This window comes from Gorilla gorilla, chromosome 3 (genome assembly GCF_029281585.2).
Source record: "Gorilla gorilla gorilla isolate KB3781 chromosome 3, NHGRI_mGorGor1-v2.1_pri, whole genome shotgun sequence".
In the NCBI taxonomy this organism is placed as follows: domain Eukaryota; kingdom Metazoa; phylum Chordata; class Mammalia; order Primates; family Hominidae; genus Gorilla; species Gorilla gorilla.
In genome coordinates, this window is record NC_073227.2 from 103,098,297 (window position 1) to 103,204,337 (window position 106,041).

Below are 106,041 nucleotides of genomic sequence, written 5' to 3' on the forward strand. Positions count from 1 at the left end.
TTGGCCAGTCTGGTCTCGAACTCCCGACCTCTGCCTGCTTCAGCCTCTCAAAGTGCTGGGATTACAAGCATGAGCCACCATGCCTGGCACAGCTATAGGTAATTTAAACAAAATAGGTGAAAAAATTTCTAGCTATAAAATGGACACAATTTAGTCTTAAAACTCAGAGTATTGAAACGTTTACAAATAGAAAAAAGCTCAATGCATTCTACAGAACAAAAATGTCCGGTCTTTTCCTATATAGTTAAAGCCAGTGATCCCATTTTTATTAATATCTGCTAAAACCCATGTAGCAGTTTGTAGATGTAGTTATTTACTCAGGAATCCTAAGACACAAAAAATAAACTAAATTTTAAGCAGCTGTTTCAAAAAAGACTATACACACATAAAATAGGATTACACACTTTAATCTGATTGACACTGAGGAAGTAGGGAGGACATGAAAGAAATTTAGTTTTAGCTCTGCTTTATGCATAACCAGATGCTCCTTTTCTAAAAAGTATATTGAGGTTTTAAAAAACACATTTATCAGAATACTTCAGGAAACCATACTATGTGTAATCCAGGAAATAAACTATTTGCAGAATAGGAAAATCATCACTGGCAACAAAAGATTAAAACAAAAATAAAGCACCAGGGTTCTGAGCAGTTCTAAGGTGAGTATATCGGCAGAAATAGTGTAAATGCTCTTGACTGGTTGCTATGCAAACATGCTAATGAGGACTAGTCCATGTCTTATAATTTTTTTTTTTAACATGTTTCTTTGGAAAAATGGCAATATTGAGTGGAAGAGAAGCTGTCCTTTTAGACACCCAGCTTATTGGCCTGGGTGAGAACAACTTTGAGAACTGGCATGAAAGCAGAGGTCTCACTGAAGTTGCTGGTGCTAACTATGTGGGTATGCATGGTCAATCCTTCTGAGTAGTTTCGAGTTTCAATGCTCCTTGCAATGTTGTGTAAACCACTGGTGATTGTTGGTGAAAGCTGAAACAAAAGTGAACCAAGAGAAAGAATTAAATTAAGGGATAACTTCCCATGAGATCCTCCTTGAACATTAAACCCAGATATTTAAGTGGAATTTGAAACAAACATTATAAAAATATATAAACCATTTAGCATTTCTAGAAAGTTTCTTGAACCAAGCAACAGTTATCAAGTACAACCGCAACAAAATGATTTACATAAATAAGTTATTTATGAATTATACATGTATAAGCCAGGTATTTTCTTACAGAAAAGCAGCCCGATTTCCTCTCCAAACTGAAATGCTAATTTCTCTCTCCACTTAAGAGAGCCTCAGACCTTTAAAAAATTCTCCTATGCACAAAAAGGAGATTAAAGATTCTTAATCATAATATCTCAAAGGAAGGGCCCAAATTTACTAATTCTTACCTGCTTTTTATAATCCTGTCATCTCTTAAAACTAAAAAACCTGTAGTTTTTTACTATGTCATTACTTGGCATAGGTGTCCATACTTTACAGAAGACTTTATTTGGATTTTTTTTTTTTGAGATGGAGTCTCACTCTGTCACCCAGGCTGGAGTACAGTGGTGCGATCTCGACTTACTGCAACCTCCGCCTCCTGGGTTCAAGCGTTTCTCCTGCCTCAGCCTCCTGAGTAGCTAGGACTACAGCCGTGTGCCACCATGCCCAGCTAATTTTTGTATTTTTAGTAGAGACGGGGTTTTGCCATGTTGGCCAGGCTGGTGTCAAACTCCTGACCTCAGGTGATCTGCCCACCTCAGCCTCCCAAAGTGCTGGGATTACAGGCGTGAGCCACCATGCCTGGCCTATTTTGATCTCATTTTTTAAAAAAGTTTTAATATATACTCATCTAGATGTATACGCTAATTGTATCTTTTGTTTTGTTTTTTTTTTTTTTTTGGAAATGCGGTCTTGCTATGTTGCCCAGGCTGGTCTCAAACTCCTGGGCTCCAGTGATCCTCCCGCATCAGCCTCCTGAGTAGCTGGGATTACAGGCAAATCCCACTGTGCCCACCGAGAAGACTTTATTTTGGATCAGTCCAAGGACCACACTACTTCCACTGTTATATCAACTTTCTTTAGTTAGGTTCTCATGAGAGAAATGGTTATTTTCATCTGATGGAACTGAGTGTGGGGAATGGGTTAGAGGAATGCTGAAATGGAAAAAATAAAAAGAAAGTCCCACTTCTTTTTTTCCTCTCCTTTCCTAGTGCTTTCATTAATAAAACAAGACAATTTTAGAAAAGAATGGTGAGGTGGGGACAAGAGAACAAACGTAGTGAACTGACTTCTTACTCCTGGCTATCTTCATAGTTACAGCACATTACCCTATTCATCTTGTGGCTACATTTGGCTTTGCTTTTGTATAATGGCTATCCTAAAAGAAAAGGATCAAGAGTCTTAGACTATGATAAAGATTATAGATCTAGTCCCTGGAAAACAGAGTATCTGCATACTCTTTGATTTCTTGTAACTGGGCCATATAAAAGGAACAGCAGAAGGTCAGCTACCTTATGGCCAACACAGGCCAGTTTGTATTTATACTCTTGTTATGAGAGGGTTAAAATGTCTCTCTCAACACACACACACACACACACACACACACACACACACACACACACACACACACACACACACACACACCCAAATCCCCTTAACCCCAGTGAGTGGAATTTATGATTCAACACAGCCATGCCCATTCTCTAAATGTCATGACAATTTTGCCCCCATGCATACTAAATGGGAGTGCTGATAAGACAACTGTTTTACTAGCAACTAGGAATAAATGATTATCATAAATCCTTTTCCTCCAAAACTTACTGTCTGTTCCCTAAGTTTATCATACAGAAACTCCAAACGTTTGCTGGCATCATCTAGCTTCCTCTTGGTTTGCTGCAGGAAAGAAAAAATAGATGTTATATTTGAACATTAACTTTTAACCTAAGAACTTGCCCTATCTCATTGCACTAAACCTTATACTTAAAATGTTGAATGGCTTCATTTTATAAAGAAATGGAGGCAACTACAACTAAGAAACTTGAACAGATTATGGCCGGGCGTGGTGGCTCACGCCTGTAATCCCAGCACTTTGGGAGACCAAGGCAGGCAAATCATGAGGTCAGGAGTTTGAGACCAGCCTGGCCAACATGGTGAAACCCTGTCTCTACTAAAAATACAAAAAATTTGCTGGGCGTAGTGGCAGGCGCCTGTAATCCCAGCTACTCGGAAGGCTGAGGCAGGAGAATTGCTTGAACCCAGGAGGTGGAGGTTGCAGTGAGCCGAGATCACGCCACTGCACTCCAGGCCCAGGCGACAGTGCAAGACTCCGTCTCAAAAAAAAAAAAAAAAAAAAGAAACTTGAACAGATTATTAGAACAGAGATCAATCATCTATCAAGGGTGGAGGGTGGAGGGGACTGGGATGAGGAGAGGATGAGACTTACTTCCAGTGCACGAAAGAGTACTGATTGGATTTCATATGAACTGCAAACTCACTTGATAAGGTATATATGCATGTTTGCTTGCACTATATTCACAAGCATCAGGAGGCAGCAATGGGTCAGTGTATCACAAAAAAGAAGGTCTAAGTACAGTTATTGTCGATTATGGGTGGTAGAAGGCAAACATATAGGTGAACTGTGGAATCTTGTTTTAACCTTTCGAAAATACTACTTAAACACTTAGTTACATTTGTTTAATCCTGCCTTTTTCTAAGCCTTTAAAGCACCAAGAAATAAAAAACTATCTTTTGGCAGCTTAAGATTACTGAGGGAAGTAGTAAAATAAATTAGTAAATTAAAAAGCTTTTTTTCTCTCTACCATAGTACTGTAAAGTATAATCAAAGAAACTATTCTAAAACTAAAACTAACAGTTTTAAAATTACATGATTAACTTAATGTTCTACATTATACCACAGCCTTATGTTAGTTCAATATTTATTGACTGCTTACTATGTGCTGTACCAGGGACAAAGTCTTGTATGTCATGTAGCTCATATCCCACTGGGTGAGAAAAGATACTAAATGAACAATATATTGCATGTCAGATGGTGATAACTGCTATGAAGAAAAGTTAATAGAGGAAGGGGGCTAAACATGTTGGGAGTTGGGGGTAATAAAGAAAGGCCTGATGGCTAATGGGACATGTGAGCAGAGGCCTTGAAATTGGGAGGAAACAAACAATGCAGATATGTGGAAGAAGAGTTCCAGGCAGAAGGAGCAGCAAGTATAAAGTCCTGACGCTGAAATGCTCTTGGTGTGTTCAAGGAAGGAATGCCAGTGTGCTTGGAGAAGAGAGAGAAGAGACAGGCCATCAAGGATGCTACATACCAAGTTGTGTGGCAAAATTACTTTGTGCTGTTTAAACATAAAGTGAAAATAAGATACATCCATGCTATAAAAACTATTCCAACTACTGATTAAAATGAACTTTTGCGGAAAGGAAACCTTACAATCCTTGCTCAAAGTTAACCTGGCCAGGTGCGGTGGCTCATGCCTGTAATCCCAGCACTTTGAGAGGCCGAGGCGGGTGGATCACCTGATGTTGGGAGTTCGAGACCAGCCTGACCAACATGGAGAAACCCCGTCTCTTCTAAAAATACAAAATTAGCCGGGCGTGGTGGCACATGCCTGTAATTCCAGCTACTAGGGAGGCTGAGGCAGGAGGATCTCTTGAACCTGGGAGGCGGAGGTTGCAGTGAGCCGAGATTGCACCATTGCACTCCAGCCTGGGCAACAAGAGTGAAACTCCGTCTCAAAAAAAAAACAAAAAACAAAGTTAACCTTATCTAGTTACAAACAGGAGCCCTACCCCAAGGGGGCAAGGGCAGCCGGACAGGCAGGATATTAGAACTTCTTCCCCAACTAATTACAGAAATTATAGGAACACTTTGTCTTTTATGGTTCTCTACTACCCAGAGCTCCTCGGTATCCAAGAGGAATACAGTATGATGACCGAGAGAAGGGTAAATTAACAAAAAATGTATTGAGTTGGGCCATGTATTACGTGTCTTCCCAACCTCTCTATATTGACTCACGCCTGAAGAATTGGTGTTTTGTCATTCTTATTCAGATGCTTCCATTTTTGAATGACTATGGCCTGTCTATTTAGAAGTGTGCATAAGGGCTAGCATGTATCTGGTTATCAGCTTCGTCTGCTCTCTTGTTTCCACCTTGGTCTTCCCATCACTCCCAGAATGTCAGGCACTAAGGTTTATGTTAACTGCTTTCCTGATACTTTCAGTACAGAGAATGGCTTTCCACAAAGCCACTGACCAGCAGAAGGCTGCACATATTAATACTCAATGTCTGATGAACAATAAGATCCAGAAGTTGTTTTTTCATGCAGACAAGTAGCCGATGATTAAAAATATTCAATGTGTGCTAGCAGAAAATGAAATTTCACTTAAGACTGGCGTTGTGGAATGTTTGTTGTTGCAATACAGGGGTATCTTAAGTAAACTAAGTAAAATCAGTTGCTTTAAATGTAAATATGCCTCCGACATCTAAAACATTTAACTATCTTTAACATCTCTGCAAAGCTTTAGAAGATGATCTATCTACTTTTAACAATTTCAATATAAGCTCAGAAACAAATCCCAAATCTGAGTTTCTTGCATAGCACCATTATGCTCCATTTATGTGCCAAATACAGTTTTGTTGATGAGAGGCAGTATAGCTTGGTGGTTGAGAGCATGAATTCTGGAGCCAGACAGTCTGGGTTTGAATGCTGGCTCTGACCTTAAGTGTTACTTAACTGCTCTCTGCCTTACTTTTCTTGTCTGTAAAATAAAAATGACAAATCTATCTGCCATAGGTTATTGTGAAGACTAAGTACATTTATATATAAAAAGCAATTAAATATATTTCTATATGTAATGCAAACTATGTAAGTGCTAGCTTTATTACTTTTGTACAAACTTTTTAGAAATATACCTTGTAGGACTTCAAACAATAATTATAGAAGAACTCCATAAAGAATTATTTTATTTTATTTTATTTTATTTATTTTGAGACGGGTCTCTGTCACCCAGGCTGGAGTGCAATGGCGCGATCTCGGCTCATTGCAACCTCTGCCTTCTGGGTTCAAGCAATTCTCCTGCCTTAGCCTCTCGAGTAGCTGGGACTACAGGTGTATTCCACCACACGCAGCTAATTTTTTGTATTTGTAGTAGAGACGGGGTTTTGCTATGTTGGCCAGGATGGTCTTAAACTCCTGGCTTCAAATGATCCACCCACCTCGGCCTCCCAAAGTGCTGGGATTACATGCATAAGCCACCACATCTGGCCAAGGACTCTTCTAATTAAGCAAAATATGATTAAAAAAAAAATACATACAGGGTCTGTTGCTGAAGAAAGGCAGCGCTGAATAAGATCCTCAAATGTGGTCTTTAGAATGAGGTGCTCATCTGGAATAGGTTTCTTGGTAATTTTTTTTGTTGGTAAAGACTGCACATGCTGGAAGAAACACACCAAAAACTGATCAGAAATGACCAGAAGCTACCTTATATACACAATCTTGAATCTATGTGATAAACAGAAACCGACAACCTTGTACATAGACCTATTCAAAATCAAATTAAAATTTAATGTGTGAAATCACTTACGATAAGTAAAAATAAAAACCAGATATCTAGTACAAAGTGTAGGCGCTCTTCCTACAGTTTGGATTTTCATATGCAGGACTGGATACAAAGTAGTTGATTAATTTAGGTAACATATGTTGGTCAATATTGTTTATAACTGATGGGAAATAAGTATGTGCCAGCAGAGAATAAAAACGAGGCACTGGAAAACACACTCGGCTGGTTAGAATGGCTGCTTGCTCTGCCTGCTGGCTCATTTACGTGTATGCTGGCATTCTTCTATTCTTTGTTTTACTCTTAGAGGTTGTTAACTGGGCTGTGATCAAAACTGCAAGATTAAGCCAAAGATTAAGAGAGAAGACATCCCGATGCTGCTGAGTATACAGATGAAAGAACAAAGAAGAAATGTTTAAGTTAAGTTTTATTAGTTCATTCTTTCACTCATTCAAAAAATATTAGGCAACTATTTACCAGGAACTGGCTACATACTACTGGTGAGCCAATACAGAAATGATCTCAGTTCTCAGGGAGTTTACAGGCTAATGGAAGAGGCACAGTTTAAAAACATCACCAATGTATGTAAAATAGCAACTGCAGTACGTTAACACTTAGTGGAAACAAAAGATGCTATAACTGAGATTTGACTGAAGGGAAGGGAAGGCTCTCTTCAGGAAATTTTACTGGAAGGACAAAATGGAGTTGAACAGTTAAGTGAGGAAAAAAGAGCATTCCAGATGAAAGGAATAACATGTACAAAGGAAGGATCATGGTAAAAGGGAGCTAAAAGGCCAGTATAGCTGGAGCAGAGAGAACAAGGAGTATGAACTGAGTCCTCCCAGACAATGTTGACTATTTTGGTCCTTATCCTGAGAACAATGGGAAGCTGTAATGTTTTAGGCAAAGAGGAAAAAAGGCCAAATTAGAGATGGATCAAAGTAGATATCAGCAGACCAATTAGGAGGTTCCTGCACTGATGAAGATTAGAGATGAAGGTAGCTTGGACTACAGTAGAAATGTGGAGAAGAAAGGATTCAAAAAATATTTTGGAGCAATATCGACGAGACTTGGGGAGATTTAAAAGAGAGGTTAAAGGGAAAAGTGCATAAAGATGATCCCCAGGTTTTTGCCTGGATTCCACAGAAAAGATTATGGTGCCACTCACTGATAACAGGAAACAAGAAAGATGACTAAGTTTGGGAGGAAGAGTATGAATTAGGTTTTGGACATGCTGAGGTTGAAGTGCCTCCAAGACATCCAAGTAGGCAGGCAGCTGGGTATACAGCCTGGCTGAACACTATGTATCTTTCTCTTTTGATGGTAACTAAGGTTCAGGTCTAGGTGAGTACAGCATGAGAACCCAAGTCTAAACAAAGATAAGTGGCTGAGTAGCTTCCCAAAATAACACAGGCTTGTAATCTTTTTTTATTTTTATTTTTAAATACAACTCTATAATTAATTTTTATTTTTTCAGAAAGAACCATTTCTTCTCATCTTTGTCAAAATGTTTTTATAATGCAACTCTTAATGTTTAAAAATTCCTTAGGCATATTATCTCTTTTTGTTGTTGTTGTTGAGATGGAGTCTCGCTCTGTCGTCCAGGCTGGAGTGCAGTGGCGCGATCTCAGCTCACTGCAACCTCTGCCTGCTGAGTTCAAGCAATTCTCCTGCCTCAGCCTCCCGAGTAGGTGGGACTACAGGCGCACGCCACCACGCCCAGCTAATTTTTGTATTTTTAGTAGAGACAGGGTTTCACCATGCTGGCCAGGCTGGTCTCGAACTCCTGACCTCAGGTGATCCGCCCGCCTCGGCTTCCCAAAGCGTTGGGATAAGAGGTGTGAGCCACTGCGCCCGGCTTCAGGCATATTATCTCTTAACAGTAAAGTATAATCTTGTGACAAGAGATACAATCTTTACAAATTTGACTTCAATGAATCAAAGACAGAAACAGACAGTAGAACTAGTTTTTTTACTTGGGCAGGAGCTTGTTTCATCTTCTTATATTGAACTTTGATCTAAGCTCTTTATTTCTCATGAATAGATCAAAATACTTAACTCTGTATGTCTAAGTGTGTTATGTAGACATGTGTTAGATTTTTCAATATGCAGGACTTTGCCAACTGGCTGTTTGTGTGTGAAAAGCAAGTAAAAAATGTTTATCTCTATCTGAAGATAAGGCTGTATTATTAGCTTTTATACATACACATAAAAATATATAACTCACTATATTTTTCTTTTCTATTTTAAGCAGAAAAATCTTTGGAAACAGCTTTTGCTTAGCAACCTCATGCAGAGATGATTTATCTGATTTTAAATTATAGCTACTGACTAAGCCAAGTTATAGTAAACAAACACTCTCAAATGTATAACCTTCTTCTAGAGAAGTTTGTATGTGGCCATGTAATTGAAAAATATTATACATACATGATCAATCTTAAAAAAAAGTTACTATTTTTTGTTTAGGTTGTCTAGATGTTTAATAATAATCATGCAATCATAAAAGTTAGCACATTAAAGAAAATATACTGAAACACAGCCATCTTCCCATTCCACTTCTACAAATTTACTGTTACCTGGAAGGTATTTCCAATAGGAGCCCCTGGGGCACCTTCAATATTGGGCTTTGAAAAAGATGGTGGCATGCCTGTTTGACCAAGAGGTTGCTGTATGCCATGGAAGGGCTGGCCACCTGGAAGATGTGGCTGTGGGAATGAAGACTGGCTTGACAGTGGTACTGGAGCTGAAGGCTGTTGCTGCAGCATTTGTGACTGGGGGTCACCCAAAGGGTTCATGATTGGTGATGTGATGGGAACAGGAGGCATGAAGTTTTCAGGCATCTGTTAAAAGATGGAAATAAAAGACACCAGGAGTAAGAATAAAAACGACAGCAACATTTCTTCAGCTTAAAATAAGGGAGTTAGGTTATACCATGGCTAAACAGATTTTTTAATAGTAGTAGAATACTTTTTTCAAATGAAATTTTATGCAGAATAAAGTAAACAAACATAAAAACAGAGCTGATTTGGCTAAGAGGGATAGGGAGCTCAAACCTGGACTTCTTTGTCTCCCTTTACCCTCCCATACTTATCCCCAATAAAGCGGAGCTAAAACCATGGCTTTTTTTTTTTTTTTTTTTGAGATAGAGTCCTGTTCTGTCGCCCAGGCTGAAGTGCAATAGCGCAATCTCAGCTCACTGCAACCTCCGCCTCCCAGGTTCAAGCAATTCTCGTGCCTCAGCCTCCCAAGTAGCTGGGATTACAGGTGCGTGCCACCACACCCAGCTAATTTTTGTATTTTTAGTAGAGATGGGGTTTGACCATACTGGCCAGGCTGGTCTAGAACTCCTGACCTTGTGATCCACCCGCCTCAGTCTCCCAAAGTGCTGGGATTACAAGCACCATAGCATTTTTGAAAGAGGGTATCAGGTCTGGAGAACTGTATGTAGAAATACTGGAATCAGAGGTGCCAAGTATGCATGTGCGTGTATGTGCACATGTGTTTAATATGATCAGAATGTAATACCTAAGTAGACATTATTTGGCAATTCTATCACACTAAAAGTACTAAATTCAGTTTCTGATTATTACTAACCTAAATATTGGGTTTCTTTCCTCATTTAATGCCTCCTAATTTTATATTATGGCCTCTCATTAGTATAGTTGGAGAAAGAGGTCACTAGGAATTTTTTTAAAAGTAAAAATGGCTTGGGCAAAAAGCAGCATGTTAATTTGTGCTCTAACAGCTCTTAACAGTTACTGAGATCTGTACAGTGCTCAGCCACAAGGCTATTTCATTCATACTATACGTGATAGAAAAAGTCCAAAATTTAATTGCCAAATTCATGATTACTAGTAGAACCCAAAGACCAAAGTAACTCAAAAAAAAAAAAAAAAAAAAAAAAAAAAAAAAAAAAGAAAGCAACCCTGAAGCCTGAAATTTCCTACTTTTTGAAAGAGGCCTGTTGGGAATTTATATCTTGCCTTCTAAAGGGGCTTTAATTTATATCACCATCATCAGAACAAGGTTTTGATGATACTGTTTTCTACTTCCTTTCCTTCCTTCCATGGATTAGAAGGTGCATGTTGAAATACACTTTAAATACATCACTCAGTAAGCTTCGCCTTTAAAAGGATCAGTGAAGTATAGTGTGTTCCAAGTGGCTACGTGGTTAACATAACATCTGTAGGCCATTGGATGGACATCTTTTTCTAGTACCTTCTTCTTTTTGGGTACTCTGTTCAAAGCTGGAGGGTCATTCCAACCATTCTGAGGACCTATAACAGATAATAGAGAATGTTTTCCTTTAGAATCCTGAAAGGAAAAAAAATAAAACTGAATCGATCACCTAATACTTCAAAATTCTGCCTTAACCCTGAAATAACTGTCACAAAGGTTTTACCAGCTGAGTGTGGGGATCACTATGTAGCCCTGGATTCTCACACTCACATCTCTTAATAGGAACAAGGCCTTCACTTGGTAGGTAAGATATCTTGACACTGTTTCCATTTAAAGTAAAATAGTGTGCTAAATTTAGGGTGGTGAAGTTTTTATTTATACTGGTGTATGACTTTCAAAGATCAGTTTACTATTCTCTCCTAATAATGAAAATACAAAGTCTGCTAAAAAAACAAAAACAAACCAAAAAAAAAAAAAAAACACCAGGCTTCTGATATATTCCACATATAAAAAAAAAAGAGAATAAAATTAGCAATCTCCTATTTGCCAAGAGGGCAATTCAACATGAGCAAATCATCTATTCTAAACATGGTAGAAATATTCTTAAGAAAAAAGCAGACTCCAACTATGTAACACTAGTAATTTTTATCATCTTTGCCTCGGGAATTATAAGCAAAGTAAAAAAGGGTATTCAAATATCTGTGCTAAGATGTTTAATGCCGTAAAAAAAAATTTGCAGGCTGATAGCAAATATAAAATTAAAATATTACCAACTGTAGTAAATTTCCTCTAAAAAAAAAACACATGCACACTAACAAATCAAAAAGCCCTGTTATTTCAAAGTGAAAAATGAACAACAGTAGCAGAACTTATTAAGTATTTTAATGCCAGTATCTTTAAAGAAGAAAGGAATACAACACGCTGGAAATAAGAATAATTTCTAAATCACAATTAATTCTTTCACATTTCACTAAGTGTGAGTTTTGATATTCTCTATAAGGAAGCAGATACTTGCTAAAGAAACTTTTGTGTATGTATATATGTAAAGACAAAAAAATTATTCCCTTTCCAATAAACGTTCTTTCAATATTTTAACTTGTACTTGTTTAACTGATATACATATTAAGTCACAAGAAAACTGTCAAACCAAAGTCACAGAAACTTTAAAAAATACAGATCTTCAACTAACCACCAGCGCTTACTTGTCTTGATTTTAAAACAGAATTCAGGCGAGGCGCAGTGGCTCATGCCTGTAATTCCAGCAGTTTGGGCTGAGGCGGGTGGATCACTTGAGGTCAGGAGTTCGAGACCAGCCTGGCCAACATGGGGAAACCCCATCTCTACTAAAAATACAAAAATTAGCTGCGTGTGGTGGTGCATACCTGTAGTCTCAGCTACCCAGGAGCTGAGGCAGGAGAATTGCTTGAACCTGGGAGGTGGAGGTTACAGTGAACCAAGATTGTGTCACTGTACTTCAGCCTGGGCGACAGAGCGAGACTCTGTCTCAAAAAAGTAAAAAATAAAAATAAAAAAATAAAAACATAATTCATTCTTAAAAGTTTACTAGGAGACAGAAAATCAGATATGGCTCAAAACAGTCAAGAGTTAACCACAAAATATTAACTCATATGCTGCTTTCTGATTAATAAATTCTTAAACTTCTGGTTCTACATAGATTAATCATTCAAATCTCTGCAATCACTTTCTAGTCTTACCCGTAGCTCAAGACAGTCTTGGCATAGTTGTTTTCTTTATGTCTATATAAAACAGACAGCCTTTATAACCAAGCTACTTGTGTAATCACGTAAATTCAATCAGCTGTAAAATTTGATTCAATTAGGAAGCCAAATTAAAAAAATGATCCTGATCAGATTTGGGATATCATCATCTTTGAAGTTCACATGCATTATTGTTAATGTCCATTCATTAATTGTATTCAATTATTCAAAGATTTCCAAAGATATATTTTACAACCAATTCACCTTCCAACATAGGTGCCTGGTCTTGGACAGACTGGTTTTCTGTAGACAAAATGTAAAAATTACTTAACAGTGTTTACTGAAGACATTCTACACTTTACTCATTTTATAATTGTTTCTTCTCCCTTCATTAATCCCCAGAAAGTGTAAATTAATTTAATAAGAGAACAAAACTCACTTTTTAACCAAGTCATGTGAAATGTCTTCTAATTAAGAAAGTAACTAGTTTTTTGACAGAGGGAATTTATTTAAGTTGTTAGATCCAATTAACTCTTAAACATCACTTTTTTCTTACTGTTCTATCTTTTTTAAGAGAAAATTTTATCCCTTCATATTTAAAATAACAATGTTTCCCTAATTGTTTGCATGGATTGTTTTTCTACTATTTATACTATTCATTACTATAATGAAGCTCAGAAATATCACTGAGGGGATAGCACTTCCTAGCATATTCACCTAATGTGTCTATTTTGGTATTGTTCAAAGCTGTGAATCCAAATCAGCTATGGATCTTGTTAAACCGCAGATTCTTACTCATTAGGTATAGTGATAGAACCTTAGATACTGTCTTTGCAGCCATCTCCCAGATGATACGAATGCTGCTGGTCCAACACCCTCTTGAAGTAGCAGGGAACTGGAGAAATGGGGTGATTTCTACATGTCCTACAGACTTCAACCTGCATTTGATAAGGATAAACGTGCCTATCCTAGCACAGTGGTATCATTTTTCACTGCTGGATTTAGGAGGCCCCAGTGGTCTGTACCCTGCAGAAACTGTAATTTCTGGGGTCATGCTGTGCATATAAATGAGAATAGGCCCAGCAAATAATGTAACCACCTCATATGGTCTTTTCTGTAAGAATATACAGATTTATGAGTGAACTCCCATTCACAATTGCTACTAAGAGAATAAAATACCTAGGAATACAACTTACAAGGGATGTGAAGAACCTCTTCAAGGAGAAACTACAAACCACTGCTCAAGAAATTAAGAGAGGACACAAATGGAAAAACATTCCATGCTCATGGATAGGAAGAATCAGTATCGTGAAAATGGCCTTACTGCCCAAAGTAATTTATAGATTCAATGCTATCCCCATCAAGCTACCACTGACTTTCTTATAGAATTGGAAAAAACTACTTCAAACTTCATATGGAACCAAAAAAGAGCCCACATAGCCAAGACAATCCTGGGCAAGAAGAACAAAGCTGGAGGCATCATGCTACTTGATTTCAAACATTACTACAAGGCTACAGTAACCAAAACAGCAAGGTACTGGTACCAAAACAGATATATAGACCAATGGAACAGAACGGAGGCCTCAGAAATACCACCACACATCTACCAGCATCTGATATTTGACAAACCTGACACACACAAGCAATGGGGAAAAGATTCCCTATTTAATAAATGGTGTTGGGGAAAACTGGCTAGCCATATGCAGAAAACTGAAACTGGACCCCTTCCTTACATCCTATATAAAAATCAACTCAAGGTGGATCAAAGACTTAAATGTAAGACCTAGGACCATAAAAATCCTAGAAGAAAACCTGGGCAATACCACTCAGGACATAGACATGGGCAAAGACTTCATGTCTAAAACAGCAAAAGCAACGGCAACAAAAGCCAAAATCGACAAATGGGATCTAATTAAAGAGCTTCTGCACAACAAAGGAAACTATCATCAGAGTGAAAAGGCAATCTACAGAATGGGAGAAAATTTTTGCAATCTATCCATCTGACAAAGGACTAATATCCAGAATCTACAAAGAAGTTAAACATATTTACAAGAAAAAAGCAAACAACCCCATCAAAAAATGGGCAAAGGATATGAACAGACACTTCTCAAAAGAAGACATTTACGCAGCCAGCAGACATATGAAAAAATGCTCATCATCACTGGTCACTGGAGAAATGCAAATCAAAACCACAGTGAGATACTATCTCACGCCAGTTACAATGGCGATCATTAAAAAGTCAGGAAACAACAGATGCTGGAGAGGGTGTGGAAAAATAGGAACGCTTTTACACTGTTGGTGGGAGTGTAAATTAGTTCAACCATTGTGGAAGACAGTGTGGCGATTCCTCAAGGATCTAGAACTAGGAATACCATTTGACCCACCAATCCCATTACTGGGTATATATCCAAAAGATTATAAATCATTCTACGATAAAGACACATGCACACGTGTGTTTACTTTGGCACTATTCACAATAGCAAAGACTTGGAACCAACCCAAATGTCCATCAATGATAGACTGGATTAAGAAAATGTGGCACATTGGGCCGGGCGCGGTGGCTCACGCTTGTAATCCCAGCACTTTGGGAGGCCGAGGCGGGCGGATCACGAGGTCAGGAGATCGAGACCATCCTGGCTAACACGGTGAAACCCCGTCTCTACTAAAAATACAAAAAAATTAGCCGGGCGTGATGGCGGGCGCCTGTAGTCCCAGCTACTCGGGAGGCTGAGGCAGGAGAATGGCGTGAACCCGGGAGGCGGAGCTTGCAGTGAGCCGAGATTGCGCCACTGCACTCCCGCCTGGGCCACAGAGCGAGACTTCGCCTCAAAAAAAAAAAAAAAAAAAGAAAAAGAAAATGTGGATACACCATGGAATACTATGCAGCCATAAAAAAGGATGAGTTCATGTACTTTGCAGGGACATGGATGAAGCTGGAAACCGTCATTCTCAGCAAACTATCACAAGATCAGAAAACCAAACACCACATGTTCTCATTCATAAATGGGAATTGAAGAATGAGAACACATGGACACAGGGAGGGGAACATCACACACTGGGGCCTGTGGTGGGCTAGGGGAGGGATAACATTAGGATAAATACCTAATGTAGGTGACGGGTTGATGGGTGCAGCAAACCACCATGGCACATGTATACCCATGTAACAAAACTGCATGTAACCCAAAAGTTAAATTATTAAAAAAAAAAAAGAATATACAGATTTGCAGACTGAGCACAAGTCTCCCAGAAATCACTACTTCTTATAGGAAACCAAAGTTTATAGCAGTGGACAAGAGAAAAACAGGCTGACAACATAGCAATCCCAATTGTCAAATACTTAGGGTCAGGACAGGCGTAGCCTCAGATCAAGGGTATGCAATGTCAGTATGTCAGACATATAACTCATGTGGATTCAGCTATCATTAATTGATGAGGGAGGGAGGAAAGGAGAAATTAAAATTGTTATTTCATTCTGCAATTAAATAGGCAGTAAAAGAATAGAAAAAATACAGTGAGTTCAATTTAGTTTGAACTCTACTCAAGAAGCACATGTCCCAGGGAAACTGTGAGGCGGGAGAGGTAATCCCACAGTTTGAAATCTCATTGTGTAGAGTGCAATTCTAATGTTTACTGACAGATGTTTTTCATACAAGATATAAATGAAAGCCAACTTTTTCATCTGGGGTTTACCTGTAAAAAGGATCAAGGATAACTGACTGTAAGTGATTTTCTATTTTTATCTTACATGATGACTTTACAACCTAGCTCTCCATGTGAGATATGACTTCATAACACTATAGTTTATAAATGCCTGGTGAGTCACTGTGTGTGCATTCCAATAGAGGACTGACCTGATTCCCAACTACTAATGCACTCTCTAGCACCAGGCTTCAGCTTCTGGCTGAGAGAGGTAATATAATACAAACCTGAAAGTATTGGAAATACAGTGGGCTTGACCCTTTAGTCAGGTCAAAACAACATGCCCTCTTCCCCTTCCTCATGAGAAGAAAGTGCAGAAGATGAGGACTGCTTTTAAGCTGTGGGTGTTAAAGTCTGGGAGGGTATCCAGACTTCACCAACTATTAGCAGCACAAAAAAGTCTATGGAACTATTTTCTTATGTCCCCTTGGTAAAATGACACCAAATCATAATAAAATCAAATTCTAAATTAGGGGTAAAACTGAATAGAATCAGAACCAACAAGCCTCTCAGGAGGAAGGTCAGTTGGCTAGCCTGAATAAGTTAAAGGAGGATGGGGAAGGTCTGCTGAATAGAAGGCAATATTTCATAATTAAGTACCCCTCTCCCAAAACATATGCCTAACTCCTCCTAACCTCAAACCATGCAATATATTAAGCCATGTGTTTTAGCAAAAACCCCAACAGTCCTTTTATTAATTTAATGTACAGTTTTGTCTCAATTATAATTCTAACCCCTTTCAATCCTTTTTGCTTTTATAGATTTAGATTTAGTGACTTTTTAAAAAAAAACTTCTCCTACTCAAGGATTTTATTTATTTATTTATTTTTGAGAGGGAGTCTCGCTCTGTCACCCAGGCTGGAGTGCAATGGCACAATCTCGGCTCACTGCAACCTCTGCCTCCTGGGTTCAAGCAATTCTCCTGCCTTAGCCTCCTGAGTAGCTGGGATTACAGGTGCTCGCCACCATGCCTGGCTAAGTTTTGTATATTTAGTAGAGATGGGGGTTTCATCATGTTTGCCAGGCTGGTCTCGAACTCCTAACTTCAAGCGATGCACCCACTTTGACCTCCCAAAGTGCTGGGATTACATGTATGAGCCACAACCCCTGGCCTAAACATGACTTTTTACAAACAGTTCAACTGATCTCTACTTTATAGAGACATCCTTTAATAGCGACAGGACATAAAACAAGCTACATGAAGAACATGAATATCTACAGAAGACAGTACCATGGAGATTCATTACGGATGTGAAAAATGATACTCTTGGTCAACGCTTAAAAAAATATCAACACAGTACATTTTAACCTTGAACAGAAATGTCTCAGAAAACTGAAGAGGAAATAATCCTCCCCTATCCTTTTTTAACTCTTTCAAAAAACTATAAAATGGGGATGAATCTTTTACTCTTTTTAAAACATGACATGACTTTAAGGGCATGGAAAAATGGTTCATGGTGTGATATTAAGAAAAAAGGTCAGGCGTGGTGGCTTACGCCTGTAATCCCAGTATTTGGGAGGCTGAGGTGGATGGATCACCTGAGGTCTGGAGTTCGAGACTAGCCTGACCAACATGGTGAAACCCCGTCTCTACTAAAACGCAAAAATTAGCTGGACGTGGTGGCACACACCTGTAGTTCCAGCTACTTGGGATGCTGAGGCATGAGAATTGCTTGAACCTAGGAGACAGAGGTTATTGCAGTGAGTCGAGATTGAGCCACTGCACTCCAGCCTGAGTGACGGAGTGGAACAAAAAAAAAGGAAAAAGTAAGATGTAAAATTATGTGTATGTGTGTGTTTGTGTTATGATCCTAATTCTTTAAAAATGCATGCACACAATGAATTACTACTTCAAACCCATTAGGATGGCTATTGAAAAACAGAAAACACAAGTATTGGCATGGATATGGAGAAATTGAAACACTCGTGCATTCCTGGCGGGAACGTAAAATGGTGCAGCTGCTGTGAAAAACAGTGTGGTGGTTCCTCAAAAAACTAAATGTGGAATTACTGTTTGATCCAGCAATTCCACCTCTAGGTATATACACTAAAAAATTGGCCGGGCGCGGTGGCTCATGCCTGTAATCCCAGCACTTTGGGAAGCCAAGGTGGGTGGATCACGAGGTCAGGAGTTCGAGACCAGCCTGGCCAATACGGTGAAACCCCATCTCTACTAAAAATACAAAAATTAGCTGAGCGTGGTGGCACATGCCTGTAGTCCCAGCTACTTGGGAGGCTGAGGCAGGAGAATTGCTTGAACCCAGGAGGCGGAGGTTGCAGTGAGCCGAGATCGCGCCACTGCACTCCAGCCTGGGCAACAGAGTGAGACTCCATCTCAAAAAAAAAAAAAAAAAAAGAATTAACAGCAAGGACTCAAAGAGATATTTGCACATCCCTGTTCACAGCAGCATTATTCACAATAGACAAAGTGTCTATCGGCAGATGAATAACAAATAACAAATGTGGTATATACATACAGTGGAGTATTACTCAGCCTTAAAAAAAATTCTGATACATGCTACAACATAGATGAACCTGGAAGACATTATGCCAGTCAAAAAAGCCAAACACAAAAGGACAAATGTTGCATGATTCTACTTATATAAGGTACCTAGAATAGTCAAATACATAGAGACAGAAAGTAGAACAGTAGTTACCAGAAGCTGTGGGGAACAGAAGCTATTATTTAATGGGTACAGTGTTTCAGTATGAGATGATGAAAAAATTCTGCCGGGATGGCTAATGGGTACAAAAATATAGTTAGATAGAACTGAATAAGATCTAGTTGACATCACAACAGGGTGACTACAGTCAACAATAATTATTGTACATTTAAAAGTAACTAAAAGTACTCCTTTAGTTACTTTTAGTATATGGACTGTTTACAACACAAAGAATGACAAACGCTTGAGGTGATGGATACTTCAATACCATTTACCCTGATGTGATCATTATGCATTGTATACCTGTATCAAAATATCTCATGTACCTCAAAAACATATACACCCACTATGTACCCCAAAAATTTTTTAAAAGTTCTGCTGGTTGCAAAACAATATAAATGTACTTAATGCCACAGAGCTGTACCTTCAAACATGGTTAAAATAAATTTTATCATATATATATAATATATATTTCACCACAATAAAAACTTTAATGCAAGTTTTTATGTATGTATGTATGTATGTGTATGTGTGTATGAAGGGAATAAATAAACCTAAATTAATAGTAGTTATATTTGGGCAGTAGAATTATAGGTAATTTTTATTTTATTTTTTATATGACTTTGAGTCTTTTAAAAACTTCCTACAGTGAAAAATTAATAAAAAGCAAGGAAGTTTTTTTTTTGTTGTTTTGAGACAGGGTCTCACTGCCGCCTAGGTGCGATCACAGCTCACAACCTCTGTCTCCCGGGTTCAAGCAATTCTCCCATCTCAGCCTCCCAAGTAGCTGGGAATATAGGCACGTGCTTCCACACCTGGCTAATTTTTTGTATTTTTTATAGAGATGGGCTCTTGCCATGTTGCCTAGGCTGGTCTCGAACTCCAGGGCTCACGCACTCTGCTGTGCCCGCCCCAAGAAACATTCATTTAAAAAATAAATATAGCATGTCACTGAATACTATGGAGTCCTATCCACCTTAGCGTAGAGATTTATCTTCCAGAGAATCTTTGGGGGAAGGAAGAGGGAACTGCTGGTCTCACATGCATGGGTGGAGTTGCACAGCATCCTTACCCAATCCCACTTCTCACTGGAAACCTTCTTAGGTACTCTTATAGGAGCACAATGGTAGAATCTATGCATTGGCTAAGATACTTTTCAGTGGACTCAGGGAAAATGTTAGTGCCAAAAGCATAGAGACTTGTGGCTAGAACATTAATTTGAAATACAGAATAGAGCATCTTTGTCAACCATACATCTTTCCTTTCCCTATAAGCCTAGCATGTCACAGGTTTAAAATGAGTATCACAAAATTAAAAATGAAAATTTAGAAAGACTTGAATCCTTGAAGTCATTTTCTAATGATACAAGATAGAATTATCCAAAGAAAAGTAAGGAAGGATATCATGCTTTCCTTTACTTGAATAGTTAAAACCAGGTGCTACAATTTGCCTAAGGAATGTTCATGAAAATTTTTTTAAATTTCAGAACACTGTTTCATGAGAATATACAGTATTATTCCCCTTCAAGACTCTTCTTTGTGAAGTACAAGATTATATACATAAATTAAATTAGTCTTCGTATTTGAAAGTGCTCTCCCTCCTAGAAACAGAAACAAAAGTGACAGGCAGTTATCCTAGATAGTAAAACAGGGAAAACTCCCTGCTATCCTGTGCTGCCATTACAGAAACGGCAATGCACTATCCCAACTCAGGCTGTTACCATCTCCTACCTAGAACTAGGAAAGAGCCTGTTTTCTTACCTCTGATTCTGCTGTGCTGCAAACAATTTATCTTGCAAGACCACATCCAGATTAATCTCCCTCGAGTACCACTTTGACTGCACCACTCAGCAGTTCAAAATCCTTCATGAGAAACTTCTTATTGTATTATATGAAGTAAAACTCCTTGCCCTGGCACTTAAGGCTCTCCAAAATTTGGCCTAAATACAAATTATATGTTCAATTTGTAACAGAGCTATTTGCTCTTCACTAGAAATGTATGGTCTTTTCTGCCTCCATTATCTCTGTCTGGGATAATTCTGATTGTAGACCAAACAGGTATCCATTGAGAATTTACCAAATGAATGTTTTACAGATTGCAACATTAGTTTCTCTGAGCCCTGAGCATATAATTTTGTTGTTCACTAATAGAAGGCTTGAAAGTCTCTCGTATCTGTCAGAAATTAACTATATTGAACAGCTGGACTTTCTAAATCCTAAACAAAATTGTTATCTAAGACATATCGGAACGACAAAATTTTTGTTTATAATTATTATTTTTTGAGATGGAGTTTTGCTCTTTCGCCCAGGCTGGGGTGCAGTGGCACGATCTCAGCTCACTGCAACCTCTGCTCTGGAGTTCAAGCGATTCTCCTGCCTCAGCCTCCTGAGTAGCTGGGATTGTAGGCGCCCGCCACCACGTCAGGCTAATTTTTGTATTTTTTTTTTTCTTTTTTGAGATAGAGTTACGCTCTTGTTGCCCAGGCTGGAGTGCAGTGGTGCGATCTCGGCTCACTTCAATCTCCGCCTCCTGGGTTCAAGCGGTTCTCCTGCCTCAGCTTCCCGAGTAGCTGGGATTACAGGCATGCACCACCACGCCTGGCTGATTTTTGTGTTTTTCGTAGAGACGGGGTTTCGCCATGTTGGCCAGGCTGGTCTTGAACTCCTGACCTCAGGTGATTCGCCCGCCTTGGCCTCCCAAAGTGCTGGGATTACAGGCATGAGCCACCGTGCCCAGCCTAATTTTTGTATTTTTAGTAGAGACAGGGTTTCACCACATCGGCCAGGCTGGTCTCAACTCCTGACCTCAGGTGATCCACCTGCCTCGGCCTCCCAAAGTGGCAGGATTACAAGTGTGAGCTACCGTGCCCAGCCTCATTTATAATTATTTAAATAACCTAAGCAAAACTTTTAGGAAATCCAAAAAGAAAATAAGATAAAGTTGTCAGTAGATTAAAATACAGCAGACTACTATAAGATACAGTTGTCAGTAGATTAAAATATAGCACACTACTAACGTGCAAGAGGTAACAAAGCAGACAGGCATACTGCATGCTGAACACTGAAAAGTGTTGTCTGGCTTCCTCTTCCTATTAGTCACTCTGTTTCTCAGCCAGGTTAAAACATTCTGTTACTTTGTATATAAACAAAGACTAATCTCAAGGCCACAGGCACTTCTGCTTAAGGAGAAAAAGAATATCTATGCAAACATTTAATTTAGATTATAAAGTAACAAATGCCTCAAACAGTGTTGCTGGATGATTTTTGAAATTGCAATGATGATAGTTTTCTATCATTTACACCAGGACTAAACTACCTGGTATAGAAGAATGAACATGGGCTTTGAAGATAGGGACCTGGTTTATATCTCAACTTGGAGACTATCACTGTGCAATCCTGAAACATAACTCCTAAGAAATTCAGTTTTCTCATGTGTAATTTTTAAAGAAATAATTATTACTACTTCTCAAGGTTGTAAGACTTAAATAAGAAAACATATAACAAGTGCTAGAACATGTTCAATATGAGCTCAATAAATGTTAATTCCCTTCCCTACTTCCCTGCACCACTTTTTAAGTGGGGATTTACTCCAACCCACGCCACCTCTTTCACTCAAGAATTCTGATTCTTACCCAACTACTGAGAAAGGATACTATCTTCAGTCACCCAAGTTTTAAAAGGTAATTTTTGGAACTCTGCAAATGAATTAGCATTCCTTTCTAAAATATCAAACTATTGATGTATCTGTAGTGTATTACTGGAATCTTATTTGTGTAGTTAAGGATGATGCATACAGTGTGTATGTGTGTAAGTTTTGGTACTCTGGACTTTAATATTATACAGTCATGTGTCACTTAATGGGTATGCGTTCTGAGAAATACATCATTAAATGATTTCATCGTCGTGTGAACATCACAGAGTGCACTTACACAAACCCAGATGGTATAGCCCACCACACACCTAGGCTGTATAATATAGCCTATTACTCCTAGGGTACAAACCTGTACATCATGTTACTGTACTGAACACAATACTGTAGGCAACTGTAACACCATGGTATTTGTGTTCTAAACATAGAAAAGGTACAGTAAAAATATGGTACAAAAGATTTAAAACATGGTATACCTGTATAGGGCACTCACCACAAATGAACCTTAGAGGACTGGAAGATGCTCTGGGTGAGTTGTGAGTGAAGGTAAAGGCCTAGGACATTACTATACACTACTGTTGATTTTATAAACACTACATTTAGGCTACACTAACTTTATTTAAAATTATTTTATTAACGTTAGCTTGCTGTAACTTTTTTACTTTATAAACTTTTAAATATTTTAATTTTGACTCTTTTGTAATAACACTTAGCTTAAAACATAAATATTGTATAGCTGTACAAAAATATACTTTTTCTATTTTTAAAATTTATTTATGGCCAGATGCAGTCGCTCACGCCTGTAATCCCAGCACTTTGGGAGGCTGAGGCAGGAGGGTCGCTTGAGGTCAGGAGTTTGAAACCAGCCTGGCCAACATGGTGAAAGCCATCTCTACCAAAGATACAAAAATTAGCTGGGCTTGGTGGTGCACACCTGTAATCCCAACTACTTGGGAGGCTGGGACAGGAGAATCGCTTGAACCCGGGAGACGGAGGTTGCAGTGAGCTGAGATCATGCCACTGCACTCCAGCCTGGGTGACAGAATGAGACTCCATCTCAAAAAAGAAAAAAAAAAAAAAAGAAAAAAAAAAAATATATATATATACACACACTAAAAATACAAAAATTAGCTGGGCTTGGCGGCTCGTGCCTGTAGTCCCAGCTACTCAGGAGGCTGAGGCAGGAGAATCACTTGAACCCAGGAGGTGGAGGTTGCAGTGAGCCGAGATCACGCCACTCCACTCCAGCCTAGGCAACAGAATGAGACTGGGTCTTAAAAAAAACAAAAAAACCCCAAAAACAACAACAACAAAAACTCAATCAAGGCCAGGCTCAGTGGCTCACACCTGTAATCCCAGCACTTTGGGAGGCCGAAGCGGGTGGATCACTTGAGGTCAGGAGTTCAAGACCAGCCTGGCCAATATGATGAAACTCTGTCTCTATTAAAAATACAAAAATTATCCAGGTGTGGTGGTGCATGTCTGTTATCCCAGCTACTCGGGAGGCTGAGGCAGGAGAATCGCTTGAACCCAGAAGGCAGAGGTTGCAGTAAGCCGAGAGTGCACCACTGTACTACAGCCTGGGTGACGGAGAGAGACTCCATCACAAAAAAAAAAACCCAAACAAACAAAAGACACAAAAAACAAACCCACACCTCAGTCAACACTTCACATTACCCAGTTTACAAACAGTTAGAAATAATACCCCTCCATCCACCCATCTGTTCATAAACAAATAAAGGAGGGGGCCAAACCAAATCCCTTTCAAGCGCAGACCTGTTCTTTGGGACGCAGGCAGCTCACTGGCAGCAGGCAGTGTACCTGTTGTTCCAGGAGGCAGTGCATAAGCTGAAGATGATGGTGGAGCTCCTGGTCCGCCATGCTGGAAGGATGCTCCAGAGGAAGGGGGAGGAGGGAAAGAAGTAGCAGGGCTGGAGGTAGGTGAAGAGGCCTGGTGCTGTGCTGCGTACAGCTGAGACTGCCCAGTATAGGAAGAAGCAGAAGATATGTAAGGGGTGTTAGGGTAAGTGTTTGAAGTAGGAGGAGCAACAGGCTGCTGAGGTCGATACATTGCTAACCCCCCTGTTCCGAAGGGATACGGCTGGGCTGGTTGATAAGCTACACCAAGGAGAAGAAACAGAAATTTCAATTAGTTACAAGTTTATTCAGATAGCAGCAGAAAACTAAAAAGTTATCTCAGTCTATAGAAATGATTTTAATCAAAATAAGTTACAATCCCAAATTAAAAATTTACACCGTTATATTTTTGAGGCTCAAATGCCCCAAATACACTTGAATTCAATAGATTCAGTATTTGAAAAATGCCATCCCCAAACTGCTGCTGGTTATGAAAATATTTGAATCATCAGACCCAAGAACTGCAAGACTGACCCTTTTCTGAGACTTTTCCTGATCCTGTGAAGAGACAACAGTGACCACCAGATGGAACCAGGGAGGAATTATACATTCAAAGCACCCCACTTCACAGAAAAAGTTACATGGAGTTTGGTGGCAGCTCCAGACCTCCCTCCCAATAAGAACTGTAGGGTGAACACTATTGTTATGTATCAAATATCTTCTCCAACATCCAGTTAAATAACCAGCTACTGAAATTCTGAGTTTGAGCACAGTTCCAGATTAACGGCTAACTCTATGATCCCTAACAAAATTTTACATACAGTATGAAGATGGTTAGTAAACAATCAGGCAAGGCAGCCAACTCATGTTTTAATGCAAAGACCTAAACCCAGATTAGGGAGTTGTGGGTTTTTTTTTTTTTTTTTTCTTTGAGACAGGGTCTTGCTGTGTCACCCAAACTGGAGTGCAATGGTGTGATCGTAGCTCACTGTATTCTCAAACTCCTGTGCTCAAGCGATTCTCCTGCCTCAGCCTCCTGAGTAGCTGGGACTACAGGCTATAGGTGCCACCACACCCACCTAATTTTTACATTTTTCTTTTGTAGAGATGGCGTCTTCCTTTGTTCCCCAGGCTGGGGTCAAACTCTTCACCTCAAGCAATCCTCCTAACTTCAGCCTCCCAAAGTGCTGGGATTGCAGACATGAACCACCATGCGTGGCTTAGGGAGATCTAAATATAAATACCATCACATTCACATTCTTTGTGACCAAGAGTAGGTATGAACCTCGATAGAGTGAATCTAGTAAAAGTGGATCTGTTTCCTATCTACTCTGAAGACAGCTTTCACATTAAACATTTGAGTGAAAGGTTGTATCAAATTCATATTTATGTTGAACAATAACATTCATTTTAGTACAGAACACATTCATTAAATTTTCCCCTTTGAGATTTTTATTTTATTTTTTTGCACTTAAATTTTCAAATAGTGGCAATATTTCACTTTCCAGGTATAATTATTTTCTTTTAAAAATGCCACTAATAGATACATGTCATTACACATTTGTTAAAATCCACAGAATGTACAACACTGAGAGTGTAAACTGTGGACTTTGGGTGATAATGAGACATTGATGTAGGTTCATCGATTGTAACAAATACACCACTGTGGCGTAGGATGTCAATAGTGGGCACTCTGTACTTTCTGCTCAATTTTGTTGTGAACCTAAGACTGCTCTAAAATACAAAGTCTACTAAATAAATAAATAAAATGGAAAAACAGTAACAACAAATGCCCCTTGAAACCATTTTTCCAAAAATAATTTGTGTCATCTTGCCTGAAGAAAAAGAATATGTAAAAAATAATTTCTAAAACTCTGTTTCTTTGTATCAAAATCATGGGACACTTGATTATCTTTAACAAGTCTTAGTAATGGCTGAGGAACAGGAATCAACTACTCTGAACAGTGTGACAAAGGAGCTACTTCCTAGCATAGTGATTCAGGCCACTTCCTAAAAAAACATGTCTCTTTGTAGCAGGGACTCAGGAATCCTATGCAGAATGGTTCTTACTTATTGATTTGACAATGACTTTGGGGCTTCAAAGTAAAGTTACTAAATTAGATCATAAATACTGCTCTGAAAGGACTTTGGGGTCACACTACTTACGCTGTGGCTGTGGATAAGGTGGTACCTGGGTGTGCATATGACCTGGAGATGTGGGAAGCTGACCAGCAGCATTTGGATTAACATTTCCATGCATTATGAAACCCGGAGGTGGAGGATTTTCTCCCTAAGAAACAAGAACATGGTAAGAAGGCGGATACAAGCAGAACCAGGAACTTCACCAGATGGAATTATAATCTCTGAAATGGAATTCTATGTTTATTTAAAAAAAAACTTTATTGCATAAGAAACATTGCATTTTGCATATTCTATCTTCCTCAGAACAGCACATTTTCTGAGCAGCACATTTTGAATGATTAAAGATCAGACAGATCCAAAGTAATAATTGCAATGAATGGCAAAAGATGCTAACAGCCTTTAAAAATATTTATGAAATGTCACCAGGATTTTCCATCTCTACTAATTTCCATCCACTACTCCACTCTGTAAATATAAGTATAAATGCCATAAAGGGATCTTTTGTTTCTCTTCAATTTCTGCAATGCTAAAAAAGGAAAAAGAAAGAAAAAAGAAAAAAAGTCTTCAGTAAAATCAGATTTAAACCATTGTCAAAACCTTGGTTGGTGTTTTTGTAGTTCAAGTCAATTTACAACTGCAAAAGAAGGAGGGGAAGGATAAGGAAATAAATTAATTGTGCTAAAAACTGCTTCTTGCATCCTAAAAGCATTAAAATGCAATGAGCAGACGGATGGGGAGTGGGGGTGAAAGAGCTTGAGGAAGGTAAGCAGAGAACATATAACTGTATATTTAGGTGAGCAGAATTCTGCTCAAAGAGGAATAATGAAGGATATACCTGTGTGTCAGAGGGAGAGGCTGCAGGTGGATGGCTGGGAAGGGCAGTAGGAGTTTTGTTACTCCAGGTAGTGACAGTAGGGGCAATTCTAACCTGAATTGAACAAAGAAATACCAATCACAGAAAATAAAAAATGAAAACGTTAAAAGAAGAAAAAAACCCCAAAAGGTATTAATAGCCAGATGCAAAGCCAAAGGTAAGATTGGCAAGATAACATACATTAGTCAGGCAACTGCTTTCAAGGTAGCTGGAATTCCCAAAAAAAACAAAACAAAACAACAACAAAAAAAACCACACAATCACAATGAAACAGGGAGAGGAAGGCAGGAGAAAAATCAATATGAAAACCTAAATCAAAGCACAAGAACAATGCCATTCAAGTGTCAATTACAAGTGGGTAAAGTGAGGCTTTGTAAGTAGAGAAGGAAAAAAGACATTCCAGGAAAAAAAAAAAGTAATTGAGTAAAAAAGTGATTTTTTTTTGGAAGCATTAATAGTATTCAAGCTACTACTAATCTACAAACACAGTGGTATAAGCTCTCTTTTCTGGATTTCATTACAGCCACAAAAGTCATATCAGTCCAATATGAAGCTTAAAACTCATACAATCAGAGTATTAAAGCTGAATATTAAAGATCTTCCAGTCTAATCCCCACCCTTTATTGCTGACAAAACCAAGGCCCAGAGAAGTGAAGGGACCGTACAACTCAATGGTGATTCCAAGTCACCTGATTTCCAGGCCAGTGTTTTCTATACTACACCATGTTGCTTGCCCTAGAGGCCATTGTTTTTTTGTTTGTTTGTTTGTTTGTTTTTCCGAGACGGAGTCTCACTCGGTCGCTAGGCTGAAGTGCAGTGGTGCGATTTCAGCTCACTGCAAACTCCGCCTCCCAGGTTCACGCCATTCTCCTGCCTCAGCCTCCTGAGTAGCTGGGACTACAGGCGCCTGCCACCACGCCCAGCTAATTTTTAGTATTTTTAGTAGAGACGGGGTTTCACTGTGTTAGCCAGGCTGGTCTCGATCTCCTGACCTCGTGATCCGCCCGCCTCAGCCTCCCAAAGTGCTGGGATTACAGGCGTGAGCCACCACGCCCGGCCTGTTTGTTTGTTTTTTTAAGCCATCAAAATCCTTTTTGTCAAGTAAATCTTTGCAGAAACTCCAAAACATAAAAATAATAATAATAATAATACAATTGACTCTTGAATAACATGGGTTTCAACCGCATGGGTCCACTTAGATGTGAATTTTTTTCAATAGAAGTTACACTGAGTGTGCCTGACTCTCCTGCCTCCCCTTCCACCTCCTCCACCTTTTCTCCCTCTGCCATCCCTGAGACATCAAGACCAACCCTTCCTCTTCAGCATATTCAATGTGATGACAAGAAGGAAGACTACTTCCACTTAATGATGAATATTAATGATGAATAGTAAATATATTTTCTCTTCTTTATGATTTCCTTAATAACATTTTCTTTTTTCTAGCTTACTTCATTGTTTTTTTGTTTGTTTGTTTCGAGACAGAGTTTTTTGCTCTTGTTGTTCAGGCTGGAGTGCAATGGTGCGATCTCAGCTCACTGCAACCTCCGCCTCCCGGGTTCAAGCGATTCTCCTGCCTCAGCTTCCTGAGTAGCTGGGATTACAGGCATGCGCCACCATGCCAGCTAATTTTTTTGTATTTTTAGTAGAGACAGGGTTTCATCATGTTGGCCAGGCTGGTCTCGAACTCCTGACCTCAGGGGATTCACCTGCCTCGGCCTCCTAAAGTACAGGGATTACAGGCGTGAGCCACCGCACCTGGCCTGCTTATTTCATTGTTAAGAATACGGTATATAATAAATACAACATATAAATTGTGTGTTAATGGACTGTTCATGTTATCAGCAAGGCTTCCAGTCAACAGCAGGCTAATTTTAGGGGTTAAGTTCTGGGGAGTGAAGTAATAGATTTTCAACTGTATGCAGGGTCGGTACCCCTAACCCACATGGTTCAAGGGTCAACTGTAAAGGCAAAGCTGCGCTGGTCAAAGTGGAAGTGCAAGTCCTCCTCACCCACTTGCCTCTGCCTGTTAACACTGCGTTAAAACCACAAGCCACTGTCCTCATTCATTCAGTACATCTTAAGCTTTAATCAAGAAAATCACTGCCTTATTTATGATTCACTTTGTCTTTTCCTACAAGTATAAGATTGGTAAATCAAAGTATAACAAATCTTTCAATGTTTTTTTCTTTTTCAAGAAAGAAAAAGCTAAGGACATAAAGAGCAAATATTCTCTTTTCCTAATGTAGAGCTTGCCTTGCTTCAGTACCATGACAGGTAGCTTGGTTTAACAAGACGCTTGGGAGTTCTAATCCCAACTTGGCCGGTAACCAGCCACGCAACGCTGAGAAATTCAAGCTCTGTGTCTTCAATTCTGGTGGGTTGCTTGACATCTCTGCTTCTCAGTTTTCCCAGCCATCATCTGTTCTGCCCTACCTATGTCACAGACTAAGTCTAGTGCAATCTCCATGAAGGGGGGAATTTAGTCTGTTTTGTTCAAAACTATACCCCCACAGCAGCCAGAGCAATGCCAGGCACTCATGGCAGGGTCTTAAAAAAATATTTGTCAAATGAATGAAAAAGGTCAAAATAGAGAGTATTCTAGAGCGTTAACAGTTATATTCAAATGTAATCTATCCTGATTTAGTAGTACCAAACAAAAACATAACAGACAAAAGGGCATTAATTTTTTTTGTTTTTCAAGATTTTATATTTACTTTTGCTATAACAAAATGTAAAAAGACTCCATCAATCCTGTCAGCAATTTGTTCTATTTTAAAATAGGCAGAGTACCTGTTAACTTTGCTATCAATCAAGACCATTTATTACCTATGGAAAAAATATTCTTCATTTAAGTACAGGAAGGTTATCTGCTGGTCTGGAAATATGGAAGTTTCCATGTGAAACAGTAAAAGATAGTAAGAAGCCACATTTTATGACACCAAACATTTGGTAATTTAAATAAAATTATTAGTTCTTTTCACATTCCACATAATCTAAAATTTTACAAACCTTTGGTCATTTTTCTCTAATATCTAAATTGTCCAAAAAAAAAAAAAAAGTCTGTATTCTGGATACACTTCATATTGTGCAAATACAGAATACACTAAGCCTAAACCTATACTAATGATTAAGAATACTCAAAAAATACTATCTTCTAAAAATATTTTATAAAACAACCAAATCACCAAGATTGTTCCTGCTACTTTACAGCTTGTTAGATGAATCAAATAGAAATTTCAATAGTAGATGTACATGTTTAAGTGAACTTTGAGTGACAGAGAAATAGAACAAATCTCCCTAGAGAGCTTAAAACCAATTCATATTTAAAATATAATCTGTTTGACTAAATGAGAGAGATGATTTCAAAAAGTAGATCACAAATACAACTTCAAGAATCTAGAAAATAGATCTATTATAACAATATATTGTCTAGTTTTACCATATCCGAGAAGGTCTCCTGCTGAACAAATGAAAACCACCAATTTGAAGAGAAATACAAAAGTGTTCCTACTTCATCTGGACCATATCACTCACATGGGGATAATATTGTTGAGTTTGAACTCTTGGCATCTGGTGGTGGCCAGCAACTGGTCCAGGCCTGCCCTTGGGGAGCTGCTGTTTCTCGTACGGAATTTTAGGTGATTCATGTCCTGCTACAGGCTCTCCTTGTGCTCTACAAAGTCTGTCACGAAGCTGCATGATATTTGGCTAAAAAGGAATGGAAAAACAGCAGACTGTTGAGAGTTCACCCAGGTATATGACAGCATGTTAATTTTCTTAATCAGATTATTCATCAAGATATCCCTTTTTGTTCATAATGCTGGGTATTATACAATAGACCCTGACACACAGATTTGACATTGTGCTTTCTACTACTCAAGACTGGCACCAAAGGTCCATGACATACAGTGCAACTTGTAATTTAACTGAGGCAGAGATCTGAATTATACCTACCTCATGGTTACTATGCAAGACCAATATCACTTATTACTACTCTTTTGATGTTTTCTTGTGGTTACCTAATGCTCATAAATTACAAAACTACTTTAAAAACTATAAGTCCAGGCGCAGAGGTTCACGCCTGCAATCCCAGCACTTTGGGAGGCCGAGGCAGGCAGATCATGAGGTCAGGAGATCAAGACCATCCTGGCTAACACGGTGAAACCCCATCTCTACTCAAAATACAAAAAATTAGCTGGGTGTGGTGGCGGGCACCTGTAGTCCCAGTTACTCGGGAGGCTGAGGCAGAAGAATGGCGTGAACCAGGGAGGCGGCGCTTGCAGTGAGCTGAGAACACACCACTGCACTCCAGCCTGGGCGACAGAGCGAGACTCCATCTCAAAAAAAAAAAAAAAAAAACTATAACTAAAAGAGGCCACCAAAGAGAATCAACTACTAAAGGTGGTTATTGAAGAAAATGGTGATTTAAGAAGGAGATGAAAATGTTAAAAGAGATTTTTGAAATAAAGATTAAGATGTGAAATTCAGATCTGTAGCTCATACAGATCTACATGCATAGAGACTTACAAAAGTATGAGGTGACCCTACATATGCTCTAAGTATTAACAAATAACAAAAAGGCAATGTGTTAAAATGTTCCAGCAAGATTTTAGTATCTTTAAAAATTATACATTCCTATATATTTGTTAAAGGTTTAAAGGGATCATTTAAATGTTTTAGGCATATTTTATTTGCCTTTTTGGGGGGGAGAATTGTATATTACAATGCTATCACAAAGTCTCAGGACGTATTCCCCCCACCAAAAAAGGCAGGGTCTACTGAGATAAATAGGAAACAATATCAAAATTATGCTTTTTGGCCTAAAGAATGTTCTTTAAAGTCCAAAAAAAAAAAGCATGAAGAATAATGTATAGAAAATGGATGTGCTTATAAATGGTACTGAAAATGAATTAATCTTAAGCTAGATGAGCTACGGGTCTTAAAGCAAATTAGTCTTAAGATAAAGGTTCTTATAATATATCTCAATATAACTATTTACTTACAACTTTTTACTTATTAGGTAAAAAGTCTTAACAAAACTAGTATGCCAAAGTCACCATAAAGGAAAAGATTATGTATCAGCTATTCTATCTAACATTCCCATCAACAATTCAGAAACAAATCAGATGGATCTTACGGCTAAGTGTATACAAAACCAACTAGAGAGTCCTACCTCCATAGTCCTGGAGAATATTATGTACTTTTACTCAATGAAATTTATCAATAATTCTCTAAAACAGACAAAATACTAGAAACAGTTGACTAAAAAAATACATAAAATACAGAATAAAGTGATTAATAAAAAAGTACAGAGACAAGACTGTATCTGCAAGGCTCAAAATCAAGCTCCATCAGACACAAAATGCAGATATATTCTTGTGAAAAGTTTCCTCAAACCTCACCCGTACTTTTACCCATGCTCCATAACTGGGTTTGGGTTTCCCTTTGTTGTGTTCCACAGCACCAATACCCTTATCACAGTACTTATATCACACTTCTGGAATCCCATGTTTACTTGTCCATAGCCAAACTGAGTTTGGAGGCTTCCTAGAGGAAGGATCTTGGCAATCTTATTCACCATTCTATACCCACTTGTTGAATTGAATTGAAACAAGTATAGTTTTGCCCAAGTTTTATTGTGCAATAAGTAAGGACAATCTAATTAGTTCCCTCTGCTCTGAATACATAAAAATATACTTGCCCACAGACAGTATCAAACTAAAATGGCATACAGAATGAACTTCAATACTATCTGGGATGGAACATATGGGATTTAAAAAATGTTAACAACTCCATTTGTTTGATTAAACATTAACATTTATAGCTTTTTGACATAAAATATTCCTACAAAGAACTTTGTATGAAGAATCAGCATTTGGCTTTAGAAATAAAAAGTTGGTCTTTTCCCTATTCATTTTCCTAAAATACTATGTCAGTACAAAGGAATCTATCGCACTGCAAGATTATCCTATCTCTCTAACACAGCTTAGATACACCTAAAATGATCCCTGAAGAATTGTCAATAACATTTACCTGCAGTCAGGTTACAGAAATTCAACTGCTCCAAAACATTCTACCTACTAATATGTTTACATCTAATGCTAAGTGTTATCTACTGGACTCACCTTACTCAAACATTACAAAAATGGTCAATTCTAATTACCTGGTTGGTGTTGTCAGGAAGAAAAGCCAAGGCTGCAGCAATACTGCCCTGAGCTGCCAACAAATTGGCATACTGACTCATCTTCGCAGCCAAGAGAACTCCTACAGTACTAGTGTCCATGGCTTGAGTGAGTTGCACAGCTTTTCGCAGGATGACAACTTTCTCAATCAGATCCTAAATGAAAAAAATGAGTAATAAACAGAAATATCAAGACCATGTATGAGAGGAAGCAGGAAAAGATCAAGAGTTACTAAGATTTCTAAAACCCACTAAAAATATAGTATCTGTTATCATCCCTCCTAGAAAAGTACAGCCACTATTTAGGTAAGTGAAAAAGTAGTAAGGAGGAAGAAGGCCTCTTACTTATGGATAGGGTAGGATAGGAAGGTTACCACCTTTTCCTAAATATCCTTAAGCTACCAGATACTTGTCTAGTGAGCTAAAATAGGCAAATACTCAAAGTGAAAATGATAGGCAGATGTCTAAAGGTAGAAACTGTGTTCTAGCCTGTATGGGAGGAACTATGAGTGAAAATATCTGATATGGTTTGGTTGTGTCCCCACCCAAATCTCATCTTGAATTCTAGCTCCCATAATCCCCATGTGTCATGGGAGAAACCCAGTGGGAGGTAATTGAATCATGGGTCAGGTTTTTCCAGTGCTGTTCTCTTGACAGTGATCTGATGGTTTTATAAAGGGCAGTTCCCCTGCACATGCTCTCTTGCCTGCCACCATGTAAGACGTGCCTTTGCTCCTCCTTCACCTTGAGCCGTGACTGTGAGGCCTCCCCAGTCATGTGGAACTGTGAGTTCATTAAACCTCTTTTTCTTTATAAACTACCCAGTCTTGGGTATTTCTTCATTGCAGTATGAAAATGGACTAATACAACATCACGCCATCTATCCTATAAAAATAGTACTACTATGAGGTGACCCATAGACGGAGGCATGTGATTTCCAAAGGAGTTTACTATTTTAACTCAAAGCTCTCATGTGCCATTCAATACCAAATCTTTCCACAATGGGGAGCTATGCTTCTGGTAGAAAGCAGAAGGATAGCCTACCTTTCTGCCTTTCCTAAGTGCATAAATCCAAAAGGGTAAAACAAGTGTTTTTCTCTCAGAAGCTCTTAAAAGGAAAACCTTGATTTCCTACCCATTTTTTTTTGTTTCAATAGAGTGATCTTTAAAGCACTGACTCTATTGAGAAAATCTCTTTCCAGAAAGAGAAATATTATATGGTAAAATTATCATAAGCCTCTTTGATGTAAATGCTTAGAAAAAAATATCTAATATATAGTTAGTGCCTGAGAATAGTCCCCACATTTTCTACTTCCTCTCTTGCTTGTGTATTGGTGTCACATGGCAGTGGTCCCCAACCTATTTGGCACCAGGGACTGGTTTCGTGGAAGACAATTTTTCCACAGGCCAGCAGGGGGGATGGTTTCAGGATAAAACTGTTCCACCTGGCCTGTTCCATAAGGTATTAGATTCTGATAAGGAGGATACAACCTAGATCCGTTGCATGCACAGCCCACATAAGGGTTCGTGCTCCCATGAGAATCTAATGCCACCACTGATGTGAAAGGAAGCAGAGCTCAGGCAATAATGCTCGCTCACCCACTGCTCACCTCTTGCTGTGAGTCCAGGTTCCTAAGAGGCCACAGAAGGGTACTGGTTTATGGCCTGGGGGTTGGGGACCTCTGCTACATGGGATTCCATTTACCTCTCACTTTCATTTTCCTTTAACCATAAAGATTCTCTATTGGCATTGGGGATGCCTCCTATTCCTTTACCCAAATTGCTTCTTTCTTTGCTCATGGCAGGCAGAGCCACTGGAAGCAGACAGAGGAGCACACAGAAAAAGAGGTAAACCCTAGAGCTGTTTTCAATCCTCCTGCCACCTATTTCCCCCAATAAACTCACAAATCACAACCATGATTTTACAACAGCTGCAACCCCATTTTCCTATCCTATCATCTCAAACTTTGCTTCTTCAAAGATAGCAATAAATGCATATAATTATCCAGCAAAAGAAGTTCTTGAATGTATAGAAAAAATGAACTTATAGATTGTAACTTGATGATAAGTAGGGTGAAAGACAACACTAAAAATTAAGTGCCTTTTGTTTCAAAGATACTACCTGAAGTGACAAAGGGTGGCTTCCATCTTGAGCTTTAGTCCAACATGCAACTAATTTCTCTACATTCCCTGCACAAATATAGCAGAGACATGCTTGAGTCTGCAGGAGGCTATCTCCTTCATTTTCAAGCCTGGTTCCCAAAAGATCTGTAAGTAAGAGGAAAGTAAAATAAGATTATACCAAAGGCAATCTGTATATGAGGCTGTGAGCAGCTAAATAATATTTTCAGAGGCATGGATTAAGCTTCATAACCAATGAATAGCATAGAGAAACAAAATCACACTAAATGCTCAGTAAATATGCATTTGTTAAATGAATGGGAATGAAAAATTGTATATAATAAATGATTTTACAAAACTATTATCTAACTGTACAACTAATTTTTATTAATTAAATTAGAAAAACAATAAATGGGAACAACATTTGAACAAAAAAACCCTAAAGGCACATTTGGAATAGATTTATCAATGTTAGCTAAGTCTAGTATAAATTACTTATAAAAATGCAGTTATGGCTGGGCGTGGTGGCTCACGTCTGTAATCCCAGCAGTTTGGGAGGCTGAGACAGGCAGATCAGCAGAGGTCAGGAGTTCAAGACCAGCCTGGCCAACATGGTGAAACCCTGTCTCTACGAAAAATGCAAAACTAGCCAGGCATGGTGGTGCATGCCTATAATCCCAGCTACTTGGGAGGTTGAGGCAGGAGAATCACTTGAACGCAGGGGGCGGAGGTTGCAGTGAGCCAAGATCGTGCCATCGCACTCCAGCCTGGGCAATAAGAGCAAAACTCCGTCTCCAAAAAAAAAAAAAAAAGCAGTTAGTATTTTGTAATTTTTATATTCTTATAATTATTTCAAGGCAGCAAATGGCTATTTGTTTTTATACTAGTAGCCTTAAGCTTTTCTTGCAAATATTTATTCCTCAGCCACCAGTTTAGTCATGGCCTATAACGGTAATTTCTATTCTAATGTTATCATTATTAATTTTATCATAGCTAACATTTATTAAGTGAGAGTTACTTATGGTCTATTTCACAGATGAATAAACTGAGGCTCAGAAAGTAGTTTTTCCTAGATCATACAGCTACTAAGTAGCAGAGGCAAGATTCCAACTCTTGTCTGTCTGAAACCAAAATCACTAGTAGATTAAAAAAAAAAAAGAGTAGGTATGAAGATGTATTTAATAAATCTGAGAAAGGCACTGAAATGAGAATTTCTTTTTCTTTTTTGTGATTTGCAGATTTTAAAAAGTTTCTAATAAAATTTGTCATTTAAGTTTATTTACAATATACCCTGCTACATATGTAAATGCAGTTAAATATAAAGCACATCTCTTACCACAAAGGGCTGAAAATTCATCTGGCTTTGCATAAGTCAATACTGCAGCTAAAGCCTCTCTCCAATTTTTAAGATCACAAGACTCAACAATCTCTTTCCAGTTCTTCATCACCACTGCAGTGATGAGCTTGAGAAAAGAAAACAAAGGAAGAATTAAAAGTCTTTAACATAGCAATAAAAATTAATTCTGGCTAATTAATTGTGTCAAGTATTTCATGCCAAATGCAGCAGCAAAATGAAGTATATTTTTGAATCAAATGACGTAATAATGGTATTATTGTTCCTCAAGAAACAACAGCAACAACAAAAACAACTGACAACATATTTCATAAAGTGCTGAGAAGGAAAAATATAAGGTGCTATCAGAAACTTTAATAGAAAGGTGTGACCTGGTCAGATGGATCAGGAAAAACTGCCCAAGCATGTAGACTTTTGACATGTGATCTGAAGGACAAGCAGGAATTAACTTCATCAAGAAGGAAAAAGCCTTCCAGGCCAAGGGAACGACAGATGCAAAGTTCCAGTGAGAAAGGAACATGCAATGAGTGAGGGAGGAACTACAAGGCAGCCACTGTGGCTAAAAGATAACCGAGGAGAGACTGAGATGAGATGAGGCTAATGGGACTCAATACTGGTACAACTTTTATGAAAACTAATTTCAATAAAAATTACTTTTTTTATGATGTAGAAATAACATCAAGTAACCACAAAAAAGAATGAGATCATGTCCTTTGCAGGGACATGGATGGAGCTGGAAGCCATTATCCTTAGCAAAATAACACAGGAACAGAAAACCAAATACCGCATGTTCTCACTTACAAATAGGAGCTAAATGATGAGAACATGTGAACACATGGAGGGGAACAACACACACTGGGGCCTATTGGAGGGTGGGAGCAGAGAGAGAATCAGAAAAAATAATTAATGGGTCCTAGGCTTAATACCTGAGTGATGAAATAATCTGTACAACAAACCCCTATGACACGAGTTTACTCTTAAGTTTGTTAGATATAACAAACCTGCACATGTACCTCTGAACTTAAAAGTTAAATTCCTCTTCTATGACTACAGTTCAATTTAAATAATCAGAAATTTGTACAAGTCTTTAGGCACAACAAAGGTGTTTATCACTATATAAGCAAGCGTGTTTATTTCTATTTGGAAAATACTGGAAACTACCTAAACATAACAAAATAAGGGAAACATTACATCTTCTTACCATGAAATATTATAGAGCAATTAAAATTTTGGTTTTTTTTTGAGACAGAGTCTTGCACTGTTGCCCGGGCTGGAGTGCAATGGCGTGATCTCGGCTCACCACATCCTCTGCCTCCAAGGTTCAAGCGATTCTCCTGCTTCAGCCTCCCTAGTAGCTGGGATTACAGGTGCCTGCCACCACACCCGGTTAATTTTTTGTATTTGTAGTAGAGATGGGGTTTCACCATGTTGCCAGGCTGGTCTTGAACTCCTGACCTCGTGACCCACCCACCTCGGCCTCCCAACATGCCGGGATCACAGGCATGAGCCACTGCGCCCAGCCGCAATTAAAAAATTTAATAAGGCCAGGCACGGTGGCTTATGCCTGTAATCCTGGCACTTTGGGAGACCGAGGTGGGCAGATGACCTGAGGTCAGGAGTTCGAGACCAGCCTGACCAACATGGTGAAACCCCATCTCTACTAAAATACAAAAATTATCTAGGCATGGTGGCGGACCCCTGTAATCCCAGCTACTTGGGAGGCTGAGGTAGGAGAATCGCTTGAACCCGGGAGGTGGAGGTTGCAGTGAGTCAAGATCACGCCACCGGACTCTAGCCGGGGTGACAGAGCAAGACCCTGTCTTTAAAATTATTAATATATACAAAAACAACAAAACTAGAATAATCATGCCAAAATGCCAACAACTATTTCCAGGTCAAGGAATTATGAATGAGCTTTTAAAATTCTTTACTGGTTTCTGCATTTCAGTTATCTATAATAACAGTGTATTGTTTTTATAATTAGAAAGATAAATACGTTATTGCTTATTTTTAAAACAACATACCCTGGTAATTTTGCTTTGGGATTTTGCGAAGTATTTTTTCTGGGTTCGAGCCAAGAGTTCTTGTCCACCTGCTATGGCCAATATAATGGCATCGGCCATGCGGTTATCATGTAAACAAAGGTCAACAGCACTCTCAAAATTGCCCGTCAGCAAAGCCTGAGTAATTAAACCATCAATGTCTGCAACAAGAAAATAATACATCCAAGTTAAATAGAGTTTTTGTTACCAAAACCAACAACAAAGTACTACATCTATCAATTTTTATATATATACATGAATGGAGACCACAACACTAATTTCTGATTACTAGTGGATTAATTTCTAACACAAGCTATTGGTATTTATGGAAGAGGTCTACAGAAATATGCTGAGATAAATACAAAATAATACATTTTCCAGACTGCTTTAACTGGATTATCAAAGATCACCTAGATGTCTGAACACACCAGCCTTCCCAAGGCACTGATTACATATACTGTACTAAAGGAAAAGTGAGTTCTTTCTCACACTCTACCACCTGTGATAAAACTTTTTTTTTTGAGACAGCGTTTCACTATGTTGTCCAGGATAGCCTCAAACTCCTGGGCCCAAGTGATCCTCCTGCCTCAACTTCCCAAGTAGCTGGGACTATAAGCATGCACCACAGCACCTGACTTGAAGCATTTTAACTTAAATGCAGGAACTATTTGTTTTCCAATGGTTAAAAAAAATTAGAAATCAAAACCAACAAGTACTTACCCCCACTGATGGAAATATTAAATGTTCCTCCAGATGAGGGTAGAAATTCAGATTCTTCTTTTTCCTCTTTAATGTGCTAAAGAGATGAAAAAAGCAACAATTTAGCTGTGGAATGATTTACTGACAAAAAAAATTTACACATGATTCTTCATCTACAGAGTAGATGACATACCAAGTTATTCCAGAAAAGTTCTCAGATCCAAATTTACAACTAAGATCTATGACTTCCCTAAATATTACCTCCCATTATATAATCATAAATAAAATCCAAGGTCATGAAGAATACTGGTTAAACAGGCTGGGCACAGTGGCTCACCTCTGTAATCTCAGCACTTTAGGAGGCCAAGGCAGGCAGATCACTCGAGGTCAGAAGCTCGGGACCAGCCATGCCCAACATGGTGAAACCCCATATCTACTAAAAATACAAAACTAGCCGGGCATGGTGGTACGTGCCTGTAATCCCAGCACTTTGGGAGGCTGAGGCGGGCGGATCACAAGGTCAGGAGATCAAGACCATTATGGCCAACATGGTGAAACCCCGTCTCTACTAAAATACAAAAAATTGGCTGGGTGCCGTGACTCATGCCTGTAATCACAGCACTTTGGGAGGCCGAGGCGGGCAGATCACAAGGTCAGGAAATCGAGACCATCCTGGCCAACATGGTGAAACCCCGTCTCTACTAAAAATACAAAAATTAGCTGGCGGCGGTGGTGTGCACCTGTAGCCCCAGCTACTCGGGAGGCCGAGGCAGGAGAATCACTTGAACCCGGGAGGCAGAGGTTGCAGTGAGTTGAGATTGTGCCACTGCACTCCAGCCTGGCGACAGAGCGAGACTCTGTCTCAAAAAAAAAAAAAAGAACACTATTAAACAAACTAACATGTACATATTCATTACTGGTATCTCAGTAATGAAGCTGAAGAATCTTTGTTTTCTTAGGTAACTATGAGTGGCTCAAAATACGGAAAATATATTATTTATTTATTTAATTTTATTTTTTGAGACAGAGTCTCGCTCTGTCACCCAGGCTGGAGTGCAGTGGCGCACTCTCGGCTCACTGCAAACTCTGCCTCCTGAGTTCACGCCATTTTCCTGCCTCAGCCTCCCGAGTAGCTGGGACTACAGGTGCCCGCCACCACGCCTGGCTAATTTTTGTATTTTTAGTAGAGACGGGGTTTCACCGTGTTAGCCAGGATGGTCTCGATCTCCTGACCTCATGATCCGCCCTCCTCGGCCTCCCAAAGTGCTGGGATTACAGGCGTGAGCCACCACGCCAGGCTGGAAAATATATTTTTAAATTATACTATTTTTAAATTTTAAAACAAACCTACTTTTACACATCTAAGAATTCCTGTCCACTGGATTTGATTATAAAGTGTTTTTGTTTTAACTGAATCATAAAAAAAAAAAATGAAAAAAAAATCACTTGGTACCCATAACATAAAAGTAATATAAGTACATTATTTATTAATACACTTAAATTCAAGTATACATTTCGTGTTCACTCACATTAGTCATACCTGGAACAGTGGGTTAGTCTGGTAAAAATATATACAGTTCTGTTATAAATTTCTGAGACTATCTGCAAGACTGATTAAAAATAAACTCAATGCTTTCTTTAGAAGAAACATAATGGGGGCATTTTGCTGGCAAATAATTTTAAATGCTTTCTCTCCCATGCATAAAAATTCAAAATAAGACAAAAATATATCAGAGATTAGAGATAAATTTTTAAAGAAAAACATAGCTTTCTTACATGAGATGAAATATCTATCTTCTGTGCTATGTTATCTACACATCTGAATGTAAATATCTAGTATTCAAGTTCAGTGGCATTTTAGAACTGGGTAATTTTAATGCAGAGTACAGCACTGCACCATCTGCAAATACGCTTAATTATTAATGTTGACTATTACAGGAGAATATCTATAACCCTAATTCCCTTTCCCCAACTAAAGAGAAGCATTTGGAATTTAAAAACTCAAAGAAATCAACAATTTAAGTTATTCACATTAAGGACTAAATCAGAGACACTGATCTAATTACATTCATTAACAAACTTGCATAAAAATACTTTTTTTTTTTTTTTGAGACAGGGTCTCGCTCTGTCGCCCAGGCTGGAGTGCAGTGGCGCATTCTCAGCTCACTGCAAGCTCCGCCTCCTGGGTTCATGCCATTTTCCTGCCTCAGCCTCCCAAGTAGCTGGGACTACAGGCGCCCCACCACAACGCCTGGCTAAATTTTTGTATTTTCAGTAGAGGTGGCGTTTCACCGTGTTAGCCAGGATGGTGTTAATCTCCTGACCTCGTGATCCGCCCGCCTCGGCCTCCCAAAGTGCTGGGATTACAGGCATGAGCCACCGCGCCCTGCCACTTTTCTTTTTTTTAACTCATTATTTCTCAAATTTGCTTTCTAGAAACAATTTATCCTTATTTATGGACTTCTGAACTAGATATAAGGTCAAAAAATGCACAATTTATTAGGTATTGAGTGCCTTCAATGTGTAAGCTACTATGAAACAAATAGCTCATCGAGACAAAGGGGCAGATTTTACCTCCTTAAACACATTTTTTCAAAGAACCAAAAGTACACATTGATGACTACTATTTCATTAAATGCATATTTTTCTGACCTATTATTCATGAGTGCATTCCCAAATGATCTTCTATTTGATAATACATAGTCTAGTTGTACATAAATGAAAGTACATTTCTCTATGTATCTTACAATTCTGTCTAAATATTCTCAAAATTAGTTCTTTTCTTTTTTAAATCAGACAGGGTCTTGCTCTGTCACCCAGGCTGGAATGCAGTGGTGTGATCATAGCTCACTCCAACCACAAACTCTTGGGCTTAAGTGATCCTACCTCAGCCTCCCAAATAGCTAGGACCACAGGCATGTGCCACCACGCCTGGCTAATTTTTTATTTTTTTTTTTAGAGATAGGGTCTCACTATGTTGTCCAGGCTAGTCTTGAACTCATAGCCTCAAGTGATCCTCCCACCTTGGCCTCCCAAAGTGCTGGGATTACAGGCATAAGCAAACATCATGCCTGGCCTAGTTCAAAGTTTTAGTAAAGATTTTATCCATATCCTTTATTCCCTTGTTAATTAAACTCTAGGAGATCCACTTCTAAGGAGAATGATTTTTGCAATCATCTTGTAATAGACTAAATTTACTTATTTTTATAACTTAGTAAAAAATTATACATAACATTCTATAGTCAAGATATCACAAAGAACAATGAAAAAGCCAAAGATGAGATGAGAAGAACTTGTTGATTAATTTTCCAAGATGAAATAAAATTAGAAAGCAAGAAAAGTAAATTACAGATTTGTTCATTAGTGGTTAAAAAAAAAAAAACCCAGAAAATTAAAAGGAAAAATTAATGATGTAACTCTGTGTTCAAGGACTCTTCTCAATTATTTACAAAAATTATCAACTAAGGACACATTTATTGAAAATCATGACAGTAAGTTTAGTGGAATATCCTTTACTTCAACTCCATGTTCAGTACTAATTCAGAGGCCTATGCCACTGATAGTTGGCCCAAAATTATAGGCCAAGAAAAACATTAACTTTACATGCAATGCAATGCAGTGAGGATGTCTGAATAAAATCTCTTTTCAGTTTGACATCCTGATAGTCATCTGACCAAATTATGTTAATCTCACATCAACTGTTAGTTTTAAACCATATAATCCAGAAACAAGGTTGGAGAACTAGAGTCTGGAGATGATACTTCTGTCAGTATAGGTAGATAGATTCCTATCCTAAACATCTCAAAGAAAACAATTTATTTCAACTTTATTTTGCCATAAGTAGTCAAGAAAATTTTCCTTATTTTAATGTGAGATACACAAATATCACAAATTTGTCCAATATAATATGAAAAAAAAATAAGTACCTCTCCCAAGAGCTGCTCTTCAGCAGCAGGGCTCTCCTCCCCATCACTCTGTGCTACTTGGTCAGAGTCTTTAAGAGCCTTTGGTACACAAAACAATTACAGGGGAAGGTGAAGAATGTAGTATTACAAGGCTATTAGTGAACCAGGAAGACAAAAGACCCAACCAACAACATTCAGAGCTAGTTTAATCATAAGAAGCAACAGTGAGTAAATTTATTTGAGAAATGCCATTAGAGGAAAAGCAAAGAACTATTACTGCTAACACTTTCCCATTCTTTTTTTTTTTTTTGAGACCGAGTCTCACTCTGTCGCCCAGGCTGGAGTTCAGTGGCACGATCCCGGCTCACTGCAACCTCCGCCTCCCAGTTCAAGCAATTCTCCTGCCTTAGCCGCCCAAGTAGCTGGGATTACAGGTGTGTGCCACCACGCCCAGCTAATTTTTGTATTTTTAGTAGAGACAGGGTTTCACCATGTTGGTCAGGCTGGTCTTGAACTCCTGACCTCAGGTGATCCACCTGCCTTGGCCTCCCAAAGTGCTGGGATTACAGGCATGAGCCAACACACCCGGCCCACTTTCCCATTCTTTCCTACCATTTTTTTTCTCCTGGCCAAAAAAAAACAAAAAAAAACTTATAAGTATTTGAGTAGTCATTAATTCTGTTTTTCCTCCTTTACAAAATTCAAATATGTATGTCAAGAGAAAGGAATGCTCTACCACCTAAGCTCATGCTATTTTAAAATGAGAATTATTAACTTATTAAAATATCTAGAATAAGCATTTATTTTTATACCATAAAGCATAAAACACAAATTTCTTAAATGATATTTCCTTCTTTGTTATGACCTAGCCAAAGTTTTAGAAGGTAGCTATTTTTAAAGGCCTTCTTACCACATTGGCTCCATCCACTTTGTTCAAGGCCAAAGCAATCTGAAATAAAAATAACAGCTCACCTACTACATGGAATTCTATTTCAGAGCATCCAGCAAATGTTCACCTCTTGCTTCTCACTGGCGAAAATCCACAAAAGTTCTTATAGGAATAGTATGTTTAAAAAAATTTAAAAAGCTATGCAGAACTGGTTCTCCATGGTGCTACCTTCTTTCACATGGAAGTAATTAGAAATAATCCGACAATCATTCTATTTCCTCATTTTTTGCCATCAGGCATGCAAGTAAAACTTTCATATCAATCTCTTACAAGCCTAAAAAAGTTACAGCCTCAAGAAGTTTAGACTACTAATAAAGTTAAATATAAAACTCTAAAGGAGTGAGCAAAGACATAGCCACTAAGCAGTGGGGTTGTGATCTTAGTTCTGCCTGACATCAAAAGAGCACTAATCTTCAATATGCACTTAAAGTGCACAGTATACCTCTACCACACATGCAACAACCTGCAATGCTATAGAAAACTCTAGCCATTTCCAAAGAATGATGAAAGGCTAATACAAGTTACATAGTCATTTATCAGTATGTATTCAAAACTCTGGCAACCACTGTGGGTAATGATGGAGAATAAGAAAAAGAAAAAGGAAAAAACGCTGGCAACCAAACACAAATTATTATTAAATGTTTATTGGGTGATCTGAGATAATCTGTGTAGAACTTTATTTTTTAAAAGTATGATTCATAAAGAGCATGCCATCTAACTTTCCCAAAAGTTTACCTTCTTTCCTAGATCTTCTTTTCTGTATCCTAGAAGTTCAAGGTATTTTCCACGAGAATCATCCTCAAAGTTTACCTTTTAAAAAAAAGACATATTCTTAAAACAAAGACCTACATTTAAAGGCAGAATTTTTATAAGAATGAATCAAATTCCAAAGAGAATTATTAAAAATATCTGAAGTCTACATTCTAAAGATTCACTGTTTGAAGGAATCCAAAGAATAGTGGGTTTTTTTGTTTTTTATCTGGAGACCCAGCCTCAGGAGGTCCTGAGAACATGTGCCCAGAATTATTTTTTTAAATAAGTTATTTATTGATAGTAAATATACTAGTAATTAATTATCCTGGTTGAATAAAGCTTACTTTTGAACAGTAATTTTTGTAAATACAAACTTATGTCCAAAGGTTAAACTGATACAAAACTCAAACTATGTGGAATATTCTATGTCTTAAAATTCTTTCCCAAAATTATTACAAAATATAAATTCTTTAATTTTATACTTTAACCTAACTGTATTCAAGACTGCTTTACCTTTGAAAAACCAGTACTGTATAAAGAAATAGACATTCCAGTGGAGGCAAAATGACCAACCAGGAAATTCTATTTGTTATTCTAATCTAACTCCTCTTAAAGTAAAAGGAAAAATGCCTCCAACCTCTCTCCTCTATTCCTCTTCCTCTTTTTCCATTTTCCTTAACTAGATCTACTATAGATATTAAATATTCTGTTTTCATTATAGTAAACTCTGTGTACTCATCTTCAAAATAGGTGTGCTGACTATGTCGCTCTCCTCTAAACAGACCTATTATTATTATTTTTTTACTTATTAAAAATGTATTTCGTATTACACTTTTCAAAGTAGAGAAGGAAAAACTCTGGACATAAGTTAGGTTGTATGCTCTTTATAAGGCTTCTTAATTTCATGATGAATTGCTGAAATCACACTTTTTCAATTGTTTCTTTAATAGGAGGACAGATTTAGAATATAAAGGAACAGTTAAATTTGCAGATAATGAAATAATATAGCTTTAAACAGCAACTTTACCTTCAAAAAGGACCACACATTTTTCTCAAATTCAGTCTGAGAAGCATCAATTTTTTTTTGGCAATAACTGATAAATCCTTGTGACTGCACAGCCTGCTGAAGTTGGTCTGATCGGCTGAGGAACTCCTTTTCTGTTACGACCTGACTAATGAACACATGGTGCTGCTGCTGCTGCCGCTCAGCTCCCTGATGAGAAGGCATTCTGACATTCTCAAACGTAACCAGTTTGCCTCCAAACTATAAAAGAGAGAATGAACAAACTCAGTGTTAACCCAAGGATATGGCCAAAAAAAGTGCTCATAAAGTGGCCTAAACAGATAATCTGGATGAAATTAGCTGATACGATCTCTCATGCGCCACAGTCTGACACCACTTCAATTTCTGTTCTAGATGAAATGTACTTTTTTGGTTTTTTGTTTTTTTTTTTTTTTGAGACAGAGTTTTGCTCTTAGTCACCCAGGCTGGAGTGCAAAGGTGGGATCTTGGCTCACTACAACCTCTGCCTCCTGGGTTCAAGTGATTCTCCTGCCTCAGCCTCCTGAGTAGCTGGGATTACAGGTGCCGGCCACCATGCCTGGCTAACTTTTGTATGTTTAGTAGACAGGGTTTCACCATGTTGGCCAGGCTGGTCTTGAACTCCTAACCTCAAGTGATCCACCCAGATAGAGAAGACCAGATAGGACGATGAGAAGATTAAGCAGATCCAAAGAACAGACTTACGAGTGACATAAAACATATTCAAAGGTCCATTTTAGGAAGATTAATCTTGGAATATGTAGTAGAGATTAGAGGGGAAAAAGACAAGCAACAAATATGAAATCAAGCTATTAGAAGTCTGGCATGAAAGAATTAGGCAAAGTATCAGCAATGTAAAAGGAAGAAACAAACAAACAAAAAGTGCTAGAGAGGATGTGGAGAAACTAGAACCCTTGTGCACCACTAGTGAGAATGTAAAATGGTAAAACGGCTATAAAATGGTATGGAGGTTCTTCAAAAACTTAAAAATAGAACCATCCTATGATCTAGCAATCCTACTTCTGGGTATATGTCCCAAAAAACTGAAAGCAGGATCCCAAAATGATAATTACAAACCCATGTTCACCACAGCATTTATTCACAATAGCCAAAAGGTGGAAGCAACCAAAATGACCATCAAATGAATGGATAAAAAAAATGTGGTATATATATATATATACACAATGCAATATTATTTGGCCTCTAAAAAGAAGTAAATTCTGTCACACTACAACACAGATAAACCTTGAGGACATTAAGCTAAGTAAAATAAGCCAGCCACAAAAAGACAAGTACTGCATGATTCCATTTATATGAGTAATTTAAAGTAGAAAACTCCTAGCAACAAAGTAGAATGTGGTTACCAGGGATTCAAGGGAAACAGGAAATGGGGAGCTGTTGTTCAAGGGCACAGAGTTTCAGTTTTGCAAGATGAGAAAGTTCTAGAGATCTGTTGCACAACAACGTGTATATAGTTAACACTACTGTAGTATATATTTAAAAATGGTTGTAGTGTATATTTTAAAATGGTTAAGATAGTAAATTTTATATTACGCATTTTTTACAACTAAAATTTTATATTATGCATTTTTTACCATTAAAAAAAGCTGGCAATTAAAAAAGAAAGCTAAAAGGATGAAGAAGAGGGAGGACACTCCCTGCCAAAAAAAAAGAAAAGAAAAGAAAAAGAAGGGAGGGAGGGAGGGAAAGAGAGACAGAGGGAAGGAGAGAGAGAGAAGGAAGACAAATTTAAAAGGGAGGAGGGCTGGGTGCAGTGACTCATGCCTATAATCCCAGCACTTTGGAAGGCCGAGGCGGGTGGATCACCTGAGGTCAGGAGTTCAAGACCAGGCCAGTCAACATGGTAAAACCCCATCTCTACTAAAAATACAAAAACTAGCCAGGTGTGGTGGCACGTGCTTGTAATCCCAGCTACCCAGGAGGCTGAGGCAGGAGAATCGCTTGAACCAAGGAGGTGGAGGTTGCAGTGAGCCGAGGCTGTGCCACTGCACTCCAGCCTGGACGACAGAGTGAGACTGTCTCAAAAAAACAAACAAACAAACAAAAAAATGGAGGAGGGGAGGAATATAAAGTGTTGGCTACACAACAACAATGTAAATGTACTTAATGCCATTGAACTGTATATTTAAAAATGGACAAAATGATCAATTTTATGTATATTTTACCATGATTTTTAAAAAAGGGAAAAAAAAGAGTAGGTTCCAATTTTTCAGAGAAACCATTTTGAATGATGAAATACCCACAAATACATCTCAAATCCCAACTTAAACCCTGATTGCTTCCGTCAGAGTGACTCTATAATAACACTTTGGTATAAAAAGTCCTTTGTGCCTATGGACCATAAAAACAAAATCCACCTACTGAAAAAGAAGCACCAACAGGCCTTCGAATCCACTTGGGCGGCTTCTTCAGAGGCAGCACTATACTATGCTGAGCAGTCTGCTGTGGAATTTGTAACGGAGGAAGGGGCTGTCCTGTGCCAAAGGGATCAAGATTCCCAAAAGATGATGAAAGCTAAAAAAGATAATAATAACATAAGAATCTGACCATACACAAAGTTTCATTTTTTTCCAGTCATATCCAAAAAAATTTTTGATCACAATTGTCCAATTAACCAGCATTGTTAATCAGTGAAGTCATTTCAAAATATTACACAACACATACTTTTTTCAGGCATCATAATAGAAAACTTTAACACTTCCTATTACCTTGTCAACTTGTTTCTGTCTTAAACCATCTGTGCTTCCTCCCATGATAGAATAAACACTGATACGCCCATCAAACGAAGCAGCTGATAAGACAGCAGGATTTCGGGGACACCACTGAATATCGAAGCACCACTGTGTGTTGGTGGGAAGTTCATATAACACCTAGGCCAACAAAAAACAAACAACAAAACTCAGAAAATGGTATGGCCACTTTGTAACCAAAACACCTGAATTAATGTGGTCAACAAGTATAGCTAAATTGAACATTTTTTTGTAGAAAGTATCTTTAGCCAGGAAAAAGAATACTAAGATTTTTTAAAGTGCAAGAATGATCCATTACGATGACCTATTCTGATTAACAGGAATGCAACTTAAAATTTCAATCAGATTTGAATAAACGCATTTTAAAAACTGAGGCTTTTCTGTGTTCAAAATAATGGATGCATTTGAAAGACGAGCACACTCTATTAGAGTCAATATTTTTTTTTTTTTTTTGAGACAGGGTCTCGCTCTGTCGCCCAGGCTGGAATGCAATGGCAGCAGCCTCAGCTCACTGCAACCTCCACCTCCTGGGCTCAAGCAACTATTCTGCCTCAGCCTCCCAAGCAGCTGGGATTACAGGCGCCCGTCATCATGCCCGGCTAATTTTTGCATTTTTAATAGAGATGGCGTTTCACCACGTTGGCCAGCTTGCCTTGAACTGCTGACCTCAAGTGATCCGCCCGCCTTGGCCTCCCAAAGTGCTGGGATTACAGGCCTGAGCCACTGCACCCGGCCAACAAAATCCAATTTTTTAGTTGTAGCATGTACTAAAAGTCTCTTCCTTCAAAGTCCAAGCACACACAACTAATCACAGGCAAAAATTCATCTAACTAAATTATATTACAGAGAAAATGATAACAGAATAGTAAGTTCCATGAATTTTGAATTTACTTGGCAAGGCACAGTGTAAAATTAAGATTTTTGTTATTCGTCCTACAAATGATATGCGGTAAAATTTATTAATTTTTTTCTCTTGTCTCCCCTAACGTTAATGATTCTATATTCTCACATTGTTACATCCACAACTCTTAAACCAGAAACCAAATAACTAAAGGGCTTGTTTTAATTTTAACAATATAGATGAAAACTTATCGAAGACACTCTTTATTTTTATTAGCATTCCATCAAACTACATAAGCACTAGCAATCATCTACCTTCACATAAAAAAGGTAAAAATATAAAAGCTATAATTTATATTCTTGCTTTATCATTCAGAAGAGAGATTGGAAAACTGTATCTACTGATTTCCAGAAGTGAAAGAGGATCCTCAGGAACGGTAAAGCAGGCAAAACATGCAAACCTTGAACAATCCTACACCGAAGATACTGATTCCCATAAACCACATGTGAAATAAATCAAAGTATTTCTGAGTCTAGGTAATAAACACATTATTGGAAATGAGGAGGGGATGGTTACTAGTTTAAAATATACTATTTCAATTACTGATTTTTCTGGTTAAAAAGCTGAGTTTAGATTATGTTCCTGATAAAATTGCTGCCAAATAAACACTGCACACACACCTCCACATACTTTTCACATAGTAATCCACTAAAGAATCCACACAGAAAATTTCTTATGTAGCCAGAAGTAACATACTATAAGGGCTACAAGGTTGAGACACATTTCCTGCCCATACCTCTCCTGTGTTTGGATTGGAGCAGAGAATCTTAGCATCTTTTCCACAGCTCAGTAACAATTCAGGATCTGCCATGCTCCAAGCAATTGCCAAAATCCCCCTATAAAAAACATAAAGGAACAAGGAAATTTTTAATCTTGAGAAAACCAAATCTCAACTATTTCTGCCTAGGTTTTGTAGATTCACACATTGTTAACAGAAATACAATTAAATGCAAGAGTTTCAGTGCCGGGCGCATTGGCTCACACCTGTAATGCCAACTACTCAGGAGGCTGAGGTAGGAGAATCACTTGAACCTGGGAGGTGGAGGCTGCAGTGAGCTGAGATTGAGCCACTGCACTTCAGCCTGGGCAACAGAGTGAGTGAGACTCTATCTCAACATAAAATAAAAAAAGAAAAACAAAAAAAGAAATAAAAATAAAATAAATGCAATATTTTCAGAAGCAACTTAGTAACGTATATGCTATCTGATCATTACAAAGACATGGATGTTCAATGTAGTGCAGTGTGACAGCAAAAAAGTGAAAACAAATGCCCAACAGACTATTTCACAATAAATTATAGACCACCCTTCCATGAGAAAATATGTAGATAAAAATTATTCTATACACTTTGGGAGGACAAGGCAGGAGGATTGTTTGAGGCCAGGAGTTCAAGACCAACCTGGGCAATATAACGACACTCTGTCTCTACCAAAAAATTTGAAAATCAGCCAGTTATGGTGGCGTGTGCCTGTAGTTCCAGGCATACTCATGAAGCTGAGGCAGGAGGATTACTTGAGCCCAGAGGCTCATGGCTGCAGTGAGCTATGGTGGCTCTATCCTGGGCAAATCAGCAAGACCCCATCTCAAAAAATATACGTATCATTTTGTGGAAATCAACTTCTTACCATTATACGGTATTCATGATTAACGAAAAAAGTTATCTAACTATATGCACAAATTGTCCCATTTGTATAAAAATTATATTGGGATTATACATGCATACACACACACACACACACACACACACACACACAAGTAACTTAGGTACAGTAAAATGTTTTACCTATGGATGGGCATGAAATCTAACTGCAGTAAGTCGTTACTTAATTTAGGAACTGTGACTTTAAGCAAAACAATGGATAACAAAACCAATTTTACCATAGACTAACTGATAACTGACATAAACATTAAGTTCCTATGGTGGCCCATGCCTGTATTCCCAGCACTTTGGGAGGCAAAGGTGGGCGGATCACTTGAAGTCAGAAGTTTGAGACCAGCCTGGCCAACATGGTAAAACCCCATCTCTACTAAAACTATGAAAATTAGCTGGGCGTGGTGGCGCATACATGTAATCCCAGCTATAACATTTTTATAAAACTATAAAAATTTGCTGGCATGGTGGCTTGCGCCTGTAATCCCAGCTACTCAGGAGGCTGAGGCAGGAGAATCGTTTGAACCTGGGAGGCAGAGGTTGCAGTGAGCCAAGATCTTGCCACTGCACTCCAGCCTAAGTGACAGAGCAAAACTCTATCTAAAAAAAAAAGTTCCTGTGTCCTATGGTGTATGGTCACGAAAACATCACCGACATGTTCAGAAAATAAACAAATCAAGTTCTTTGTAACAGCAGCACGATACCTGGCATGGTTTTCCAGGACACGAAGTGGAGAGGAAGCAAATCGAAGATCCCACATCTGGATCACTGGTAACCGGTCATCCTCGGAGGCAAGGACCATCTGAGTAGCAACATCAGGATGCCACGCCAACCCAGAACAATGCATCTGCAGATAGTTAAGGTTCACATTTTATGAATCAAATCACTTTATGAAAAGCCAAACTACAACGAGAAATATGCCTTTATTGAAACAAATAGTGAAAAACATCAGCTGTGGCTTATTTTGTTTTATTTATGATTTATTTATTGTCGGCCAGGCTGGAGTGCAGTAGCGCCATCTCAGCTCACTGCAACCTCCACCTCCCCCCAGGTTCAAGTGATCCTCCTGCCTCAGCCTCCTGAGTAGCTGGGATTACAGGCGCAAGCCACCATGCCAGCAAATTTTTATATTTTTAGTAGATATGAGGTTTTACCATGTTGGCCAGGCTGGTCTTGAACTCCTGACCTCAAATGATCCACCCACCTCGGCCTCCTAAAGTGCTGGTATTACAGGCATGAGCCACCGCGCCTGGCCTTAGTTTATTTTAAACAACAAAACAAAAAAAAATGTAAAACTACTAAATTTTATTGAACAGTCTTAAACAGTAGTCTTAAAAGTAAGATATTTGAATATTTTCTCAATTCATGCAGCTATTTGATACACACAAAACCATTCTGAGTCAGAATAACTGTATACCAAAAATGAGTTTTACTATCAAAACTGTAAGTTTAGAGAAAACATTTCATTGTATTTATTTATTTTTTTGAGATGGAGTCTCGCTCTGTCACCCAGGCTGGAGTGCAGTGTGGCACGATCTCAGCTCACTGCCACCTCCGCCTCCCAGGTTCAAGCGATTCTCCCGCTTCAGCTTCCCAATAGCTGGGAGTACAGGCACACACCACCATGCCTGGCTAATTTTTTGTATTTTAGTAGAGAAGGGGTTTCACCATGTTGCCCAGGCTGGTCTTGAACTACTGAGCTCAGGCAATTCGCCCACCTCGGCCTCCCAAAGTGTTAGGATTGAGCCACTGCGCCCGGCCAGTAGAGAAAACATTTTATGCACATTTAAAATACTTTCAGAAAAATGAAAAAAGAAACAAAAAACAGATAAAAGATTAACACATACAGGCTGGGCGTGGTGGCTCACTCCTGTAATCCCAGCACTTTGGGAGGCCGAGGCAGGTGGATCATGAGGTCAGGAGTTTGAGACCAGTCTGGCCAACATGGTGAAACCCCATCTCTACTAAAAATACAAAAATTCGCCAGGTGTGGTGGCGGACGCCTGTAATCCCAGCTACTTAGGAGGCTGAGGCAGGAGAATTGCCTGAACCCAGGAGGCGGAGGTTGCAGTGCCATGATCGCGCCACTACACTCCAGACTGGGTGACAGAGTGAGAGTCCATCTCAAAAAAAAAAAAAAAAAAAACCCTTAAAAAAATTAACACACACACAAGACACAAAAAACCCCCATACTTTTCCTCTATTTTATCAGAAAAATCAAGGCAAAATATCTGAAGCAAAAACTACCATTTAAATTTTCATATGGAATAAATTAACATTATTAGGAACTATCTGCAAGTTCAGATTCTATTAAATATTCCACAAAATGACTAAAATGCTTCTGGTATGGTTTATTCCATTGAAACTTCTGTTTTAAAACTCCTGATTCACTTGAAAACAATACTCTGAAGAAGTGTTCTCCCAAATAGTTTTTTGTTGTTATTGTTGTTTTTAAACTACATATGTATGCCTGACTTTTGGCAAACTTATTTTAGAAAATGTCGAACTATCCAATGTACTCATAAACAAACAAAAAAAAGGCTCCAAATTATATCTAAATTATTTTATGGCATCTAATGACATAAAAAAATTAAGATACCTAAAAGGTTCAGAATTTAATGTGCTCTATGGGTAAGTGCCGAAAATATATTAGCTCATTTTAGCAGTACCTAATCAGAGGAAGAGATGAGGCCAAGAAGTCAAATATTACAAGTTCACAGTGATGAAGTTTCCAGCAGGAAAAATTTTTACATTCTAAGAAAAGTTAAAGATGAATTAAAAAGTTGCTGCAATGGCCGGGCACAGAAGCTCATGCCTGTAATCCCAGCACTTTGGGAGGCCGAGGCAGGCAGATCACGAGGTCAGGAGTTTGAGACCAGCCAGACCAACATGGTGAAACCCCATCTCTACCAAAAATACAAAAATTAGCCGGGCTTGATGGTGCATGCCTGTAATCTCAGCTACTTGGAAGGCTGGGGCAGGAGAAGTGCTTGAACCCAGGAGGCAGAGGTTGCAGTGAGCCGAGATCACGCCACTGTACTCCAGCCTGGGCGACGAAGCGAGACTCCATCTCAAGAAAAAAAAAAAAAAAAGTTGCTGCAATGTTTTAAAACAGCTAGTAAAGCAAAATAACCAGTATATCATGGAATAAGTTCCTTGATTAACCAATCTCTCTTCATCATTAATAATATCCAACATATTTATTGGGAATTTTATGATTTTCCCTTAGAGGAAAAAAAACAAAACATTCCTTCTAACATGACTGATTAATAAAAAAACAGGATTTGACTTCACAGAAATTTGATTTGTTGTCAACTCTGACAAACAATATAGGAATACCTACAGCAGAAATACAACATGTTCATCACAAGTCAATCACATACTTACTCTGTTACTATGGTCACTGACTTTGATGATTGGCTCATTTTTTCTAAGATCCCATACAGTGGCCCGGCCACTGGGACTGGCTGATGCTAAAATATGCTGAACTTGTCTGTTCCATGCAATGCAGCTGATATCTTCTGGTGGCTACAAGGAAGAAACAGTTAATAAAAACTGCTTGTTTCTCTATTATAATCAAATTTAACTGTAAAATTGGATCCTTCATTTTGAAAAGTGTATTACTTAAAAATCTGAACCATTTATGCCACAAATTTGCTTTATAGTCCTACATCTCTACATTCTCAACACATAAAATTATATGACTTAAAATGCAGGTACATACCACTTCAAGTGTATTATCTTGTTTAATAATATCTCATTCAACAAGAATTTCATTGAATTTCTGCTATAAACCAAGTACTGTTTCTTTACTTTGCAACTGCTGCAAGGTAGATTATGGACCACAAAGTAGATGTTGGTGACTATGACAGAAAACTAGGCAGGGAAAAATTACAGCCTAGACCATTAGCAAAATACCTTTATAAATGGTAGTGCATATGCTGTCATTATGCTACCTCTCAGATTGCCAAAATGTTAGAGCCAGTTACAATGGCTACTCAAGTTGGATAGCCTATACAACATAAAGAAACTCAGGGAAGAACAGGAGAAGACTGTTGTTACCAAACTTAATAGAAATACACAAGCAAAGGGCTTGAGGTATTTATTTTAAACCTTGTCTTCCATGGTCTTGTCTAAGTGTGTTTTAAGAAGGTTGGTTGTTGCTAAAACACAGAGCAACTATCACACAAAGAACAAAAATAATTATACTATATCTAAGACAATTATTAAGGATTTTTGTTCATTTTGTTTACTACTGTATGCCTAGTACAATGACCAGTGTCTACCAGGTGGTAGGTACTAAATAAATATTTACTCTTGAAGGACTCACTGATACTTTGAAGAAACATATTTATTAATTACTGAAGAAAAATCAGTAACATCTAAACAATGATTTTAAACATATATGTTTTGTGTGAGAAGCCTTAAAAGTGAAATAAGTAGGTTTAGGAGAACTACTTTTGGCTTTTTTGATTACAATGATCAAAATCAATATAAAAATACCTGTGTTTTGGCTCCTGGTGTCATTGGGGTTGCAAAATTATTTAGATCCCATATGTAGATTTCAGATTCATTAGCACCAGAAGCTACCAGATTAGTCTGCAAGAAGAAACCATAACTAAATAGCACTTATGAATAATTAAGAAAATTCAGAATAACTCAGTTCAGAGCTAGAAAGATATTAGATGTAGCATACACAATTTTTCTATTTAATTTGAAAAGTGAAAAACATATGCATGAATTTCTAAATTATGCATAATTCTTTCAAAATTTAAAGTTTTCTAGAAAAACATAAAGTTCTACTTAACAAAGACAAAAGATGTCTACTGAGAACAAATTAATTTTAATGCAAGACATTATTTTAAAAATTATATGGATAAATTCTTTTTTTTTTTTTTTTTTGAGATGGAGTTTTGCTCTTGTTGCCCAGGCTGGAGTGCAATGGTGCAATCTCAGCTCACCACAACCTCCGCCTCCCAGGTCCAAGTGATTCTCCTGCCTCAGCCTCCCGAGTAGCTAGGATTACAGGCATGCACCACCACTCCCAGCTAATTCTGTATTTTTAGTAGAGACGGGGTTTCTCCATGTTGGTCAGGCTGGTCTCGAACTCCTGACCTCAGGTGATCCACCTGCCTCGGCCTCCCAAAGTGCTGGGATTACAGGCGTGAGCCACCGAACCCGGCTGGATAAATTCTTAATCAGTCATGCTACCATGTGAGGATTACTGTTTGTATCTTTGCATCTCTGGAAGGAGATTTAATTATAAGATTAAAAAGGTCATCAATTATTGCTTTCAGAAAAAGCTGAATCCTAAAACTGTGGCATCTTTCTCAGGATACCTCAAAGCCAGCTTCCAGAGCTGAATCAATACAGCACTAGGAAAATCTCTTGTCATAACTCTTCACATATTTCTAGTTCATATACACTCAATCTTATTCCAGGTGGCAATATTTCTAGGTTTTCTCTGGTACATACCTTAAGGGTCAAAAAGAACCTGAAATTGTAATACAAAGTACAGGAAGATAATGGGCTTCATATACTGACCTTCATCCACTACTATTTACTCTTACAAATTATTCTCTATCAGTTGGCATATAACTAAAAAAACAGAGACATTCTATGGTAGTAGCTACCTATAACACAAAATACTTTATTAAAAATCATCAGTTGTTCAATACAATTAACAAAGGAGTTAGCTAAAGAGCAGATACCACAAACTATAGAAATGAAGGCTGGGCACAGTTGCTCATGCCTGTAGTCATAGCACTTTGGGAGGCTGAGGCAGACAGACCACTTGAGCCCAGGAGTTCGGGACCAGCTTGACCAACACGAAAAAACCCTGTCTCTACAAAAATTAGCCAGGTGTTGTGGCTCATGCCTGTAGTCCCAGCTACTCAGGTGGCTGAGACAGAAGACTTGCTTGAGCCCAGGAGGTCAAGACTGCAGTGAGTCATGAGCCACTGCAGTCCAGCCTGGCAGAGGGAGCAAGACGCTGTTTCAAAAAACAAAAAACAACAACAAAAAGGAAATAAACAAGTTGGGTTTCTGTATTGCTATACCCTAAGTATCTATTTATAATATAAGAAAAGGAACTATTTAAAATTTTCTTAATACTCATTTTTGGTTGTTATAATCTAGTATCCTATTAACTCAAGGTCTTTTTTTTTTTCCAGACAGGGTCTCTATGTGTCACCCAGGCTGGAGTGCAGTGGTGTGATCATAGCTCACTGCAGCCTAGACCTCCCGGGCTAAAGCCATCAACCTACCTCAGCCTCCCGTGTAGCTGAGACTATAGGCGTGTGCCACCATGTTCTGCTAATTGTTTGCATTTTTTGTAATGACAGGGTTTCACCATCCTGTTCAGGCTAAGATCGTTATTAAGCTGTGCATTTATATAATTAACAACCAGAAATGTTTATGAAGGCAACAGTACAAAGAATCTTAATTGACTATTTGTTAAATCTGCATTACATTTCTTTTTTCTTTTTTTCTTTTTTTGAGTTTTGCTTGTTGTCCAGGCTGGAGTGCAATGGCACGATCTCAACTCACTGCGATCTCCACCTCCCGGGTTCAAGCGATTCTCCTGCCTCAGACTCCCGAATAGCTGGGATTACAGGTGCCTGCCACCATGCCTGGCTAATTTTTGCATTTTTAGTAGAGACGGGGTTTCACCACGTTGGCCAGGCTGGTCTCGAACTCCTGACCTCATGATCTGCCTGCCTCGGCCTCTCAAAGTGCTGGGATTACACAGGTGTGAGCCACCATGCCCAGCCATTACATTTAATTTCTAATTATTTCATAGAGTATTAATCTCTGTCATAAACATAAAATTTCTCAATTAATAAAACAGTGAATTAACCTGGACATCACAGCACCAGCCTAATGCTGACCTAGCATGAACTTTTAAAAGGCAAGGTTTCCAACCTATGGGGCTCTTAATGTTTATAAAATGTCTAATCAAATGGCGTGACATCTTCAGACTTAAACCTATTAGCCAGCTGGGCACAGTGGCTCACGTCTGTAATCCCAGCACTTTGGGAGGCCGAGGCGGGCGGATCACAAGGTCAAGAGATCGAGACCATTCTGGCCAACATGGTGAAACCCCATCTCTACTAAAAGTACAAAAATTAGCTGGGCGTGGTGGCAGGCGCCTGTAATCCCAGCTACTCGGGAGGCTGAGGCAGGAGAATCACTTGAACCCAGGAGGCAGAGGTTGCAGTGAGCCAAGATCATGCCACTGCACTCCAGCCTGGTGACAGAGCGAGACTCCGTCTCAAAAAAAAAAACAAAAACCTATCAGCCGGATCCTTTTCATGGAGGTAGTATTTTTAACCCTGATCTCAACTCTGAACCCACCATTCTTTAAACAAACACTCGTCAACCTGTATAGCCACACAGTTTTTTAACTTTCAATTCCAAAACTGAGGCATAGTAGATTCATATACTGATTTCAAATGAGCAGCACATAGTCTAAGAATTATGAAATGTTAAAGTCTTAACCTGGAAAATGTTCACATCCAAGGCTCTCACTGGGCCAGTATGCTTGTCATTCTGGGCAATCACAACTTCCTTGTCTCCAGCTATAATTTTAGAAGGATCATAGAGAATAATATTTCCATTTTCACCACCTGCAATCAGAACTCCAGAGACATCTCCTTTGGAATCCATTTTATAAGGCCCCCAAATCAACTTGTGGTACCTACAGGAGAAAATGAATAAAATCACTCATTCTTAAAGTCAAATAAATGTAGACAAAAAATTGAAATTATACACTTAATTTTTAATGTTTTCATAAACAGTCCAAATATATTACTTTCTCACCACTCCTGGTAACTATGTATGACTTTGGTGTAATAGTATTTCATTTTTTATTTATACTCATATTTGCATATGTGATTTTGTAATCCTTAAAGAGTAAAAACTCTTGTAAGGTAGTGTAACAAAATATACTTGAGTTGTGTGTCAAAAAATATGAGCTTAAGAATGATTTTACCATTTAGAAACTGTGAGACCCTAAGTTACTTAATCTTCTTAAATTGCCTCTGGTTCATTGTAAAATAGAGCTAATCAATCACTTCCCTTGAAAGGTAAAAACACTCTTTATTTGACTATAGAAGGGTCTCATGCTTTGACCTTTGTCTGAAAAAAAAAAAAGGGGGTCACTAACAAGTGATCTGTTAAATAGTAAAGGTGTTAAAGGAGTCATGTGAAATTTTCTAAGAAAAAGAATGTATTCTAATGGTAGAAAAATGACATCAAGATTATAACAAGTACCCCTACTATTAGAGAATAAAATATATGCTCCAGAATGGAGATGAAATATGAAGGCAGAGAGGTATACGATGATACAGATGGTAGTAAGCAGAAAAACTACTAGACAAAAGGTATCTGGGGTTCCCATCCCACTGTGACAGCTCTGAAGAATATGAGCGGTCCCATGAAACTGCATGATTTGAGCTATATTCTGTCAGCTAAAGAGCAATCTCTTTAAACCCTGCTAATATATTGAGGCAATAAAGCTTATTTTATTACTGAAATGAAGACATCCTTTCTCTGCATTACAATAGGGCATAAGTACTTGAAAGTATGATCCAAATACCTAGTTATCTAGTGTATTAGAAATCGTGTCAACAAAACTGTGAGATATATTTCTAAATATCGTAACAGAAGAAAATAAAAATAAGCTACCATTCAGAGATAATCAGTATTAATACTTATGATGACTACTCCTTTTCTAGTCACATCTACCTTTTTGTAAACAGGCACAATAAAGGAGATAGAAAAAAGAACTCTATACAAAATTAGCCAGGCATGGTGGCACATGCCTGTAATCCCAGCTACTTGGGAGGCTGAGGCAGGAGAATTGCTAGAACCTAGGAGGCAGAGGTTGTGGTGAGCCGAGATTGCGCCATTGCACTCCAGCCTGGGCAACAAGAGTGAAACTCCATCTCAAAAAAAAAAAAAAAAAAAAAAAAACCCACACACACACCAAAAAAACAGAAAAAAAATGCTAGAAAGTACAGCCTCTCCTTCCTACCTTACATATAACAGCAATAAAAAAGCCAACAGAACATACTGGCCAAGCGTGGTTCCTCATGCCTATAATCTCAGCACTTTGGGAGGCTAAGGTGGGTGGATTGCTTGAGGTCAAGAGTTCAAGACCAGCCTGGCCAACATGGCAAACCCCTGTCGCTACTAAAGACACAAAATTAGCTGGGCAAGGTGGTGTGCACCTGTAATCCCTGCTACTCGGGAGTCTGAGGCACAAGAATTGCTTGAGCCTGGAAGGTGGAGGTTGCAGTGAGCCGAGATCGTGCCACTGCACTCCAGCCTGAGCTATGAAGTGAGATTCTGTCTCAAAAAAAAAAAAGAAAAAAAAAAGTCAATAGAACACATAAACACTACTTTTACTTCCATAAAAATTCACTCACATGCTTTTTCACAAAATATTTCATGTTCTTGATGGTATTCCTTGTAGTTTCTAATAATGGCATAATTATAGACAAATTAGGAATCAAGAACAATATATAATTAAATAATCACATGAATTTAAAGCTGAACCTCATACCTGTGAGAAGAGGAGAATGTGGCACAAGATTTCATATCCAAGGATGGATCAGAAAGGTCTAATTCAAATATCTCAAGGGAAGCATTCGTACTAAATGTTGCATCCAATTGCTGAGCAGATGTTCCTATAGAAAATATATTTATGGTAACTATACACACAAAAATAAAAGATCAGAGAAACCATACAAAACAGAAGTTAAAAGCATGTTTTCTATTCTCTTGCTCATGAATGCTTCACATATGCCATTGAGCAGATGCTTAAATTACTATAGCAATGAGATTCTGGCACAGGGCTAGGAGAGGATGTTTATAAGATTGGGTAGTGTAAATAATTTTTTAAGCCTGTATATATTTAAAAATCTCTGTAAAAATGGTCCCGTGATCGGGGCTGGGCGCAGTGGCTCATGCCTGTAATCCCAGCACTTTGGGAGGCCGAGGTGGGTGGATCATGAGGTCAGGAGATCAAGACCATCCTGGCTAACACGGTGAAATCCCATCTCTACTAAAAATACAAAAAATTAGCCAGGCATGGTGGCGGATGCCTGTAGTCCCAGCTACTTGGGAGGCTGAGGCAGGAGAATGGAAGGAACCAGGGAGGTGGAGCTTGCAGTGAGCAGAGATCACGCCACTGCATTCCAGCCTGGGCGAAAGAGCAAGACTCCATCTCAAAAAAAAAAAAAAAGTCCCGTGATTTACTATATCTGCTTATAGACATATATGATATAACTATTTCTTTTTATATAAAAATGCTAACATCAAAATTGCTCTTCATTCATTCAAACTGATATTAACTGTTTTTTTTACATGCCATCTATTGTGCTTAATACTGGAGGAATAAAGATAAAATACAATTCCTGTGAAGGAAAATATTTCAGATGTAACACATTATGATCAAAATGCTATGGGAACACAGAGGAAGACACTAAACTTGGCTGATAGAATGTCGGTAACTTGCCAGGGAGAGAGAGGCTTTCCAGAGAAGATAAAGCTTAAACTGAATAAGCTAGGTGCAGAAGAGAAGAAATTAGGTAACTCATACTATCTTCTCTCCTTTGAACTTACCTGTTGCTAGGTAAATGGGGTGATTCTGGGCAGGGCTCCATGCCTGCATGGCTGTACGATCTACTTCCTTTAACTTCATCCTGCTAAAGGGAATATTTTACAAAGAAATAGCCTTGAATGACTTGAATGTCTAACATAGAACACAGATATTTTAAATAGAAACATACCGAACAAACCACTACAACATTAGTAATGCCCAACTGCAAATAAATCAAATCGGTTTAGGTGTCATTTGTTGGATATATTCATTAGAAAGAAGACAAACTTGAGCCCGGGTGGCTCATGCCTGTAATCCCAGCACTTTGGGAGGCCAAGGCGGGTGGATCACGAGGTCAGGAGATTGACACCATCCTGGCTAACACGGTGAGACCCCATCTCTACTAAAAATACAAAAAATTAGCCGGGCGTGGTGGCGGGCACCTGTAGTCCCAGCTACTCGGGAGGCTGAGGCAGGAGAATGGCATGACCCGGAAGACAGAGCTTGCAGTGAGTCGAGATTGCACCACTGCATGCCAACCTGGGCGAGAGAGCGAGATTCTATCTCAAAAAAAAAAAAAAAAAAAAGACAAACTTGATAAACCATTTTGAGACAAATACTGGGCTATTCTGTTTACAGATTATAGTTCTTCAGTTGAATCAGTCTAGAAAAATAGCCCACAAAAATAATAAGGTAGTACCTGAAGAATTAACTTTGCTACACATGTGTTTATCCAACAAGGATGGATGACAAAACATTACGGGTAAGAGCAGCCAAAAAATAAATAAGGTGTAACTTCCTGGAGTAGGATTACTCAATGATAAGAGCAGTTTAAAAAATTAATTCAAAGTTAAAACATATTAGAGAGAATATAGTAAGCCCACAGATTTTAAAGATAAAGTAGAAATTATTAGAAAACTGGTCACTTCAAGGTATAATCCCATATACAACTTGTTTACATATTTTCTGTCATTAAAGTTACTTTGATGGAGTCAGGCATGGTGGCTCATGCTTGCAATCCCAGCACTTTGGGAGGACGAGGCAGTTGGATCACTTGAGGCCAGGAGTTCGAGACCAGCCTCGCCAACATGGCAAAACCCCGTCTCTATTAAAAATACAAGAAAATTAGCCAGGTGTGGTGGTGCATGCCTGTAATCCCAGCTATTTGGGAGGCTGAAGCAGAAGAATCACTTGAACCCAGGTGGTGAAGGTTACATTGAGCCGAGATCATGCCACTGCACTCCAGCCTGGGCGACAGAGCGAGACTCGGTCTCAAAAAAAAAGTTACTTTGATGGAAAAATTAGAACGGTATAGTATTATGTACTTTTTAAAGATCTTTGTTATTTTTACATAAATATATTGAAATGGCATAGTACTGCACTATAAGATGTACCATAATTACCTAGTCTAATACCAACAAACACCTAAGCTGTTTTTAGCTATTTTTACAAAAAAGTGCTGAAATAAATGGTCTGCACGTTATTTCATTAAAAAGGGACAGCTATAAATTTCCAGAAGTAAAACTGCTAAGTTAAAAGGTTAATGCAATTTTAATTTTGATGAATATTACCAAGTTGTCCTCTATGGCAATTGTGCCTTTTCATACCACCAACAGTAATATACGATTACTTATTGCCCTACAGCCTTATCAGAGCATACTGTCACACTTTTAGATCATACCAACATTAAAAAATGAAAGGCCAGGTGCAGTGGCTCAGGCCTGTAAGCCCAGCACTTTAGGAGCCGAAGCAAGCGGATGGATTGCTTGAGCCCAGGAGTTCAAGACCAGCTTGGACAACATGGTGAAATCCCATCTCTAGAAAAAATACAAAAATTAGCCGGGCATGGTGGTGCACGCCTGTAGTCCCAGCTACTCGGGAGGTTGAGGAGGAAGGATTGTTTGAGCCCGGTAAGTTGAGGCTGCAGTGAGCCGTGATTGCACCACTGCAATCCAGCCTGGGTGACAGAGTGAGACCATGACTCAAAAAAAAAAAAAAGAAAAAGAAAAATGTTAGCTCTGTATAGTAATACTATAAATGATGTATAACATCTTTTTTTTTGTATGACTATGGGTAAACATATTTCCTTTTCTGTCATCTCTTCTGTCTAGTCATGTATTATTTGACCATTTTTCTTTTCTATTCTTTTTTTTTTTTTTTTTTTTGGAGATGGAGTTTCGTTCTGTCACCCAGGCTGGAGCACAGTGGGGCGATCTCGGCTCACTGCAACCTCTGCCTCCCCGGTTCAAGCGATTCTGGTGTCTCAGCCTCCCAAGTAGCTGGGATTACAGGCACACACCACCACATCAGGCTAATTTTTTTGTATTTTTAGTAGAGACGGGGTTTCACCATGTTGGCCAGGCTGATCTCGAACTCCTGACCTCAGGTGATCCACCTTCCTCAGCCTCCCAAAGTGCTGGGATTACAGGGGTGAGCCACTGTGCCCGGCCATCATTCAACAATTTTTCTATTAAGTTGATAGACTATCTTTTGACTTTGCTTTTTTCAAAAAAAAAATTTCTTTTCACCTTTCATAGGATTTTGATTAAAAATAAAAAAAGCTATATGCTTTATCTTTTAGAGTTTTACGTTCCTAGAAAAGTTGAGCCACAAAGTACAAAAAATTGCTACACATTTCCCAACCACATAACCTTTCTCACCACCAACATCACACATCATAAAGGTCTATCTGTTTCAATCCATAAACTAACATGAACACATCATTATCACTGAAACTCCACAATTTATATGAGGGCTCACTCTAGGTGTTGTATATTCTATGGGTTTTGACAAATGTATAACAACACGTATCTGTCATTATAGTATCACACAGAGTAGTTCCCTTGCCCTAAAATCCCCTATGCCTGTAATTCCTCCTTTCCTATCAATAGAGCCTATATAATGAATTTTTGTGAATTGTTCTTGGGACCTAGAAAGAAGGGGTGCTCTCTGTTTTCAGGGCCTAGAGCTCAATATATATTAACTAAGTCCTCTTTATTGATTTGTTTAGATCTCCTATATCCTTACTTTTCTGTCCACTTGATCTGCCTTGGACCGAAACAGTGAATTAAGTCTCTTACTGCTAATATATTTATGTCAATTTCTCATGGTATCTCCTGAAACTTTTGCTTTATGAAAATTAGTTTGTTATTTAATAGTTATTTGGTGCATATCCATAATGTTCAAATTCACTGTCAAATATACACTTTAGCTTTATGAATATCCTTCTTTGTCTCAAATAATGACTTTTGGTCTGAATTCAACCTCTTGTTTGCCTTTACATGTATACTTTTGCCCTTCAGAACTACTTTGTCATCATTACAAACAAAAAACCAACAGATTTTATTGGTGATCCAATTTGAAAATCTTTTCAGTAGGTTAGCTAAGGACATTTAAAATGTATTGACATGACAGACATGGTTGGTCTTAGTTTTACCATATTTTACTTTGGTTTAATATCTTTGGGTAATAATTTTTAAAAAGTCTTTCATTGTCTGTTTTCTTTTTTGTGCAATTACCATTTTTCTGATAATTAGGATGGTGTATATTTTCATTATAATATGTGTTTCTGATTCTATCTTTTTAACTGTAATTTTAAATATTTTACTTAATACCATTAATCCTCTATTTCTTTACACAGAAACTATTAACTCCCTACTATGAGCACTTATGAAATTAGCTTGTATAATCTTACTGCCCATCCACACAACATGGTTATAGTCAATAGTATTATCTTTCTCAGTGTTTACCTTTGAACTCCTTATACTTCTACTAACTGATTTGTCAGCTTTAAATGATGTCCTTTGACTCATAGCCATTACAGATGTGGCAATTCACAAACTTACTCTACCTCCAGTTTCTTTCCTCTTCTCTTTTTATTAGTTGTATAACCAATCCCTACATTATTGGACATTTAACATTTACATTTTATTCTTTCTTCCTCATTCTCACTTTTGTTCCAGTCTCAGTCCTGCAGTTAAAATGCATACTCAATGCTCTCCAAGAGTATTTTTGCCAGTTTCCTTACTCAGCTCCAGAGTTTATCCTCTAACATTTTCCTTAAGATTGCCTTAAACATATGCTCCGAGTCTTGTACCTGCCAATTGTTTATATTTGAAGGAGATTTTATAGAGGAAAAAATTAAGACACAGAAAGTTAGACAATCTGTACATGCTAGCAAGGGGGCAAGGGGCAGAGCCAAGATTGGAACTTGCAAGTTTAGCTCCAGAGTTCTTTTTACTTCCAACAAGTTCAGGTATTCAATTTTTATACCATAGAGGAAATATTAACATTTAGAAGAAACAATAACAAAGCAACCAGCATGCATGATGAAACTGAAGAAATGCATTTTAGAAATTGTGTTAGGTTAGAGCAAAGTGAGATTAGGAGGCAGGATGTATCACATGGTTAAAAGCATGGTCTCTGGAGTTAATCCTCAATTTAACTACTGGCTCTGTTACTTATTAGCTATGATACTTTGGACACATTATTTAACCTCCCTGAGCCCCAGTTTCTACATTCGTAAAATAGGGAAAAGAGTGACAACCTCATGGGATGCTGTGAGGTTCCAATGAGATCATACGTTTTATAATAGGGAGCCAAAAAAAGTGCTTAGCACATGGGTTAGTGCTTTTGATAGGTTTGCTATTTTTAAAGATTACCACTATCATGAGATTAAACAAGAAAACTTCAGGGTTATTTGGGGGGAAAAATTCCAACTTTCTAAGATATAAAAAAGGCATTTATTTTCTTACATGAATCTCCTCTTCTTCCTCTTTGCCAACTGTCTCACCTAATCTTTAATAATAAATTCAAGTTCCAGCTCCTCCATGAAAACTGCCCTGATGATTCAATCCACATTGATCTAAATACCGACAAGTTTGTATTTGTCAGTACTATGATTTAAGCATTTTATAATAACGTCATTGTATTTTAATAAACATTTTGTAACATTCTACTAGCACATATTGTTTACATATTTTCCAATTACCTTTTTTTAACCAGTTGCCTTATGTGCTATCTTATCTCACCAACTAGACAAATAACGTCTTTTTTCAAAACTTTTACCCCTTTTTAGACTCAAAATTGCTTAGCACAGAAGGAGATATACAGAAAGTTTTGATTTATTTTAAATGTTTATATTTAGAGGAAAACAAGTAGACTAATGAGCTAGAATGACCAGTTTCAGATAAAACATTTACTTTTAAATTCTTAACTCTTTAAAGGATCATTTACTTTTTAAAAAAGGAGAAAGTATGGTTAAGGGGGAAAAGGTTATAAGATGCCTTCAGAATAATTTCTAAAAGTGAAATCAAAATAGCTGTATTATTAAAAAAATGGAATACAATTATAGTATTTCTAAGACCTAAGTACAAGGACTACCTAATTCATTAATGCTTGGTTAATGTGTAACATTGATTGAAAAAGAAAGAGACACATTTATAAGAACATAAAATAGTTAAATGTGAATTCAAAGCATTTACTAAAGTTTATTTCTTAGCCTTAGTACTCAATGTTCTAAGAAAACATTGAGAAAAGAAAAGAAAAAAGAAAAGAAAAGAAAAGAAAAGAAAGGAAAAGAAAATTGTGTGGGCTTGTTCATACATGCCATCTCCAAGACAGTATCTATAGCACAGCAATTAAGAGCATGGGGTCTAGGGCAGACACCCTCAGTTTAAATTCCAGCTTCACCATGTCCACCTCTGACTTTAATCATGTCGCTTTATCCATGTATGTCCTGGCTCCTCTCTCATTAAAATAAGGAGAACAGTATCTATACTACAGGGTTGTGAGAAATAAGTGGTATTACTCAGAGTGGTTAGAACAGTGCCTGGCATATATAAACAAATGCTCATAAATGACAGTTATTACAAACATCACTACTTAAAACGTCTACCACCACGAAACTTCAAAAATACATCTATTAGGCCGGGCGCGGTGGCTCACGCCTGTAATCCCAGCACTTTGGGGAGGTCGAGGCAGGCGGATCACGAGGTCAGGAGATCGAGACCACGGTGAAACCCCGTCTCTACTAAAAATACAAAAAATTAGCCGGGCGCAGTGGCGGGCGCCTGTAGTCCCAGCTACTCGGGAGGCTGAGTCAGGAGAATGGCGTGAACCCGGGAGGCGGAGCTTGCAGTGAGCTGAGATCACGCGACTGCACTCCAGCCTGGGTGACAGAGCAAGACTCCGTCTCAAAACAAATAAACAAACAAACAAACAAAAAAAACATCTATTGGCCAGGCGCAGTGGCTCATGCCTGTAATCCCAGAACTTTGGGAGGCCGAGGTGGGCAGATCACTTGAGGCCGGAAGTTCGGGACCAGCCTGGCCAACATGGCGAAACCCTGTCTCTACTAAAAAATACAAAAATTAGCCGGGCGTGGTGGTGTGTACCTGTAATCCCAGCTACTCAGGAGGCCGAGGCAGAAGAATCGCTTGAACCCGGGAGGCAGAGGTTGCAGTAAGCCTGGGAGACAGAGCGAGACTCCGTCTCAAAAAAAAAAAAAACACACACACACACAAAAATATATATATATATGCGTGTATATATATATATGCGTATATATATGAGTGTATATATATGCGTATATATATGCGTGTATATATACATATATATGCGTATATATATGTGTGTATATATATATGCGTATATATATGTATATACACACACACACACACACACACACACACACACACACATGGCCAGGCGCAGTGGCTCACACCTGTAATCCCAGCACTTTGGAAGGCCGAGGCGGGCGGATCACGAGGTCAAGACATCCAGATCATCCTGGCCAACATGGTGAAACCCTGTCTCTACTAAAAATACAAAAATTAGCTGCGCGTGATGGCGCGGCCAGTAGTCCCCGCTACTCGGGAGACTGAGGGAGGAGAATCGCTTGAACCCAGGAGACGGAGTTTGCAGTGAGCCGAGATCGCGCCAATGTACTCCAGCCTGGGTGACAGAGCGAGGCTCTGCCTCAGAAAAAAATTAAAAAATAAAAAAATTTCTTGAGGAAAATTTATATTCCAGACTAGAACTCTTCATTTTTCATGCAACTTTCTCTCAATAATTGCATTCAATTAGGTGGAAATTTTTTTACTTCTGCTCATTTTCAAAGTGTAAATTTTGTGAAGCAATACTAAAACCCACCAGCGCTGTTCTTTGAAAAATACCAACCTTGCAATGCTATATACAGAGCTGATCCATAACTCAGAAAGCAAGTAAAAAGTTAAAGAGGTAATAGAATTGGAACTTGGATTCCCAAACCAGGTGTACAATCCCTAGTTGGCACTGCTTTCAGTAAAAATCCATTTTCTGCAGGCAAAATATCTCAATATGGATAGAAACAATTGTTTAGAGGATTTATTTAGTATTTTCAATGTTCTAGGTTCATTTCACTCAACCCAAACCAAATCAGAGGAGAAAGCAACTGTGCACTGGTTACTGAACTAATTGGTGTCATACTAATCTTCAGCATAATAAAACTTTTTGAGCTGAAATTAACCTAATGACATTCCTAACAACAATGTAATCAATGTAAATCAATCTAGTAATATCCCCTTACAGGAGTTTTTAACTTGTAAACTTCATAATATTATGTATATAGAAAATCCTACATGTCACTTGAAAGCAGGAGCTTGAGTCCAGCCTGGGGAACGCAGTGAGACCCCCATCTCTATAAAAAATAAGATTAGTTGGGCGTGCGCCACGTGCATATTCCTAGCTACTTCTGAGGCTGAGGTGGGAGGAGCTCTTGAGCCCAAAAGTTCAAGGTTATAGTGAGCTATGACTGCAGCACTGCACTCCAATCTGGGCAACAAAGAGGGACCCTGTCTCAAAAAAAAAAAAAAAAAAAAAGGAAAAATAAAAAAAGAAAATCCTACATGTGTGTATATGTGCATTCTTCCAATGCTTTCATTAGATTCCCGTAAGACAGTGAAATCACCCCAAAATTTTGAATCATTGCTCTTCACAGTTTACAAATTTATTTCTATTCCCATGTTATTAGTCTCAATAAAGAATTTGCTTATATAAAATTAAGCAATATCATTCTAAATCCACCTCAAATTTCAAATTTCACAAATAACCGCGGACGTATTTAAGATAAAATCACTACAAAACTACAAAAACACTACGAGTTATCCAAAAGTTCTTAAGAGTCTACAAACCTCTCCCTGAGCTGTTAATTAAGGGATAGTGAGAAACAAGGAGCACAGAAGAACCACTAAAAAAGGAGAGTAGGCTGGGCGTGGTGGCTTATGCCTGTAACCCCAGCACTTTGGGAGGCCAACTCGGGCGGATCACTTGAGGTCAGGAGTGCGAGACCAGCCTGACCAACAGCGTGAAACCCCGTCTCTACTAAAAATACAAAAATTAGACAGGTGTGGTGGTGGGCGCCTGTAATCCCAGCTACTCAGGAGGCTGAGACGGAGGTTGCAGTGAGCTGAGATCGCGCCACTGCACTCCAGCCTGGGTGACAGAGCGAGAGACTCCGTCTCAAAAAAAAAAAAAAAAAAAAAAAGGAGAGTAAGCTTTTGTCAACTCTTGAATAAACGGAGGTACAGAAAACGCAGGACGCTGTAACAAGAACACACCCTTATCGATTAAATACAGTTATAACTGCCCACAAAGACAACCAAATTTCAGTTTTCTATAGTTAGAAAAAATAAGTTAGGAGAAAGGATTTGTCACAGACTATCAGATCACTGCAACTTCAAATAGCCCTACGTAAAATTGATTCCTTAAGCGCAAGAAAAAATTTATAATGCCCACAAGTCCAGGCAATATTTTGGTTTATTTTACAACAGCCCCGTAATTTAACAACTTGTTAGCAAAAACATGTAACACTTAAGGAGACTGCCCTCAAAGTACAGGCTGCGCCTGGCTACCACAGTCCTTAAAATAATCCTAGTTAAATGACAGTAGACGTCAGTTCAAACCTATGAACCTTTAAATCTGGCAATAGTTCAAGTACAAACAAAAAAATCCTAACCAAACTAAAGTCAAACAAAGTAATCCTGAGATTTTTTTTCCTTTCCTCACCCTCGGGGACCGCACCTCTTTGTGCAGAAGGGTCTGAAAGTCTCCTAATCTCAAACTCCAGTTACCAGCCCGGCTACGACTCCCCGGCAAGACACTGTCGCCAGCCTCGGGTGGCTTTTGCTCAGCAGTGGAGACGTCGGCGAATGCGGACGGGCGCGATCACTGGAGTCCAGATGCCAGGTGTTGTTCCGCCGGGCCCGAAACCAAGCCTAGGGGCGCGCCGTCACCAGAGACCGGGCCTCAGGCTGGTGCGGGGCAGCGGAGACCCAGGCTGCGGTCCCAATTTTGGCCTGGGCTTTACCTCAAAGCTTAAGGACCGGCGAAGAGGACAAAAAGCAACGGGCGGACGCACCTGGCGAGGACCTTCGGCAGCCGGATCCTGCGTTAGTGCAGTGCAGCGCTCGTCGGACTCTCCCAGCACTCGCCGCCTCCCCTCCTCCCCGGCCAGGGCCACCTCCACGTTCCGTTCCAACGTGGCAGCCGCAGCCGCAGCCACGCCCAGCGCCTAACACTTCCGGGAGCGACATCCTTCCCCGCCCACCCGACGCACAGCCCGCCACGGCACTTCCGGGACCAGCGGTAGCCTGGGAGACGAGGTACGGCTCCGCGGGTTGGTGGCGCTCTGCGGTCATCGCGCCCCGGCGATCGTAGAAACCCTTTTCTGAGGGGCGGCGCGCAGAATGTGCATGGGGTAGCCAGGACTAGTGGGTAAAGGACTAGTGCAGAGGGTGTCCCCGTCTGGCCGAATAACCGCCGTGGCCCGCAGGAACGCCACGTAGCACTAGTCCTGTGAGGCGTCGGCAGCGCCTGGCGACACTGCCCGCGCCAAACCAGGTGGAAAATCGGGCTGCAAGGGCTTTATTGTAACTTGTGACTGAGTTCTTAAAATTACCCACTTGATTCCACATTCTGGGGTTTTGAGAACTTATACAAAGCGAAACAATCTGGGCATTCCCAAAGGCTATTGTGGACAAAGAGGTATAGATGGGGTGTTATATTAATTCCAATTAGTACCGTTTCATACTTGTTACTATCCCATGGTATTGAGACCCGGTAGCACTCACCTTCTGCCACTGTTTCTCCACAACCTCAAATCTAATTAGATGCGTTGCCTAGGTGTACTTTTAGTTTAGGGAGGAATTATTTTACAGCAAGGTAAAGCCAAAGGAAAATCACTTGCTAAATTACCAGAAATTGGATTCAACCCAGATCTCCTAACTTCTAGACAAGTTCTTTTCTCATTACATCTAGCATTCAAAGCCAACTCTTGCACTTTGGGTAGCTAAATCAGAAGGATCCTGCCCCTTGAACAGCAGCAGTGTTAACATTCCCACAGTCAGCTACATCTTCTGTAAGATTCCATCTGAAGCTTGCAGCTTCATAAGATAGCTTAACATCAATTCACGCCAACTTCTGAAATAATGAACCCAGCTTTTACTGGTAGTAATATATTCTCCTTCAGTCTTCTAATTACCATTTTCTTTCAACGCAGTAACTAAGGTTATCACTTTGGCCTGAATGCTAGTCAAACTGATTGGGATTTGTTTTTGATTAGTCTTCAATTCAAACAAGTAAATGCTCCATTTCAACCACAAGCAGCTTTCTGTTCCTAGTGCAATTAAAACTGAAAGACGTTGAAGCAACTTTACCTTTTTACATTTATCAGACTTTTTCAGTAGGCTTGTATTACAGCTTCACGCAGGTCTGGGTCTCAACCTATCTTTGCTTTGCTGTCACCACTTTCAAATCTAATCACATCCAATTTCACTTCCAGCATTATCACTTTTCTTTGCTGCTCTATCTTTTGTTGACCAATTACCTCTTTTGATTATCCATTTTTATAAATGGTCACAAGTTTCATCTCTGGGGTCAAGGAGGCAACAGTACTATGCACTTTGTGCTCTGCTATCTGTGCATGAACTGAACAGATGATCAGTAACAAATCACCAACAAACTTTGAAAGCAAAGTAATGTAACTGGCGACTGATCATGATGCACATCTTTTTTTTGGAGGGGGGGGGCACAATGATTTGTGGACTAAAGAGCTAGCAGCAAAATTTATGCAAGTTTTCTCAGTACTGTGGTAATGGAATTATTAACCACATTGTTGGACTGGTTTTATTTAACTGTGGTCACTGATATTTATGCATATTGGAACTGTGCAAAGACTGCCTGTATCTAAAAAAAGAAAAACTCTTTAGTTCACAAAACTAAATCCAATTTAGTTAACTCTATCCAAGCCTAATCCTGAATCAAATAAAAACTGAATTGCTCACTAGAAGAATGTTTGGAGAGAATTTAATGACAAAGTTTTTAAATTAGGATTTGCATAGCACAAAGATATTCTAGGTTTTTTTAGAGACAGGTTTTTGCTCTGTTGCCCAGGCTGGAGTGTGGTGGCAATGATCACAGCACGCTGCAGCTTCAACATCCAGGGCGCAAGTGATCCTCCCACCTCAGCCTCCCAAGTAGCTAGGACTACAGGCACACACCACCATGCTTGGTTAATTATTTTATTTTCTGTAGACACAGGGACTCATTTTGTTGCCCATACTGGTCTGGAACTCCTGGCCTCCAGGGATCCTTCTGCTTTAGCCACCCAAAGTGCAAGGATTATAGGCATGAGCCTCCATGCCCACTTGACATTCTTTTGGGAATTCAGATCCCTTCCCCTCATTTCAACAGTCTTGATGTCTGCAAAGAGTGGTGAAGTTGTAGACAAAACAATCATCACAAGATACATGAATGTTTATGTAACTTTTCCCATAGCAGCCAGTGTACTATGTTTACACCTCAGTAAAACAGTAGCATCCATTTCATTGTTTTAGTTTGTTTCTGAATGCATTTATTTCACAAATTTGTTTAAGGGCTATAAACAAAATTTGTATCAACTTGTTTGTATATATTTACAAAACAGAAAATTAAGTCAGCATTAAGTCAACATGAGTAGTCACAGAATTTTTCCCCTTTATAAATGGTACATATTCAAGGAGACTTCAAAAAGTTTGTGGAAAAATGGTTAAAAGATAAAAATATAAACTATATTTCTGAACATTAGCTCTATAGCATTCAAGACACTTTTGTAAGTGATGACACCAGCTATTTAGTCCATCCCTAAAGAACTGAGAGTTCTGGGAATTTATCTACATCAATGCAGTTTCTTTTTACATTAACTTGAGAAAAATGTACTGCCCTTAAAAATTTTTTTAAGATTAGGAAACAAAAAGTCAGAAGGTGCCAAGCCAGGACTGTAGGGTGGATGCCTAGTGATTTCCCATCAAAACTCTTGCAAAATGCCCTTGTTTGATGAGAGGGATGAGCAGGAACATTGTTGTGGTGAAGAACTCTCTGGTCTTTCTCGGGGATTTTTCTGCTGAAGCTTTGGCTAAGTTTCTCAAAACACTCCCATGATAAGCATGTTACCATTCTTTGGCCCTACAGAAAGTCAACAAGCAAAATGCCTTGAGCATTCAAAAGCTGTTGCCATGACCTTTGCTCTCAACCAGTCCTCTTGTGCTTTAACTGAACTACTTATCTTGGTAACCACTGCTTTGTGTTTTGTCTTCAGGATTACGCTGGTAAAGCCATGTTTCATCTCCTGTCAAGATCCTGATCCCACTTATTTAAAATTTCCATTGAAAGCTCTATTCTTGTCTGTAGCTGATCTGGGTGCAATGGTTTTGGTACCTATCAGGTATAAAGTTTGCTGAACTTTTCCAGTCAAAATTGTGTAAGGTGAACCAACTGAGATGTCTATGGTGTTGGCTGTTGTTTCTGCTGTTAATTGTTGGTTTTCTTCAATTACGCCATGAACTAACTTTTTTCTCACAAACTGATGTGGATGATCTGCCACTGTGGGCTGCTTCTTCAACATTACCTATCCCTTCTTAAAACGAGTTATCCATTTGTAAACTGATTTCTTGGGAGCATTGTCCCTATCAACTTTTCATAAAGCATCAGTTAGTTCACCATTCTTCCACCCAAGTGTCAACACATATTTGATGTTTGCTCTTGCTTCAATTTTAGCAGAATTCATGTTGTTCTGATAGAGCCTCTTTTCAAACTGATGTCTTATTCTTCTTAGTGCTTCAAACTAGATCCTGTTCAGACATGTTATAACAAGTTAGTAGGAGTTTATTTTGGCCCAAAAATTTTGAAATCCATGCATAGTTTTTTCATGATATGCATTTTCCATGCACTTTTTCAAGACCCCTCATATTTTCTTAAATTTGAGAAACAACTACAATAACAAGCCTAATTAATGACAGAACTAGTATTAGATTTAAGATTCCCAGTTTCCTATCACCTTCTTTTCTACTGTTCCTGAACAGTTCCTTAAGTTATAGGATAGTCATCCTTGGCATATCTAACAGTCATTTGTAAACCCTGGATCTTTAAGAATATCAGGTGCTGAAAAGATTATATCATTATTTCTAAGAAAAGATAACCAACAGCCAGGTGTGGTGGCTTATGACTATAATCCCAGCACTTTGGGAGGCTGAGGTTGGTGGCTGGAAGTTTGAAACCAGTCTGGCCAACATTGCAAAACATGGTCTCTACTTAATAAAAAAAATTAGCTGGGTGTGGTGGCATGCGCCTCTAATCCCAGCCACTTGGGAAGCTGGGCCACAACAATTATTTGAACCCAGGAGGCAGAGATTGCAGTGAGCAGAGATTGCGCCGCTGCACTCCAGCCTGGGCAACAGAGTGAGACTGTCAAAGTTAAAAGCTCCACCCCCTCCAATGCCTTTCCTGAATTGAATCTATTAATTAAAAAAATACTATTTTGAAATAATACTTATCTTTAAAAGCTGGAAGAGAAAGGAAAAGAAATTTTTAATTCAGAGTACAGTATCCACATTAGGCTGAAATAAATGTCAATTTTCTGCTCATACCTGACCTTTTCTGTGTTCTTTTATCAAAATAAATGTGTAAATCCCATACCTTATTACATAAATCTTCAACTTCTTGATCAAATAAATATGACACATGATGTTCTCTAAGAAAAACACCCTTCAATTTTATTCCTAAAACGAAAAACATTCAAAGGAACTCATTGTGCAGAAACACAATATATACAAGCCTCATCATTTTCTTTTTCTATTATGTCCTCATCCACATACATTAATCACAACAAATCATGATGTGAACAGCAGTGGAAAAAGTTTAATCATTGGACATTTATTTCTTGAACTTCAGCTCTAGTTGTAAGATTCTCATTGCTTAGCTCTTTAAAACAAATGCATATATTTATCTAATGTAGAACAGTTAAGACCTCCAATTTTACTATAATTGGGAAAAAAACTCAGAATAAAGATTATGTCAAGTGTATCACTGTATTGACTTTGTTAACCTGCTATACATCTGACACAAGGGTAGGTGTTCAACAAGTGAAATATCAATTCTAAAAAGCCAGAAGTCTGTATCTGCTTTCATAGGGTTATTATGAGAAATAAATATTGTTTAACAGAACCAACTCTTCCTTTTTTGAGACAGAGTCTTTCTCTGTCACCCAGGCTGGAGTGCAGTGGCCAATCTTGGCCCACTGCAACCTCCACCTCCTGGGTTCAAGTGGTTCTCCTGCCTTGGCCTCCCAAGTAGCTGGGGTTACAGGTGCGTGCCACCCTGCCCGGCTAATTTTTGTATTTTTAGTAGAGACGGAGTTTCGCCATGTTGGCCAGGCTGGTCTTGAACTCCTGAGCTCAGGTGATTCACCTGCCTTAGCCTTTCAAAGTGCTGGGATTACAGGTGCGAGCCACCATGCCTGGCCAAGAAAACCAATTCTTTCTATATACTATATATAAAAATCTTAGCAGCCTGGGCAACACGGCAAAACCCCTTCTCTACCAAAAATACAAAAAATTAGCCAGGTGTGGTGGCACACGCCTGCAGTTCTACTTAGAGAAGCTGATTGGAACTAGAGTATGGCTAGAAATTAGGTATTCCTACTCATATAATTTTCCTTGGGGTGATACTAACTTGGAAAGTTGAACTTTCTAAGAATTTTTCAAGGAATATTGTCCAATTTCTTCTGTGCAGTTATACAAATATTTGCCATAGGATGGAGTAAAGGTACAGATGTACAGCATCATTGAAGGAGTTTGACCTTTTTCCCCAAAGCTTGATTTTTATCCACTATGATGAATACATTTTACTAAATACTTGCTACTCTTTTCCTTCTGCTGCTTCCACCCCCACCTCCCACAGGCTTCTACTCCTCATCAGCAAAATACAGACCTTGTCAAGCAATCAGAATGTTCCTAATTGGCAGAACACTAATTCGTGCCTGAGATTTATAATCTTTTGAGTCTTCTTCTTTTCCTTTCATCACTGCTCAAAAGTTCTATTAGAAGAAAAAACACTCCCCCTTTTCCTTTAAGTCCTAGCACTGCTTCTGATAGTTGGAAACCACTTGTCTAATAACAGAAGCATTACGTATAAAACAAAGCATAACTAGTTTTGGAGTGTATTAGGGTGTAGCTGCCCCTCCATATCAGGCTTGATGCTGAGAAGACACTTCCAAGTTAGCATGAGATTCCAGAAGTAGAAATAATTATGTAACAAATAATGATATAACAATAATTTCAAAACTCCATGGCTTTCTGAAACAAAAGACAGAACTCAAACAATGAAAAATTCGGCAACACAAAAGGGTAGGTGCTCAACAAGCAAGATACCAACCCTAGAAAGCAAGAAGTCTATACCTGCTTTCATAGAGTTATTATGAGAAATAAATATTGTTTAAGAAAACCAACTCTTTCTATATACTGTATACAAAAAGCTTAGCAGCCTGGGCAACATGGTAAAACCCTGTCTCTACCAAAAGTACAAAAAAAAATTAGCCAGGTGTAGTGGTACATGCATGTGGTCCCAGCTACTTAGGAAGCTGAGGTGGGAAGATTGCTTGGGCCTGGAAGACAGAGGTTGCAATAAGCTGAGATTGCGCCACAGCACTCCAGCCTGGGTGACAGAGTGAGACCCCCATCTCAAAAAATAAAATAAAATTAAATTACATTTTAAAAAGCTCAGCATAATTTGTGGCCCATAGTAACTGGCCAATAAATAAATATCTGTTATTATTCTTTCCAAGTGGACAATTAATGAGATTCTATACCATAAAATAGGTAGATTTCATTAAAGCCTTAATAAATGTTTTTTACTTGGACAATCCTCCATTTCCAACTCACTGCTATAGTTCCAGGAATACTTAATACATTTAAAATAGAAAGATATACTACCTTCCCTGCATATTTTGAGTAATTATCTTCCAAGACCCATGTATCTTTTCTCAACATCTCTGAGAGTACAATTCCTGAAAAGAGATATTTTCTTTTAAAATTTTTTGTGCAATAGTCAATGCCTTTGCAAATAACACTATCTTTAATACAGCTTACATATCCTCATTTAAGTATTCAATAATCACAACGGTTCATTATGTGAACAGCAGTGAAAAGGTTTAATCACTGGATATGAAGTTACTAGAAGAAGCAATGATATAACCAAATGATCAAATTGAGAACTTCAATGTCAACAGTAAAATAATCACAACAACAAAAAAAGCATAGATAAGTTATAAACAAATGTAAAGATACAAAAATACAACTAAGAAAAAAAAATTCCATCTATAAAGGATTACTTATTTCCTATGCAGAAGTAAATATCTAGAGCAGTGACCCCTTGCGGCTATTGCCTTCATTTAAGTAAATCTGTTCTGATAAAAGCAGTTTTCAGAAATTCATCTGAAATTAACAATTAAAGGAATGTTGTCAGAATAATGTGGGAAGCACACTATTTCATCTTTAGGAAAGGCAAATAGTTGCAATCCAATTAAACAGGAAAGAAAACAGCCCTCATTTCAGATGATGAACTGGCAGCAGTACTTTAAATTCTACCTTAAGAAAATGGCAAGTGAATGCCTGTATCTGCAAACTTTTGAGTCCTTAAGAAAAGGCAAACACCACGATGAGACAGCCACTTCACATGCACAAAAATGTGGAGAAACTGGCAGCCTCATCCACTGCTGGTGGGAATGTAAAATGGTGCAGCCACTAGGGAAAATAATCTGGCACTTCCTCAAGAAGTTAAACACAGTTATCTTATGACTCACCAATTCCACTCTTAGGTGTGTAATCAGGAAAATGAAAACATTTGTCCACACAAAAACTTGTACACAAATGTTCATAATAGTAAAAAAAAAAATTGGAAACAACCCACATGTCCACCAACTGTTGAACGGATAAACAAAATCTACGTCCATAAAATGGAATACGATTCAGCAATAAAAAATAAAGTACTGATACGTGCTATAAGATGGATGAACTCTGAAAACATTCCAAGTGAAAGAAGCCAGTCACAAAGACCATATATTAGTTCATAATTCCACTTACATGAAGTGTACAGAGCAGGCAGAGGCACACGGAAACTAAATTAGTGTTTGCTGAAGCGGGGTGGGGGAATATTTGGAGGTGCTGCTCATAAGAATGAGGTTTCTTTTTGGAGTGATGAAAATGTTCTAATATTGATTGTGACTGTTCCACAATTCTGTGCATATACTAAAACCCACTGAATTGTACACTTTAAACCAATTAGTTGTGTGGTATGAGAATTATATCTGAGTAAAACTGTTACAAAAATATAAGGCAACTAATTTTTTCCTTAAACATAGCGAAAAACAATGTTATTTTTATTCAGCCTCACTCGGGTCTTAATTGGTTGAGCAGGAAAAGGCTCTAACAGCCCAACCAACTTACAGTGTTTAAATCCAGTTCTTACTCTCTGCACACACCTTACAGCCAAAAAGTATTTGCCCTGCACATCCCCCAGGGACCAATTTTTCCAAAGTTCCTTGACTATCTATCCTTAGGCCATGTGACTTTTAAGAAACCATACCAAAAGCTATTAATTCCATTCAGAGAAGATATAAGCATATTATAATGGAAAACTGGTGTGAGTAAGTAATACCTTAATATGTATCTTCGGCTGTAATCTGGACAAAGTAAACACAAAGAGGAAAAAGAAGCAATCTTGTTAGGCCTGGATATTTGGAATTATTTTTGTGTGCTATACAAAGAAACGGAAAAGTTGCAAACCCTTCTCTGTTTTCTGTATGCTAAGGATCTCCTTCTCAGAGACAAAAACCCACTGGCCCGTTTCCTTCTCTAAGCAAATTGAAATCTCTTCCTCAAACATAAGAGCTTATAACTAAGACATTGTTCTAAGCTCTATCTCCTGAAAGCTATTCATAATGCCTCATTCCCAACCAAAACCACTTAATTGCCCCTTGTCCCCTGCCCCTATTACTACTGAGGAGCCCCAAGAACCTTACCTTATTTCCTTCATTGTGGCAAAGTGTTTCAGAAAAGGGTTCCTTGAATTAAAAGTCGGCGTATCCTATTTGACTCCTGCTCCTCCGGTATCACATACCTACAGCCAACCATGCCAAGAGCTTCCCCATTATCTCCGCATCGGAGAGCTACAAGATAAAGCGCAAGAACACGACACGCATCTCAGTAAATCATATATTTTTGGCCCGACTCTGTCTTCAACACACCTAGGGCACCGTGTTTTATCCCTCTTCCATACCCTTTCCTCCCGATATCCTCCAGTTTCAGAGACCGCACCCGGAGACCCATTGGCAGGTTCCCGGATTCGCCTCAATTTTGGTCCTGCCTCTCTGCTTCGCATTTTCAGGCTTGGCCTCACAAGAAGGACGATGGCGCCAGATTGTGCCAGAATGGGTGAAAACAGAAGGAAAATAAATCGGTTGCAGCAAAACCCACTATTCCGCCACCAACGCGGAGGGAGGAGCGGTCAAATCCACGTCTTCAGGCTCAGGCCCTTCCGATTGGCTGCTGGGACACAACGTGGCCTGTCATTGGCTACGGCACCGGCGCAGGGCCTTCGGAGAGGAAGTGTGGAAGTCCCGCGCCTCTAAAGCCCGCCTTTCGTGACAAATAAAGGTCGTAGCCGCAGAGTCAACGGGCGGAGCTAAAGTGGTCGTGATTCATGCTGTCGCGGGAACCCCGAAGGTGGGGCCCCACGTAACAAGAAGATGACCCGAAGTTGCTCCGCAGTGGGCTGCAGCACCCGTGACACCGTGCTCAGCCGGGAGCGCGGCCTCTCCTTCCACCAGTGCGTATGAGAGCAGCCTCGAAGCCTTCGAACTCCCTGCGGGGCCCGGCGGGCCGTGGCGCGGCGTGGGGCGGGGCCGGGCCGCACTGTGGGTCGCGCCGCGTGTGTGACGCGACGTGACGTGCTCAGCGTCGGGGCGTGGGAGCGGAATTGGGGCACTGTGAGAATTGAGATTCTCTCTCTTCCCGCCCAGTGTTTACCTCTGAGTAGCCGGTTCTCGCACCGCCTACCGCTTCAGGGAGAGTTACGCGAAAGGAGTCCTGCATTAATTGGATGGTCTTATTATTTGAAGTGAGGAGGCCGAAAGGGAAGGCAGTTTAGGACAACGGTTCGGTTGAAGTGTGTGTGTGGCGTCTTCCTGAGCACGAGTACAGATCAGTTTTCTCCTGTACTGCCTGATATTGCAAGTTCTTAAGTGCTATTAGCCGAGCTCTGCAAGGCTGGTCCGATTCTGGCTGGATTTGATCATGGCAGGGAAGTTTCATTTGGCTCGACAGTGGGGAAGAATTTCAGATCAGTCTTATCTGAACTTATATCCATGGTTCAGACTGGTATAGGTCATTCAAATCAGTATTCAGGGTACACTAGCAAGTAGAAAAGTGGGTAAAATAGATCCTCACAGACAAAAGGAGCAGATTTATGGAAAGATCAAAAAGAACTTTATGGTTGGAAAGGGGGGTTAGGAAGAGGGTAGTTAGGAATGGCATGGGAAAATGTAAAGGATAGAAAGTGCAAATATAGAGGAGTGGAAAAGTACCTGAGAAACCATTTTAAAAATTTAAATGCCAGGTTAAGGAGTTTGGACTATGTATGGTAGGCTATGTATAAAATTCATTGATTTTTTTTTTGTTTTCTATTTTTTAAATGGGGCTGATTCCTCCACCTAAATTGTTAGCAGTGTGAACCAACTCATTGTGTATGTGAGACCATAATTGATTTGGGATTTTTCTTGTGATAGAGGTGGTTTTAAACTAGGGAGACATGAATTCCAATTTTAATTGAGTATTTACTGATGTCTGTACTTGGCTCTGGGTCTTGGTTTCTTCTTCTGTAAGAGGAATAAAAACCTGCCTTGTAGAATTTTGTAAAACTAAAACGTAAGACTTTATAGCATATGTAGCGCACAAGGTAAATGCTTTAAAAATGGTATTATTACCAAATTAATTTTTTCCAGAACTCAAAACTAGTTATGCTAGTTAGATTACAATATTTCCCAACATTTTCCTTCTTTTTTTTTTTTTTTTTTTTTTGGAGACGGGGTCTCACTTTGTCGCCCAGGCTGGAGAGCAGTGGCACTATCACAGCTCAGCGCAGCCTCTATCTCCCAGGCTCAAGTGATCCTCCCACCTCAGCCTCATGAGACTACAGGCACAGACCACCACCCCGGCTTTTTTTTTTTTTTTTTTTTTTTTTGGGGGTAGAGATGAGGTCTCAGTGTGTTGCCCAGGTTGGTCTCCAATTTCTTGGCTGGGATTACAGGCGTGAGCCACCCTGCCCGGCCCCAACCTTTTTCATAGCATTTTACGCATAGGAAATAATTGTTCAATACTTTGGGGCAAACCTACAGCACCGTTTGGGGCTGCCTTCAAGTAACTGCTCAGGTGTCCCAGCCCACCCCATGGGCTAAGAATATCAACAGCTGTACTCACTAGGCATACCTGTTGGGAAGCTTTGCATCAGAGGACCACGCTAGTAATAGAAGTTGTTGGACCAGCCAACTTTTGAGGGTTCCTTGCACGTTTAGAGACTATACCCAATCTGTGGAAAAGCTCCCTTGCAAAATATGTTCCATGAGTTAGAAAAGAACTCAGTGAAAAAAGATAGATTTGCCCCAACTTTATTGGAAAAAGAATTCCCTGTTCATTTTCCCTTGATCAAGTATCATCATCTTCTTAGAACAATAAAATTATAATCCCAGAAATGGAATTAGTTGTTCTTAGGAAAGATCGAACTTTGGATAGTACTTTACAAAGTGATTTTGAATACATTTGTAGCTTCATACACTCTTACTACAGCCCTGTGAGGAAGTTCTAAGATTGAGAGATGTGTCTAATACCATACAGCTGGTAGAAGGTCACTGAAGCTTAAATACAGGTTTTCCAATTCAGAGTTCTTTTGTCTCAAGGTGATTTAGAGAGCGTCTCAGAATTATGTTTTACCATGCTGCTATATTTTTGTAGCATTTAGCTGAGAAATAAAATTTATACCAATCTCAGTTCTAGTAACTATGTGCTTTAAAGTCTAAATTAAAATACACAAAAAGCATAGTTATCTATAAGTCTGTCTCTAAGATACATCAAAGAAGAAGGGGCAGAAAGAGTAGTTTTGTGCTTTTTATTGTGTTAATTTCACAAGTTTCTTTTTCTTTTCTTTTTTTTTTTTTTTTTTTTTTTTTTGAGATGGAATCTTGCTGTCGCCCAGGCTGGAGTGCAGTGGCACTATCTTGGCTCACTGCAACTTCGCCTCCCAGGTTCAAGCGATTCTCCTGCCTCAGCCTCCCTAGTAGCTGGGATTACAGGTGGGAGCCACCGTGCCCGGCTAATTTTTGTATTTTTATTAGAGACAGGGTTTCACCATGTTGTCCAGGCTGGTCTTGAACTCCTGACCTCAAGTGATCCGCCCGCCTCGGCCTCCCAAAGTGTTGGGATTACAGGCGTGAGCCACCACGCCTGGCCAAGTTTCTAAACATAATTTGGCTTGGATTGAAAAATAAATAAATGCAAGGTAATTTTTATAATCAAGGCTAGGAAAAAGTAGTGCCTTTAAACATGAAAAAACTGAATATAGTAAATATACTTGTCTTGTTTTCTACTGCTGCATAACAAGTTACCTCAAAATTCAGTATAAACATTTTTATCTCACACATTTCTGAGGGTCAGGAATTCAGGAGTGTAGCTGGATGTTACAGTATCTCATAAGACTGCAGTCATCTGAAGGCTGAAGTCACCTGCTTTCAAAAAGACTAACTCAACATGGCCTTTGACTGGAGGCCTCAGTTCCTCACCAACTAGTTTTCTCCACAGGACTGCTTTATAACATGCCAGATACCTTACCCCAGAGCAAACCATTCTCTACAGAGAGCAAGGAGGAAAGCTTGTTCCTTTATGACGTAGTCTGTGGTCACTTACTGTCACATGTTCTTTTCCCATTCCTTAGCAAATCACTAACTCTAGCCCATACTCACTCAAGGGGAGGGGAATTAGGCTCCACTTTTTTTTTTTTTTTTTTGTTACGGAGTTTCACTCTTGTTGCCCAGGCTGGAGTGTAATGGTGCGATCTCGGCTCACGGCAGCCTCCACCTCTGGATTCAAGAGATTCTCCTGCCTCAGCCTCCCCAGTAGCTGGGATTACAGGCACCCGCCACCACGCCCGGCTAATTTTTTATATGTTTAGTAGAGACGGGGTTTCACCATGTTGTCCAGGCTGGTCTTGAACTCCTGACCGCTGATCCTCCCGCCTCAGCCTCCCAAAGTGCTGGGATTACAGGCATGAGCCACTGCACCCAGCCAGGCTTCACTTCTTAAAAGGAAGAGTACCAAATAGTTTAAAATCACTACAGGAAAGGAAAAGATGCATATATTCTTTAACCATTTAAATTTGAGCAAATTCTGTTAAGTGTAGGAAGTGAAGACAAAATATAGTAGGACTTTTAATATGAGAATTGCCCCTCTTTGATTGACAAAGAAAAATCAGATATTGAACCTTTGGATTAAAAAAAAATCAAAGAACTTTGAAAAATGAACTAAGTAAATTAAACTTTTAATTCACTTGGCTTTATGTTTCTATAAAGCAGTAAAATAATAGATGGGTTTATATAATAAATACTAATATAATAGTACTATAATGTTTTCATGTTAATGGAACTTTAATGTGATTGCCATAGATTTCCAACTGATACCATACAGCGCTCAAAATGGATCAGGGCTGTTAATCGTGTGGACCCCAGAAGCAAAAAGATTTGGATTCCAGGACCAGGTGCTATTCTGTGTTCCAAACATTTTCAAGAAAGTGACTTTGAGTCATATGGCATAAGAAGAAAGCTGAAAAAAGGAGCTGTGCCTTCTGTTTCTCTATACAAGGTATTTAAATGTAGGTGTAAGTCAACAAAATGAAAATTTACAGAGCCTTTAAGAATCAAGATAGCCCCCATTATAGCTAGAATTTGCAGACAAAAAACAACCCAAGTCTTAAATCCAGTAATAGATTTTAAATGCTTTGAAAATTTTTTTAAAAAATTATATATATTAGCATTTGTTCTGGAGCTTTTAAAAAACTATATAAATGCAAATCATTTGTCTAGATATATATAAAGGTTACTAACCAATTGCAAAAATCAACTGGTAGATATAAATAGCCTTAGAATACAGGCTTTTGTTAAGTATGAGACAGCTTTCATAGTACTTTGAAATTATCTATGTTGTTTGGTTCCTCCTAATAATGTTATTTATCTTGATCAAAAATATACCTAATTATTAACATTGATACAGGAAGTATGTGGGAAATAATGAAACTTTCTATGAGTGAGTCACCAGTATTGGTATGATATTCTTCTGTTTCCTATGACTGTTTTTATTTTATCCTTTTACCCCTTAACCACAACTCTGACACATGGGCTTTCACTTTCTGCACAGTCTGTGATAGTCACCTAACTGTTCTATTCTGACACTAGCCTTACTTTCCTCTTAATCGTCAGAGTCTCCTTCTTCCAGTATTGGTTTATCTCATTCCCCTATTCGGAAGTATTTAGTTGGTGTCAAATTCAAACTCACCAAGTCCCAAGAGCTTCCTATTAACTGATTTGTACATTTTTAACTGCCCTGAATTCTCTTTTCAAACCATATATACTTACTATATATGTGATAAATTTGCCTGCTTTCATACTTTTGTGTAAAATCAATAATGGCTGCCATGTGTTGAGAGCTACAATGGTCCAGGCATTGTACTAGGAGATTTACATAAATTCTTATATTGTATCTTCAAAAGAATCCTGTATCATTATCCACATTTTACAGATGAGGACACAAGGGATTGTAGAGCTTATGTGACAGCTAATTGAGGGAGCTAAGATTCAAACCCAGGTCAGTCTTAATTCCAAAGCCATGCACTGTCCACTATGCCTTCTTTTTTGCACAAATAACTTCTCTGTCACCTTCATTAACCATGTTATTGTACCTTCTAAGAACTGCTTAAAACTCACTTCCATGAAGCCATCCCAGTTTACTACCACCTTTCTCTAGTTACTTTATTTCAGAAACTTTCAACATCGTATTAATATTTCTGTGTAGTGCAAAAAAAAAAAGCCTGTTTATATTACCCTATAAACTATACATTAAAACATTCAGAGATTATGACCTTTTCTTTCCTAACTAACTCTCCACAGCAACCAGATGAGTGCTTTGTATTTAGGGTATTTTTACAGATACTCTTCTATGTGATTATTTCTAACATAACTTGAATTTTATATATCTGTCATAGATTCCTCAAGGTATACATCTTAAAGGTAAAGCAAGACAAAAAATCCTAAAACAACCTCTTCCAGACAATTCTCAAGAAGTTGCTACTGAGGACCATAACTATAGTTTAAAGACACCTTTGACGATAGGTGCAGAGAAACTGGCTGAGGTGCAACAAATGTTACAAGTGTCCAAAAAAAGACTTATCTCCGTAAAGAACTACAGGATGATCAAGAAGAGAAAGGGTTTACGATTAATTGATGCACTTGTAGAAGAGAAACTACTTTCTGAAGAAACAGAGTGTCTGCTACGAGCTCAATTTTCAGGTACTTCCCCCTAGTAACCTGTAGTATTTACAAAAATAGCTATTTTTCTGAGGTACCATTAAGTATTTATTTTGTTCTTGCCTATGAAAACATGCTTTCAGTTGGGAAGTGAAAGTCTCAGTAGCTTAAGAAGAATGAAAATTAATCACCAAAATTCTTTTATATCTTATGGTTTTCCAGTTATAAAAGTAACATTTATTATAGGAAAAGCAAAGAAATATTTAAGTAATTAAAATAATGTTAATCCCACTACCCAGAGATGAAACCATATGGTTTATACCATTTTCTGTTCTGCACTTATCACTTTTTGTAGTAGCTCTTACCCATTTGCTACTGCAAATTCATTATAAACAGTTTTAACTGCTACATAATTTTACCAAAGCCTTTTTGCAGTAGAGTTGTACTAGTTTGCAAAATTTCTTTGAGCTTGGAAATTGTGTATCTCCACATTTTTTTCTAAAATATTCTATAGAGTAGACTATAAACCCATGGAAAGGCTGCCTAGTCCTCTTTGTGAACTAAGATCTTTGAAGAAGGGCAAAATAAAAATTGCCAACTTATTCTTTGATGAAAGCAGCAGAGATTTAGATTTACATTCTAAGAAAAGAGAAATGTGTCCTGTTTTTAGAAAAGAGTAGCTATCTCCAAAGGAGGTGAATATTTTATGTTTTTCCAAGAGGGGACTAGAGGTCATAAATAGGAATCCCCACCAGGAACAGAATTTTTTTTTTTTCTCTCGATATTAGGCAAGATGGTCTGTTCAGTCTGAATAGTACCCTATCCCCAGAAATGTTTTTCATATCTAATTTTCACCCTCAGATAAATAGTAAGCAGGGAACAAAATAAAATAAATGTCCTCATTTTATTTTCTTTTCAGTTCCTCTAAAAATCTCTCCTCTCAGGCTACCACTGAACAGTAAAACATAATTCAAGTTGAAAATTTTTTCTTCCCTCTAGTGAAATGATTCCAGATGAACCGAATAAATTGGTCAAGGGGCCCTAAGTGGATATTAACCTCTGAATAGACTTAATTAAAATGCAACTATATTTGTATTTGAATTCTGATGCCCAGTGCATTTTATATCCAAATGCTATAATCTGTACCTGAAAATTTTACTATTCATCACAAAGAATAAAAAAATTTATTTTAACAGATTTTAAGTGGGAGTTATATAATTGGAGAGAAACAGATGAGTACTCCACAGAAATGAAACAATTTGCATGTACACTCTACTTGTGCAGTAGCAAAGTCTATGATTATGTAAGAAAGATTCTTAAGCTGCCTCATTCTTCCATCCTCAGAACGTAAGTGAATTATTTTTTTATTTTTTAAAAGTGACTTTCTTGTCAGGACATCTTGTTGATTGCATGTTAATTACTCTTTAGATGTTAAACCATATTATTCTTTTGTTGCATTTTACTTATTAAGGCTATTAGTACTCATACTCCCATTTAAAAAAAGAAAAAATGGATTAATGAAAAAATGGACTCCCATTATTAGCCCATTTTTGTTTTTCAAAAACTTCTAGGTAGTATTTGCCTATTATCACAACAGCAATATTTTCACCAACAAAATGAAGACACATAGTATGACAAGTTTTTTGCATCTCCCAGACACTCTGGGTGGATAAAATTTGAATCCTGAAATATTGGAATTTCTAGTATACTTCAGTAGTTTAATATCTGACGATCCTGGAAAATCTAGAACAGTTCTGGATTGATCGCCATTGGTCTTAGGCAAAGCACAAAAAAATCTGCGTTTTTCATAAGCACTGCAGTTGATGCCAATTAGGTTGTCCAGGAAACAGATTTTGATAAATAATTTTTTAGGATTTGTGATTAAAATGGATAGGTATAATTCTCTTAGTGTGGAGCAAATAACAATGATTTTCTAGTAATGTCTTATAAATTTAATACTGAATTCTTAATTTTTACTGTTTTTACCACTAGTTTTACAGATTCCTTTTTTTTTTTTGGAGACTGAGTCTTGCTTTGTCACCCAGGCTGCATGCAGCGCAGTGGCACAATCTCGGCTTACTGCAACCTTGCCTTCCAGGTTCAAGCAATTCTCATGCCTCAGCCGCCTACTGAGTAGTTGGGATTACAGGCATGTGCCACCACACCCAGCTACTATTTTGTATTTTTAGTAGAGACGGGATTTTGCTTTGTTGGCCAGGCTGATCTCGAACCCCTGGCCTCAAGTGATCTACCTGCCTTGGCCTCCCAAAGTGCTGGGATTACAGGCATGAGCCACCATGCCCAGCCTAGTTTTACAGATTCCTTTTTTTTTTGAGATGGGGTCTTGCTCTGTCACTCAGGCTAGAGTGCAGTGGTGCGAGATCTTGGCTCACTGCAACCTCCGCCTCCCAGGTTCGACCCATTCTCCTGCCTCAGCCTCCCAAGTAGCTGGGATTACAGGTGTCCACCACCACACCCAGCTAATTTTTATATTTTTAGTAGAGGTGGGATTTCACTGTGTTGGCCAGGCTAATCTCGAACTCCTGATCTCGTGATCCACCCACCTCGGCCTCCCAAAGTGCTGGGGTTACAGACATGAGCCACTGTGCCCAGCCCAGATTCCTTTATAAAAAATTGTAGATTTTCCTCTATACACACTATTACAATAATACTACCAATAAAAGATTTAAAAATAATTGACCTTCAGAGTGGGCTGCTATTCTAATTGACCTTCAGAGGGCTGCTCTTCTAAAATAATTTAAAGAGGAAAAATTTATTATTCCCATACATTATATATAAACAATTACTGTTAACATTTAGAGTATTTCCTTCCTGTGTGTGTGTGTGTGTGTGTGTGTGTGCACTTAGATTTATTAGTGTTTACATAGTTATGATCTTTTGTAAATAAATTTCCAACCAGCCTTTTATTACTTTATTATGTATGCCTTTTATCTATAACGTTATTTTGAACTCTTAATAGACAAGTTTTAATAGCTGCATGATATCAGGTAGTCCTACCCTACTTAACTCTGACATTCTCCAGCTATTGGACATTTCTATTGTTTACATTTTGGGGTTATAATTGTTTTTTCATATATTTTGATGAACATTTGTATATAAGGCTTACTCTTTCATAATGTGATTTTACCATTCAAGCTAGATATTATACTTATTTGTAAATATTCACTTTTTGCTAAGCAAGAGAGTTTTATAGGTACTGTGTTGATAATTTCTCCTCCTATACCTTTTTGGTTTTTTGTTTTCTGATGGTTGTACATATTCTGGGGGTACATGTGATATTTTGATACATATATATAATTTGTAATGATCAAATCAGGGTAATTAAAATATCCATCATTTATAAATCCAAACATTTACCTTTTCTTTGTGTTGAGAAGCATATACCTTTTTAATCTCTTCACTGGTTTTAAAGCATTACTTAATGGTATTTCACTATGGTTTATATAAGAGATTTCATGTAACTTCTTATCTTTTCTTTTTCATGGTTTTCTTCATTTCCCATAGTTCTGCGTCAACTCCTAGATTAAATCTTCCCGGTAATTCCAGCGCACATTTATCTTTTCTCTCTTCATGTCATTTTGCATTTTGTGACCTTTGCTGTAACATTATATATTTAGATTTATAATTCCAGTACTCAAACAGTTGCTCATTTCTTTAGGTACTTTGCCTATAAGTAAGGTATATTGTTTAGTATGATAGTAATATATGTTTGTTACAAAACATTCAAACAGTATATAAGTACATAAATACCAGAAAGTGAAAAACACAGTATTTCCCTTCCCCTAATCCCACAAAATAACTACAATTAGCAGTTTTGTGTATATCCCCCAAGTTAAAAAAAAAAAAAAAAACTATTTACCTACCAATAAAATTTTGTTTTAGTGTTCTGTTATATTAACGGTATATAGAGCTTCCGTTTATTTTCTTATATTAATGTAAGATTATATTATATTAATATAAGATTCTTATATTAATGGTATATACGTTTCCATTTATTTTCCCATATAAAAAGTGATGTTTTTAACACAGTTATCTTAAGTATTAGATCTTTATAATCATTATATTTAATATTTATTCAATAAATATTTATTGATCAGGAGCGGCCAGTGAGGCAGGAGGAAAACCAGGAGATTGTGATGGCCTGGAAGCCAAGTGTAGAAAGTATTTCAAGGAGGGAGTAGTCCACTATGTCAAATGCTGCTGGGAGATCAGGTAAGATGAGGACAGAGAATTGACCATTGGATTTTGCAAGATGAAGGTCATTGATGACCATGACAAAAGCAGTTATAGTAGAGTGGTGGAGAGGTAAACCTGGCTGGAGTGGGATTAAGAGAGACTAATGGTGAAGAAGCAGAGAAAATGACTGTGGGCTCTTCCATGGAGTTTTGCTATGAAGTAGAGCAGAGATGGGTCTGTAGGTAGAAAGGAACATGCATTGAGGGGAGGGTGTTTGTTGAGATGGCAGATGTCCCAGCATGTTCGCATGTTTATGACAATGATCCAAGAGAGAAAAGAAAATTGGCGATGTATAAGAGAAATGATAATTGCAGGAGGATGACATCCAACACCACTGTGGAAGGAAGTATGACCTTAAGGTATTGGGACAGTTCATCCGTTGAAACAGGAAGAAAGGCAGAAGTACAGATAAAATAGGTTAACAGATTTGGTAGTAGGAAAATGAGTTTTGTCTTTTAAAAAGATGGGGTCTCGGCTGGGCACGGTGACTCATGCCTGTAATCCCAGCACTTTGGGAGGCTGAGGAGGACGGACCACGAGGTCAGGAGATTGAGACCACCCTGGCTAACACGGTGAAACCCCATCTCTACTAAAAAAATTAAAAAAAATTAGCCGGGCATGGTGGCAGGCACCTGTAGTCCCAGCTACTCGGGAGGCTGAGGCAGGAGAATGGCGTGAACCCAGGAGGCGGAGCTTGCAGTGAGCCGAGATTGCACCACTGCACTCCAGCCTGGGTGACAGAGCGAGATTCCGTCTCAGAAAAAAAGATGGGGTCTCACTGTGTTGCCCAGATTGGCCTTGAACTTCTGGGCTCAAGCAGTCGTCCAGTCAGCCTCCCTGAGTAGCTAGAACTACAGACATGCACCACCACACTCAGCAGGAAAATGAGTTTTTATTGCATTGCTTCTGTTTTCTCAAAGTTATTAACTGAGAGTTGAGGAGGAAGGCATTAGATTTGGGAAGAAAGGAGAAAATGTGACCAGTCACCTACCAGGAAAAGTAAGTAACTAGAAAAATGCAGTACCAGATTTGTGGTCAAAACTGTTGTCTTTCCCTCCATAATGATGGAGAAACAATTAGATGGTTAACAATTAGAAGATGACAGACCAAACTAGACTTAAATTTTTTTAAAACCCTTGGTTTGGTTAGATAGGGTGCCTCATGAATTTCTAATTGTCTATATCTTTCTCTAGTCTTAGCTACATCAGATATCTCTCTAATTTTCTCGTTACTGATGTTGGATCTTTTTTCAGTTCTCCCTGGATTCTTTATGTCCAAAACTTTCCCAAAGCTGTGTTTTTTACAATTTTCAGTGTTTGGGGTCTTTAAGGTAATTTATTTTCACAAATCCTTTGAAATTAAGTCTTAATATCCTTAACTTTCCTTGTTATAATAGTGATATATTTAGTGTGATCTTGGTCATAGAAAATGCTGGCACAGTTGCTCTTTATTTATATTTCCTCTGTTTCTAATTTTTGGTTTATATTCACTGCAGTTTAGTAAACCAACTCCCTCTATAGGTTACCTGCTGTGAGAGAATCAAAAGTAACAACAGTGGGAGTAGCTAAAAGTCTTAACAGAAAAACATTTAGCACTGTAGATCTCTAGGACTATATTTTTCCCAGGCAGAATTTTAGGCCACCCAAGTGACTCCCTATAATCATTCCATAACTAAGTTATTATATATTGGTTTGTTAATTTAAAATATCATGTTGATGAGAGTATAAATGAAAATTGCTTTGAAATTTCACAACAACAATTTGGGAATATGAATTATAAATTGTGTAAATATGAATTGCACAATTATGTGCAGCTGAAATCCTAAATTTGTCTTTAATTTCTTATAAAATATAAGTAAGTTTACCTTGGCATGTTATTCCTAGGAATTACACAAATGACATAAATATGTATATGTGTATGGGTGCACATGCATGCATATACACATTGTGGTACTGTTATCTAAAAATTTGAAATTATCAAGATGTTCTTCAATTTGAGTTGGTTTTCATTTAACTATACTGTGGTATATACTGTGTACACATTTAAAATGTTGCTGTAGGTTGATACTTAAGGGCGTGTAAAAATATGTGAAACATTAATTACCATTAAGTGAAAAATAGGTTCAGTATACAATTTTGAAAATTATATCTAGGTATGTATACATAAAGTGATTAACAGTAACTTTTACTTTCTTCTTTATGCTTTTTTTATTCAGTTTTTTTAAAAAGAATGTGTCTTTTTTTATGATCATAAGAAAATTTTTTTATTTTCAGAGACGAAAAGAGATTTAAAGGAGAAATTGTCTCCTTCCTTACTGTTCTAACTCATGAACTTGGTTTGGATATGCCTACTCTTTCTTATAAAAACTTTAAAAAATAAATCAACAAATCCACGTACCATTCTGCTTCATGTTCATGACATTGTTCTAGTAGCTGTAGATGTTCAGATACCATTGAGATTTCCATTTAAAAATCAAACTCAGCAGAACATAAGTTGGTTGTTTTTTTTAACCCCATTTAAAATAAAATTACATAGGGACATTAAGTGCTTTGTTATATATGTACCACATATGCAACACAGTTAGCATCCTTGGTGCTCATTTGAGAATCCTAATGTAAAAACAAAATTTTCAAACAATTAAAATTGGATGACACACTTGGAAAGAGCTTTCAACATTCTAGTGTGCTGTAGCATTGCTATACTGTTGAGTCATTGTCTTACTATTTTTTCCTTTTTTTTAAAATCTTTTAATTTTAGGTTCAGGGGTACATGTGAAGGTTTGTTACATAGGTAAACTCCTGTCATGGGGGTTTGTTGTATAGATTATTTCATCCCAACCTCCACCCTCGAGTAGACCCCAGTGTCTGTTGTTTTCTTCCTTGTGTATAAGTTCTCATCTTTTTTTTTTTTTTTTTTTTTTTGAGACAGAGTTTCGCTCTGTTGCCCATACTGGAGTGTAGAATGTAGTGGTGTAATCTTGGCTCACTGCAACCTTCACCTCCCAGGTTCAAGTGATTCTCCTGCCTCAGCCTCCCGAGTAGCTGGGATTATAGGCACACACCACCGAGCCTGGCTAATTTGTGTATTTTTAGTAGAGATGGGGTTTCACCGTATTGGCCAGGCTGGCCTCAAACTCCTGACCTCAGGTCATCTGCCTCCCTCGGCCTCCCAAAGTGCTGGGATTACAGGCGGCAGCCACCGTTCCCAGCCAGGTTTTCATCATTTAGCTCCCACTTATAATTGAGAACATGCAGTATTTGGTTTTCTGTTCCTGTTAGTTTGCTGAGGATAATAGCCTTCAGCTCTATCCATGTTGCTGCAAAAGACATGGTCTCATTCTTTTTTATGGCTACATAGTATTCCATGGTGTGTATGTCCTACATTTTCTTTATTCAGTGTGTCATTGATGGAGATTTAGGGTGTTCTATGTCTTTACTATTGTGAATAGTGCTGCAGTTAAAATTTGCATGCATGTGTCTTTATGGTAGAATAATTTATATTCCTCTGGGTATATAACCAGTAATGGGATTGCTGGATAAAATCATAGTTCGCTTTTAGCCCTTTGAGGAATCACTTTCCACAACAATTGAATTAATTTACACTCCCACCAACAGTGTATAAGTAAGTTTTCCCATTTCTCCGCAATTTTGCCAGCATCTATTATTTGTTGACTTTTTAATAATAGTCATTCTGACTGGTGTGGGATAGTATCTCATTGCGGTTTTGATTTGCATTTCTCTTAACGATTGGTGATGTTGAGCTTTTTTTCATATGCTTGTTGGTGGCATGTATGTCTTTTGAAAAGTGTCTGTTCATGTCCTTTGCCCACTTTTTAACAATTTTCTCTTGTAAATTTGTTTAAGTTCCTTACAGATGCTGGATATTAGGCTTTTGTCAGATGCACAGTTTGCAAATATTTTCTCCCATTCTGTAGGATGTCTGTTTACTGTTGACATTTTCTTTTGCTGTGCAGAAGCTCTTTAGCTTAATTAGATCCCACCTGTCAATTTTTGCTTTTGTTATGATTGCTTTGGTGTCTTTGTCATGAAATCTTTTACCGTTCCTATGTCCAGGATGGTATTGCCTCGGTTGCCTTCCAGGGTTTTTATAGTTTTGAGTTTTACATGTAAGTCTTTAATCCATCATGAGTTAATTTTTGTATGTGGTGTTAAAGGTCCAGCTTCAGTCTTCTGCATATGGCTAGCCAGTTACCCCAGCACCATTTATTGAATAGGGAGTCTTCCCTTTTGCTTGGTTTTGTCAGCTTTGTCGAAGATCAGATTGTCATAGGTGTGTGGCCTTATTTCTGGTTTGCCCTATTTTAATATACAAACAACAGATACTTTTGTCTTCTAAATAGATTATAACCTACTTATAGTCAAGGTATGTCTTTTGCCATCCTGTAAGTATGTTATTGTTTTGTTTTGTTTTGAGACAGTTTTGCCTCGTCGCCCAGGCTGGAGTGCAGTGGCACAATCTCGGCTCACTGCAACCTCTGCCTCCCACGTTCAAGCACTTCTCCTGCCTCAGCCTCCTGAGTGGCTGGGATTACAGGTGCGCGCCACCGTGCCCAGCTAATTTTTGTATTTTTAGTAGAGATGAGGTTTCACCATGTTGGCCAGGCTGGTCTCAAACTCCTGACTTCAGGTGATTTGCCCACCTCAGCCTCCCAAAGTGCTGGGATTATAGGCATGAGCCACCATGCCTGGCCCATAAGTGTGTTTTTTAAACCTATTAATGCATCATGAAATTAGTGGGTCATAATTGCCATTTAAGTATATATAAATATATTTATATTTATTTAAACTATTACAGTCATCCCTTGGTATATGTGGGGGATTGGTTCTAGGACACCCCCAACTTGTGCCAGTATACCAAAATCCATGTATATACAAGTCCTGTAGACAGTCCTGCAGAACCTGTATGTATGAAAAGTTGGCTGGCTGTATATGCAAGTTTTGCATCCTATAAATACTGTATTTTCTCTCCATGCATTTGGTTGAAAAAAAAGTCATGTATAAGTGTACCCATGCCATTTAGTTCAGAAGTCAACTCTGTGTGTGTGTGTCATATATGTGTAAGTTCGTAGTATGTACTAAGGGTGAATTTTGTTTATGAAACTTCTAGGTAGCACCTAAAATATTTGGAAAGCCCTATCCCAAAATACTTAGGGAAGAACATTAAACTCTCAATTAAGTAGAGGTCAGCTGTCCAGGAAGAAGCCTTGGTTGCCTTAGAATATAGCCAAAAAATCAGAAATTTAACTTAACAGACATTTGAGTTACAAAAGTATATGTTACAGGTGAACATCCTAGTCTCTCCCTCAGAATCCCTGTAGTTTTAGACAATTATTAAATGTGGCTGTTTTCTTTCCTGATCTATAACAAGTTAGAAAGAGTAAACTAGAAGGAAGAAGAATTCCAAAGATAGACACCATTATAGGAAGAAAATAATTAGCTGTCTGAGAAGAGCAGGGATACTATGAAAGAACTCCTAAGATAGTAGCACAGGTAGGTTGTATAGGGGTGCAGATGCACACTTGTTATATGCCTTTAAGGGCGTAATTTTGAGGCTGTAAAGAGTGAGAAATGCACTAAACCCCTGGGCATCAGGAAGGCCAGGTTTCACATTCGTTCGTAACTAACAGTACATTATGGGCCAAGTCGCTTAACCTCTCCCTCTGTCCCAGTTTCCTAATCTGTAAAATGAGGTAGATGTACTAGATGTTCTCAAAGGTTCCTTCACATTCAGCAGTTTTCTTGTTTCAGTGAATTTACAGGTAAGACTTGTTTATGATTTACAATATAAAAAGATCAGTTAGAACAAACTGGTTAGTTGGTTTACTTTTTAAAGAATAAATGAGAAATTAAAAATATGTTGGATGTTTGCATCTTAAAATACTACTTTGTGTTTCTAAGTTTATCTTACTATTTTATTGTAACGATGAATTTACCATTGAAAATATCTATAGAATTTGGCTGCTTATATACTTGGCTTTATTTCTACAGGGATGGGAGACTACTTTAATAGTGCTTAAGGCATTTTCCCATTTGTCTTTTTATTTCTCTTTGAGTTTTCTTTCACTTTTTATGTATTCTAGGTGGTTATCCAAATGCCAACCCAGTCCAGGTTTCAACAGCAACATTTTTTCTTTTCTTCAACGAAGAGTAGAGAATGGAGATCAGCTCTATCAATACTGTTCATTGTTAATAAAAAGTATACCTCTCAAGCAACAGCTTCAGTGGGATCCTAGCAGTCACAGTTTGCAGGGGTTTATGGACTTTGGTCTTGGAAAACTTGATGCTGATGAAACGCCACTTGCTTCAGAAACTGTTTTGTTAATGGCAGTGGGTATTTTTGGCCATTGGAGAACACCTCTTGGTTATTTTTTTGTCAACAGAGCATCTGGATATTTGCAGGCTCAGCTGCTTCGTCTGACTATTGGTAAACTGAGTGACATAGGAATCACAGTTCTGGCTGTTACATCTGATGCCACAGCACATAGTGTTCAGATGGCAAAAGCATTGGGGATACATATTGATGGAGATGACATGAAATGTACATTTCAGCATCCTTCATCTTCTAGTCAACAGATTGCATACTTCTTTGACTCTTGCCACTTGCTAAGATTAATAAGAAATGCATTTCAGAATTTTCAAAGCATTCAGTTTATTAATGGTATAGCACATTGGCAGCACCTCGTGGAGTTAGTAGCACTGGAGGAACAGGAATTATCAAATATGGAAAGAATACCAAGTACACTTGCAAATTTGAAAAATCATGTACTGAAAGTGAATAGTGCCACCCAACTCTTTAGTGAGAATGTAGCCAGTGCATTAGAATATTTGTTATCCTTAGACCTGCCACCTTTTCAAAACTGTATTGGTACTATCCATTTTTTACGTTTAATTAACAATCTGTTTGACATCTTTAATAGTAGGAACTGTTATGGAAAGGGACTTAAAGGGCCTCTGTTGCCTGAAACTTACAGTAAAATAAACCACGTGTTAATTGAAGCGAAGACTATTTTTGTTACATTATCTGACACTAGCAATAATCAAATAATTAAAGGTAAGCAAAAACTAGGATTCCTGGGATTTTTGCTCAATGCTGAGAGCTTAAAATGGCTCTACCAAAATTATGTCTTCCCAAAGGTCATGCCTTTTCCTTATCTTCTGACTTACAAATTCAGTCATGATCATCTGGAATTATTTCTAAAGATGCTTAGGCAGGTATTAGTAACAAGTTCTAGCCCTACCTGCATGGCATTCCAGAAAGCTTACTATAATTTGGAGACCAGATACAAATTTCAAGATGAAGTTTTTCTAAGCAAAGTAAGCATCTTTGACATTTCAATTGCTCGAAGGAAAGACTTGGCGCTTTGGACAGTTCAACGTCAGTATGGTGTCAGCGTTACAAAGACTGTCTTTCACGAAGAGGGTGTTTGTCAAGACTGGTCTCATTGTTCACTAAGTGAGGCATTACTAGACCTGTCAGATCATAGGCGAAATCTCATCTGTTATGCTGGTTATGTTGCAAACAAGTTATCAGCTCTTTTAACTTGTGAGGACTGCATCACTGCACTGTATGCATCGGATCTCAAAGCCTCTAAAATTGGGTCACTATTATTTGTTAAAAAGAAGAATGGTTTGCATTTTCCTTCAGAAAGTCTGTGTCGGGTCATAAATATTTGTGAGCGAGTTGTAAGAACCCATTCAAGAATGGCAATTTTTGAACTAGTTTCTAAACAAAGGGAATTGTATCTTCAACAGAAAATATTATGTGAGCTTTCTGGGCATATTGATCTTTTTGTAGATGTGAATAAGCATCTCTTTGATGGAGAAGTGTGTGCCATCAATCACTTTGTCAAGTTGCTAAAGGATATAATAATCTGTTTCTTAAATATCAGAGCTAAAAATGTTGCACAGAATCCTTTAAAAAAACATTCAGAGAGAACTGATACGAAAACTTTATCAAGGAAACACTGGTCATCTGTACAGGATTATAAATGTTCAAGTTTTGCTAATACCAGTAGTAAATTCAGGCATTTGCTAAGTAACGATGGATATCCATTCAAATGAGAGACCTAAAATATATTAACATTTTAATTAAGAATACTTGATCAACATTTTTTAAAGTTCAATTTACCATATTTTATAAATTGCGCATTCTGCACAGTGGACAAGTTTGCAATTCTGACTTATTAAAATTTCAAATTCTGCATATCACAAAATCTGCTTATACTTTTGGTATGGCTCGCAGCATTTATGAGTTTTCCAAAATATAGAAAGCAGTAGGTCAGTAGGAGCAAACTAGCCAACAGGTACTGTCTTTGAATTTACTACTGTAAGACTAAGCAGTGTTACTGGACACAGTTTTAACTTGTTCAATCTGCTTCAAAAACAAGAAAAACAACAACTATGAGTTATCAAAATATTGACTCCATTTATGACTAGACTACATTTCTGAAAGATCTTTGGTTTACGATTCTTAAGAATATTGACAATACCTATAAAACTTTGAAGATAACTTTTACTTAAATATGAAAATTATAGTTTGAAAATTAGGCTCAAGCAAATATCAAATACTGCAAAAATCCCCTTGTCCCAGGATACCCTAAAATAGAAGTGCTTAAACTTTGTCAGGCAGAAGGTAAAGTAAATGAGCCATGAGATTCTTCCTTGTGCTGCAGCCACGCTGGGGAGTGCAATCTGGAAAGAACATACCTAATGTGTTTTTCACCATCCATTATCTCTGAACTTTGAAATATTACTTTTGAATAATAGGCTGGACACTTAGTTTGACTTGAAAGAGCTCAATGTTCATCAGAAAACAGGGAGAAACCTAATCTGAAGATGGAAGCATACTAAGGACAATTTTCTCCACTCACATCCACATTTGAAAAGAGGAACAGAAAAACATAGGTAACTCTACTTTCACAAATGAGGATAGTTTAACGGATAGAAGAAACAAGCACATTATTCACCTGTGTTGTAAAACATCTACTCTTTTTTGTCACTGAATAAGTGTTCCCAAAGTACAGTTAATCCTAATATGAAAACTTAGAATTGTAAAAGATTAACGATAACGTAAAAGTATATTGATTAAAATTCCCCTTACAAAGTAATTTTGATATGTTTGTTTATTCTACCTCAAACAAAGGCTTAAGTTTTGAAGTGTAACCAGTTTATACTTCATTTTATACAAAACTTATTGCTGAGAAGTCTGAATATTGTGCTTTTTGTTGTTTGTAAATAGAATTGAATTTAAATACACCAGGATAAATCTTATTTAAAGGAAGGCTGTTTGTAAATCACCAACTTTAACTTATTGCTTATATATATCCAAGCTCTGTACCTGATCTTTATGTAAAGCAAGATTCATATGTGTATTATCTAATGCCCTTTGGTGTTACATTTGACTAAAATACAAATGTCTGTATTTTAGTGTTGTGCATTATTCTTTTAAGTGCTAAATTGGAAAGAGATGGTCGATTGAGACAGTGAATATTCAAAAATTGGAAGGTCACAGATTTCTCTTAGATAAGAAGGTAAGAATAGTCTCATCACTACATTTAGCCCAGTTAATTGCTCCTGCACTTGTGAAAGGGCTTGGAGTCTTATATCAGATACAATACACTTTACAGTGAAATAAATTATTCATTCATATTTGATTTAGGGCAGTTTGGTTATAATTTTTACTTTGCATCTTGGCCATTTTTTTCTTCAGAGAAAAGCATTCCCTTTAAAAATTTATCCTACTTTCCAACAACTAGTGCTAGGAGAGATGGATATCCACATGCAAAAAAATTCACTCAAAATGAAGCAAACACCTAAATAGAAGAGGTAAGGCTATACAACTTTTAGAAAATATAGAGTTAATCTTTGAGGTTTGGATTAGGTGGTGGTTTTTCTTTTTTTCTTTTTCTTTTTTTTTTTTTTTTGAGACAGAGTCTCGCTCTGTTGCCCAGGCTAGAGTGCAGTGGTGGGATCTTGGGTCACCACAACCTGTACCTCCTGGGTTCAAGCAATTCTCCTGCCTCAGCCTCTCGAGTAGCTGGGACTACAGGCACGCACCACCATGCCCGGCTAATTTTTGTATTTTTAGTAGAGACAGGATTTCACTGTGTTGGCCAGGCCAGTCTTGAACTCCTGACCTCATGATGCACCCGCCTCGTCCTCCAAAGTGCTGGGATTACAGGTGTGAGCCACTGTGCCTGGCCAGGTGGTGGTTTCTTAAGACACTTAAAGCACAGCAAAGGAAAATAATTGGACTTCATCAAAATTAACTTGTGCTTTGAAGGGATACCATCAAGAAAGTGAAAGACAACCCACTGAATGGAAAAAAAATGTTTGCAAATCATTTATCTAATTGTTATTATATGTAGAATCTACAAAGAATTCCTATAACTCAATAATAAAACGACAAATAACCAAAATTTTTAAATGGGTAAAGAATATGAATAGACTTTTCTCCAAAGGAGTTATACAGAAGGCCATAAAATACATAAATATATGTTCACGTCAGCTGTCCAGAAAATGCCAATCAATGACAATGAAACATCACATCACACCTGTTAGGACAGCTATTATAAAGAAGACATGGAGGCCGGGCGCGGTGGCTCATGCCTGTAATTTACCCTGCACTTTGCGAGGCCGAGGCGGGTGGATCACCTGAGGTCAGGAGTTTGAGATCAGCCTGGCAACATGAAGAAACCCCGTCTCTACTAAAAATACAAAAAATTAGCTGGGTGTGGTTGCACGTGCCTGTAATCCAGCTACTCAGGAGGCTGAGGCAGGAGAATCGCTTGAACCCGGGAGGCGGAGGTTGCAGTGAGCTGAGATCTTGCCACTGCATTCCAGCCTGGGCAACAGGAGCAAAATTCCGTCTCAAAAAAAAAAATAAGACATGGCCAGGCACAGTAGTTCATGCCTCAACTCCCAGCATTTTGGGAAGCCGAGGCAGGAGGATTGCTTGAACCCAGGAGTTCAAAACAAGCCTGGACAATAAACAGTGAGAACCCCCCATCTCTGAAAGAAAAAAAAAAGGAAAGGAAAGACATAGTATTGGCAAGAATGTGGAGAAATTAGAACCCTCATACACTTTTGTTGGTGAGAATGTAAAATAGTCCAGAAAATAGTCCAGCTAGTGCAGCAGCTTTGGAAAATAGCCTGGCAGTTCCTCAAAAGCTTAGAGTTACCTATGACCTAGCAAATTGTACTCCTAGGCATATACCCAAGAGAAATGAAAATGTCCACACAAAAATGTGTACATGAACTTCATTGATAATAGCCAAAAAGTGGAGAAAAAGCCTAAATGTCCATCGACTGATTAATGAAAACCAAAAAATGTGCTATAACCACAAGATGGGTATGTTTAACCTTATAACGAACTGCCAAAACTTCCAAAGTGACTATTGTTTTGCATTCTGGCCAGCAATATATCAATGTTCCCGTTCCTGTACTTCTTTCTTAGCACTTGGTATTGTCAGGATTTTGGTCTTTTTTCAAGTAGCCATTCTAATAGTCTAGTGCTATTTCATTGTAGTTTACACTTGCATTTTCCTAATAACCAGTGATGTGGAGCACCTTTTCATATGCTTATTTGCCATCGTGTATCTTCTTAGGTGAAATGTCTGTTCAACTCTTTTGTTCATATTTTGGAAGATTGGCTCTTTTCTTACTGAGCATTAGGTATATATTCTGGATATACGTGCATTATCAGATGTGTTTTGCAATTATTTTTTTCTCAGTCTGTGGCTTTTTTTATTTTCTTAACAGTGTCTTTTGAAAAGCAGATGTTAATTAATTTTGATAAGTCCAGTTTTTCTATTTTTTTCTTTTTGGGATGTAAGCTGTGATTCATTCTCAGTTAACTTTGGTATATGAGTTGAGGTCCTTTTTTTTTTTTTTTTTTTTGAGTCTGAGTCTCGCTCTTTTGCCCAGGCTGGAGAGTGCAGTGACACAATCTTGGCTCACTGCAACTCCACCTCCCGGGTTCCAGTGAATCCTTTGCCTCCTGAGAAGCTGACTACAAGTGTGTGCTACCACGCACGGCTAATTTTTGTGTTTTTAGTAGAGTTGGGGTTTTGCCTTGTTGGCCAGGATGGTCTGAACTCCTGACCTTAAGTGATCCACCCGCCTCGGCCTTCCAAAGTGCTGGGATTACAGGAATGAGCCACCACACCCAGCCATGAAGTTCATATTTTTACATATGGATATGTCAGCCCCATTTGTTTAAAAAACTATCCCCATTGAACTACTTTCATACAATGATAAAAAGCCAACTATATATATGGGGTCTCTATTGTCTTCCACTGATAAATAGGATCTATCTACTACCAGTCTTAATTACTCTAGTTTTATCTGTCTTGAAATTAGGTGGGAGTTCTCCAACTTTGTTCTTTTTTCAAAAATGTTTTGGCTGTTCTGGTTGCCCCTTTCCATATAAGTTTTATCATCAGCTTGTTGATTTCTATAAAAATTCCTGCTGGGATTTTGACTGAAGTTGTGTTGAATCTATAGATCAATGTGGAGACAATTGACATCTTAATAATACAGAATCTTCTAATCCATGAAACATGGGCTATCTTCTTTTTTTTAGGTTCTTTGATTTTTTTTATCAGTTTTTTACTTTTCAGCACAGATCTTACATATCTTTGTTAGATTTCATGTTTTCTGAAATCTGTAAGTGGTGATTTAAAATTTTCAGTTTCTAAACATTCATTGCTACTACGTAGAAGTACAGTCAACTTTTGCATACTAATTTTGCTAAATTCACTTATTCTAGTAGTTATGAGATTCTTTGATTTTTCTATGTAGGCATTCATATCATCAAGTAGTCTTATTTATTTATTTCCAATCTGTGGGCCTTTTTCCCACCTGCCTTACTGCACAGTGAGCTACATTATTGAATAAGAATGCCTTGCTCCCAGTCTTAAAGGAAAGCATTCTTCACTATGTGTATGTTAGCTGTAGGCTTTTTTTGTAAATGGTCTTTATCAGGTTTAGTCTTAGTTCTCTGAAGACTTTATTTTTTTATTTATTGAATCATATGTGGCTGAATTTTACCAGATACGTTTTTCTGCACCTTTTGGGTAAAAAAATTTCTGAGATAAAATTCACATAACCATAATATTTACCCTCTTAAATAAGCATATAGTGGCCGGGCACGGTGGCTCACGCCTGTAATCCCAGCACTTTGGGAGGCCAAGGCGGGTGGATCACCTGAGGTCAGGAGTTGGAGACTAGCTTGACCAATGTGGTGAAACCCCATCACTACTAAAAATACAAAATTAGCCAGGCTTGGTGGCGCATGCCTGTAATCCCAGCTACTCGGGAGACTGAGACATGAGAATTGCTTGAACCAGGAGGCAGAGGGTGCAGTGAGCTGAGATCGCACCACTGCACTCTAGCCTGGGTGACAGAGTGAGACTCCGTCTCAAGAAACAAACAAGAAAATATATAATTTAGCAGTTTTTCCTATATCCACAGTCATTTTCTGCAACTTTTGAGATGATCATTTAGCTTTTCTTATTTGTATGCTGATACAGTGAACTATGTTTTTTTTAAAACATTGGATCAACTTTTATTCCCAGGATAAACCCTACTTGGTCATGATGTATTCTTTTTATAATATTATGACCAGATTTCATATGCCAGTATGATAGATGACAGTTTCATAAAGTCCCCGTGACCTTATAATAAACATAACCCTAAATATACTTGTTTTCTTATTGCTTTTGAATAGAAACTGAGTGTCTTAAATGCTGTCACAAAATTTGCCATTTAGAAGGAAATTTTTAATTAACAAAATACCTTATAGCTTTCAACTCATAAAATCACATGGATTAAAAAAAAAAGCTCACCTTTGGTATACAGATAATGACAAAATGTGCATTCAAGAAGCCCTAACAAGAAAAGCCTTAAGTAATTTACATGATGAAAATAACTCCAATAGAAAGGGATTTTTAGTTGATTGCCTTCCCTTCTGCTTTGGGTAGCCACACCAGAATTCCTATATAAAATGCTTAAGAGATACAACATGATCAAAGTTATAGCCGGAGGTCCTGCTGTGAAGCTTCATTTACATAACAAGTATTCATTTTCTTAACTATTTGTTACAGAACAATAAAAATAGATAACTTTTCTAAAATTATTTTTATTCACATTTTACATTAAGATTGAAAAAATGTCAGTTGTCCACTACCAGAAAATGGGGAACTAATCACTCTGTTTGCTTTTGTACCTGTAACATTAAGGTTCTGTTTCCCAGACCCCAGAGATAAGACCTACAGGTTGTGTTTAGTGCTTCAGAAAAAAGGAAACTAAGAAAGATAGCTATCATAAGAACATTTCACATTAAAAGACAGAGTAGATTGATTTTCTAGGTATTTTTGTTTTTGTTTTTGAGACAAGGTCTCACTCTGATTGCCAGGCTGGAGTGCAGTGGTGTAATTTTGACTCACTACAGCCTCAACCTCTGCAGGCTCAGGCGATCCTCCCACCTCAGCCTTCAAAGTAGCGAGGACTGCAGGTGTGCGCCACCACACCC

The 106,041-nt window shown here is 38.3% G+C and overlaps 2 protein-coding genes and 1 long non-coding RNA gene across 55 annotated transcripts; 1 reads left to right on the forward strand and 2 right to left on the reverse strand.

Annotated features, from left to right (window-relative positions):
- Positions 1 to 391: 391 nt before the first annotated feature.
- SEC31A (SEC31 homolog A, COPII coat complex component) lies at positions 392 to 71,879 on the reverse strand. Of its 50 annotated transcripts, none has more exons than XM_063705371.1 (28): positions 71,716 to 71,856; positions 62,342 to 62,424; positions 61,281 to 61,404; positions 59,213 to 59,411; positions 56,216 to 56,311; positions 55,100 to 55,240; positions 52,417 to 52,559; positions 50,798 to 50,897; positions 49,119 to 49,280; positions 48,772 to 48,924; positions 46,375 to 46,611; positions 45,330 to 45,404; positions 44,556 to 44,594; positions 43,667 to 43,744; positions 39,762 to 39,837; positions 39,024 to 39,202; positions 36,982 to 37,108; positions 35,647 to 35,792; positions 33,507 to 33,680; positions 30,878 to 31,051; positions 27,305 to 27,397; positions 26,494 to 26,617; positions 24,292 to 24,588; positions 10,782 to 10,840; positions 9,140 to 9,403; positions 6,322 to 6,441; positions 2,807 to 2,878; positions 392 to 984 (listed from the first exon to the last, which is right to left on the reverse strand). In XM_063705371.1, the coding sequence occupies exons 2-28, from the start codon at positions 62,418 to 62,420 to the stop codon at positions 805 to 807; spliced, it is 3,711 nt and encodes a 1,236-aa protein (XP_063561441.1). In that variant the 5' UTR covers positions 62,421 to 62,424; positions 71,716 to 71,856; the 3' UTR covers positions 392 to 804. The 50 variants fall into 50 exon arrangements, with proteins under 50 accessions (XP_063561441.1, XP_055240930.2, XP_055240931.2 ...); XM_055384955.2 differs by having other exon boundaries at positions 24,247 to 24,588; XM_055384956.2 differs by having other exon boundaries at positions 24,247 to 24,588; positions 62,342 to 62,421; positions 71,716 to 71,853.
- Positions 71,880 to 80,687: 8,808 nt separating this feature from the next.
- LOC134758335 (uncharacterized) lies at positions 80,688 to 81,156 on the reverse strand. Its single transcript, XR_010133406.1, has 2 exons — positions 80,946 to 81,156; positions 80,688 to 80,835 (listed from the first exon to the last, which is right to left on the reverse strand). It is a non-coding gene; the product is annotated as an uncharacterized lncRNA (long non-coding RNA).
- An 87-nt stretch (positions 81,157 to 81,243) lies between these two features.
- On the forward strand, positions 81,244 to 100,934 carry THAP9 (THAP domain containing 9). 4 transcript variants are annotated; one of them, XM_004038897.5, is made up of 5 exons: positions 81,244 to 81,494; positions 85,378 to 85,573; positions 86,970 to 87,273; positions 88,428 to 88,578; positions 97,589 to 100,934. In XM_004038897.5, the coding sequence occupies exons 1-5, from the start codon at positions 81,415 to 81,417 to the stop codon at positions 99,567 to 99,569; spliced, it is 2,712 nt and encodes a 903-aa protein (XP_004038945.5). In that variant the 5' UTR covers positions 81,244 to 81,414; the 3' UTR covers positions 99,570 to 100,934. The 4 variants fall into 4 exon arrangements, with proteins under 4 accessions (XP_004038945.5, XP_055240966.2, XP_063561462.1 ...); XM_063705392.1 differs by lacking the exon at positions 81,244 to 81,494 and adding an exon at positions 86,507 to 86,572 and having other exon boundaries at positions 85,517 to 85,573; XM_055384991.2 differs by lacking the exon at positions 81,244 to 81,494 and having other exon boundaries at positions 85,443 to 85,583.
- The last annotated feature ends 5,107 nt before the right edge of the window (positions 100,935 to 106,041 follow it).

Excerpts from the sequence above, each read along its gene's own strand:
- SEC31A (XM_055384955.2), bottom strand. The coding sequence starts at position 62,420 with ATGAAGTTAAAGGAAGTAGATCGTACAGCCATGCAGGCATGGAGCCCT. Across the intron at positions 50,898-52,416 it reads GTCCTGGAAAACCATGCCAG|GGGGATTTTGGCAATTGCTT; the intron begins GTATCGTGCTGC and ends TGTTTTTTATAG. Across the intron at positions 6,442-9,139 it reads CTATTGGAAATACCTTCCAG|CATGTGCAGTCTTTACCAAC; the intron begins GTAACAGTAAAT and ends TGTTTCTTCCAG.
- THAP9 (XM_004038897.5), top strand. The coding sequence starts at position 81,415 with ATGACCCGAAGTTGCTCCGCAGTGGGCTGCAGCACCCGTGACACCGTG. Across the intron at positions 81,495-85,377 it reads CGCGGCCTCTCCTTCCACCA|ATTTCCAACTGATACCATAC; the intron begins GTGCGTATGAGA and ends TGATTGCCATAG. Across the intron at positions 88,579-97,588 it reads CATTCTTCCATCCTCAGAAC|GTGGTTATCCAAATGCCAAC; the intron begins GTAAGTGAATTA and ends TATGTATTCTAG.